Source organism: Erithacus rubecula, assembly GCF_903797595.1.
Source record: "Erithacus rubecula genome assembly, chromosome: 2".
Lineage (NCBI taxonomy): Eukaryota > Metazoa > Chordata > Aves > Passeriformes > Muscicapidae > Erithacus > Erithacus rubecula.
The window spans coordinates 52,603,440-52,722,006 of NC_136685.1; the positions used below are offsets into that span (position 1 = coordinate 52,603,440).

Genomic DNA, 118,567 nt, shown 5'->3' on the forward strand with positions numbered 1-118,567 from the left:
TAGAGGACTATAAAATGACTAATCATCTTTAAATAAATTGATAAAAAGATCAATGCATGCAAGGCACAGATTTGCCATAGGCTAAGTGACTAGATGGGAAAACAAAACTACTCGAACATTTCAAAGGTAATCGAATTCTCTGGCACATCTTCCCCCCCACCCAAAATCATACATTTTCAACTTTGGTAAGAAAGAAACCTTCCTGAGTTTCACTGTCTAGCAGCTGCTCTTTGGAAAGAATGCTGTTGGAACAGCACCACCACAGTCGCTTCTTGCCTCAGTGGTTTGGTCTGAAAACTCTCCAGAGTTGAGAGCACATGTGCCTGTATGGAATGTACAGCAGGGTCCTCACCCCGAGTGAGCCTTTGAGATCTACTGTAAAAACAATAATATATCTAGGAAGAGGGTGATTATTATCCAGAATGGCCTGTACAGTGTTAGCAGATGACAGAACCCCACTGCTCAAAAGGCAGCAGCAGCCCCACATATTGAGCCCTGCCCAGCCCAACATCCAAAGGTTTCAAAGCCTTACATTGCTTCAATAGACACTTTTAAACTTTGTTGTTGAGTAACTTTGTGAGTGAACTCCAGTACTACTGGGATCACAGACCTGCACAAACAAACCAAAGTCCAAAAAGAGATAATGGCCTGAGCAAAGGGCAGAATGTCCATCTGGGAAAAAAGGAAGAAGGCAGGATAAATAAGGTCCAAACTTGGAGACCTTAAGGATCTGTCTTGGCACAGTTACCAGAGAGGAAGATGAGCGTGGGTTACATACTGTCAGTGTTTGTGAGGGAGCTGCCTGGTTATGTTCTCTTTGCTGGGATCTTTATGCCTGTGACCTTACTCCTGGTGCTGCTAATTGCCTACTTCAGGATCAAACTAAGAGAAGGTGAGTCAGGACTTGGGGACAAAGACTGGGGAGGCAGACAAACCTCATTCAACAGACAACTTAAGCTTGTACCATTCACTAAACTGAAGACAACTATGACCAGAAACAATTTCATGAAGTTGTACTGCATTTTAGACCATCTTGTGTTGGAAAAACACTATAGGTATTTGTTTAGAACTTGGATTGAACCCTCACTTAAAATGCTGTGGTTTTATAAACTATACTATAGGAAATTTTATTGCTCTACACTATAGAAGGGATAACCAGAATGACAGAAAGAGCAGTTAAAGTGCAGATAATTTTCTTCTGTGCTTACACTGTGCAAGTCTTTAGTGTGACAAGTAGCAGCAGTTACACACTAGAAGTAACTGGGCTTTGAGTATGTCTCTGTGTTCTTTCAAAAGTGTGTATTTGCTTTTACTTTGTACCTAAGTGCACACTTGCCATGTTGCCTTTTCTATTTTAAAATCACCTTAAATTCATTTCAAAAATCCATCTTCTAAGTAAAACCAAAACATCCACCTTAGTGCAAATGTGCAGTGACTGTAACACATCTGTGTACTGAGAATCAAGGCTGCTCACAGAGCCCAGCTGGGCAGGCAGGGAGTTTCTTTCAGACAGGAAAATGCTGCATCTCCAACCTTCCAGTCTTGATGGGATGATCTTCATGCCCTCCGGATGTGGGTCCCAGCTGCAGCAGCAGATTCCCACGTGCTCTTGCTTCAGGGTTCCAGCTGCCAAAGCCAGCCTTGGGGCACACTCTGATCAGAGGCCTCAGCCATTCTTTCTATCAGCTCTTTGAAAGCACACTCTCACCGACACTGGGCTAAGCCTGTTCTTCAGATTGTCTGTCTTTTGGACATTTTCTCCATGTGGAGTGCCAGGACAGCCCAGGTTTTCTCTGTAAACTGGAGATGCTTCTTTATATAGCTTGATGAGAACCCTGACTGGGACAATGTTTCACAGGTGTCCCTCTGCAGGTTTCAGCTCTAGCCAAGAGTGAGCTGGGGCAGTCCACGGGGCTCTGCAGAACTGCTGAGGCATTGCACCCAGTGGGCCTGGGGTGCATCAGCCCAACAGGAGAAGGATTTACCCACCAGTGCAAGACCAGGAAAGAAATCCCACTTAGATGCCAACCAAATGCAGCAATTCCTGCATTCAGATTTTGCTCTATCCTGAAAATTTGGCCACTTAACATAAGAAAGGTCATAGGAAGCCAGAAATGTAAAATAAACTAATTTCCTGTTTTGTGTAACATCTCCAGGCATTTAGATCCAAGGCTTTAACAGAGGAAAGGTGTTTGTTTGCATATGAACATCCACTTCAAGTTACCTTCAGGCTGCTAAAACGCAAACATTTCCTGTTCGAGATGGGCTTTAGATGCTAAGTTAACCTGCAATAGAAGCCTGTTCCACATGCCTAACCCAGCCCTGCCTTGGGTTATAGATTATTCTTGGAGCAAGGAGCTGATGGTTTTTCACACGCTCGTAAAACAACAACAAAAACAAGTTAAATGCCAAGCCACTGTGCAATTCAGTATCTGTGAGGAAATAGGAAGGCTAAGCACTCAGAGAGGGTTTTCTTTCCTGAAAGTGGTTGAAATGAAAGCTAGTGACATTATTGCATTTGACTTCAGATAAAAGCAGGGGTTTTCCTTTTCAGCAAATTATCAGCTCTGTGCTCATATGTGTAAGTCAGACATTAGTTATTATGAAATAATACTGAGCTGCTACTGAACTCCCTGTTACCTGGTGATGCTCTTGCTTTTCACTACCAGCTAGGATGAAGAAAGCCAGGGAAAGCAGGTGGGCTACTCATCCCATCAATTCAGGTATTTTGCTGGGGCTCAGAAAATATTTTCATTAAGCCAGATGAGCCCATCTGTAAAGAAACCACAGACATTTGCATTCATGATGCATGATCAACTGCTGAAACAGACTGTCCTGCCTTTTTTTGACAGCACTCATATCCTCCTTAGATACACTTTCTGCAGGTCTGTAAATAATCAACAGCACCAGATGTTAAATTCTGCTTCTCTTAATGCACAGAAATTTTAGCTTTGGATTTGTAATGAGTTTAAGCAAGTAATGGTTTCGTAAATTTTCTGAGATTAGTAATCAAGGGTGTAAAAGAGAGGTGAATGAGGTAGTTGGCAGACTAATTTGCCAAAGTAATATTGCTGCTGTGATTCTTTCTTTCACATCCTAGAAGGATGCTTGAAGGGAATCATCTGGCTTTTCAATGCCTCAGGAAAGGAGACACTCAGTTTGCAGATCACAGGTGTTCTGGCTGAGATTCTCAAGAGGATGTGAGATGAATTCCTGTCTGTTCAATACTTTGGGCATTGCATACCCAGCTCTGTCCCCAAGATCTTTTTCTTGAATTAAGATTGTCAGAGATCAACCTACTGTTTTGGCCTCCAGCCAATTTACACAAAACATCCTGAGCAACTTTCCCTGTACAAGCAAGTGGAGCCAGATCCAGCTTAAGACCATCAGGTGAGAGATACAGTCACAGATAAGCCTGAGGACAGCCTCCTTCAGATGCTACCTCTCCTACAGAACAACAGAAATTCTGCAGGTTTCAGCTGCCTATTTCCCTAGATGTCTTTTTTGGAAAGAGAAAAAAAAAGAAAAACCAAAAAACAACAAGACAAAAAAAAGAAAAAAAGGAGAAAAGTTTTCATTTTTAAATCAAGGCTGCCTTGCTTCATTGTTAAATAACCATTTAATTTTTCTCTGTGCAGAGAGAGAGGCTCTGCATAAATGCATCAATATATAAATACCTTATAAACAAAACTAAATCATCTAACAAAACAGCATACATTTCTCCCGAACAATTAGCAATGACAAGAATGTTATGGCTTGGGTTTTTAAAAATTATTTTTTATTTTCGCTGTTTCTCCATCCTTCTTCAAATAATCTCCAATAGCATGGTCTGAAAATATCCAGTTATGTGGGCAGCAAGCATTTTCCTGGTCTGTCTATTAAACAGGCAGGATTGGGAGGATCAGGGCAGCTCAAGGTTCTCAGAGCACAGCCACAGTTGTGTAAAGCAGAACACAAACTGCCAGTATTAACTAACTGTGCTCTTTGCTGCTGTTTAAGGGTTTTATTCTGATTGAAAGCTGCAGAGGCAAATGAAAACAGAGCATTTCTGCTGATGTCAGTAACTCCTGTTAGCACTTCACTGGGCACAGTAACAGCCCCACACTCTGAAGATTTCCCTCTAGCATCATGGGCCAACTAATACCAGTGTGCTCTTTAGATGCCTTCACCTTAGTAAAATTAGTTCTTATATGCCAGCTCTTTCTCTTTATAAAAAACTCACCTTAAGAAATCAGCATATTCTTACAGAATTTTTGTATTGTTTGGATTAATTTTCAGCAGAGGAGGAAATGGCCATGGCACAAGACTCCAGCAATGCCTTCCTGAACCACCGTGGCCAGTGGAAGAGACCCAGGAGATATGGACAAAAAGAGAAGAGATACAGGAATTCAAGGATGTTTAAAGGAGCTTCACGTCTCAGGAAGCAAGCTTAAACCCAGTGCTGAGTGCTGCAGGTTTAACCATAGCCAGCTGTAAATAAATTCCATATAGGAAAACAAAACTGGAGAGCAGAAGCCAGTGCTGTGCCATCCTAATGAAACAGCTGCTACCACCCAGAGTCCTTGCAGGTGTGAAGCTGTGCAGAGACCAGACCTCCTGCAATGACCTGCACTGGTTGCCCTGTGTGACACAGGATTTGGGGACAGGGACAGTGTCCTGCTCACCAACTCCTCCCTGGCCTGCCAAGGAGAAAGGGACACAACCAGCTCCTGGGAGAGCTGAGCTGCCACATACAAGGGATGTGGCCTTATGAAACCGAGATGCATAAATAGCAAGCTGATATCAAACACTGACATCTGGGAAATTGAAAAAGGTTTTGAAGGGGAACTGACATTTATTAGCTTGTACACTTTGGGTAAGATTGTGGGTTTTGTAAAGTATCCTTTCCACAGGAAGCAAAATGCAACAGTAGCAGGAAACAAAAGGGTTTCTCTCTGCTGACCAAAAAAAATGCCAGATTTTAAAGATTCATGGAAAGATTCAGCCAGTATTCTGTAAAACATCTATTATTCTCCTTTAAGGCCAAATGGATGATTTTTTCTTTTTTAATAAAAAACTGCATAAGCACATGTATCTCAACTTTTTTGTGTGTCAATTGACACACATTTCTTTAAAAAGTCTTCCTCCCTGTCCCCCTGTAGCTGTAGATGTACAGTTTTAAGTGCATCTCAGATTGTCTGTGGCAGATGGCCCACAAAAATCCAACTCAAATTGTTTCTAAGTACCACTGGCTTTTAGATTCTCTGCCTCTGACTCAAGTTTAAACCCAAATTGGAATGAGAAGTGACTATCATTACTGTCCTCAGTGTTTACTGTCCCTATCTGCTAATGATTGCTGTCTGCAATTACCTTTCATGAAAACTGTTTGTCATTACCCATCCTGCAAGCATGGATAATGCCTTGTTTGAGACTATGTGTATTTAGCAGTTTGAGTTCTTATAGACTTTAACTATATACTCCTTGGATTAATTTTATGGAAATAGTAATGAGACCATGACCGCAGGTTTAAAAACCCACTGTAACTTATCAAAGTCTGTGGATAAAAAGATAATTTAAACATTAAGTACCCTTGCATTCTGTCCCATTTTAATACTACCCAAATTTAAAAAGACGTAATTCATCACACTGGTTTACATCTGTGCAAATAACATAAAATATATTGCACAGGTGAAGAGACAGTTGTTTGCAATTGCAAACACAATCTTTTGCAGGCAAGTTGAGACAGCTGCTGCAAAGAATTTACTTTCTACATTTAAGAAAGATGCTGCCATCTTACAGAAGTGATCTGGGATATTGATCAGATGCTAAAGGAATTCTAACATACAGAACCCCAGACACTCACCCTCTCACTGCCCAAGAAAAAAGTGGCCAGGACCACATGTAAAACACACTGAATGAAAACTGATTTTGTTAATTCCACAGTGTGTCTGAGAATGGGGAGATATGAAATGTCAAGAAGTGGTGACACTTTTAAACAGCACTTCTCTGTACAGTGGAGGTATGGATACCAAAAATAATATTATGTACATACACTGTGTGTGCCTCTGACAGAAGTGCTTATTGAGCTGTAACTGTTAACATATAGGAGGATCTGACATTCACAACTTAGTAACATGCAACGACAATTCTCAGGCCTTGTCTTCAGTTCCATTACAGAATAGTGTCAAGAAAAATGTTTTCATGCTACCAGCTTGAAACACATCATTGTATTCTTGTAATTCCTATAATTCCATCATAATCCTATAAAATTCCTTCAAAAAGGGAAAATCTATGTTAAAATAACACCATAGAATGACATCTTTGTCTAGATAAATTGTACAAACATTATCTCAATAGATATGAAGGCAGTAATTGCAAGGAAATAACTTACCTTCAATTACTGCTGTCACTAAAGAGTCCTCTCTGTTCCTGTCTCTAGCAATAATACAAAGTCAGGACTCTACTCCACCTACAACCAATTAGCATGTTTAAAACCTTCCTGCCTTTAACTGCATCCCCTTCACTTCCTAGAACAGAATTTCAAGTCTCAACATTTACACTGGAAAGGTACTGAGAGAGATGGTAAAGTGATAAAGGATTGTGAAACCACTTTTGGCTGGGGATTAACTGAAGAGAGTAATTGATAGGAGTTTATCCCAATGCCTGCAGTGATGCTGTCCAAAGATGCTAGAGCAGGGCCAGGTTCAAAAGACACAAAAAGTGCATTTGGTTCCTTTTTTCCTTAAGACACACAGAAGGATTAAAATGCCTGCCAGAGGAAATTTTGTAAAAGGAGCCAAAAATCCAGAGGCAGAGAAATACTGATAAAAACAGATAGTCTTCGAAAATCGCTCAAGGCTGGAAGAATATTTGGGAAAGTACTACTTTCTAATATAGTAATCATAGTTACACACACCCCAAGGCAAATGCCAATACCCTCAGAGACAGAGATCTGGGGGAGTTAGTCACTTTGCCTGGCCCAGCAGAGACATTCATATATACTTACCTCCAAGACTGGTAGGATTTGCCTCAAACCAAACAGAATGTTTTAACACTATGGGAATTATCTCAGCATGTATAATGCTTGTAATTTGTATTAATATTACTACTCTTTTTTTTTTTCAAGTGCAGTATGAAAGCCCCAAACAACAAAGCAGCTTGAAAATCAGAAGTTTCAAACCTTCCAGAGGTGTTGTCAGTATTTTATTCCATCTGTTTGATGTCTTCTGTGGCCCAATTAAAAGTTGCTATTCAGCTTGACTGTCAAAAGAAGAATATTTCAAGAAACACTTTGCACTATAGTTGCTCACTGCTTTGAGCACTAAATCTTTTTTTCATGAGTTGCATTCTTGCCCTTTACAAAAGCATTATCTAGGAAGTAATCTGTAGAAAAAGTCCAACATTTATTATGAACCCTTAGTTACCATTATCAAAAAGTAAGATGTATTAAGTGTTTGGGTTTTTTTGTAAGACCCATATGACTCATTTTTCTAAGTATTTAAGCAGAATTAATCACTGTAATTGTATTTGAAATTGGTCATGTATTATAAAGCTGTCTTGTGAAGTGCCTTGGGAACAATTTCTTTTTTGTATGTTGTAGTTTTTGTTGTAGATATATATAAAAACGTAACAATGAGATTTCAGAATTACACAATATTCCAGAATATTTGAATAATTACATACAACATGAATCTGTAAACCTTGACTATTTTTAGTACTGATGACACTTAGGGCTTATGTTTTTCTGCATGACAATGGCTGTTTATTTAGCTCATATTTAATGAATGCAAGTGACAGCTATGCACAAGCTATGCTGACCTGAAAATACTATTATTTTTCACTGACAAAAGGTTCTATTAGTATTTGAAGAAAGACATATCCCAGTGAAAAGAACATTGTTTAAAGAATATTATATTTGCAGTTTTAAGAATTAAATACAATTGCAATTAAACCAATATTGATCTAGTGTCTAACTGATCAGACCAATCCAAAATCAATCAAGTAATATGCTTTCCTCCTATCAAACGAGATCTGCAACAAATACTACATCATATCAAAAATACCTTAAAGATTTTAATATAGCTTTTTCTTACACTTTCATAGGAAAAAACCACTAAGATATCCTTCTAAAAGCATGTGTGTCCATTTTGACCTACATTCACATATCCCAAACTTGCCACTTCTTTGACAACCTCCCTACTCACATAGTGTTGTGGTAGTGCTGTTTTCAGGCTGGATGGGATTCTCTCCCCCTTTCTGAAAACCAGAATAGCTCTGGTTTTGAAGGAAAGCAGGTAAGACTGTTATCTGCTAATTCTCCAGGTACTGTGGATGCAGTTGAGAATGTACAGAAATTAACATCTCTGTTACTGTTGTCATATGTTACCCAAACTATGCAGAGCCAAAGCTAAGGAGAACTTCTGTTACAAAGCGTGCTGACAGATGGCAGCCGTCTAAACTGAGAATAGCACCAAAAATACATCGCTCACAAGTGAGGAAGAATGCAGTGAGAAGTTTCATGATTTGTTTTGTTATCTGAAAACCACAGTAGATCCTATCTCAATGAACTCAGTAGAATCACTTGCAGACTGAGGGGCATTTCAACTTCTGCTGTGATGTTCAAATTTCCTCTGTTTGGCAGCTGAAGATTTCTTCTCTAAACTGCAGAAATCAGGATGTTTATTGAAGATGATTAAAAAATATAATCATGCCACCCTTCAGGCAGCCCTGCAGGCCACTTGCACTAATTCCTGTTTTTTAAGGTTCTGTGACCTCCAGAATTACAGTTCTCAGAAGTAATCTGCTCACTTCAAATATCCTCCAAGTTTATGTCTGTGTGCCAAAAGTAATACAGAGAATAAACAACTTTATTTTGTAACAGAATTACAGAAAGCAAAATATCACTTAATACAACTTCAAGCTACTATATATCTAATTTGGCATTTTAACTATACACAGAGTCAACAGCAAAAAACAAACAACAAAAAAAAAACCCAAACAAACAACCCCCCCGCAAGAACAAATTAAAAATAAACCCAATATAATTAACAGGTTTTTGCCATGGCAGTCTCAACTGAAGGTGCTCTTTTATTACTTTATGAGTGGAGTCCAACTTACACCTTTTATTCAGCCTAAAAACCTGCTTTAACCATTAGAGGAAGCATGTGAAACATATACCTTCTCTGTAACAGAAATGTCAGTTCTAACATGGAGACACAGTGAGGTTTAATAGCAAGCGAGCATTCTACACATGTATCCAAATAATGAAGTATTGAAATTGGGACACAGTAAGAAAAAAAAGCACTACGGTTTTAAGCTGCCTAGATCATCTCTTGTTGGAAAAAGAGAAAGATATTTTGTTCTTCCTTCTTTCCTTAGCTGGAATGCTGCAGACAGCAAAAAGTCTGCAAAAAGTTGAGCATTGGCACCAAAGTGCAAAAAGAACACAGTGCTCAGTCAGAAGAAATCTGTCTGCAACTCCTTCTCCTCTACAGACTGCCACACCATCTCTGCTCCACAGAGATGAGAACCTTGGAAAAGAAAGAGTTACAGAGATACCAGTATAAAATTTATCCAAAGAAATATATTTTTTCAAATTTTAGCAAATGTTTTATTTTTATAAAAAACTTCTTTATGTGATATCATATATTTACCTGAATAATCTGAAAAAATTCTGTAAATTACTCCAGTAAGAGATTTCACTTGAAATATCTGAAAAAATCTATATCTAAATTAGTAAAGATCCTCCTTCCTGCACAATTACTCCCTGCTCCAGTGAACAATGATTTTCAGACTTTTGTTCACTTTCATATAATTAAGAATGAGTTTCAAAAATACAAGTATTTGTGCAAAAGAAGATCATATCCTCTAGAACTTCATTTAAAAAAAAACAAACTCTAAGATTGTTAAGAAGTGGTTATAAAAATAAACAAGAAAGACTGTAAGGGAATAAAGACCAAAGATGTTAAAATGGAGTTTGGTATTGGCATTTAAGTTGTGAACATCTGGTCATTGTTGCTAGGCCTGGTGGATTCAGTGGAGTCATGATGACTTGGAATGACTACAGTTCCTCGTGGTCAGTGACACTTATTTCTGGAAGAAAAAATGATGTGAAAGGTTACATAAGCATTTGTAACAGACACCATGTGAATGTCACATCAGAGTCAGAAAGTAACTTTCTCTAGGAAGGATCCTTGGGGTTTTTTTTAGAGAAAGGGAAGGTTATTTCATTAATAAAATGCTGCATTGACTAAAATTCCCTTTAGTCATTAGGCAAACAGTAGGACACTTTCTCCAAGTACTCATCTTGCTTTACAGAATTTTCACCTTCCCAGTATTCTCATGTTATTTTAGTTGTGGCTGCTCGCACAGTTTACTGAAAATTTTAGTCCACAACCTAGAGCATAAATAAAAAATATAAGTATTTGTTCAATTCAGTAATCCTTCAGAATCACAGTGAAGTATCTTTTGTTAGAGAAAACAAGTCTACAAAACACAAATACTGCTGTAGTCATCAGAGCTTTCATCACCTCAGAAACAACTATGCAAAATTAATTGCATGACTCCATTGCCTTAGCACAGGAGAGCAAAAGGCTCTTGACAGATACTCAAGGCACTTCAGGTGGTTTTCTTTAGTTTAGATGACTAAAGATTTTCCCCTAAAGTTTACACTAAAGGTATCATCAATCAAACAAGTCTCCAGGTCTGACACAAAAGTAGCATGGAGAAATGCCCTCTTTTATTCTCTCACAGGCATTGAAGACCAGGAACTTGTAAAGCAATTGGCAAACTCCAGGCAAGAACACCTGACACATTCCAGTCCTTTGCAAACAACCATTCCACAATGTATATGTTTCTCAAAAAAGCAAAAAAGACCCCCCTCACACAATGGAAGAAATTCTTTGAATGCTTTTTATACTGAATAAAATTTTTACAAAGTAGTTAACTATCTCATGAAGGAACAGAATCGACTTTGCAGCTGGCCACTAATGTAGAAATGTGGTACAAACTTGCCAAGTTAGTTTTTTCCTTCCATGACCCAGTCCCCTCTAAAAAGATGCAATTACTTTTGTGGGGTAGATCATGTTGAATACTTACTCTGGATTAAGGTAACATGAAGAAACTGGCACATTCTACACACATATAAGAGTAGAGGCAATCCTGCTCCTAAGACCTTTAAATTCACACTGATTAATAATGAAAGCAAAATGTGATGGTAGCACATCTAATAGTAAAACCCTGCAAATCCAAACCATCTGTTCTGCTGTCTATCTTTCTACCTTAGATCCTGTGATAGAAGTGCTGAAAATATGCAAGGGGTGATTTGAGTGTGCATGTTTAATGTAGGTTTGTACAAAGGGACCACAGACATTCTTCTTACTAAAAACAGCTCTCACAAAAGTGATTTGGATTTTTCCAAGCCTTCTAGAACATTTTTGTCATGTGGGGACTCATCAACACCCCCCTATCTCACAGCTCAGTACAGTCCCTGTCCTCTCCTGTGCTTTCAAACCAAAGCTGGAGCATATGTTATACTCATTTTCAGTGGCACTAAGCAACAAAGCCACAAAACAAACCCAACTGAACAATGAAATAAAGGTACAGTGAAAAAACCAGATATTTGTGCAGTGTTTCTTATTTCTGGTGCTTTTCCCCAGTTGTCCCTCACAAGCAACTACACTTCCATTGTTATTTTTGGTTTCTAGCATTATCTAATGAGAAAATAATTTTTCAAAGTATTAACACTACAACATGAATATCCAGGTGAGTGCTCACCTAGCACTTCTGGATGTGATCCACGTTTTCTCCTGGTACATTTATGAACAAGAAATACTAATTTCTTTTTCAACCAGACAATCATCTGATTAATTCTGAAGAAATTTTCTGGAGGCAGCCCAAACTTAGTTTTACTGTTTTACATACTGAAAGATTATGTAAATTTACATGCTGAGAAGTTCAGAGGAAAACTAGCCAGAAAATACTGTCTAAACACACAAAATATAGTAGCTGTAGCTCATCTGTATGAGGTCAGGAAGGGCAATTGGAACCACTCTGACAGGGAAGATGGACAAACTTCCTGCCAGCAGACAGACTATCATCTTTGTATTCTCCACAGAATTCTCCAATTCAACATTGCTGCTCTATGCAGTACTGCACATTGCACGAGTTCAGGACAAACTCTCAGTAGAGTTATGTGTACAGTGATGAGACCCAACAATCCTGCCAGCAGATGAGAAAAACTCCTGCCCCAATACCCCACCATGAGCAGTCTCTTAACTGACCATATCCATGTCAACAGCTGGCAATGGATATTAGCTCTCCCCTTCCTCAGCCACACACAGGCATCCCCACTACTATCCAGCTGTTAATCTACACTTGTAGGTAGATTAAATAAATTAAGGCTTTAGTCTATGTCTTTCAGCTGCAAATATCCGTCTGTGATCGGACTAGCTCAGGAAGAGTCCAATTCCTTGATAATGGTCATGCTCCATGGAACAGCATTCAACAGATGCACTTCATATCCACTCAACTGATAGCTGAATCTTTTCTCTTCTGGACCCCAGAAGTGATACTCAACAGATAAATCTTCAGCTTTTAGGAAATTCAGGCACAGAAATAAAATGGATCTTTTTAACATGACAAATCATCAGGATTATGAAAAATACCCTCCTCCCTAGTAACTTACACCAGATTTGGAATCAAGTCAGTGTCTCATTTTGCATATATTTCTGGCACTTCATGGCTGTGTTCAAGTCTCCTAAAGCTGCAGGTTGAAATTTATAATGGGTAGTTTCCTTGGGTAAAGAATTTTCTTCAATACTAAGGGAATGCCTGCCTGCACAGGACATTGAAGTCTCTTGTCCACAGACCATAACCACCATTGTATCAAATACTGAACTGGGGAAATAAGAATCATGACTACTCTCATTTCTTTAAAACATATAAAAGGTATTTCTTTTACCTTGTCTCCCCCTACATCAACATTGATCAAAGTGCATGCTAAAAGCCTGAAGTTGTACTAAAATAATCTTCCCTTCTTGAGATGTTCCAAAAACACCACTGCTCTTTTAACTAAATACAGAGGCTGGTCAGCAAAATATCAGAGGTCTCATAATGAAGGCTCAAACCACTGGTTTTTAAATTTCACTTATTTATAAACATCTCTCATTGATATAACCATGTAAACATTAAAAAAACTTTTTTCTTGAATCTGAATCTACTACTAGCAAAACCATCAAGTTTGAAAAAATTTGAAGCTTCAGTCTCATACCAACAGCATGACAAGCACAGGCAATCTGAAGCTTTGCATCCCTAAATGGTTACTGAGCTTTAAGACATCAGCCTACAATGAGTGCAAGAGCAGATTTATTCAGTGTTCATCCTGATCTTCTATTGAATACATGAAGAACTGTATTGTGTTGTTTTTCTCTTTTTTTTTTAATCTAAAACTAGAAAGGAGGGCCTAATAAACAAACATGACTTCAAATAGCTTTATCAACTGATAAAAGGTTATAAAATTTGAGCTTTTAATATATTTACCTTCTTACTTGGGAAAATTATAAAAGGCCAGCAATTTCAGTGTGTTTAGCATTAAGGATTAGCTGACTAAACTCAAATGTCCAAGTGTGTCCTTTCACTACTGGAAACTACACAGTCTTCCCACTAAACAAGCAAGATGCTAGCCAAGAACCATAATTGTACAGGAAAACAGAGAAGTGTGACACATCCTTCATATTTTGCAGAAACAACCCAAACACACTTCAATATAAACTATAACAAATTGACCAAACATTGTAGAAAATGCTGTGAGAGTACTGTGACAAAACTGGGAAGGGTACATAGGAATATTTGCAAGCGAAATTAATGTTGGATTAGATCCAAGATAAAAATTCTTACACTAATACTCTTCAGTTAACACCTGATTAAACTCACCCTTCTGTGAATGCCTATCTTAAAGATGCCCCATATTTTTCAGCTGAAAAGACATGAATGCAACAAAAAACTGATGCCACCTTTGCCTATGTTAATTATACACATAAGCTTACCTGAAGTATTTGCTTGAGGGCATTTTTGATTTTAGTCTTCATCCTCCTCAGCAAGTTCAGTTTCTTTGTGCACCACCACTCTTGTCACAGACATGTCAGGGTGCTGTTCTTTGGCTTCTTTGATTGCCTGTGCCAGGGCCTGCAAATGTATTTGAAATATGGAACTTAACAAAACCAGAAGGGCACTCATATGGGGGCAGAGAATGGGAGAATATCTTTTGAAAATTTGGTTATAATTTTTCAGAACAGTAAATTCCTGAACTTGAGATCAAAGGTATAAAAACAATCATCCCCAAAACCAAACCAGCTCCAACACAAATAAAAGAAAAAAAAACCAAAACAAACAAAAATCTCCTACCATGTTAAAAATACACCAAGATTTCCAGGAAGTAACAAATAGCCATAAAATTGTAAGATAACTTTCTAGCTCATCTTAGGAGAAAAAAAGTATTTCTATATCTCAGACCTTTTTGAACTTTGGCAAAAGATCTAACAAATAATGCCTTAAGATAGTACAGAAAAACAAGAGTGCCCTTCAGTTTCCTGAACAAAACAGAAAGATACTTTGGAGTGTATACTAAGTGTGGTATTGAAACTCTGGAATAAGATCACAACAAAAAGTTCTCAGCACAAGAATCCCATTTTTCTCCTTGTACTCATTTAAGAGATATTCCTCTAGCTTAATTCAGGGAAGTATACATGCAAGTATCATTCAGTTGCTTATAATCCCTCCTCATTTTAAGAAATTTTATCTTCTGAACAGATGTACCAATATACCCAGTTGGATCAGATGACCATCATAGGTCCCTTCCAACTGAAATGTAATATTTTATTGTGCATCACAGTCAACCACATTAGAGCACTTTCTGAATCATCACAGGTGAAATAGCACCTGGGACCTTCTCTTTCTTGCCCACATCTTAGTACACATCTTATTTCAGCAGTACTACTGATGGAACTGAACATTAAAAAAAATAGGAGACACAGGAATGTAATGAGAGGTAACAGTTCACCTGCTCACCTTAGTACCAAATGCAATTTAAAAAACCCCTAAAATACTAGAAGGAGCAAGAAAAATATAATGCAACAAAAAGGTTTATCTTAATTTAGAAAAGTGACTATTTCTGAGCTAGCTACAGGTATTAAGTGAGAGAAAAAATGAAGATAGATTAACTAAGAAGAGAGGTTTGAAAACACCAGCATTAAGCACCCTAACTATGTGACATTGAATTTGAAATCCTATTAAGGGAAAATGTACAGGACACATGATGTGCATTGGTACAATACTGATGTTTGCTGTTTGTTAACAATCAAACCATAAACAATGAAAAAACCCTAAGACTCTAACTGGTAAATTACAACAAGTAATACAAGCATTTGTATTTTGAAACTCCAAACTGAAATATTGTTTTCCTACTGGAAACTATTTTAGTCATATAGGGAGCTAATACATAAAATAAAATACATCCAGCATGTAGTTTGGGCATTTAAGAAGCTCCATATTCACTTAAAAAAAAGTGGTAGATATTTCTTAAATCTCTTAAAAGCTGCTCACTGCTGTTTTAAACATCAGTGATTAAAATTGCTTTTTGAACTTTCTTTTTTATAATTTAGTTTCTTCCTTCATTATTCACTTATCCCAAATTAAGGAAGGGCTTTAAGAATTGTCTGGTATAGTAAAGCTATTTTGTGACCTTCCCAGACATTTGAAGTGCACTGAATGTGTGTCAAGGCAAACAAGAGCCATCCATGCCTGATACTGAAACAGCCCTGTGATTTAATTGCAAGTTTCAAGAAGAGATTAAACTTGTCAAAAGACACTTTCTGGATACAAATCAAAATGTGAAAATAAATTCCTTGAAAACTCTCAATATATTACAAGTCATAAGTTAAACTGAAGCTTGTTATGCTGATTCGTGAAGCCTTCATGAAGTTAGAAATGTATTCACTGCAGGGCAGGCTTTTCCATTTGTATTAACCTATGACTGTTGATTGCCTTTGTTACTATGCTTTCTCAGATTAAAAAAACCCTGTGTAATCATCACTACAAAGATTAGATAATTGACTTTTCCCAATTATTTTCCTGTATACTGCTCAAATTCAGCCTTATTAATTGGGCACATAGAAGTGATTTCAACCTTTGTTTCTAAGGCATTATAAAATATTGCTGATGGAGATAAAAGGTACATACAATTATAGCAGACAAACAACTATTTTTGTTATACATAATTCTACAAATACTGGCCAAAACCTAATTTTTAAATTCAAGCAGTTAATGTATTCTAATGCATTTCAAAGCTTTCACTCAAATGACTGCTGCATTCAGATGCTGCTGAAACAATGCAGTAGAGACTCCCATCTATCCAGATCAGTATATCAAAATAAGATTATTTCAGTAATATTTTTCCTCTCAATACAGAAGCTGCACTAAATAAACTGTGTCTCTTCCAAAAAGAGTAATCCCTCTAAAAATAGCAAAAATCCATTCACATGTTCTATGATGCATCCTTAAAATTTCTGTTTTTCTTTCGCATATATTCAAAAGGCTTCTTAACAGCAAAACACAACTGCTTAACAACTATGCCACAATTAACAGTCTCAGGGTCTTTCTACCTTGTTTTATTCAATTTTTTTACCTCTTACTTCAGATTTCTGAAACCTCATCTAGATCTCACCAGACTACAAAACACATTTTAAGTGTTAAGTCTGTATACCCACCTCATCATGGTCAATATCTGCATCTCCAGTAATGACAATGCGCTTCTCAATTCTTGTTTCTGATACTCCACCTTTTACCATCTACAGATGCCAGAAAAACAAAACCAGAAAAGCATCCCTGTAATTATTCCATATTTCCACAAAGCACGACCTTCTGTTGCACTGAAGCAAATAGATTCCTGTCTGAGTTGCAACTAGTAGTAAATGTGTTTGGTGATAAATCATTCTCTCCTTTTTCAGCAATGCAGTTGGTTACCCTCTAGCAATTGCTAAACTTGATAAAAATCAATCAACAGAGCATTAGTCCAGTTACTAGAGCCCATGTTTGGAAAGCTGTAATTCCAGCTTCTTCAATGATATAAATCTGGCAAAGTGGAAATTCCAGGTGACTTTTCTTTTATTTCAACCTGTCTGTCATGGGCCTCTCCACAGTCATAATCCTGTGCCATTAAATGCAAAGATGTTCTGTCATTCAAGGGACCTTCACTAGATATTTTCAGCATATTTCACACTGCTAAATACTATTGTGCTTTTTTTATTCACTTCTTATTCTAATGATTAAAACACTTTAGCTTATAAAAAATTCTCACAGAAATAACATTATTTGCCCTTTAAATCAGCCTGTGTATGAGAAAAGAATAAACTACCACTTAAGATACATTGACCAATGTAGGAAATAGGAAAGAGCCAAGATGACTCTGTTAAGAACACCATTAGAATATTAAAACTATTTTGGAAGGATCTTTCATCAGCAATGAACAGTTTGAAATGTGAAATAAAAAATCAGCTTAGAAAATTCAAACAATCTTGTTACTGACGGTTTATCATCAATTTTAAAAAGATAAGGATCTGCTGCATCATGATAATTCCAGTAATTTTTCAGTAGAAGACAAGACTGAAACCATTTTCTTTAATTGTTCCTTCCAAGAAGCAAGACTATTTGACATCTGAACTTGACAAGAAAATGCACACTTCCTGGCAAAACTGTGGTTCAATTCACTGAATAAAGATTTTTTTCCTAAAATGGTGGTGGCTTAATGAGTCCAAAAAGGAGTAGAAGTCTGAAAAGGACCTGTTGACTAGTCTTCATAACAAATGCATTTTTAATTCCAAGCTTACTTTAATTCATGTGACTCACTTTCCAACATTATTCTTCCACTCTCATTTTATGCATATGATTTTCAATCTTCAGAATATTTCAATCTTTAGAAAATATATCCAGTGAGTAGTGAACTATTGTTCAATTCTGTCATGTTGTAAAACCTGGGGGGGCGGGAATCCTCCATTCAGACTTTGCTTCCCTCTTCCATTTTTCTTTACCCTAAACAATGCTTTCTGTAATTTTCCTAGAAAAATATGCTACGAGTTCAAAGAGGAGTTCAAAACTGTGTTGTTTAGGCATGTCTAAAATTTGACAAATATTCACATAAATTAGCAATAACAATAATCACCATCATGCTTTGGTAGTTCTAACACACTCTGGCATGGAAAATTATATTCCATATTTTCCATGAAACAGATGTGATATCCTGAGAACACTGAGCTTTCCTTTCCTTTTCAAGTATGGAATACAGTGGAAATAATTCAGCACCCAAACACGCTTGCAAAGTAATCTAACAGAATGATCTGTTTTTAAATCTGCCCTAAACCTAGAAGCAGAAGGATGATCAGCACAAAGTCTGGGAAACATTGTTTCAGTTCATCATGGTGCCATTAGCAGGGCTCCCCTGGAACTCAAACAAGTTAGTTACAATAGCAAGGATTCTGTAGGATATCCCTGGGTGAGGACAGGACTGAACCTGTAAAAATTTAGTTACATACTTATTTGTCAAATACTGAAATAAGACCTATATGAATTACTGAAAAACCATGAATCATATTTTTCCCTCTTTCCATGTCCTATTCCCAGATATTCCTGCTTACTCATTAGGACTTCTGTCTTCAAAATCTGTACAGAAAGATTTAATTCTCCGACATGCCAGGAATGAATCCCCTAAATTTCAAGTTAGTTTCCTCAATGCATTACAGATATACAAGAAACTAAATGTAAAATTGTGTTTTGAGAGTCTGGTGTCTCTTTTCATTGAGAAAGATATGAAATATATTTTACCTTTGTGATGTGTGTAGTTGTGGTAGTAGAAATGGACTCTGATGTAATTGTCTGTGCACTCACCAGCACGCCAGTATCACCAACAGCATTGCCATCAAGCTGTAAGAAAAAAAAGAAATTGAAAAAAAAATTATTGTATATTGGCATTTTAAAAACTTTGTTTTCACAGAAGAAAAAGCTAGTTTTCTAACTAATCACATTCTTTAATTCAACTAGAACTGAAATCTAAATAGAAGCCATCCAAGTTTACAGAGCCAGGTAAGGCTATTATTATAGTCCATTCCTGTGGAGAATTCATGGTCACAGTTAAGTGTTCGTTTCAGGAGCAATGAGATATTTTAATCAATTTTCCAAAAATGGATTAAAGTGAGTTACACTTTTGCAGGCAGCAACTAAGTCTTTATATAGAAAAAGAAAATCAGAATTTCTTAATACAGTTTTGTAACATTTCACTCACCTAATCCATAGCCAAAGTATAACCTTACCTGCTAGGAAAAAAGTATATGCTTTTGAAAAGCATTTTTGGACATTATCTATTTTGATCTACATAAGGGAATTTAAAAAAATTACAAACAAATCAGTCACTGTACCTGTGAAGATTCATACGTGATAGTTTTAGTTTCTGTTTGAACAATTGGAATTTCTTTAGTGGAGATTTCAGTTCTCTGTGTGGCATCTGAAATGGTTACCATCTCTGTTTTCACTACTGGAGGCTGTGATGCAAGAAATAAACAATCAGTTCAAAAGACAGAAGAAGTTTTGTAAAGTGGACCAAGAAAACACAACCAAAAGCTCATAAAAAACATAACAGTAAGATAAATATTTGACTGACTTCCCATACAAAAAGCATGCAATAAATAAGCAAAATGAAATGAAGTTTAATACATCAGCCCTCTAGGGTATCTGCTATATTGTAGGATAATTTAATCTCCTAATAATCTTGTCAAAGTTCAGTGTTTTAGCCAACGGTACATACCAAAGAGCAATTGCTAAAACAAAGTCACAACACATGTATCGAAAATGTGCAAAAGCATCACTACGAAAAAAATAAAAATCTTAGTTTGCATAAAGAAATTGACAGCTAGATGAGACAGATAAACTTGGTATTAGAACTAATCTGGGAAAATACCTATCACTCCTCAGTCTGCGATCAGGACTAGAAATTCCATTAAAATTTAACTTTTTAATATTTATTACTTCTGTAAAAGCTTTTGAAAACTGGATTTTAAGTAGTCTAAATTTTCTGTAAGTCAATGACTTCTTCTGACAAAGATTCTAAGAAGCTACTTCAACAATTTAGAGCAAACTGTAGATTAGTGGTGTTCTCTGCAATATCACAAACAAAGCAATTAACCTGGGGTCTGTAAGCTAGTGAACTCATTACTAATCTTATTGGAGGAGATTTCCATTAGATTTAAGAACTAAAGCCTTTTGATATTTTTCTAGATGCATCAGCTGCTATCTTATATTGATTTTGAATACACAAAGGGTAAAATTCCAGGGAAAAAACCCAAACACTCTTTCATGCTTGCACACACAGCTGCTCTTCTTCCCCATTCTCCAAACTATCTATGCTTTTAGGAAGTGTGGGTACTTGCAAATTTTAAAAGTCTAATAAACTAATTCTTCCACATCATTAATCAGAACAGCTGTGTATGCAGTAGACAACAAAAGAAAGAATGTGAGTTGCTTCAATTAAAAAGTGAAGAAAAAAAATTGCCACCATTACAAGAACAAGCAGGTAGAGAACTGCAAAAAACCCACTCAACTGGTGAAAAACTCAGCAGAGATCATGACAAAATTTACAAAGACATACATGCCTGCCTTTCAATTTTTCCCTTTCTACTTCTTTATCATTTGCCTAGTAATGGACTCTTCAATCTTGTTTGGCTCAAAACAACTGATTGTGACAGGAACCCATGCATGCTTCCTAAGTATCTACTGCACTAGAAGACTTCATGGAAACATTGTGATAGGAGCTTCACCACTTAACAGTGCAGTGGTCTCACCTATGCAATTTCTAGCCATACATACTCTAGCCTAAAATCCATAATGTTTTCTTGAAGGAAAAGAGAAAAGGCAAGAAAAGGAGCAAGTGAGTACAGGGAAAAAAGGAACAAAAATTTTCGACAGGTGTTTTCTAATTTCAATTTGCAATAGTTTTCCAATCACAATTACGTGTCATGAACTTGTCAAAAACACTTGACAAATAGACAAGACAAGACTTAAAACACTGAAAACACGTAAATAATAAATACACATTATGTATGTGCATATAAAATATGGAGGAGATTAAAAAAAAAGAGAGATCTCAGTCTTCGGAAGGTTTGCCTTTACTGGTGGTTTTCACTCAGCTCTAGCAAAAAGTCAGAAACCATAACTGAAGGAGACAGAATTTCACTGCTCATCAGTGGTTTCCCCTTCCAAATGATCTGAATCTTGCTGGATGCCAGAAGATGTGGAGGAATAGGAGAAGAAGAAAGGCAGGTATATTTTCACCCCAAGAAATATCTCTGCTTAATCTAGTCGTCATACTGTTCTACCATTTACCTCAGAACAACAAATTAATTGTGGTGCAACATCAATGTCAACATGAGACACATCTCCATTGAGTTTCAGCTGTTCCTCCTCTTTTTCTTCACCTAAATCTTGCTTAATTTGCTCTGACAAATTCTTCTCTTCTGTAGCTACAGTAACTCTATTTTCCTGGACCAAATCTTCAGCAGGAACTTGTGTGTGCTCAACTGGTACATTTAGTTTACTGCCTTCTGGAATGGCTTCCACGTGCTGCGTATTCTCTTCACGTTCTTTCCTTTTCATGTCTTCCTCTTCTTCCTGTTCTTCCCTGATGACTTCCTCAATTGCCCTATGATGTGGCAGGTATTCTCCCACCTCTTCATCCTCACTCTCACTACTACTGCTGCTGCTGCTACTATCTGATGGCAATGATGAAGAGTCCTTTTTTGACACGTGCTCCACCTTACATGTCTCCCCAGCATCAGTGGCAACTTGCATTTTCCCTTTGTTGGTTTCGTCTATGACTAGTGTTTCTTCTATCCCAAACTCTGCCTGCTTCTTCTCCTCCACTATGTCCAGAGTCTCATGTGAACTCTGCACAAAAAACATGGATGAGGATAAACAAAAGTAGAGTATATGAATAAATTAAAATGATGGAAATAAAATTAGCTGATAACTGGTTCATGTCATATGGAAGACAAAAGATGGCTGTGATGGTTAACTGAAAAAAGAAGGAAGGAAAGAATGAAGATGGATTGGAAGAATTAGAGCCAAATTTAGCCATGGAAAAAAATCTGCAGAACCTTATCAGCATCGCTGACTCCAGTACAAGGCCCTTCTGCTCTGGAAGCATGTCTCTGTGAAACAAAAAGCAATCAGAGGACAAAAATCAATGCATAACCCTTTTTAACAGTGAGACATCCTCCAAGCAAGCTTTTAAGAATGTATACACATGACTAGAGAGATGCTACATATTCACTGCAAGATGCTAGTTGCCTTACACTTCATCAAAATATACCATCAAAAGTAGGTAAGAATTATGGAAATTATTATTGGTGTAAGAATGGGATTACAAAAGCCTGAAAATAAAAAGCATGAATGCACTAGCCAGTGATGCTACCGAGGCAGTTATTTCTCTCAGTTAAATCTGGAATTAAGAATAAATAACATTAAACAAAAGTAAACACAAAAAATAATGTTTTACTACCAGTTTGCCATAATTTTAAAAATAGTAAAATAGGTATTATTGCAGGGTTTCATTAGTTGTTTGTCTTTGGTCTTTTACTTTTTAATAGATAATGAGAGGAAGACTGCTTAGGGTAGTATGTTGTGAGAATAGCAATACATTATTTCCAAGAAGATCCTGTAAGAATTCAGTTTGGAGCCAAAAGGATGATATTAAAGCAGCTATAGCAGTATTTGTTCCATAACAAAATAATGATGACTATCTGAAAGCCCGCAGTAAATGATGTATTAGGGTGTTAGTTTTCAATCGAACATACTTTTAGCGAACAGTCCGCAGCAAAATTAAGAGCTCAAATGAAAAGAATACAAAAAAATCAACACACCATCTGTGACTTAATCCTAGCTTGTATTGCTGTTTACCTAGCGCAGCACCTACGGCGTGTAAGCTTAGCTCAGCACTGATTCCTGCCTGTTGCTGGCAGAGTTAATCTCTGCGGCAGGCCGGGACGCAGTCGTGGAGCAGCCCGAACCCATCCCTGTGGCTGTCTCTGTATCCCTGTGGCTGTCCCTGTATCCCTGTGGCTGTCCCTGTATCCCTGTATCGCTGTCCCTGTATCCCTGTATCGCTGTCCCTGTATCGCTGTCCCTGTCGCGGCGGGCCCCGCCCCCGAGCGGCACCTGGGGCCCCGGCGCGGCGGCGGCGGCGCCCGTCTGCTCCCCCGCAGCGCCCTCTGCTGGCCCCGGGCTGGCGGCGGCGAAGGGCCCGCTGGTGCCGGCGCCGAAGCGCTCCTTACTAAACAAAATGGAGGTTATCTCCTCTTCCAGGCTCTAGACGGGTCAGAAAAGGGAAAGGAAAGAATTAGACAGCGGCGGGCGGAGTGGCAGCCACCTACAGGGGGAGAGGTTTGGCGAGAGAGAGAGGCGACAAAGGCTTGGCTCGGCAGGGGAGCACGGACGGGGGGACACAGCACAGCCTGCGCTGGGGCGGCGCCTCCACATGCACAACATCGACATTTACACACCGACATTCACACGGACTGCCCGAACAGAGCACTTTACTTAGCAGCTACACTCCTTATTTACTACTGGGAATTTTTTTTCTGCTTTTAAAATCCATTTCTGACACCTTCTAGAGCCCAGCTGGATCAGCGCTCTAGGGCTGTCAGACACTGAAATGTTAAAATAGTTCTTACTTCTTTACAATAAACGTTATATATATATATATTTTAAAATACTTAAATATCTTAAGCAAATTCATGTAGATTAAAAATCTGCTTTCCCATTTTAGTGGGAAAACTTGTATTTTTCAAACATACATGAAAGGTGACACAGTACTTTAAAGTGTAAGTTATATTCAAAATCTGGTCTATTTTCTATAGGGGTATGAATCTGTATGGTTAAGCAAACTTTGAAAGTCAACTTGGGTATAAGCGTCTGGAAATGCTACAATTCTTTATTCCAGATTTCATTCCACAAGCTCTGGTAAGAAGTTAGAAGTGGTTAATGTAAAAAGCCAACAGCTACAAATACGTCACATGGACATAAGACACATGTTGACAACATTTCATGAGACAGGTTTTCAGCCTTGCCGAGGGCACTACAGAGAGCCATGCCAGAGTGCCAAGGTGCCAGCACACAGCTGCAGCCCTGGGGACTGGCTGTGAGAGCAGGATGCAGAGCTGAGGTATGAACTGACAGGTTACACCGTGCTGCTGTACGCACACTACAACGTGGATGGCATGCAGAAGAACAGAGAAGGGAAAAGAAAAAGAACCCCTAACTTGTTGAGGCTTTTTTTCCCTACACTAAAATTCAGAGTTTATTTCAATGGTGGCTAAAAAAGAGTTAACAGGAACTCAAGTTACTAAATCTGCCTTCATGCAACATTGAATATCCATTAGGGCAACGTGTTCCTTACCCCTACTTCATTTCCCTAGTTTACTCCACCCAAGAAACATTAATCTATTAACAGATGACATCAAAAGACAAAAATGTTCATTGTACTCTGATACCTTGCTTTCTGATCACTCAAAGCAGTAAAAAAAAAAAAAAAAAAAAAAAAAAGAAGCAGGGGAAAACCAAAATCTTTATGTGGTAGGTAGTCAGACTGCCTGCATCTGCCTCTAACCCTGTTCCCCCTTGTATCCTTGTATAGATAATTAAAGACAGGCACATATCACCCATCTTTAGCATTTTCCCACCTTCAAATTTTTGGATCTTCCAGTCTTTTAAAATGAAAACCCCAGTCACACAATTCATTTGATAATGTAACTCCTGTTCCCGGAGCATTTAGTAAAAAAGATTAAATGTATAGACAGAATTCATCAATTTTTTTACCAGCCTGTGTTTAAATTCCTGGCAAATTCTTCTTGTACATGGGCATACACTCTAACAAGAAATACTGTTTACCAGCTGTGGGGGATGGATTAAAAAAACAAATATTGTGGATATCTATAAAATAGAAATATTTCCCCTATTTGCAAAATATACATCAATGTGTCAGTTTTTAATTAAGTCACAGATGCTGTGCACTTGCAAGAGTATGGTGGATCTAGAAGTATAGTGACACAAATGAGATGTACCCAAAATAACATTTTTAGGACACATAAAATTATTTGTAAGCATTTTTGCTGAAGCAAAAGAAGAAAAAGAATATCAGCAGCGGATTCCCTGCTTTATTCTCATCTATTATTCAGCTACCCTAAAGGCAAGGATCAAGAGACATCCATCAACAAATAATTCAGGATGGAAATACAGTTCCCCAAACATCATATTTATGTATGTTAGTGAAATGGGAGTGCCAGCTTCATATTAACCTAATAGACCAAAAGTGATGTAAAAAAGCAACATCACAATTGCTACTCATCATCACTATCACACTTCTACTAATCCCACTAGTCAGAGCACTTTTCATTGCGTAGATGTTATCAGGGACAAAACCTCCCTCTTTTCATTAATGAAAAGAGGTACAGAAGTGCAAAGGTATTCAGAAGAGGTTGCTTTTGAAATGAAGCTACTTACACACCATTATTGATTTGAACGATTACATAGTGAACACACAAAAGAAAAGTTCTTGTGTGAAGTGTCAAATAATTGCAAGCAATTATTTCCATATAGAATGAAAATACATGTTTTGCTGTCATCCTAGTCACATCAAATACAGTAATTTTCTAGTGAAAACCTGGGTTTCTTTTCAGTGGCCATTCAGAACTTCATGGTTAATTTGATGTTTAAGCAAATTGTTGCTGGCATTCATATATATGTGTATCTATACACATACAAACACAAAGATCCTGGTTTACAACTCAGCATTCTCTTTTCATTCTTGGCTTTAAAAAGTTAATTCCATGAAGGAAAAAAAAAAAAGAAAAAGAAAAAGGAAAAGAAAGAAGTGCCCAAGCCACCAAGCTAGCCCACAGCAGATACAGTGAAAAGCAGCAGGTTTCAGGGCAGCCACCTTATCAGTTTCCTCTGGTTTTGCTCCAGCAATCCATGGCATTGCAATCCATTGTTTCTCCTTCCCAGGCAGAGTTTTCACTTGGAAAATGTGGTCTCCTTTTTTCTATTTGGTTTTCATTTTATAAAACCAGTGCAAATCAACAAGCAATGAGACAGACATACACTATACAGTAAACATAAAACCAAATCATCTGGAAGCAACAGAACATACTAGATGAGCAAAAAAACCCAAACCAAAAACCATATAAAATATAAAATAACTTGCAGGGGCCTCAACTTCAAGAGAAAGAAATCAACACAGAAAATACACAAAACCATGTAATGACAATTAAGTTACACTTCTTACATAAATGTCTCTTTCTACCAAAAATATATTTATAGGTATTAAATGAATCACCATGTCATGAATATTTGAGAATATAACCAACGTTGCTATCAGTGCATATACCACTATAAGTAGAAATATTAAGGTACTACTCAGAAATTTGAAGAATTTCTTGTCAGTAACCACAAATTAACAAAATAAAGAAATGATACATAGTTGCTGTGCTCTCTGTATGCACATACTCACAGTTCAGATCGCTTACAGATATTATTGAAATAAACTCCTATTATAAAAAAAATTTGTAGCATCTGGCCTGCTTAATTGAAAGCTCACCTTTCTGTGGACTAAAAAAAAACCTGTAGAATCTAAGGGATAGGATAACATTACACTTAAGAAAGGAAGGGTGAGAACCATGGTGATAGACAAGGACAACAACACAATAAACCCATTGCTTTAAAAGACTGATTTACTCATCTACTGTATGAAAGAAACGGCTGATAACCCAACAGAACTAAAAGTTTCACAACAGCATGAGACATTTGGGTAGGTTTCTTGCTACAGGAATTTTACAGAAAGATTAAGATAGGTAAATTTTAACAACTACATTAAATGTGTCCTGAGGTCAACACTGTAAATTAACTGATCATATAAAGTTCTTCGAAAATGAAACACAGACTATGTGTGTATTATGCATAAACTGTCTATGAAGAGATAAAGACACAGAAAAGGCAGGAAAAGTTCTACTGTCACTGAAAAATTATCTATCTGTGTAAATCAGAGTGAAATTTAAGATATCCCTAACATATAGGAAAATGCTGCCATCACTTCTGTTTTCTTCTAGTTCAATTGTTCATGTAGAAAAATAAAATTCCACCCACTAACTAAAGTCAGGTCCAACAGTAACGGTAAAAAAGTTAATGTATACTTAGTATAAACAAATATTATATCAGACAAATAAAGTGTTAACCTGAAGGCCAAACTGCATTTGCTGTATGACAGGAGGGTTGTATGGAAAGGCATGCAGACAGGTGTGTGCAGTGACATACCCCTTGTGTCTGTAGGGACAGAGGTGTGATACGCCGCTTTTCCCACTCATTTGGGCGTGGTTCGGGTGTGGATTCCATGAAATTGCGCTTGAGCTCACTAATGCTAGCCTGGTGTTTCAGTAAGTCGTCCTGGGTCTTATCCAGGTCCTAGCAACCCGCAACATAAAACAAAGTAGGACAAAACACAACAACAAAAGCAAACTTAACTGAAAAAAAGAAAAAAAAAAAAAGAAATAGAAGCAACCAAATCAAGAAAAGTGCCTTGCGTCTGAAATGGTGACCTCCCTTGTAGCGACTCAAAATAAAAATGTTTAAGGCTGTAAGGGACCAATATTTTCTGGTTTTGTTTTTGTAGTGAAGGTCTTACTCATACACCGTTTCTTCCATATTTTTAAGAAAAGTAAAATAACGTTCTACATGGTTACTTAGCAAATAACTACTTTCACCCAAAACCCGACACTAATAACCCTTTGAAACAGTAATTTCCAGGAGTTGTTTGCTTTCACCTAAAATTTGTAAGCACAGAAGCAAATGTTTCAGGATACTGCACAGCTAACATAAGTGAAGGTAGTAAGAAAGAACTGAAGGCTGTAAGGAAGAATAGTTTGAGCTAAGGAGCATAAAAATGCATCTTTCTTGATATTACAAGCTCCATGAAAAATACCTACATCTGTGAACACAATACTATAAGGCCAAACATACAAGCAGCTATCACCTGCTTACCTTCAGAGGGATAAGTCATTGTGCCTCTCATGCAGGCTTAAACTTACTGGAAGAATCAGATTTAAAGACTTAAAACCTTTTACCTGCCAATTCTACTTTTAAGAATCTGACAGCAGAAAGACAATCAGGAATATTTTTTGGGCATGCCAGTACCAAAAAAATGATCTAAATTTCGCCTTCATAGACCAGTGCCAAAGGATGAATACCAAATTAGATTTTGTCATGACCATTGTGGCCAAACTGCCCCACCTTGGATCAAGTAACTTCAAGGTATAAGAATACCTTGTAGTTTGTATCTTGTAACTTTGTACCAGCTACAGGGCAGAGTTGTATGTTCAGGAGATATTCCAAAATGTAACTGCTTTAGTAACCAGACAAAAATATATCCTTAGCTTTCTTGGGAATTAATTGTCTTGTAAATACAATGGCTATGTTTTGGTGGGAAAAGCAGATTTCACCCTACATTCACAATTTATCCTCTTTCCAGCATTCCAGGTCTCAATAAAAGCCCATGTTGCTTATGCTTACTCTAACACAAGAACAATTTTTTGGTAGTATTCTATAGTTATATTCAAGTTTAAGCCTTGGATTCAATTTTAGTAAAGAACTAAAAGACTGAAGATTGAAATGAAATATTATCAGAATGAAATCAGAAATAATTATGCAGATAAAGAATCTGGAATTTCTATAAGGATTTTAAATACTTTTCAGCAGAATGTTCTGAAATCTACCATTTAATTTAGATTAGGATTGTTATTGTCAGGGATTGCCATGCAAAGATACTTCACACTAAGTCATGAAAACCCACATCCCAAACTCATTAGCTTCTAATTTCTTTTCACTTGCATGTTCACCCCAGTCAGGGTTTAGTGCTGCATATCTATTTCCTAACCTTGTGGATAAGCCTGCATGCATTTTGAACATTTGAACCTTTCCCCTTCTGGCAACTCAGTAGGTTTGTATTGTCACAGGACCACTTTTCATCCTGGACTAACAAATGAGACATTAAATATGTCCCCCTATAGTTTGTATTTCCTGAGTGAAGTAAAATCTTATGCCAAAGGCATTCTATTATACAACTGAAGCTCATAACAATCCTATCATTATTTTAAGACCTGTCTTGGCTTGACACAAGGCACATTTCTTGGACTTGATCAAAGCACAGTTATGCAATGCACACTTTCAGTGCTTCAGTAAGTTATACACAAGCAAAGTTTCAATAGTGATCAAAAGCTGCAAAAAGCCATAAAACATTAGTTGGGTTACTGCGATTCACACATCTCCTTATTACTGAACAATACCAATGATTTTTTTAAAAAACACATTTTTGTGACAAAGGGAATTATTTATAGCCCCATCTGGAAGAATAAAATAAAGACCGAAGTAGGATTTTTTAAAACATCTTCAGTTATTAGCTTAAGTTATTAATCACAAGTTAAATTATACTGATAATAACTACAGAGAGTCTCTGATAAAATAATGGAGATTAGCAATCTATATGAAAATTCTTAAAATAAAAGTCTCTACTTCAGTGACAATGCACTATACATGAAGATATTGTTCAAAAGTCTTTGCTGTTGCTCATCTGCAATGAAAACCAACCTTCAAGAAGCAAAATTTACTTCCATTTGAAAAGGAAAAAATAAAGCAAATATTTCAGAAGATATCTGATCATTCCATTTGAATATCTGATCCTTGCATAATTTCTCAGTGTTCCTAAAACCAGTGTCAGAACCAGAATTAGTTTTCTATACTTCTACTGCTTGTCCCTTAGTTACTCTATTTATTCAGCTGATGTTTTTGAGGAAGGTTGATTAAACTAGCAAAAGCTGGAAACTCTACTCAACAGAATATGCATACATTGAGGTACAATGTACAAAAATCCATTTAGAATTATAAATTGCATCCATGTGCCTGCTCTATCTAAACAGGGCTATTATTCCCAGTTGCCACCTTGAAAACATTGAGCAAAAATACACAAATTTACATTCAGTGTTCAAGCTGAGGGTTGGCTGTGGGTATTTTGCATTTGTTTGTTTTTTGTTTAAACTCAGAAACTAGAATGGTAACATGCAGCATTTCCAAGCCAGTTTTCCCCATGCACTTCATGCAGTGTGTCTATAACAGCCTGCAGGTGACCTCCCATCCCATGCAGCCTGGCAGCCCGTCAGAATGGAGAGTACTTTTTATATTACATACAAACCTCCAACATTAAATTGCTATGTCTGACATAAATATTTTCCCCGTCTACTCTCAAGGAACTGATCTGTGAAATTGAGCCACATAAACAAAACAAAACAAAACATAAAGAACATAAAATGGACCGGCAAGTAAATAAACAAGGACCCATACAATCAGACAGTTAAATAAAGTAAATAAAATGGTGAGGTGAAAAGGCACTATTCGAAACAAAACCCACAGAAAATTTAGGGTTATAACAAGGCAGGCAGCCACAGCCAGGTTCAATTGTAAAAGAGCAACCAAGCACCTTCTGCTGTGCTTCCTCCTCTTCGTGTTCCACCTGTGTGAGCGCATGACAAATTACCAAGAAAAGAAGGTGTTAACATTGGCTTACAGACTAACACAGAGGCTTCATCTCTTTGTAAATGCTGCAAAGCGTGCTGGGTTTTACAGACCTTTACTTTTTCGGCCCCAGATGTTGAAATTAAGCGACTTGGTTCTTCTTGCACCTACATTGTTGCAGAATGGCTGAAGTATTTTTTGGTATAAGTGGCATGACAAATGGAAGTTTCACACTGTGTCCCTTTCTTGCTGAACTTTTTATTGTTTCCCAGGTGAAAATTTAAGAATGAGTAACAAAGAAAAATGGTATGTGTAATTTCTATGGCAAGTGACTTAAAGTCTGCAACATATGATGGGAAAATGGAATCTAATCCAAGAGTTCTTTTGGGAAAAGAATTTAGGGTTCAAGTCAAACACTTAAACACTGTATTTACAATCTGTCTTAAATTTTAGGAATGTTGTTTTCTTGGGATGAACTATTTGCGCACACACCCCCCCTTGTTAAATGAATATATTTATTCTTAAGCTGCAATTCATTATGCTGGTAATTTTCTGCAGCTAATTTTCATATCTCATCTCCAAGTATTCTGAATGCCTTAAGGAACAGCATTCTTTAAAAAGTGAACCACTTCCCGGCTGTCTTTACACAAATACAAATATCAACTGGTAATCTTAGGAAAAGATGCATTTACAAATCAACACAGTGCAAGTCCATAAATTTGAAGATGGATTTACTGCTCATAGTGTTGCATTTTGGATTCTGTGTGAATCATGTGGTACATGCAACTTTTTTATTAATTTCTGACTTATCTGGGGTTCTACTGTATCTTCTGTAACTATGCTACAAATTATTGATTGAACTAGGCTACAGAAAAATTGGCAAAATCTTAAAGACATGTTTTTACATAATTTTATACTTAGAATGGTATTATAATGACATCATATTGTATTTAGCATGTCTTTAATATGCACATTGGTTTAGCAAACTTTGTTAAATGTAACATTAAACAGACCCTCCTCCATTTTGATTCTGTAATAATTGGTTTAATATTTTCTTTGAGGATTAAAATAAAAGACCTTTTTCTGGTGGTATTGCTGCAACATGTGCAGCAGACATAAGGAAAGGAGGCAGTTTGTCAGCCACTCCAGATGATCAGAGCAACATACTGGTGTGACTGAGGCTTCTGTACATTTTAGCAGTGTATTCCAAAGAATGCTCAGACTTCCGTGATACAGTCTAATATAACCTGCAATCCCAGCTAATGAATGAAATCAGTCTCAACTGCTGATAGAGATTAATCAAAGCATGTAAAGAATGAAGAAGTGCCTTGGACAGACTCAGCTTTGCACACACCCTTGTAGAGGTGAATTATCTGAAATCTGGAATAACAAAACACTGATTTTAAAGTATTCACAGAACTCGGTTTTTAGGAATTTCATTTTTCAGATCTAAAGAGAGTTTCAGAGATGTGCATTCCAGTCAATGCATGCAGGAGACAGGCATTTTGAAACCAATTGACAGCGCAAATGGAACTTAAAAATAGTATCAAATAACGTATCTATTGTTACACAGAGCACTTTCATTATTCAGATTTATGTGCTCATTAACATTTTGAACTACAATGTAAGTCCACCTGCAGCTCAGTATCTGTAGCATTCAGTGAGATTATGCATGCTGTAGGACATTAAGAAGAAAAACCATGAGCTATCTATTGACTAAAAATACCACAATGGCAATTTTTCACAAATGAGTAATACTAAAAAGATACAGATATACCCATGTGCAGTTGTGTATATATTTATATATGTATTTACAGGCAAGTACATAGACACACCTCTAAATTAGGAAGTGTGCAAAACTGAGCAAGCCTCGTGAGAACAAGCAAAAATGCAATATGCAAGTGTCAACATTTAAGCAGCAAAATTACACACCTCCTCTTCCTCTGCTTTGTCATTCAGGTCATTGCCATTAGAGCTACTAAAGGAAGTCACCTTAGGCTCCAGGTAGCAGAGGGACAGAGCGAGAGGAAGGGAAAATGTGAGTGAAAAAGGAATAGACTGGAAGGCAGACAGAAGCAAGACAAAGACAAGGAGAAAAGAGGGAATGAAGGAAGGAGAGGTAATAGGAATATAGTGCTGAAGGCCAGGTGGGAGGAAAGAAATGCAAACATCAGGAAGGCTAGGAAAAGTAATATAGCCATCCTCATCGAGCAGCGAACGGAAACTAAAAGAAAGGCATCTGAAGCAGCTGAATGAGACGCACAACTCAGTGCTCTTGTAGTCATTTGTATGGATTCTGCCCTCAACAGCAGGGGAGCCTCGACTAGCTAGGGGTCTCAGAGATTCACAGGTATTAACTGGAGAAGCTGTCGTGGTTTTATTATGATCTGATGTTTGTTCCATGGAATTGCACTCTGAAATGTCTGGAATGGTAAGGGAGGGCTCTTCAAAGGGATCCTCCTCTGAAATATCTGAAAGCATGTCGATCTCGGGGACGGGAGACAAGTTTGTGAGATGGGATGTCACAGAATGGATGGGCAGTGATGATGGGTGTATGTGATTGAGCTGAAGAAAAAAATTCTGTGCACAGTGGATAATGAAAGCACAACAAAAATGCAAGTTTGAAGGCACATGAAGAGGGGAAAAAAGAGAAATTATTAGTTAGTGTAAACTTTTACTTAGAAGAAGGGATAGATTTACTAATGCAATAGAAATAAAAAATAAAAATCCCGCTGTGTTTTACAAGCAGCCAACTTGTTTACTTCTGTGGATTATGAAAGGAACCCATTACAAATGTTTTGTTCTCAGGCTGTAAAGAACTGTGCACTTTTGAACTGCAATAGTCACTTAAAACAGATGGAAGCAGACAGACGTTCAAAGCTTTGGCAGAAAGGTCAGAGGACAGTGCAGTACACGAAAGACAAGCTGGCACTTCTTGCCTTTATAACTATTTTCTCTAAGACTTAAAGAGAGCCAGAAAGGAAAAGAAGCATCAGCACCAGGGAAAAGAAAAAAAGCTGTTCACAGAATAAGCATGTGTAACAAAACTGTACTGAACAGCTTCCTGGAACAACTTCCCAAAATACTGCCTTCCCATCCACTACTGTTTTGGTTAAAAATATTGAAAGATACACCACTTTGAAAACAAGGGAGAATCAGAGAATCACCATTTTACCAAGCCCAAAGGCAAAACACAGTAATTTATTTTACCATTTTTCTCCCATAAAGAAACAGTGTGTGCCTTTTTTCTCATTTATTTCAAAATTATTTCCACTTGCCAGCAAATAAAAAAAATGCAGCTGTGGTATTTGCTCTCTTCCTACACTTGAATGCAGTGGGAACATATGAACTGCACAGAGAAACTCAGCAGTCTCACTAAGTATAAAATGGGTAGCTAACTTACAAAAATGTTTCAGGATAAAATTACTAATTCTATATTAAACTTAGTTCTGGAGAATTGCTGAAATAGAAACTATCTCCAAGAGAGAAAGAGCAGCAGATTTTACCTGGCACTTTAGGAGGAAGTTTTTACATCAAATCATACAAAATATAAATTTAATTTTTTTACCTATTCACCCAGTGGCTCAAACAAAAAAGACAAGCAAACATTTGCAACAGGAACATACCACATTACTTAACTTTTCACAGAAATCTATACCTTAGTCAACATACAAGTTTTTAAAGGATGAAATAACTCTGGAAACAAAATTGTTACCTATGGTAATTAAACTCAATCATAATATACCCAATTTTGTAGAGTGCACACAACCACAGTATATTAACATTTTTATTCAAGTCTAAACAAACTAAGGAAGTGAATAAAACATGATTTACCCTTTGGAACATTCTCTTTTGCATACATAAGCTTACATTAAGTTAAAAACACAGAAAGCACTTGACAATTTTCCTTTAATATTTTAATATAGTGTTCTAGATGACACTCAGAACTGATAGACACTAAATAACCACACATAGACAACACACATCCCATGAATAAATAATTTTGGTGTGAAAGTCAGACATACCTTTCCATCCTGAGCCAATTCTAATTGTGGAGTTTTGAGTGGACTTTCATCTTCTTCTCTGCCACTTTCTTTTAACTTGGCCTGACCAGCAGCTTCAAGATCAATGATTTTATCTCCAGCAGCCTGCCCTCCAGTAGCAGAGAAGTCTCTTAGAAGACTTTGGTCTGAAATACCCATGGGAGCTATTAGAGAACATAATAGTTTTGATTAATTTGGATAAGCTGAAACATTATTTCAGAGGTTGTCTCAGAAAGTCCTGAATAGAGAGGAACAATAATTTCTTCTGATGTGCCGGCTGCGCTTTTGCTAATGCAGCTCGGGATGCAGTCAGCATTCTTTGCTGTAAAGGCACTCTCATGTTGACTCGTGTTCAACCTGTTCCACAGGAGTCTCCAGATCCTTTTGTGCAAAGCTGCTTTCAGAACAATCTCATCATGCTCACAATTTTGACCCTAATGCTTCTGTGAAAGTGAAAGGTAGGGCCTGAACATACGTGCCTGCATGCCGAATTCTGGAGATGATGCACAAAGGATGCCAGAGAGGCATAAATATTATAAAACTGTTGAGAGCTTTGAAGAATACAAATTGTTCCTACCCAAAAGAAGAAGAGGAACAAACCAGACTTAGTAACACTGATGTGGTGATGAACTTTTTGGTTGCCACAAGAAGCCATCACATGCTATACCAGTGCATGCACTTTTGCCTCATATTTGCACTTCCGTTCTCAGAAGGTAAGACTTGCTAGGTTTCCCAAGAAAGTGCCACATTTCTCATAGCACAGAGAATGAATATTTGCAGAAGTAAAACTCTTCCAAATAAAAGATTTTTAAAGAAAATAACATAAAGTTGACAGCTCAATTGTAGCTAAACCCACATCACTGTCACGGTTCACTTTTAGTCCAGTGAATGCTGTTTGTGCATGACTGAATCAAAGTCAAGCTTCATGTTATTTTGCTGAAGTGTTTTTCTATTCTATATTATTGCAGGAATGATTTTAAGTAATACATGTGCTTCTACATTTCTCACACACAGTACTGCTATACCTGACTTTGGAAAGAATGCCTGTTTCCAATAAAGAAAACCAGAAGTTATTTCTGCTCAAAAAGACCAAATATCAGTAATGACAAAAAAAACCCTTTAGCTATTCAAAGTCAATGTAAAAATTTTTAACTAAACACTGAAGTACTGAATAAATATACTAGGATGGTAATATACTGAAAATGATGGAAAACTTTAAGATTAAACAACTCGTTCAGCCTTTTTTGTTTAGAGACCCTAAGAACAACCCAGATCCAAAAAATGCCACTGACCAAACACTATTAAGAGCCTGTAGTGTGTGCCTATGCCTTAAAAAAGGTATAAGTAATGTACGCAGATGCTACACACCCAATACAGAGAACTCCATATATGCCCAGCAGTGCCATGCCATTTAAGCAGTGACTGAACTTGATTTAGGTCACCTAACACCGACAAGCACCTAAAGTGGCTTTAGAAACTGAAATTGTCTCTGGCCATCCGAATGTTGGTCAGGTCAGAGTGACAACACATCACTGAATATAAGTGAAACTGAACACTGAAAATGGTGGAATCTCCCACCTCCATCAAGGCTCCTGGACACGCGTTTGCTGGAGGTGCGTTCGAAGTAGGGAGCGGGTCTGTCGATGAGGGTGCTGGCCTGCCGCGTCTGCGCCTGCGTACGGCCGCTGTAGCGGAACTTGGAACCCAAGGTCAGGAACTTCGCTTTGGGAGGCTGTTCTGGTGAGACAAGTCTAAAAGGGAAATACGAGGAAAGTCAGCTTTAAAGGCTTCATCTTCATTTTAAGTATTTAATGAGGTAATGTGAAGCTACTTATTGTACTTCAACTACAGTTCACAGTGCATAATTTGTGCTCTCCAAGAAAGGATTCTACTGTAAGCTCTTCAAAGACCCTTAAAACAATGCATGTTATTTATTGTTTGCAGTTGGAGTCCAAGCGATGCTGATAACCATCACATTTTTCCACAGTATGACTAAGCATTTGAGACGCCCATCTTTTGGTGCTATCTTGGTTAAATTTTAGTTTTTTGTAGACAGCTGAAGCCATTATAGGTCATGAAGAATATCTCTCAGATCTCTCCTTAGAATGTTACTTATAGTAAAAGCTATCCATTCCACTTCCACTGCCTTTCCTATATTTTGAGGTACCAATACAGCAGCTGCTCTTCCTCAAGGTTAGGGAATAGTATCTCAAAGCTGTTTAGAAGGGAGCATCAAGTGAAAATAGATTGAGAAGACCGGGGAGTTGTTACCCAATAGGAACAAGTTTAACAGTTTAAATTCAGACCCTAGTTTCTTTACAATGTCATCTATACAATTATATAGGTTGAGGTTTCTTGGATATAAGGAGTGGGTGAAAAGGGTTAGAAAGATAATTACATGCACTGTTAATGCTGGGTATGTGTGTTTGCACCATAAGTGTTGGAGTCCTTGTCCGAAAGTCCAGAATGCACGACCCAGGATGTGGCACCTAGTGCCATGGTTTAGTCAACAAGGTGGTGTTAGGTCATAGGTTGGACCTGATGATCTCCAAGGTCTTTTTCAACCTGGTTGATTCTGTGATTCTGTGAGTTTGAAGACAGGTCCTCTCTGCAACCCTGAATTTCCTTCAGTATGAGGACTTCATACTCATGTAACCCCTATTGTTTGTACTTTGTTTTTGAAATCTGACCAGCAGCTGCAACACTGAGGGTCCACTGCCATCCTTGCTGGTAAGGCAAAGTCATCACTCCAAGAACTCTTCCCAGTCCCCACTTCTCTGGAAAGACCTTTGAAGTTGTTTCCTGGATCAATGTAATGCTGCAAATACATGCTCACCCATCATGGCCTACTCTCTTTGTATAAAACTAACAGATAATTGCAGACAAAGCTTCTTGATTCGAGAATTTGCAAAGAATGAGCAAGTCACTGAACATCAAACTTCCTTCAAGCAGAACCAGCAGTTCATGTGTCATTTGTACTGAGGATGGCACAGAAGGGCAAGCAAGGGTTCAAACTGTGCTGACTCTGCTCTCCTCTCCTGAAGCATTTGCAAAGAAATATCTGTGTCAGTGGAATCCAATCCAACATATGTTTAGGCAGTATCCAGTACTGGGTTCTGAAAACTACAACAGTCATTCTAAATGTGTTTCAGCAAAACTGAAGAATTTTCAAATACCTAGCAAACAGAACAGTGAGCTCCTGTGGTGAGCTGACCCTGGATGGATACCAGGGCACCACCTTATGGGTGAGAAAAGGACTGGGAGACATCATTCACCAACTGCCCTCATGAGCAAAACAGACTGGACTTAGGAACAAATTAATTTCTTATCAGTCAAATTAGAGTAGGAAATGAGAAGTAAACCTAAATCTCAAAAACATCATCCCCCTTTTTCCCTAAGAGGGGGTGTTTATTGGGGCACTAGCCAGAAGCATACAATTCCCCATGTCTAAGATGCATATGCATGCACCTGAATCTTAATCTGTTCCAACATTTATAAAGAAAACAATTCAAGACAAACTAATCCACCCTTCTGCACTAAGGCCACTTATGAACTTAAGGCTCCACTTTCATTGCTTCTATAAAACAGTCTTTCTCCCCATTATTTCCAAGAGGGAGTGCATTATGTACTAAGAGGAAGAAGGCTAAAAGGGTTTTCCAAGGTTCCTTCAGTTCTTGATTTTCCAATCTTGGCAAGGTTGCAACATTAAGTGCCATTTTTATCTTCCACCCTGCTGAGATAAACTTTTAATCTTTTAATATGGAAAAAACAAGAGAACTAATTACCTCCTGATTAAGGGCATTTGAATGGATTTTTCTACTACAGGTTTAGTTACGTAAAGTAACTGAAAACTAGCTTTTACCACTTCAAGATATTCTGAAGAGATGCTGAAAAAATCTTGAAAATACCAAATAAAACATCATGAAGTAGAAAGATAAGCATGCTTCTGCAGACACTGGATAAGATCCAGGGTTGCAAACTAAGCTTACCTCAAAATTTTTCAGTACATACATGGTTTGACTGTATTTTTAAAGTAGATTGCTGCTCTTTGAAAATGCTACTGGAATCCTCTAAGCTTGAGCTGATAACAAGTGAATACAATGCCCTTTGGTAGTCATTTTCAGTACAGTTCATTACAATTTTTATAAATAACTTCATACACTGGTGAATTTCCTAGACATTATAAGAAATGGATCTTAATGTGATTATTTGAGACAAACTGAAACATTACATAAGAGAACACAAGGAATCTTACCATGTTATATAGGACACACTAAGAGATTTGGAAGCTAAAAATATGCATTTAAACTGTATACAATTTACAGCAGCACCACTAGCTTTACATATGCTCTGAATGAGCTACAGCCTCCTGGAGTGTAGCAATTGCTTTCTGCTTTTTATCTTTGAAGGAAAATAGAGCTGGCTTTATTTTACTGTTTTTAAATCAGGATGAGTGGTTCTGAGGATTTTCTCTCTGATGACATCAGTGGAGTATATGGATTTACAGAATGGTTCAAGTATTTGTTACATAATTCTTGTTATAATGTCATTCCTGGTTAGGAAAAGCCACTTCTGATTGGAATAAAATCCAATTATTTTTATTATGTCAGAATTTCTGTAGTAAGATTATTTCATACCTATTAATGTTCCTGAAAGCTTTCAGACTTGCAAATGGTAGCTGTCAATTTAGGATTTTTTTTACTTCCATAAGATTTGCTTTTTCCTTATTCAGGATGATTTTATTACTATAAAACTAGGAAATACATCTTACCAACAAAGCAAATCACTCCATGAGTTATTGAAAGAGCATCAATAAACTTTCAACTGTGGACAGAACTGCATGCATGGTATTTGTGGTAATAGACACCAACAGCCAAAGCAGACTTCAAATTTTCAAGAATAGAATGCTGGACTATGTTAATAAATGAAATCTATCAACATGAAAAAACATCTCTGATAAGGATTTTAAAAAGAAGTGCTTTGAAATTAAGCATTTGGAGACTGATTTACACTGCGATTTGGTAATCTCAGCATAAATTCTACCTTTGCATTCAAGCACATGCTACAGTCAGTGAAAATCTGAATACTGAAAACCATCCAATGAGACAGTTCTAGTAATCATCTGCTTAGGCTTCTTGGTCCCCAAGTTCCCTGAAGTTCTGTCTAGCAAGTATATTCAGCAATGGGATTTCATCTACTTTAAAACACAAGTAAATGGGTTACTGAAGGAGAAAGCTTACCATTTACTCACCCTAGGTAATGTGCTTAGAAGAAAAAGCTCAGATTCAATGTCTATCCAATTCACAGGAGATCCAACCTAAATCTGTGACTCCTAGGCTGCAAGGGGCACATGCACACTCTCATGGAATGTGTGTTGTTACAAAAATCAAACTATATCAAAATCTTTTACAGTGGAGGAAGCAGACAGAGGAACAACTCTGTGGCCTCTTGTTAAGGTGCTCATTTACAAATAGATCAGTTTCAATGACCAATTCAGAATTCTGTGTACCTCAGTGCTGAAGGAAAAAATGCTGATGTTATGGATTATTACATAAACAAATAGACTGTATAAAGTGATACTCTGTTCTTTGAATAATGACTGTGAACTTAGCCAAGTTCAACAATAAGAAAAACTCAGCTAGAAGCATTTACACTCAGCAGAATGTTCAAATTAATCGAATGAAGATTACTATCAAGCCCCAAGAGCTTCTTGTGATGATGTATAAAGGCTTTCTAGATGGTGATTCTGCAAAGTCAGTCTCTGAGGAAATCTAACCACATACCACAACATGTGTCAGGTTGGTAGGGACCACAGTGGGTCATCTGGTCCAACCTCCCTCCTCAAGCAGGGTCATTCCAGAGCACATGGCACAGGACTGAGGCCAGACAATGTGTACCCCCAGTGCTCCATGACCACTTGCAAAGTTCCATCCTCTTAGCACTCTGAAAGTTTTGATAAAGCAGTTAATTGTACTTGAGATTTCAGGAATTGTAATTTGGGGTCAATTATTGTCAGGTTATCTTCTGTCTAAGAGGTGATGCTCCAAGGGTCAAAGAAGGGGAGCATCTTTACTTTTCTCCTATCCTTGAAAAGAAAGATATGAGCAGGTAATACCTTGCAAAGTAGAGGAAAGAGAGAATTATAATTTACCTGAAGAAAGTATGGTGTTCCACACAAACCTTCCATAACCTTTTAGCAGCCCGATGGTTTGGCAGTTTGAAACCAATAGTGCTCTCAAACTGTTCCTGCTGGAAAGAATCCACAAATAAATTAATCCATTTCCTTAAGCTGGCTATTAATTAATAGGTAGAGTTCAGATAGTTCCATTACGTATCAAGCTGTAATACTCCTGCCATAAGACTTCATAAGATTTTTAAAAAATAATTTAAAACTATCAGAATTTTCAGCCTTTTAGAAGAATTATACTTGGTGGGCTGTGTCATGATGGAAAAATTGCTTGAAGCAATTATACTAAATGTTGTGCTTTGCACTTTGCTTGGATGAAATACAGGTCTGCAATCCATATGGCAGTGTTAAACTTGTATGATCTGTATCACTATATAATACTTTCTTAGCAAAAATACTTAACCTATGCACAGCATCAGTGAATGCAAGAACAATGCATTTGCATTAGAAAACTTACATAACTACAATGTTAGTATTGTAAAATTGGTGTTTAGATGTCTATTTTATTTTATCTATTCACACAATAAAAGCCACCTTAAACATTTTACAGTATAATCTAAAAAAAGTATTACAGTATTTGACATTTTGGGGGTTTTGTTCAATTTCCTGTTACAAAGGGTTTAAAATGTAAACACACACACCCCCTTCAGTAACTCCCAGAAAGTTTTAGCAGTAACCGAAGAGAAAGCTGAATCCACTTCTTCCACAGCAGCTAAGAAAGTTGTAACATTCTTCAGGACAACTCAGGCCTTTGGTTACAGTCACAAACTTAATGTGCTGACACTTAGTGAACAATTGTACCCAAACAGGAAGAGCAGCTGGCTCTCTCCTGGGACTGCAAGTTTGCACAGTCAGAATATGACCAATATAACCAGCTTTTTCTGTTAAAAAAACAATAATAAGACAGCTTCTATTAAAAAAAATATAGATTTTCTTCTTGGTTTGCTTTTACTAATCAAGACAAGTGTTTCACACAATCATTAGAATCTGAAGAGGAAAAAGCCCTCATAAGTTCTGCTTGAATATATCATAAGCTTATGAGGACAGCTGCAGAAAAAAATCAGGATGTTTTCTTGCTGCTGGACAGAAATGATCTCCCAAAAGAAACAAGACTGAAAGGTGCTACTTACTTCTGCTGGCCTGACTTTGATGTAGAAATTACTTCGCTTGTAGGAAATCTTCAGAATTTTTGGCCAAGCGAAGCGGTTGATCCGGAGTCTGTCTTTGTAAATCAGCAGACCATTAGCACATACACCCAGCATGATATCCACACCTTCAGAATCCTACCAGGCATGAGATAATTTCATAAAAATCACTTCAGAAACATTTCAATCAAGTAATTATTGCTGACATACCTTGAGGGAATATTGTAACTGGAACATGTCGCATATTCAAACCTGACTCTTACAATCAGATTCTTAAATCAGAAATAGCCAAGTATATTAATTTTATAGGAAAGACTTTGGACTCTTAGTAATGGCTTTGGCATTCATATGCCACAGTTCTGGGAAATTCCTGAATATTCTGGTAATACGGACTAAGTTTACAACTTAAAAGCAGGAAAGGTATGGCCAGTGTGCGTGCTAGCAATAATTTCAACAAATATTGAAAGAAGAAAAATGAAAACCAGGCCTATCCCACTTAAAGCAGTCAGTGAAAATCTGAACAAGCTGGTGATCAAGGTGATCTTTCATGTACCATTCCAGCAAACATAGAGGAGGCAATGGATAGGTTTCTCTTTCACTGACAGCATTTGACACAAGTTTTACAGGCTACAGAACTCATCACTTACTGATACACTACACTAGACAGCAGAATCTCATGTCCTCCCCAGCAACAGATGGACTACATCAAATGCCAACACTATCATTATGGAGTTGCTTCACTGGCAGAACTAACAAAATGAAATTTAACAATGTTTCTCCAGTACTCAAAAGCCTTGGTTTTCTTTTTCAATGCAAAATTGATAATTCTTATAATACCTTACATTTCCCAAGGAATTGAGATTTTGGATTTATGAGAAGGAGTGGGAGGAGGTTATTAGTTTGTCTTTTGGGATTTTAACTGGGAAAAAAAAATTCCCACCTGTAACGAAAATTTGATTTGACCAACCCCAGGAAGTGGAAAAAGCCCCAAAATCCTCCTCCAGGACCTCCTCGCAAATATTTTTAACTCTCTCAGTACTATGAAAACAATTACACGTTCCTTTAGATTTTACTTTATTGGTCCCACAGCTCCTTGGCATAGATAATATGACATTTTAAATGTACTTATCTGCTCTTATGAGTGAAATATTATTTCCAAGCTGCACATGTCTATGCACTAAATAAACCTATATATAAATTCTATTGATGTTAGCATTGTAAATTGAGTAATTATGGTAACCAAGAGATAAAGGCTTACAGCCAAAAATTAAACATATGACTTTTTAAAAAATAACCTATATATACAATATTTTCTTTAATGCTTAGCATGTCTATCCTAAAACAAAAGCAAACAAAACCAACCCCCCAATACCTTGGCATGATGTAAATCCACTCCATACATCGAGAGTCTCTTAGCATTTTCTAGGAACTGGGAATCCGCCTGTGCTGGAGTCAAGCCCCTAAAATCATTGAATAAGTTTATTGGCAAAAAACTGAGTATCAAAACTGAGTGGAATCCTGAAATTCAGACTGATAGAAAAACCTTAGTTTATAAAGTATGAATAGCATTTTTGCTCTACAGGAAAAATGTTCTTTCAGGGCATATTATTTTACTTGAGTACAGATTACTACCTTCACTCTTTCAAACTATCTGCATGCTACTTAAACTAATTAATATAAAAATACTTTTTTCCAAAAGTTCTCTACCAAGACTTTAGTGAAGCTACTATTTTCAAACTCAGCTTTCTAAACACACCAAACTAAGAGATTTAAATTACATAACAAACAATTCCCAAAGTGACAGTAAGTTTACATCAGCAGTTTTACCCTTAGGAGCACTGACATAAATGTGACAAAGCGTGATGACTTCTGTCCCACTGTATCTGACCTGTGTGTCTTATGTAGCTCAGCCACTTTCTCTTCCATTTCTTGAGTCTGATTGGGTGCAAACTGGAATTCACTGATATAATCACTGCGGTGCTCCTCTGGGTCGTGATCACCCAGCTCAGCCTGCAGGGTATATGAACCAAGGAGGGCGTGAGTCACAAAAGAACACGGCAGGCGGCCAGATGCAATATCCTGGCGAAGCTGTAGGCACAAAAAATACCTGCAAGACAAAGGAGAAAAAAAACAACCAAAGAGAAAGAAGAACAAAGAAAGGGTTACCTATGGCAGGTGATTAGAAATATGGCAGAATTCATCAAGATGCATGTAATCGGGTAAGCGTGCTTTAAAGCAAGCGAATGCATTAATAATGACCTTACATTATTTAAGCCTTATTACCACTCAGTAAATTACACTTGATTTTTAAGAGTCAATATTACTTAGAAAATTACATAGAAAATGTGAAAAGCAAGACAAATTCTGATTTCAAATATAAATGAATAAAAAGCTAGTTTTAAACAAAAGTTGACTTAGGAACTCGCTCAGTTCACATTGCAGCCTGTAGGTATCTATGGTTTAAAAATATATGCTATGCATTTCTTTGACATTTCCCTTTGGCTTTGAAACTCTAATTTTTATATCCCTTGCAGTTCACAAGCTAATCATGTCACGTAACATAGAAAAGAAACCCAGTTGAGTACTGAAACCATAATTACCTTTCTTAAACCATGCATGTATTAGAATTCAATCTTCTACTAAATTTAACAAGTCAAACATCAGCAGACATCCTACTGAAGCAGATTTTTTTTTAATGGAAGTGAAAAAAAAGGCTTACTAGTGAAACTTAGATTGAAAATATTTTAAAAAAATGTTTTTTTGAGTTGAACACGCAATTGAAAAACCAATCAAATAATGGAAAATTTTCAAAGGAAACACACACAACTTCTTGTAAATACACTCTCTACTAAATAACTTTTATGATGCTACAAATCACTATCTGTAGCAATATATTAGCTGCACACTTGCATAGCTATCCTATTTTGTGCAGAAGACTGATCCAATGCAACATGTACTAGCAACATATATCCTGCCTCAGCAGAGTCAGCTAACTCCAAAGTATTTAGGTTTCCTGTAGCTTGCGAGAAAAATGAATCAGTTCCCTGTACTCAATCCCCAGTTCCCAGTCTTGCAATGCTGTTTTTAGGTGCTCAGTATCCACTGCATTCCAAGTATTTTCTATGTAAAAAGTTTGGAAGATAATTATTTTCAGGTTTTATTATGTTTTATGGCTTTATTTAAAGCATATGTATAAACCTACATTTTCATCAATTGAGTCTAGGTAATTACTTGGATCCCTTGAGCTTTGCTCAAGACCCCTGTGCCCTCATTTGTTTCATAGTAAAGCAGCAGCCTTACAATAAACCACCAGCTTCTTTCACATACTATCACTCACATCTTACATGCTGCCCAAATCATATCCCCACTTTTATCATTAAATTCTTCTTGCTCAAGTTTCTTCCAGAAGTTTTCATTTTACCTTTCCAGCCTTGTTCCAAAAAGCAGTTGATGTATGTAAGAATATCTACACTGTACAGTACCCAGAAACTGAAGAAGAAATGCTGTGTGGCTTTCAAATTAGACTAAGAGCAATTTAAAGTTTAAGCTTGGTCTGTGCATACCTAGTGATGTCTTCAGTCAACTGTGATGGATCAGGAGGATAAAACTTCACATTAAAGGTGAATATCCAAGGTAAACCTAAACACGGGAAATATCTGATTGTTAATCTCAAATAAACCAAGTAAGCAAAAAAAACTTGACTGAAAATTGTTGGAAAGGAGAATAAATCTTAATCACTGAAATCTGGAAAGAAGTTTTTTTCTGTTTTTTACTGTACATTATTAAGAAGCACAGATTATTTTCATTAGCAGGTAGAAACCCACAGACATAATAAAAGATTAGCATGTTAAAAATATTTTAAAATAATGTTTTACAGTAAGTTATACAGATATCAGAAGACATTTTTAATTTGAAAACATCATAATATATTAACACTTTTAAGATATTGTATGTTTAAAGGCATTTGCATTGAATTTGTGTTTATTTCCAACTCCTCCAAGGCTAACAGTCTCCTCCTGTCCAAACTTAATTTGAGAGACTGTACAGTAACAGTGACCATGAGACATCAAAATGAGCTCTGTGTTGTTGTATATAACAGAAAAATAATAAATTATCCATTGAGAATGCATGGAAGACAATAAAATTAGACATTCCCACTTTAAAATATTTTTCTGGTAAGCACCACATTAAACAACTACAATAGCAGAGACTTTTAAATTCTCACGTGTTAGAACTTTTAATAACAGTGGGGTTTTTTTAAGCAAAAGCATGCTTAAAAGTATATTATTAATTTGAAAAAGCATAAAATGTTGCCCTTAGTCATAGTTGTGTTTTTAAACTAATTTTTAAGATTTGAAAGCTAAGTTACACAACAACAATTAAAATACATTTTCAGAATGTTAGAATTTTGGACAGTAAATTATTTTAGAAATCTGTGCTACACAGATAAATCATGCTTTGAAAAATGTGTCTTTCTACAGCAACAAAAAAAGACTGAAATGCCACTTCCAACACAATGCTAGAAAAAAGTGCTGACATTATTTAAGGTTACTTTCTTTAAATAAAAAAAAAAAACAACAAACCTGTTCTGAAATTCCACAGAGGAATTTCAGCTAAAGAGGTACATCAGAACTTCTAATGTCTCCCAACATTTAAAAAATTATTTTGGTTTTTCAGACATTGCTATTCACTGAAGCGCTTCAATTTGTGTTGAAGTGTGAACCTCATTCTAGAGCTGGCTGCTAAGTCACAGTTTCTTTTTGAGAGCTCAGGGTTTTAGTGTATCTTAACATTCCCAGCTATCAAGTTTTTGTACAATTTTGTGTACAAAATAAGGCAGGACCCTTGAATGAGGCCTCATCATTGCATAGTCTACTGCAATGCAGTGCAAAACAGAATTAAGACAAAAATAACTTGGAAAAAAACAGTCTAACAGTAATGAATACATACAGCATAACAAACACAGTTAAAGATGGAACAGATTAACCTATTTCCATCATCTCCAGGGAATCAGCATATTTTAATGAAAAGATGCTGATATTGGGTACACCAAAGTGATGAGAATGGGCAATAGGGCGAAAATATCTGCACAAAAAACATTCAAGGAGAGCTGTGATGTTAACAGAGCTGTGGAGAAATTGAAGGATGTGTCCTTCCACACAGGTCTTCAAGTTTCTCCTGGTCTAAAATTGCAGTTAAACTAGTCACATAGGAATTCCTGTTTAACTGTTGCTCTTTCTCACCAGCATTTCTACAGGCAACTTTCAGAAAGCACTACAGCCAAGAGATTTAGAAGTGAGTTAAAGAAAAAGAAAATTGAAAAAACTATATTTTCTATAAAAAGTGCATAAACCCTCTGTGTAGGCTGTGTGAAAAAAAACATGTCTCTACTCATACTGATGAAATTGCTAATTTATTGAAAAAATATTGAAGTTGATTTTGTACTAAGTATTTTCTGGACAGCTGGTGACCATGTATTTTATCTGATTACTGAAAGCACATTTATCCCCTAAATATAGACTAGCAAGTTTGCTATAATGTGCAAGTCCATATTTCTACTTTTCACTAAAGCATACTTTTTATAGCTGCACAAACAAGGCATATAATCATAGCTGTCCTCACATAATAATGCACATTATTGCTGGCTCTTTATAGAGTTGGTAGCCTAGACAAAAAAACCAAAAAAACAACAAGTCCAAAGCTGATTTAAAATTGTATTTAGCATTCTGTCCCTGATAAGGCTCTCTGTTTTGATGTTCAGTAGTATGGGCTACAGAAATGTCAAAAATTTTTCTAGCCAGCTTGCTACATCAAAAATGCTTCTGTGGCAACTTTATGCACATTCTTAGAGAAAAAGAATGCAATATAACCAACCAGCTAGCAGCATACAATTAACATGATTCATCCCATTTAAACTGGGAAAAATCAGTGAGAATATTTTTTCCAGTAAAGGCTTTTTCTGGCTTTTACTCATGATCTTTCTATGCCAGCTTTTGCAAGTAAACCCTTGTGATTACACTCTAGGGTAATCAGCTTAGATCAAAATTAGCTACAACTCTTACAGAAACATAGCTAAATATATATAAAATAGATGGATATAAAATGAACTTACATAAAGAATCCGCATATTTTGATGCCTGAGCATACCCATACATTTTAAATCAGCATTAAAATCAGACAGCCAGAGTTGTGCACTTAAAATGCAAACTCTTTCCTGATCAAAACTTCTTTTAGTACCCCGGTCTATTCTATCCTCAGAACATCTAAACTCTCTCAGCTTCTTACAAGAATAAAGAACACAGAATATGTGATGTGGAAGTATTTTTTGCAGTAAAAATACTAATCATGCTGCAGGCTAGAAAAAAAAGATTTAATTGACATAATGTTACCTTTGATTTAAACAGATAAATTCTCAAATTGAGTTTTGTATAAGGGTGTCCCAACACACCCTCCATGTAATCTGAGATTTGACTATTTCAAGGTCAGTTGCTATTGCCTGTACCATCACAATATTCTAGCTGTGATTCTCAGCTTTGCAAGAGCCTGAATCCACTTGAGATGTCCCAATTTTCAAAAAGATAGTGACAGAAATTTAATTACCTACCTGTCCCTGAAAGAAGTAATTACAGGTTTTAACACATGCCAGTGGATAGCCAAGTACATGAGTTAAAAAAAGTCAAGAATTCATTTTCCTGAAGAGATCAGGCTGGCTGAAAGCAAACAAGATTTTTGTCACCTTTGTAGCCCTGAGAACAGAGACAGTAATTTGTGGATCATGTTCATTAGCTGAAGTAACATCAGTAATTGCTGAGATCCAACATAATTGCCCAGCCAAAGGCCAACCTGTACAAGTAAGAGATTGCACAGAGGGCCTGGGGACTGTGACACAGCAAGAGACAGCCTGCAGAACATGACTGGGGAGAGACTACAGGATTCTTATTTCATCTTTCCCAGTCACAGGTGGCATATACATGCCCAATGTGCAGAGTATTAGTGTTGCTCACATTTGAGACTGAGATTGTTGTAAACATTAGCTTGAAAACTGATGTGTTGAAACTGTTTTCTGAAACTGTCACCTTTGTGTATTTAGATCAATGTATTTGGACAAATACACTTATCTAGCATGCTAGTGTTTCAATTTGTGCCATACAAGAGAAAAATAAATCACTGAATATTCAGAGATCGAAGGGACCCACAAAGATCAGTAATTCCAGCTCTTAAGTGAATGACCTATAGAGGGGATTGAACCCACAATGTTGGCTTGTATTTTGTTTTTTAGCACCAGGTTCTATTCAAATGAGTTAATCTCAGGTTCAAGAGTTTTGTAATTTCCAACTTTCAAATGGACTAATAGGTTTTACAGGTATCTTAAATTTAATGAGTATTTTTGTACACAGGATTTCCATTCTTGATTAAAGACAAATATATTCAGAATTAAGCCTGAAAAGAAAATAGTCTCATTATTTGATACTTATGTAGCTGGAGGATTAAATGTGCCTGCAGTAAGATTCCAATATCTGTAAACTTCACTAGGCTAATGATGAGGAACACAACTAACAGTATGATAATTACTTGCATATTGGGGTAAGCAAGCATCATTTTAAAATCCTTAAAATCATATTACTTCAATAACATGTTTTATTATGATTATCAACTCTGAAATACTACAGACCAGAGGAAAAAAACATCCTGTTATGATTCCTTACTCAATAACTGGACTTGCTCTCCACTACAAAATGTAGGTCTTCATGCTGCAGGGAAAATCAAACTCCTTTAACATACTTTTTTTGTAGTGCATATGATACAGGATTAAAAATAATTTTGTCTAGTGCATCCAAAAAATTTCCAGGTCAGTTCTTCCACTTCAAATTTGTGACATTAACTTGTAGGCTAGATAGCATTCAAATTCCTACAGAAGATGAAAAAATAACATTTTTATCAACATCCTCCATCTTCTGTCACTTATTAAAACCAAACCAGTCTTTAGCCTGCATATTTGGACAACTAATAGATTTTGACTGAAGACCTGCAGAAGTTCCAATACCAGTAACTTTTCCTTGATTAAAGGTATGGTTGCTGCTTGCATATTAGAACATCCACTATTTTAATAGGTCTAGTTTGCTCACACTAGAGCATGTTGGATCAAAAAAAAAACAGCTTCTAAGAATACTTCTGTAACTTTCATTTCTATACTGAAAATATAATGGATTTCATTAGTGGGAAAAGATGTGAAGAAAAAGGAACCAACACCACTATGACTTCTGGAAAAAATGAGTATTGCCTTAAAACAATGGAGTTAACAGCAGTAAAGAAACCATCTGTTTTTCATTATAAATAACACACTGCTGTTCGTAATTACATGTACACTCAGTTTCTTAACTTAAATTCTCATTGTGTTATAAGTCTGGAGTTGTAAATATTATCATCACCCTATCAGGTACTACCAAAAGGCTTCAATTAAAAAACAAAACAACAATAACAAAAACCCCTGGTTTGGCCACAAATGAGTAAACCAATGACAGTAAATTCAGTAAGGGCAAGAGCTGTCTAGCATGTTTTAGTGGCCACTTATTTTGTGGTATGCAGACTCAGGCAGAAAGTATCACCTGGGTTTACTTTCTATACACTCCCCACTTACTACAAAAGCTACCCAGCTAGTGAAGAGCTTTGACAGAGCTTTATGCAAACATAGTAAAATAAATTACTCATCATGTACTGAGTAAAGGAAGTAGAAAGGCATTTCAAGCAGATTCAGGCTAAAAAACACTGTACTGAGACATTCCAAGATTATGCTCTCTATTCCATTTCCATTCTGAAAATGATGGACATTATCAAAAAACTCAATGGTGGCCTGATCAGTATTGAAGTATATACATTTTATGTAAAACATATTAATTCTCTTTTTGTAGGTTCATATTCTTCTGATGAACCTTTGAAGTAAGGAAGTCCTCTTGCAACAATCAGGACCATCTTTGCATGATCACATTCTCCATCCAATAACCAAGTATCAGAATAAAGTTGAAAAACATCTACTGTTTCAGGATGCAAAAATAACAACTATTACTCACACAACAAGGGAAAATTTGGGGACAATAATATATTTGATTAGTTTCTAATATAATGTAATTATTAATCGTTATTATATAGTGATATAATAATAAGATACAGTATTATCATTAACTTCTACAGCATAATGTTGAGTGACTCCCTCTCCCCTACTTGGACAGGGATGGAAATAGAAGATTTGCTTCCTGTTTTAAGGTCAATACATCACTGTCACATAGCAATTACTTTAAAGCTCTAAGCAATCAACATCCAAGCTACGAAATTTATAAAGAATACTTTTGTGAGGAGAAAAAAAAGGAGTATAACATCTGAATACAGAAGTACTTACTTCGAATTTGTCTCTTAATTTCTTTTGAAGAATCTAGCCAGTTCTGAAAAAAAAAAAAAAAAGACAAACAAAACAAGTAAACCACAGCCAGCATTTAAAATCCTCAATACCAAAAAAACATTATATAATCTGTTAATTAATTAGCTTTTAGCATTTCAGTTACTACTGCTATGTACAGAGGAGACTGATTTGTGACAGATCATCCAAAAACTTAACTTTTGGCAGTGAAACTATGGAATCTGTAACATATATTCAGTACTAACCCTGACAATCCTGTTCACTAGTTTTACCCATACATCCATACATATTAAAATACAGGTTGAGAGACTGGGAACATAAACCTTTTAAATACAGTTTCTGAGACTTTCCTTCATAGAGTTTGAACCTTTACTTTTCATGGCAAGACACACACACACAGGCACATTCATGGAAGAAACACACATAAAGCAGCCTGACAGCAGGTCTTTGCAATATTTCAAAGACAGATGTGAAATTCAGGGAAGAGTTAGATAATGCCTTGTGAGGCCAAGAAAATATCTGCTTTTTCACAGGCCACTGCAGGTGCTTGCAGTTTTAAAGTCTGAGGGAGTACCCCAGAGCCAGCACAAATGTTGCCAAAGCTTATTTCTACTAATGTTTCTCACCTAACTTAGCAAAACAGAACATACTGGGTATGATGTGACCCACCTTTTTCAGTCTATGGTAGCAAACACATTTCATATACAACACTGTTTCCCAATACCATATCCCTCAGTCTCTATTAGGGGCTTGCACACCTGAAGTCCATCTTCTTTCAAGAAGACAAAACTGCTAATCTGTGGGAATTAGGAGAATGTGGAACTACGTTTCTGTAGTAGCACAAATCTTTAACACAGATCACCCCTGCTGACAGAGAATGTGTCTCCTATGAATATGGACCAACACACCAACAAGTTGCTTGTTGTGAATGAGCTTGGTCGAAGTAGATTTCATCACGAATGCATAATTTTTCCAGAGGAGGCAAAGTCCATAAGATTTTTACAAAGGAAGTGTTTAGAAAGCACTTCTCAAAAATCCTGGGCACCATTTACAATGCTTAAGTCAGAAAAATTCCTTTCTGTTAGAAGAACCTTGATAGGGAAAGGCCTCGGAAGACAACGTAAGTCTTTAAATAATTTTAACTGAGACTCACTTCAGCTACAGTTATCAACCTAGGTTTTCAGTTTTGGCAAGAATTCCATTCTGAAATTACCCATATTCTTGTAACTGCAATAACTGGAAGTATCTTAAAACCCTTACTTTTTAGACACAGCATTAAGTAAATACATAGAGAATATAGCATGGAATAACTACAACAGAAAAACTGGATTTCTGAGTACATAATACTTTCAATACTTCATCTTTTATCACTACAAAGTGGGAGAAAAGAACATACAATACTGACTATGCTGCAAGATGATAAGAATAATCCCTTCTTTACACAAGTTATAGAGTTCACTTTCTGATTTTTCCAAGCCTGAAATAAGCTTATTGGAAGCAGACTTAGCCACTAACTTTCATTCCTGTTCTGTCAAATAAAATCAGATGTTTATATTCCATTTATAGGCATAATTACAGGGGTGGGGGTTTTTTGCATCTGTGCCTTTTGTCATGGATAAAAACAAACACCTCAAAAGAATCTACTCTAAATTAGAGCTCTTAATGTAGAAGAGACAGGTCTGTATTTCACAACAAAAGACAAAGTATATAGACACTACTTTGCTCCAGTAGGCAGAAATCTATTTGTTTTTGAATGGCAAGGTTATAGATGAGACAAAGTAATGTATTGTCAAAGAACAAAATGTTCCCTACAAGTACAAAAGTATTTTGTACAAATCCAGAAAACAGCATTTCCAGCTGGCGCCCAAAACATAAGAGCAGAAGCTTTCTAACACTTCTGCAGACCAATTACAGTGTGAATGGAGCATTCATGAACTTCTGAGGATGCAATGCAATGAAATCTCTGAACTTCGGGCTAATAAATTTAACATTTGCAAAAAATGAAAGAAATCATTAATTACTAATTTGGCCTAAATAGTTTTAAAATGTGTATTAAAGCCAACAAAAATCAGTCTAATTGGAAGATGCAATCTCTCTCCCAGCTGCACAGAACACCCATGGAGAAGAGTTAATGGGACTCCTCCTCCAATGGTACCCCAAGGGTGCATTGGGGAGCAGCTCTAAGTCAAAAGAGTGCCTGGCACTCAGCTGCCACACGCCACAGCTGCCGTCGGGTTCAACAGCTGGCTCATAAATGGGTGGCTGTGATGAGTGCACAAGAATGGGAAAAACACATCATTCAGCATTTAGTACTGTCTGGCCTGGAGGTCAGGGATTTGTGGCATTTTAATCTAAAAAGGCAACAGGCACAGCAGGAAAAGAAAAAAAGCATCAGAAAGAACTGGTACCAAAATTTGAAAGTAACTCAAACTTAATACAGAGTTGAACAAAATAGAAGGCCCTAAACCCAGCAGAAGATCTGAGAAACTAGGAGGTGTGAAATATAAATTTTCTAGGAAAGAGGTTTTTTTAAGTTTTTCCAAATAACACTAGAAATGTGTTTGTATGAAGAAGATGATATCCAGCAACTCTGAGTGTTTAGTTTTCATAACAAAAAGGACCAGATTTATCCAGAAGTTTTTAAATAAGAGCCTCTTGCTGTTCATAACTCAGATGAGAAGTGATCTATTCTACTTTTGCATAAGGACACCATTATCAGCTATTTCTCACTTAATTTATGTAAATACCTCTTAATTTATGTAAATACTTATGAGTGTTGCTACAATACCATGTTCACAGTCAATGGATAAGGAATCCAAGGACTCATTCACACCAAAAGAGACCTCTGGACATAACTGGTCCACATGTGATTCAAGAGCCAGTTTTGAATTCTATCAGATTGAGCAGGTTCAAATCTGGTCAAGCTTTTAGTATCTCCAAGGAAAAAGACATCTGTAAAAACAAATGGGGTCTTTTCATAGAGTGGACCTCTGTTTCTCTATTCAAATGACTGAAGAATACCAAGAAAGTCTAACTAGAGGGGATTAAAAAGGGAGGGAAAAAAAAAAAAAAAAGACATAACCCTACAGCAATGCAGACTTTTTTGCTGAACTTTCAAAAACCCGAGGCTCCCTATTTTGCCTCCTGGGATCTACTCAGGTGAGCTATTTTACAACACAGGTCAAGGATCCCAGGTCTAGTATTAGATCTTTTCTCTCTTGCCAGAGATCAGACTGCTGTTTTAGGTTATTTTGTTGTGTATGCACAGTACAGTTTTTCAATAGTGAGAAGCACAAATAAAGCAACAAGAGAAAATACCAGGTAATATTAAGATTATGATATTAGAAGATCAGAGATGTTCTTCATTGTTACACCAAAGAAGTTCTTAAGGCTGGAAATGGTTTACAAATCAAGAACATCAAGAACATAAAAAAATTAAATATCTAAGTAATAATATAACAAGCTCATTTTATATGTGGAGATTTTTAATATAGAGAAATTGAGTATTTTGCTCAATACTGCAAAGAAAGCTTTGTAGCAAAGCAAATATCTCTAGAAAACAGCTTTATCAGAATGGAAATTGTCAGAAAGTCAGATTTATTCAGACCATGAAACTACTTTTTTTTTTTTTTTTTTTAAATAGTGTTAAGAGGAAGATGGCAGATGCATTATGGAAGATGCATTATGATGTAATGATGCTTCTACTACAAATGCACATTAAAAAGAAATACAAATTTTCCTGCTTCAATTTTAATCATTCATCTGGGAGTTTTTTTATTAAGAAAAAGATGACCATACATTTAGTTCATGGAGGAATCAACAGGTAGCCCAGCCCATAACTGCAGATGTTAAGATTTTAGAAAGATAAACTGGGTTTTGCTAATTAATGGAGCACTTGTCACTGACTGATTTAAGATTTTCCTCTGCTGAGCAATCTAGATGTGCTCAACCATCCAACAAAAAAAGCAAGTGCAAAAGAAAACTGAGATTATCAAATAGTATTTAAGAAATCTTTTCAAATGCAGTCATCTCAAACACCATTCATTTGCAAAATTAGCATCCAATACCAGTGATGGACCAGCTTCAGTCTCTTTACAAATGCCAAAAAATTTCTTAAAACTTAAAATTAATAATAAAGGAACTCAAAGGCCTAGTCATTACAGACTTATGGGCTAGATTCCCTTCATGTCCATGAACAAAGTATTCTTACACATCTATGAGAAAAAACAGCAAAATTTACTCAAATGTATGAAATGGTAAACATTTAATAATATATACCTCAGTGAAATATTGAAGTGAGTGGCAATGATGGAAAACAAACAAAACCTTCATATAGGCTTACCTTCTGTTCTGAATTCTCATAAAACAGCAGCCCAAAATAGTCCTTTTCCAGTAAATTGAGATGTTCACATACTTTATCAAACAGCACTTGTCCTTTTGCTCTTTTCTGAGGGGTGGGAGGGTAAAAAAAGAAGGAAAAGAACCAAGGAAAAATAAGAAAAATGAGAAAATTAATATAAGCAAATAGTAAGGTCCTTAATTACAGATACTGTCATTTGATGATAATATTCAGGAAAATTTAAAATATACATAAAGCAGATTATCAAACTATAAGCTTTCTTACAAAGACTGTTCACCCTATTTCAAAGCTATACACATCCTTGACAAAAAATTGAGAATTGTAATTTTTTTTTCAATGCATCAAAAAAAACCCCTTAACAACAACAACATTAAGTACATAAGGAAAATTCAGTACCTGAAGGATTGAAGTATTTTGCACTACTAGGTGTCACTAGGTTTTCCTAGATCTTTATTTTTAAAATAACAGAAGACTTCTTGATTTGAGCCAACTTTTTCTACATTATCTTCTAAAAATTAATACAGTTTCTACAGTGCTAACTTTAGCATTTTTATCATTTTGGTATACCTCTCAGTGACTTATGAATCACATGATATGAATACACTGAAAAATAAAGTGTGTCATGTTCAAAAGACAAAAAGAACAAGCAGAGCTGATGTCAGACCAACAGAAGGAGCATGCAAGCAGAAGCTGAACATATGCAATATGTCTAGTTGTCTATACTGCAGTGGTTTGTTTTGAAGGGCAGAAAATAAGATGACTGCTTTCTATCTGTGTATTTCTGAAATCCCAGTACCCAGCAAATTCATTAGATGCTCAAAAATAAGAAATCTTCAAGAAGTTTGTTCTTCCTAAAAATAGTATTTGTGCAAGTCACTAACAAATGAAAAAAAAAAAAAACCTGAAGGTTTTATTTCAGGTTAATTTCAGTATCATAGTCTGCACTTTATAAATATTGTAACTGAAGACTGACTGTTTTAAAAAAAAAACAAACACTTTTAAGCTCATTTGGTGATCTCAGTATTACTAGAGCTTAAGCAAATGACAGTCAGTCATGAAGTTTTATCTGTTCTTCTTGTGACCTTTCCAGCAGCCTTCCAGTATGTAAAGGGGACTTAAGAAAGAAGGGGAAGAAAGGGCTTGTAGTGACAGGACAAGGGGTAATGGCTTTAAAGAGAGTAGGTGTAGATTAGATGTTAGGAAAAAATCCTTTACTGTGAGGGGGTGAGACACTGGAACAGGTTGCTCAGTGAAATTGTGGATGTCCTATCCCTAGAAATGGTCAAGGCCAGGTTGGATGGGGCTTTGAGCAACCTGCTTTGGTGAAAGGTGTCTCAGCCTAAGCAGAAGTTTAAAAACTAGAAGATCTTTAAGGTATCTCCCAAGCCAAACCATTCTATCATTCTGTGATGCCTGTACCTGAAACATATGCAATGTAAACATTCCATACATCTACAGAGCCAGTAATGAAAAGCAGGTCCAGGCTCTACTTCTGTGCGCCCGGTTTTAAGGAAAATCTTTGTCTCCTGCTGACAGAAGACAAAGATTCAGAGCAGACAGCTCAGACCACGTGCTCAGGGGTGGGAAAATGAGAAGTTCTTTCCACAGTTCAAATCTGACCATGACTGGCATCGCAGCCTCCAGTTTGAACCAACTCCTTCACGACAGCTCTGCTATTTGTGGCATTTATCACAGAGGCCACAACATGGCCTTTTCAGAGGCCTGTCAGCTTACAGGAATTCTTGCATTTGCCTACCCTACAGCTCTCAGCAGATGCCAGAGAGCCCTGCCATTCCTCAGAAGCGCCGGGGCAGCCCCGTGTGGGCCCGGTGACACTGTGGCCATTGTCCCCACGGGCAGTGGCGGAGCGCTCCACGCTCCATCCCGGCACTCCCGCTGCACGGCTCCGCGGCACCAGCGGAGGGACAGGGCAGGAAAGAGGGGATGCACTGGGCAAAGAGGGAAGGCATTGTTGATTTATTCCCCAAGAATCCAGAGCTTTGTTCAAAACCGCATTGTCCAGCAGACACGCTGCTCAGGAAGATCAGAAAGCTTCCACAGCAGCAAAATCGTAAAATGACCGCATTTAGTAGCCCAAGTAGCAAGGCAGTGGAAAGCAGAAGTCAGATTGACTTCAGAAATGGGCAGCAGGGAATTTTAAGTCTATTTGGTACTCGCAGAAGATGAAAGAAGACCACTTCCTCTAGGCATGTGAAGTAGCCACTTAATTTTCTTGACAGCTTCACCTTCAGCTTAATAAGGAAAATCACAAATACAGAAAAGCGGTAAATTGAAAACAGAAAAAATACAAGCAAGAGAGAGTTCAAAGAATCTTAGACACATGTGATACACATTGATACACATTGTGACACACATTGACTTTTTCCAAAGTCAATGTGCAAGTCAGTGATCACACCTTGCAAATGCAAGTTTCAGTCTACAAATTTCAGTAGGAAATCTATAGATTAGTGCAAAAATGCCATCATATCAAGCCCACATCTGGAATCAGCTGCCTTTTTATAAACTTTCTATACTAAACCCCACAGTTAATATCAATTTTTTGACATACAGAAGCATAAAGCAAGCAAATCTACATGAAATATATTGCAAGTATAACTGCACAATATTGCACAGTTTCTTATTAGGAAGTCATAATCAACAAAGAACGTGGATACACCAGCAGTGCCCACTGTATCTTTAAATAGCTTTTTGTCAGCTCATGGATCTTCCACATAAAGAAAAACACTACCATGTCACAAGGCCTAAGTTTGTGAGTCTACATTTGAGACAGCAAAATGAAAATACATTATACCATCAGTAACTAGTACTTTTAGAGCTCTGTAATGGATTCAAAAGCACAAGAAGTCTCTCAATACTAGTGATGGTTTTCATTATAAGATCCTACTTGTAAAAATGAAAGACTCCGAGTTATAAATTTATATACATATGTAGTGATACAGTTTTAAAAATCTAAAATAGTATTTATTTTTAGAAACTTTTCAAGTGCAATTTCTTTGTAAATCATTTGGGGACAGGCATTACTACACGGTTTAAATCATATTATACAAACCACCACAATAACTTTTCGGGAAAAACTTGTGTTCCTAGTAGAATGTCTCAAAACATGAATTGAACTGTTGCGATCCATTCAGTTCAGAAGTTAAAAAATATTTTAATAGAGAAGGGCACTGTTAAGAAGGCAGCATTATGGTTTGAACAGTTTATTACATTTTACAATGGTTTCCATTTCATTTTCTATCAGGTATTTGAGATGTCAAGTGATAGTCACAACCAATGTGTAAATTATAATCACTATTCTTATCATATGTATGCATATTGATACATTTATGCATCCATATATCCACACATGTGTTTGTAGCACAATAAATACTAGCACTGAAAACAGGGAAATACTCATTTTCCAAATTATAATGCAGAAATATCAGTAAATGGTTAAGTCCATCCTTGCTCCCACAAGAAGGGGAGCACATTCAGCCTAATTATACCAAGAGGCTGAGAAGTGAGGTGCTCACAGAGCCAGTTTAAAACATTAGAGTACTCAGATCAGCAGTATTCTGCATTGCTGCCAAATTATGCTTTCCTTTAAGTGAGAACATAAAAAGAACACATGTAACCAAGGTTATTCTAGTACCAATTTCAAGCCTGTATTTAGACACCAGAGATGTCACCTCATAAAACCAGAGGTGGTTTATCTCCTTTACCTCCTTCTTAAAAAAGAGTAAACCAGAGCAAAGCAATTGCAGCTGACATACACAATGGAAATTTCTATGCAACTGGGAATCAGAGTATCGTGGATCTGTTTGGCTGTATAAGAGTTGCCAACCACTGATGCAATACAAACATTCACAGCTCCCAGTTCTGTTCAATACATTTATCTATGATAGGGATGCACAAGTTGAATGCACCATTAGCAAGCTTGCTGATTATACTCAAGCTGGAGTTGCTACTGACTCCCTTAAGGGATGAGAAACCCTATAGAGCAATGTGGATAGATCAGAGCACTGGGAGTCAGTGACATTACATTTAGCAAATGCCAGGCTCTGTACTGGGACAGAGTAATGCTGGGCACAAGTATAAACCAGGAGAGGAGTGGCTGGAGAGCAGCCCTGCAGAAATGGATCTGGGAGTGCTGGTCAGCAGCAGCTCAGTGTGAGCCAGCAAGGAGAGCACAGGCAGCCAGGAAGGTAAATCCCATCCTAAGGTACAGCAAACCCTGTGTTCATCCAGACAAAGGAGGTGATTATCCTGCTGCACTCAGCTTTGGTATGGCCACACTTCAAGTACTGTGAGCAGTTCTGGGGCTCACAAATTAAGAAGGATGCAGAAGTCCCTGAATATGTTCAGAAGGCAACAGCAAAGCTGGGGAAAGGGCTGGAAAAAATGTCCTTTGAGGACTGGCTTAGTACTTTGGGTTTATCTAGGTTAGAGAAAAGGAGGCTTGAGGGGCGGCCTCATTGCTCGCTACAGCTTCCCGAGGAAGGTGAAGAAGCAGGTGCTGAGCTCTTCTCCATGGATCAGTGATAGGACATGGGAACAGTACAAAGCTGCATCATGGAAGGTTTAGATGTGACATTAGGAAGCATTTAGTTACTTCAAGGGTGATCAACCAGTGTAGCTGATGCCCCAAGCATGTCAGTGTTTAAAGGTCATTTGGACACAACCTTTAGGTCAGCCCTTGTGACATGGGTGCTTTCCAACCCTTAAAGGGTTGATCATCTGGCAGCTGACCTCAACGACCTTTGGAGGTCCTTTCTACCTGAATCAGTCTATCCTATTCTTATTCCTGCCTTCTCCTTTCTGTAGCAGCACACACAGAGGAAACCCTCAACATTTCTCTCGGCCCTGCACTAGGAGAAAGGATTGAATGGGTAATCATGTCCCAGGCTAGGCACTGTGTGGGAAGTAGGCATGTACCATTGATGGGCATAAGAGCTGTGGATTATCTCAAACTAATTTAACCATTCAAAGAAATTGGGGGTGGGAGGGAAGCCAACAAAAATCAGTACAGTTTTTAAGAGTTTTCTGTGCTCATTCAGTTAATCTGGGTTTCCACAGAATGGCAGAACTCCACATATCTCTTCAGAGATCAAACTCTTAGCCAAATGCAGGACATGTCCCAAACTGAGTGACTTTCTGAAGTGTGCAATACCTATTATTTCCCCAGAGATTTTTTTTTTCCTTCTTGTACTTATTTTTAGAAATCCTTGAGTCATTTCCCTTGGAAGACATGTAATAAAACATTTTATTACATTTGAGAACAACAGTACTCCATCTGAGCAAAGGTCCACCTCCAAAGTGGCTAACCACAAATGTCTACAGGCAAGCACAGGACCAGTATCCAGGAGCTAACTAACTAAGAGACTGGTATTTGCCTGAAATGCCAGGTTTTTTCAGCTCCAAAAACATTTTCAAAACCATATTTAGAGGAGGAAAAAGGATTCAATTTAATTTTATTTTCCTGAATCGGTTTAAGAGCCAGTGCTCACGGGCATTAACACAATGCAATTCTGTAGCCATGCCCAGGCTAATGCATTCTTCAGTTTTGTTTTAAAAATCAAAACATCCCTTGCAGTCTGGCAAAGGCAAGGCCACAGAAAGAAGAAGCTGGAATATGAACCAGGCAGTCCCTGCTTCCCCACACCTGAAGAAGAAGTATTGGTACTGGGCATACAAAAATGAGGAGGAGATGTGCAACAGCCTGGGTTGTTTTCAAAAGTATGATACATATCAATGACAAGTGTATTTTTTTGGCTGCAAAAAAATGCTTTGCTGTGCTTCTTGGCCAGTGATGCATGAGAAGTGCTCTCATGGCTGGCCTGCACTTGTATTGCACACAGGGAGAGCTGAAAAGTGCCAGGTCCTGATGCTGCAGCAAACCAGACTGCCTTGTACAAACAAGAACTGTAGGGAAAACCAAACCAAGGGAATACAGGAGCTCACTCCTGCTCAAACTTGGAGTGGCAAAGAAAGACATAGAGCAAGGGCATGAGTGGTGCCTTGGAAGTGCAAAATCAGCAGGAGAGAAAATAGGTGGAATGGTCCAAAGGAGACTTTGGCAAGGGGCTGTGCTCAGTGCTGCAGAGAAAGGCAAAAAAATCCGCAGGGACTGAGATGACTTCACACATAAACATTACTTTCAGTGGTGTCTGTTGAATCTAGACAAATATTTTAAAAATGTGCCAAATTTAACATCATCCCTATTTTCCTTTTTCTAAATAAAAGATGTCATACTTTAAACAGACCACTTAGTGCTTGAATAAACCTAGGCTAGACAGAAAAAAGATTTGCAAATCAAAACTCAGCTACAATTAAACATCTGTTCCGTATCAACTTCATTCAGAGTTTTTTTAATTCAGGGTTAAAGATTGATCTTAATTGTACATTGAGCAAACATATTTTTACTTTGTATTAGCAAACTGTAAGTAACCATAGAGTCTGTGTCAACTCTGATACATTTCACTTGTTCATACGTGCATAAAATAGGGTCAGTGCTGGCATCCTTTAAATGCCTTTTGTCATAAATATTTAATTAGACCACTGACTGAATGCAGTAAACAAACCCAATAGGATCTTCATTTGCTTCTAACTAGTAATCATTATGCACTTAGTACTTGTTTGTATTTGTTTGAACTGTGCTACTCTCCACTAAAACACAGTTTATATTTAAAACAGAAAATCTGAACTGGTCTTTACTGCAGATCCCAAATTCATTGAACAGAATTTCCTCACAATTATCTACAAAACCACAGAATGAGAGGAAAAAAAACAAGTTTATTTCCCCCATAAAAACAAGACAAACATGTAGTTCACAGTAATATATTAGTAATTTATACCTCCCATAAGGATCTGTTTTCAAGAAAAGAGTAGATTACAAAATTACAACATTTGCACTGTATTAAAAAAATTAAAACTGCTCCTAAATATTAAGTCCTAAACATTCCAATAGTTTGCACATTAAAGTTATTAAAACTCAACTGCCATTACCTCTCAAATATTATGCCATTGAATCATGAACCAAGGTTATTTTATCCTTTAATATGGTTCTGTCATTTCAAGCAAGCACAAAGGTTCAGTCAGTTTTTGGCAAAGACCACTCATTAGTTTTCATTCTCAGTACCTTGACAACTGTCTGTGATAAATTTACAGACTGTTATTCCTTTAACTCTCTTTAAAGTAATGAAAGGTAATTGAAAGTTTTTTTCCACAGTTCACAGCCTGTGAAAGCTGTTCTAAGTCATGCTCCTCCAGAACTATTCAACAATAGCCTCTTCCTCTTTCCCTCTTTGCAGGAATTCACATATTACTCTGAAGATTCTGAGGCTAAGTAGGTGTTATCTTTAAGAGTTTCAATAGTTTTAAGCTTAAAATAATTAAATTAATTGCTCATGCTCTGTGAATGTGCATACTGTGTACATGTAGCTCATGTTGTTTAATATAGTACCTGCATGCAATATTAGTTTATGATTTATTTCAGAAGATTACTTTAAAGCAACAGAACACAGAAAATTAATCTATTTTATTAATATGGAACTACAATACTAAAAGTTAAAGGAATTTAATATAACATTGTAATGGAGGATATTTTGCTGCCTTATAAAACTTTACAGGTTCCAAAATAGCAATATAAAGCAAGCTTGAAGAGTGGCTGCTATAAACACTACTCCCACTCAAATTTTCACTCTCCAGAGCAAGTAGCCAAGATGCAGAGTACTTATTTACAGACCACAGTTTATCAACCATGCAAGATTGCAATCAGCATCTCTGCACTGGTGAATGGAGTGCAGCTCATTTCTGGGAAAGATAAAAAACCACAAAACACTTCAGTGAGAATTTCAAACGATGAAGAACTGAAGAACCTAGCACAAGGTTTAACTTGATAATGCTCTCACTCCATGGACTTCTCCAGGCAACAGTGGAGTGCCTTAGGTGCTGGATCTACACTGGCATTCAGACAAGGATATTTGGAGAAGCTATACTCTAGAAAGATTACAAACCAGGTCCTCCAAATTTGCATCTTCAAAAGTAATGAAAGTACAAAGACAGATGAGTAGCAAAAGGAAATAATCACAAAAGAAACTCAAATATCTGTTCAAACAGTTCCACAGATAAAAAATTATTGACTTAAAGTTCAAACTGGCAAGTTCATACCAGTGAGAAGATCTACTAAGGCAAAATAAAGAGTTCACAAGGAAAAAAACAGATGACTCTCAGAGGTGATAAATGTTACAGAGTAGCATCAAAAACCACAAATATTTGAGATTTGCTTTATGCTGAAATCTACAAATCAACCATGTCAGGCATGCCTGGGGCAATGGAAAAGACATGCAAAAACAAGCCAGAAGAAATAATTCCACTGTCAGAGAATACTACATGGCTACAAAAAAAACCTTAAAGTAATTACCAAAACACAAAACGCAAGTGGCAAAAAAACAAGAAAGGTTCAAATGTATCTGTACTCCTACAGCAACATTTGGTGACAAATTCTGAACTATAGAACAGCATCAAATTACAGTCACTTGCAAATATGTTTTAATATCTCATTAAAAACATGCTAATTCACCAGGAGTGAATTTTTCTTTTTTCCCCACAATTTCACATGTAAGTATACTATCTCAACATCTTGAAGCTATATTTTTCCCAAGTGAGCATCTCCCACCCACTTCTATTCTGTACCACTCACCACAGGAATTGATTTTCAGAACATTTTGTCATAGAAACCAGTTTTTGTTCAGTCTGATGTATTTCTAAATGCAATCTGCATGTCACATACACTTCTTTTTTCCAAAAGGTGCTTTAACTCAATGCAGATTCCAAGAAAATGCCTCATTAGGCAGAAGTTATATCAATTTCATATTAACTAGACTTTAAATTGCAATAAATTACTTTTTATTAGCATAATAGATGCTAAATTTGCACATGTACCTAATCCATCTAAAATAAACAGACCTAACTCCAGTTAGAACAAAATACACATACATATAAAGTTTTAGTGCTATAATTAAGTTTATAACTGGGTTGCAATTTTTGCCTTTTTTTTTCTTAAAAAGTACATATGTATTCCATTTCTTACATATATTTGCATTAACTCCACTCCTACAGAGGATCTTGCCTCACCAAGACCAGAAGATGCTTGAAAATATAAAGATTATTATTACAAAACCAGGACAGAAAACAAGTTTGTCAACAGACACAAGTTTGTTTCAGCCACATTATAATTACACCAATTCACTTAAATTAATCCCTCTGCCTATCTCAGCTTCATACTACAGAACTTAAATGTTTCAGAATATAGTGAACTCAAATTATAACAAGTTAGGATATACACTTGCCACTTGGTAAATATTAAATTTCAAAAAATGTTTAGTGAAGCATGGAGAGCCTGTTCCAGAACAACCTCTATAGAGCTTTTATTCCCTAGTCTAAGTCTCAGAGATGATACATTTTTTAAAAAACCAGTTCCAGATGAACTGTCATTAAACACCAACCTTAAGCAAAAACTGCAACCTTTTTCCTAATACAATTGTTTTATATATTCTGTAAAAGCTCACTAACACTTTACTGAATTGAAATATCAGTTTTTTAAAGTTTGAAAAAGCTCTATTTCAGTCATCTTTGAGAAATTATTCTAATTCAATTGGTATCAAATGATACTTTGCAAAATAAAAAAGAAAATGAGCTTCAGTGTTGGGGGAGAATGGAAAGTGAGGAAGGGGGTGATTATGTATGTGTAAAAACTGGTTTCTGTACAAGGTATTACATAGAACAATGTTTCCTTCTTTCCATATTCAAAATTCAAAATACTGTTATAAAAAATTAAGTATGTTAAAATGTCTTAAATCACTGGAGCTGAAGAAACATAACCAAAAGTATGTCTAAAACTAAATTAGCTCACAAAGCAAAAGGAAACATAAGCAGGATAGAAATCTATCACGTGGACAGGAGTTTAGAGAGCAGTTTCTGGTCTACTGAAATGGCATTTCTTCTTAAGCACACAAACTATTGTCAGTGGATATTCTGTTCTCTCAGGAAAAATTACTAACAAGATAGACAGAAAAAAGAATGGAAATAAAGTAAAAAAACCTGTCATAACTCCTCATCTAGCACCTCAATCTATACTAAGCCTGCTTTTTAAAATAAGCGAAAATAGAAGGAAATGAAGAGAAAGGTGTCAGGTTAGTCAACTGGCACATATCATAAAATTCAGTGAGCAGTAAGAAAAGAATTGCTATTTTAGAAACCTAGAGATATTATACCTGAACTCATCTGCCCTTCCAGACAGTATGAAGTCTTGAAGTGCAGGCTTGTAATTGCACAAATGCAGAACAAGCCTAAAAGTTCTCAAACATTTATGGATTTATCTTACTTTAAAAAAAAACTCCACCAAAAAAATCCCACCAAAAACACTAGAGGAAAAACAGGTACTTGGATAACCATGATGAACAGGAGAGATTTTATAGAACTGCTTTTTCCTACAAGCAAAAGTAAGTGAGACTTTTCCATATTGCTAAAAGGACCATACACAAAACTATTAATTTTTAAGAACCTAAGATGGCATTAAAAAAAAAGTGTTTCTTAATGAATGACATTTGCTTTCCCCTCTCTCCAAAAAATTCCCAGGAAGTTCCCCTAACTGCTGGGACATGTCCAATATGGTCAAGCTTGACCTTGAAGCAACGCCAGCAGTTCACTCAGTAGTGGTGGGTGTATTCTATAAGGTCCCATGGGACGTGTCTCTCCAACTCAAATGTCCCCACATGTAACCATAACCTTCCCTTTTTCCACTTCCAAATCACATCTTCAACCTTTTGCCATTAAACATTTACTGATCAGAACATACTCAAGATGGAAGATTAAAATTTTTCTGACTGAAACAGCTTATGTTCCAAGAATAATACATTAATGTTTTGGGTTTTTTTATTTTAAGAAACAATGCATTACGATTAATTCAAGATTTTCTATTTAGATTCTAGCAAATCTAAGGTATACAATAGCTGATCTCAAGTATTAAGTCCTCATATTGATTCATCACTGTTACTAATTAATTGTATAATATACATACTAATTGGCCACAAAACTCAGTATTTAGTTACTGCTGAGAATCCTGATCAGCCTTGATCTGTGTGCTGACAATGAAGCTACTGCATCATGACTTTCTTTCCTTTTATGCCTGTTCCCAGGTATTTTCTTATATAAAGACAAATACAGTAGGAATGAACAATTGGCAAAATTTATCAGAGACTAAATAAATGTTGTTTTGTTTACATATTTTGTTTTCTTTCACACTCCTTTTAATTTATGTGAATACAAATTGATGCAGTTCTACAAGAAAAAAGGAATAGGATTGCAAGTCAAACAGAAAAGTCTGCAATAGTGTATTAGCTCAGATTTTCTTACTGATTATCATAAAGGTTTAGAATGGCTATTAGAAAAAGACAGGATTCTACCAAAATCCACCAAATAACAGTAATGAAAACAAGGTATTTTTCAGTTTTACTTTGTCATTAGTAAGTATATATTTTAAATATAAAGAATCTGGTCTACAATCCACAGTAAGCTGGAAGAGGCATCAGGAATGTGAAAATCATGACAATTGCACCAAACTAAAAGCTGATTTACTAGAAAGTCAACCAAGGTACACTGGGCTTTGACGGGAAAAATTTTGTTTCTTTGTTTTTTAATTCTTGTATCATTTCAGTAACTTTGTAAAAGTTACTGTAAAACCAGTATTTACCCAAACAGTGAATACTGAGGTAAAACTAAAAAAGAGTATCAGAAATCTACTATAATCTTTTGCAGAAAGCACGAACTGAAATTTCAGTGATCAGTTGATACAACTTTCTGAGACTTCAAGTATCTTGATATGGCAGTAGAGCATAAAAAACTCTACATGTATTTAAGAACATGAATTCATTCATAAAATTGCAATCAGCACTGCTCATGTCCTATAAATAATTCAAATGAACATATAAAACAAATTGTTTTTTCACCACCTTTTTCCCTTCTTAAATTAATTTTACTATAGTTCATACAGGAAACTCTTACTGCAAAAATAAGAAAACTTATTTCTTGCCAAATGACTTAACTGAATCATGACAGACTTAAAATACTGCACTTATAAACACAAAATGGTATATTCTTAGATCTGTGGTAAGCCACTACTTCATTTAAATCTCATTTTAGGATGGGGCAAAAGCCCAGGAAGATAAAACTCATGTAGTCTATAATTAAAACAGTGATACCATTCAGATTCAAACATCCTAATTTATGTGGGAAAAAAAAAAATCACAAACCAACAACTACTCCAGGGTTACTACCTTGCAGTTAATTTTTGTGAAAATGTGTAGCTAGAACAGAACTTTAAATATAAATACATGTTTTATAGCTGTAATGGAGTTTTTTCTTTCTGAAGAAAATTTCTTTCAAACTTTAAACTTTTTGAACTTGAAATTTATCTCCAGCTGAGATAACTTTAAAAAAAACAAATGAACTCAAGAAAACTTTATCAGCACATCACACTATCCTCAGGAAAACCTTGATGTTTTAGAAAAATAATCAAGCTTGAGCTGTCAAATAATCAGTTAGTGTACCACAGACAATATTTTTAAGAATAAACTGGTAAATTTTAAAGATGGAATGTTAAACCGAAACATTAACTGACTCCTAGTGACAGCATTAAACACCCAGTATCATGAAAGCAAGCTCTCTTTTCCCTGTAGAAAAAAGCTCTTTGTACAATGACTTGATGCCTTACCTCTAGGTCACAGCTGTATTCCGTGCCATCCAGAAGCATCACCTTACACTGCACAGTTTTGATTTTCTTTGGAGACTTCTGAGGAATGTTATCTGTTTTAATATCAGCTGTCTGCACTTCTTTTGTCTCCCTATTTTCTTTTTCTTCTTGTTTTTCTTCTTTTTTCTCTGCAGCTTCCTCTACTTCTGTTTCTTTACCATCTTCTTTGGAAGGCTATATAAAATACAGTTAAACAAACTTAGAAAGGAGGATAGTTTTAACTTGTTCATTCTTTTTACAAGCTACTAATAAATAAGATAGTAACTATTATTAAAGTTATGCACATACTGGAAACACAATAACCAGCATAAGCATTAAGGTCTTTTTTTAGGGACCAGATATTCTTGCTCTCAAACTAGAGAAGGTGCCTTTTTTCCCCTTTCCTTGAAATGAGGTTCTGTTTATTTAAATACGAGTTACTGGCTTTCTTCCAAAGAGAAACAAATTTGTTAAGAAGCTCCAGGAATTATACTAAACTAAACTCCAGTGTTTATGAAAGCCAAGTGATGCAGAATCACAGAATGGTTGAGGTTGGAAGGCATCTCTTGAGATCTATGCAGCATCCCTAGGGCCACACAGGGCAATTTGCCCAGGACCATATCCAATTGGGTTTTGGATATTTTCATAGGCAAAGTCTCCACAATATCTCTGATCAACCTGTCCCAATGTCTGACTCCCCCCTTTACCACCCTAGGAGGCCTATCATCTGCACCACCACCTGGCTATGTTCCTTACCAAGGAAAGGTCCCATCACCATCAGAGTAAAAAAGATTTTCTTGCGATTTGAAATGTAATTTCATGAGTTTAATTTTAGGTCCCTTGCCTTTTGTCATCTAACTGCACACCACTGAGAAGGGTCTGGCTTCTCTGCACTCCTTTCATTCAGGTTATTAATACACATTGATAAGATTCCCCTTCTTCTCTTCCCCAGGCTGACCAGTGTCAACTGCCTCAGCCCCTCCTCATACAAAATATTCTCTATGTGCCTTTGCCAGCTTAGAATATGAAGTCTGAATGTTAAGAGCTGACATGCAACTTCACAAAAAGCAGGACTGGCACCTAGCAACTGGAATAGCTGTCATTTTTTTCCCCAATATGATCCTAGTAAAGCCTTACATGAATTACATAATTCATTAATCAGGTTTCATTAAAATTACTCCAAAGTATCTGAGCCTTCCCACACGTACCTGTATTTCAGCACTGATGGAGTGTTTTTCTTTGTCATCTGCTTTAGCATTCTCCCGGTTTTCAGCTGCTTCTTCCAAGCTCTTTCTTGGCTGAGCCACCCCCTCCAGTGCCTGGCTTTCACTTTCTTCAACTCCTTGCTCTTCTCCTGTGGCCCTTTTCTTGGGCTCATCTTTGGGCTCTGCCAAGGTGTATGACTTTTGTTTCTTAAGCCAAGGGGGAAGGAAACGAGAAATACCCTTGCTTTCAGGTGAAGATTTTTCCTTCTTCTGGCTATTTGGACTACTTTGGCTAGTTGGTGCTGGGACAGAGGAATCTTGAGCTTCTCCAGACGTTTCCCTGGACTTTTGATCATCCGGAGTCTCTGATGCTTCTTCAGGCTTGTCCTTGGCTTTGTCTGGTCCCAGCTGCTCAGAATCTTTCTTTACTTCAGCCTCTGAACCAACTTCAGTTGTCATTATCACAACTGACACTAAAAGAAGCAACAATAAAAAACAGTTTTGTTATATAGCATCACTACTTCTACAGACTAATTAATTTATGAATTGTAGTAATTCATAGATTCTGGTGCAATATCAAACGTGTTAGGGCTAAAGAATTACTCCTTTTCAAATTGTGAGTTCACAAGTAAGACCAGTAAGCTAAAACTTAATGCTCAGCAGATAAAAGATCTACAGTTTCCTTCTTGACAAAATTTTAAGTGTGCTCACTGAAAGGCATTTGTTTTATTACAGGTACTGCTAACATTATTGGCCAAGATTCCTTCAGAAGTAACTTCAGTTCTCTTTCTACTGAGTTCCTTGGCAGACTCAGAAAATGAATTTTTAGAAGAACCACCATCTTTTTGAGTAAAACTGGTAGGTACAATCCCCTAGTATTTGGTGACACTTATTAACTTAAATTACTGGAAGTGAAAGAGTAAGATTACCTAAGAATAGGACAAAAGGAAGGTGAGCATGATAGTGATTATAAAAACTGGAGAATCATAAGTCGGTGATATTGTTGAAATTACTAATAATGCTGGCGACTGTACATTTTAACTTAAGGTAAGGCTGGGTTCCTAATAAGAAATTCATACCAGTCAACATAAAATCATATATAACTCTTACACTCTCATCACTTCTGCTAATCTTCCTTCACTGAAATTAAAGACAAATCACAATACAGTAACAACAAGATATGCAATAATAACCTTTCAACTTAACATTACTGGTATTTATTGAAAAAAATATTAACTAGAGTAAACAAATATTGTTATCTGTGTGGCACTGTATTGTGCTGCATTGCTTAAAAAGTGTAGCATAATTACTATTTTTCAATTTATTGAAATGAGCCAACAAAAATAAATATACAAGGGTCCAACAAAAGTTTATAACGGCTAGATTTCATTATTTGTCATTGGTATTTACTTACAGTCTTCTGAAAACAATTAATTAAATTGATGGTCTGTTTTTCTGGCCCAAAGTTTAGCAAGTTAGCTACAAACACATTTATATTTTTATAACATGGGAACCCTCTCCACTATGATTATCTTCACTGCATGCCACTAGAGGCAGGAGGCTCTTAGGTTCAGGACTCTGAACTCAGCTCCTACCTGCCCAAAAAGAGTCAAGAAGGTTATCTAGCTCAGGCTTGATGCAATTAACTTGCACAGCACTTTAAAGTGCATTTGAAGCCTGTTGAGAACTAGATTGGATCACAAGGCAGCAGCAACACTTTTCCTCCAGGTTTCCAAAGCACATCCATAGGCAATCAAAAATAGTTAAACTAACCCATTCCCCAATATGAAAAAACAAAAAATTAAAGCTCAGAGAGGCCTAAATGTACAAGAGAAGCCATTCTGGCCAAAGAAATGAGCAATACTGAGCCAAAAGAAACATCATCTTGACAGTTATCTTACTAAGAAGCCTAGACATAGGAGCCTTGAACTACCTACAGGCAAATACACATTAATATCTTGAGACCAAAGTAGCTGCAGTGTGTGAGGGTTTTTTGTTCATCACTTAACACTTCACTATCTAAAATCAAAGCATTCCCCAATGGGGAATTTAATTATAAGTAAGTACCTTTACTGCTACACTAGAGACTTCTGAATACATTTCAAGCTTAAATATTACAGTTATGTAGCCGCTTCTACCACTTTTTATAAAACCCTTCAAGTTTCAATACTACTAAAGAAGCAGGTTGTGATAGAGTATTAAGCATCATGTAAGCACTATTTATCTCAGAGGTAACAGGCCTTTCAAAGCCAGGTTTCCATTTGACTGTTGAGATTAAAGAATTTGCTATTAAAGCCATATCTTGGCTAAGTATGCTAGTTTTCAAGCTGATACTAATCAAATCACATTTTGCTATCACCTTTGTATCTTAAACAGAAATGCTCCTGTTCTTTCCAAGTGGTAGGTATCTTATTAACATAATAATGTAAAACTTTATTATCAAAAAGAAAAATGAACAAAAAAACCAAACTCAAATTTCCCCGAGAAAAATTGAAACTTCTTCTGTTTAGAGAGTATCAGACCACACAGCTTAATAAATTCATAAGGGAGGTTTCATACTTAACAGAGATGGTGGTGATTTTTTTAATACATCTCTAAGAAAGAACCGATTTTTTCTCAGAAAGTAGAAAAAACAGTTTTATAAGACTTGATATACAAATCTTCAAAAAAGTTAAAGGGAAGCCCCTATATTTCTTGCACTTTTTGGTTTTACTTTTCAAAATATGCAGAAATGCATGAAATACATGTACAAACTAATAAAAATTTGCCATGTACCGCTCTCAAAATTAATATCACAATTTGATTATACAGTCAAAAAAGGAGACATCTCATAAAATTCCTTAGAACTAAGCAAAATAAGTTACCCTGTAAACACATCCCTATGATATTGTTCTAACAGTAAAAGAAACTGAGGAAACCATGTCACACACGATTCAGTCATGATTACATTTAGAGACAACAGCAGTGGGTGGTACAAACTTGCTCAATGTCAAACAAGAAAGGTTTTGCATCTCCTAGTGTCCTGGCTTTCATAATCAAAGTTGCAATTACAAGGAGAATTTGGCTTTATACTGCAGAAACAAGGGGAAATTGTTACAGCCCCTGTCTGAGGAGGTCTGTCAATGTCCACTTAATGCCTTTATTTAATGCCCACAGCAGGAGGGATTTCTTTCATGAGCTCAATTTCCCATAAGCTTGCAACTTCAGTGCTTTTCAGGGTGGGGAGGGGAGAGAAGAGGAATAGACAGGAGAACCCTACAAAAGGAAGCACACCTCTTTGCTGAGCCTGTATATTTCTTTATATTCCCAGTAGTCTCTGAATTAACTGTGAAGAGGTGGATGAGTTAACTAAACAAGGTCACTGACCAAGAGTGTAAGTTATAGTCTTCCCAAAATGCCTGCCTTCTCTACCACATTAGCTTGATACATTTCTTTTTTCCCGAGTTGCATGTTGGTACAAGACTTATCTATCCCTTGAGAAACACAATTTGGTCTCACACTCCCTATCTCAATGCTCTGTTAGATCTTCCAGTTTTGTAGTTCACAGAAAAAACAGAGATATGGAGGGACAAATCACTGGAGCTCTGCCATCAGCCTATTCTTGCAGTTTGTAAAGCCTTAGATGTTACCTTCACTACAGTCCAGCCATCAAGAAACCTGGTTTTTTGAAAGTGGCTTTTTCCTGATTCCCTCCTGCCCTGATAGGGAAGACCTCACATGATCTCACACAGCTCTGGTGTAACAGCCAAGAGCAAATGGAATGGTGTGCCAGAAAGCAAATGGAAACAAGCAGCAGACAGCATTTGTCTCAGAAGTGATACTGGGAAGAAATAAATCAAATCAGATTGCAAATTTAGAATTCTCAGCTTTAACTGCCTGTTTTCTTGCTTTTCTGTCTTCAAGTTCTCATTTATTCTTACTACATAGCATGAGCATACTAAATATTGTTGCCCCTATAATCTTTTGTAAGCTCTGTAACAACTGCAGCAGGATAGGGTTCTCCTTATCTCACCTCTTTTGTATTGCAAGGTAACACTAAATCTGTGTTTCATTTTGAATTGAGAAAGGAGAAAAACAATTTTGCAGCCAGAGCAGACTAAAGAGAAGGAACCTTAGGGTGATGCCCAAATAAAGAATTACCAATGTCTGAACAGCGAAAAGAAAAACCTTGGTAAATTTTGCAAATGACATTAAGTCCATCACATTAAACCACAAGTGATAACACCTATCTGTGTCTTTTCTAATCCTCCCAAAAACTTGGCTCATGCCGACTGAATGACTACCCAAACTGCAAGGATGAAGGTGGGGGTGGGATGGCAAAAAGTGTAAAACACAATTTCTGAAGAGAAGGTGAGTTTGTTAAAACCAATCCCACTTTCACATGGAATAGATGATCTGTCTCGTTTATAACTCTACCAACTTTCCCAAGCAAAGGTGCTGACCAGGAAGCAACTGAAGACAACAAATATTCTCACTACTCTCTGTTCATCCTTCCTTCTCTTTTTATTGCACTGAGAAGAAACTTAGTGCTGGCCTGAGCTCACAGCTGAAAGCAGAAAAGGATATTACATTCTTTTCTTACACTCTTTCCTCTCAGGAGTATAGATCAGTCAGCTGGTTGATACCTTTTTTCCAGTTTCTAGCATAAATTCTTGAAATGTGGTTTTCTGACCAAATGGATTCCTGCCACCACAGAAAAAAGCTCAAAGATCACAGACAATATTAAAACCAACTGCAGTAAAATGAAGTTTTCTTTGATGATGTGTATTTTAATTCACTGCTTATGTTCAGTATTTCTTATTTAACAGCACAGAGGAACAAGTACAAATCCTTTTTCCACACATTTCAGGATCTCATTTTACCTATTTTTTGGGCATATAAGTAGAAAATGCAGTCCTAAAGTTGTTTCTTCTTTATTCAGTTTGTCACTGAAATTCACAGCAAAATCAAGAAGTAAAAATTGCTTTGATAGTTTTATCTCCATCAGTCTACTAGGATTCACAAAGAAACCATCATGTCATAGAAGCAAAAGGAAAAAAAAAAAAATCAACCTACTTCTACAGAAATAAATTACAGCTCAGTGCACTAAAAGCCAATGTGTGTCTGTGCAAGTCATGTAATTTTCTGGATCACCACAGTTTTAATAATTTGTTTTTTAAATCACTACCTTTATAAATATTCCAAATATTTATTTCACATGGACTACACATAAAAAAATCCAAAAAGATATCTAAGAAAATTTGAAATAACACTCCAAAAAATATGCATGAAAATCTGAAACAAGGTCATATGTATTTCAACTGCCTAAAACAAAGCAAAAAAAGCTCCCAAATGGAGTTGTTTATTTCTTGTCATATTATTGATCTGAAGCTCAGCAGAAGCCTGATCTGCATTTCACAGTCGGTTAGGACACATCATTCACGCTTGCTGCTTCCAACATGTAAGATTTGTTTATATAAAAGCTATAAAGAAGTAAAATCCCAGCCAGAACAGCTATTCATATTTCAGAGTGTAAAAGAATCTGGTTTAAATAGTAGGTAATATCTGAGGAACTTGGTACTGAAACTAGATTTTTTCAAAAACATAAATCAGTTCTTTTCTGTAGAGAACAATAATTTATATTTCAAATTTGACTGAAAGTAGTAACAAAATAACTTTATTTTAGATTTCTGCTAATTTTAAAACTTGTATTTTATCATTGGTGGGTAAACAACAAAAGTCATGGTATACCATGGTTCTCTCATGGATGCATTGTTTTGCTGAAGGTGCAAATATAACCTGCACACATTCTACTAGCAAAGAAAAAAGCAAATCCAATTTCTCCTTTTAGTCAATATTTAAGTGGATTACTACAATTGAAAAGACATGCAGTGCTCAGAACATCAAGGAATAAATTCTACTAAAGAATGAAGTTTCCAATTTTGAAATCCTTAAGAAAGCAAAAAGATCTCTGAAGTTGGCTGAGATCCATCTGCAACATTCACATCATACAGTTTCCAATGAAATATTGTTCTGCAATCAAATATCAACCCAAAACCACCACAGTTCTCCCATAGGAACTTGCATCCTTCTCTGTATGTATAAATACACAGAAGTGTTTATACACACAAAGGTACTTTGAAAGCTGAATTTAATAATTTGGATTACATTCATTTTAAGCACATTCCTAAAACAAAATAGATCATACAAAAGTCAAAGATCAAGTTTAGCAAACTCCAACAGAAAAGGCAGAGGAAATTAGTACGTTTTATACATATAAAATCCAATCAGCTATTCTTAAATGACTAATTGAAGACGATATCTAGCAATTGAACCAAAACCCAAGTATTTACACACTGAACATGACAAGGACTGTTCCAGACTGCTCCTTCCCTGATGATCACTGTGCACAAAAATCAAGGTTGACTGCGGAGGCTGAAGAGACAGACTGCAGACTCGGCTTTTTTGTGAGTCTCTGCAGTAGCCACAGGGCACAAGCCTGTCAGAGTCCATTGGTTTCCCAGGCTGTGACAAGACCACCAGAGCTGGGGCCTGGATGGGTTTCTTGCTGTCATGGCTCTTCACTGCAGGCTTAAAATGCAACACATTGAAAAACAGGCTGCCAAGAACAATCCTATGTCATATACAGCCAAAAAAAAAACCCCAAATTCCTTATTTTAAAGCTTCACTGTTCATGGAGGGAGCTTAAGTAATAATTCAGGTGAGTAGACAACTAAATCTGTATTGATTCAGACTTTTGCCTTTGTAATAATATCTCCTAGCACAAATTTCTCCTAAATGTAAACCCATAAAAGAATTGCCCTTTCTCCTTATGATTCTGCTTCAGCTCCCTCCTAAACTGGGAGCTTATTCTCAAGGAGGTAACCAGGTGAGTAAATGACATTGCCAGTCTGTGTATTGGTCAGCAGATGGTGCCATAATAGCTCTGAAAGTCAGCAGCACGTTTCAAAGGCCAAACTTAAACAGCAACAATGCCCCAATTTCAAGTGCCATTCCCTGATTATGACAAGTGATGGAATGCTTTCATAGAAGTATTAACACAACATATTTCAATAAATATAACTTCAGAGCCAGTGAACCATGACTCCATGACCATATAAATTAGTTACACATGTACATGAACACGTGTGTGTCTAAACACATACACATATTCACATAACATCTAAGCTTAGATGATCTCCAAGAGTAGAAATGGCACACAGTGGTGTCCTCCCTAAGAATCCTATGCCTATCAAATCTAGTTTCCAGGGAATTACTTGTATGTCACAGCAGCTAGTAGCACCTGAACTAATAGAAACTATACACATAAACATCATTTTATCTAGATAATGAAGTCACTATACAAAATAATAGGTATTTTATTAGCCTTCATGTTTATATCCATGCCATCATACACTTGAGAACCTGCAAACAGGAGTATTTCCCTCCCAAACACATTCTTCTCTTATTTAAATATTGAAATTTCTAGAAGTCATTTTTATACTGTGAGAAAATTATTGCAGTTGTGTAACCATTCATTGCATGCATAGAACACAGACAACTCATCATAAAAACACTGGCAAGTTCCTACATAGGATGGTGAGAATTTATAAGGTAGTTCTGAAACAACATAAGACAAGTACTATTGTAATTCTGAAGATTGCTGTGCAGACAAAGAAAAGAATCAAGGATATAGACAGCAAATTGAATGTGACAGAAAAAACTACTTCTATCTAAAATTGCAGTGAGTATCTGTAGTTTAGATAAAATATTTTCACAATAAAACTATTACGCTGACAAATTTCTGTAAAACAACTCTGGGGAAGTCACCTCTACTCTTTGTAGACTCAAATTACATCCTCAAACATTACTATTTCTTGAAATCTCTTTTCCTGTTAAAGCAGCACAATACATACCTATTACTTATCACCCAAGTGCCTCAACTTTTCATAAAACACCTGCTGCAGGCCATATCCATTTTGCCTGGTAAATAACTTGGTTACTGAAATCTATACACAATTTTAAAGGCTTAGTTTTAATGGATAAGTCAGTTGAAGAACTCCCAAAAGGAGAGATAATACTATATGGCATGAAAACCAGTGAGAATTCTTTAAAAGCTGTTTTGTTAAAATGTATCTCCTGACACTGTGCAGCAGTCTAAAAATGTGTAATAAATCAAAGAAAATAATGTTGGAAAGTGCTGTTTTCCAAACTAAATGAAATTCAATGAAAACTGCATCACCTTTGTAACAACAGCCATAGAACATGTAAAACTCAACCCCAAGGTTTTCAAGAAACTCAGAACGTAAATACTAAGATGCAGCCAAGTTGCAATGGTCACACTGGAAACTGAGATCACATTTAAGCAAATATACATCCTGCAGCTGTCTTGGTGCTATTCTCTGCCATACCCAGAGATAACAGAAATCTGTTCCTTCTGTATTTTTAATCTACAAATATGCTGCTGTATCAAGGCAAAAAAAAAAAAAAAAGTCTCAAACAGCAAACTTATTTAAATCAAGAAAAATTGTCTTTGCCAGAGTACATATGCACAAATATAATCTGTTTATCAAGATAGCTTTGTGTTCTTCCCTAGCACTGAAAAAAATGTTGTAATCTGATGAGAATCCAACAGTCGTTTTGAAAAGCTGTATTGAACAAGTGACCCCACCCAGGCCCTAACACTGCTAGAGAAGGACATGTTCAAGTGGAAAAACGGGATTTAGTTCCAAATTCATTCCAGCAGACAGAAAATGAACATGGGTCAAGAGACAGCTCTGTTTTCCTGTTATCTGTCCAACAAACTAAGAACAACACAGATTTTGAGAAAAATCTCTGCCTTGTTTTTAAAATCAACTTTGCAATTTTACAGTGGGTTTTGGCTGTTCACATCAAACCCTCATGATAACCACAATTTTAGAGATTAAAACCAGCAGTGAGTATTTGTTTGTTCCAAGCAATGCTGTCCCTCCAATCTCCACTCCTATTCTTCCACTCTGTCCCACCTTGCCAAATGGCTGGTTCTATGACAGTCACACAATTCCACTGAAGCACAGGCAAACATTTAAGTTTTTCCAGTTCTTAATAAAGAAGCTGTAGGGGGTGGGGGCAGACAATGACAACCCCATTTGGGTTCTGTAAATTATTTGCTCTGATTTGGAGGTGATTGATTTGTAAATGCCACAATAAAAAACTCCATTTCCAACTATCATTCTTTCTATTTATAATGTATTGGCAAGATTAAAAACATGTTCTTTTTATACTGAACATTATGTTCACTCTTGCATGCACTATGCTTACAAGGCACTTACAATAACATAGTTAATCAAAACACTTGCCAACTTGGTGAAAAATTATCTACTGGTATCTGAGAATTTTTTGTACTGCAAACTGGAAGGCCCCAGTGTAATAAAGTTCCTGAATGGCGGATTCCAGATGCACATCATTGTTTTGAAAAGTATCCATTTCCTCTTCAGTGGAAGTCATATAGAGAATTATTACCCTCTCACATGTTCAGGAAGTGTACAACAGCATGCAAAAAGAGAAATCTGTGCAACACCAGGATTCAATGTCAGGGAAAGAAAAAAAAAGAGAAGCGACCAGTCTGTGTTTTCAGTAGTGAGAGACCAGTACACACATTTAATAGTAATTTTCATAAGCAGATACAACCATTACATTTTTTTCACAAGCGCATCAAGGCTGAATGGCATACAGATGTGGACACTACTGAGATCACATTCAAAATGCCTGCTAGCTTTTTATTTCAGCTCATCCAACCTAGGAACCATAGCCAAAACACAACTGACAAATGCATTAAGACAGTTTGCTCTGGCATGCACAAGACTAGAGCTCAATCGACAAATGTTTACAAAGCTTTAGGGTCTAAACATAACCACGAAAGTGACTTCTTTGGCAGCAACATCAGTTCTATATTTCCACTCTAAAGGGCATTTCATTTTTGCTATTGCCAAATAGAAGCACCACAGAGGACACAGTCCTGTAAGGCAAGCCACTTGAACAATACTGGTAGATGTTTGCCAGTATTGAGGGAAACAGAGTTGGAAAAAGTGACAATAAATTCTTAAAGCATTTTATGCAGGTGACAGGAGAATCATATCCTGCCACAATTCTTTTTATAGTGCCTGTTTTCCTGAATCAGGATTCAAGTTGTAATACAGAAATTGATACTGTCACACCTTCCACCAATAATAAATTCAGTTTCAAATACTTTATTAAATTACATGTCTGGCAATTAATCTTAAACAAGCTTAGTCCAAATTCCAAGTAAGTGCCATGTCTCAAGGTATATGGTTAAGTATTTTTGGACTTCTGCTAGAAAGCTGCAGCTGTGTCCTTGCTGGGTAAGTTGTTACCAGTATGTGAAATATTTGTTGAAGAACCTGTGGAGAGCTTAATGCACACACAAGTAAGCAAACCCAGGTCATTAATTGTGTAACATAATTTACGAACAAAATCCCAAACCAAACCAATTAAAATTAAAAGTACAATAGTTTAAACTATTAGGATAATTCTCAGCTCCTGATGCAATGAATAAAAGCTATCCAATATTCCCTGACTGTTCTTCCACATTCCCTAAACCTCAGAGGTTAGCCACCTGACAGGCTGTGTTTGGTATTTTAGTTTTTATGTTTGCAGCTAGCACAAGCTAACTGAGTCTTTCATGTGCTACTGGAACAGAAATATTCCCTTGAAAAAGCAGAACCAATTTGCTCAGTGCTTCTCACCTACTCAAAATAATTACAATGCACATCAAATGATACATGTAAAGCACAACACTACAAACTATTTCCTACACACTTATGTTTACTGCATATATAAGTACTGGAACTAGAGATAACATTGCTCTTCTAAAAAGTATGTATCTCTTGCTCCTGTGGGAGGTTAGCTCTGCCAATCCCAAGCAACAAAAAGCAGTGGAGATGCCTCTTAGCTGAGCAAATAAAACTGGCAGCCAAAACTTCATCACTCCCATGGGCTCTTCTGAATGCTGGTATTTGATTAGAAGAGTGGAAATATGAGCAACTTTCTAAAAGTTTCCTACTTTTCATGGCAGTGGCTTCACAAGTAACAACACTGCAACACCTCTGGGTGAGAAAGTGAAAGGACCCTAGTTCATTTCTGAACCTAGAGGTCAGAAACAAGTTTAATTGAGAAAAAGGGCATAAGACAATGCTAATAATGCTGGTTTTGTGCCTAGACTTCAGCACTTAACATGTTTATTAGTCATCTAAGTGCTTTAGCCGTTTTGTGCTTTTTGGAAGGATATTCCCAGCATGAAAGACTGTAATATAAAACAGATAACAGGATATGCATGAAAGTCCCAAGGGAGTAACTATTTAGACAAAGTTTTCTTTGGAGAGTTAGGGAATGACAATAGATAAGAAAGATTTAAAAGAATAATTCATTTGTGAACACTAAGAACAAGGTGGGGAGGAGTATTTGGAACTGTCCTGTAGACAAGGAAAAAAGAATGCTGTTCTGCCAAACCACAAATTTAATTACACTCCCATATAAATAAGAATATACATCACAAACTGCAGTTTACCAAAGCAGCCTCACCCATTGCAGAAAAGCCTTTTAATGTCCACATACCAATGGGGATGGTGTGTTGTCACTGTAAGCTTTCAGGCCAAGCAGAGGCTTTATTCTGCCTTCTCGGCAATACTTTCAGTTCTCATTCTGTACGCGCAGAAAAGTTTCAAAGCTTTGAAACAGTCCTAAGAAAACACAGCTCCAAGATGACAGTAATTTATCATCTTACAATTTTATTAACAAAAACACGTACAGCATGATATCATGAACTCTGCACTGAAAAGGCTTTGAGTGGCACTCCCAGTCTGCATTGGCTTAGGGGTTTCTTGCTTCCTTTTGAGCTCATCAGTTTACGTGCTGACTGAAGAAATGCTTGAAAGCATATTTACCCAGCTGTTCTATATTGGTATGCTTCTTAGGCATTTAATGTCAAATCCAAAATCATGTTTGAACTCAGAGTCATTGATTTCCTTTGCCCCATCTAGATATTTAAAATCCTAAGTACTTTGAAATATAAACCAATGAGAAAATTAAAAATTATGAAGTCTACAGAGAAAACTAATTCCAGTATTTTTTTGACCATGGTATACAACTGTGTTTTTTTGCAAGATCATATTCCTGCGTGTGTGGAAGCAATAGAGAGCATACATCAACCAAAAGGACAAGAGTCACAGTCCTGTTAAAAATGACATCACGGTCTTTCACAAATGAGGAGTACTTGATTAGTTTTCAAAGTGAGATGTCAGAGATCAAGAACTGGAGATCTGGTCTGGATGAAGTCTGAGGTATGCTAGTCTCAGAATTCTGCCTAAACATACGAACCTCAACAAAACTGCGTGAAAACTTCTTGCACTCAGAAAATGTGTGTATTTGGCCGGGAGTAATACATCCATGTGACAGACTTGAGTTTGTATGAGAGTATGAATACCATGCAAATTAACATCTAAGAAATTCACTAAAAAGTAGATACGAAAACTCGCTAAAAGGGAAGGACTGACACTATAGCCCCCAACTTTTTCTTGCTCTCTTTCTTTTACAAAGACAGAACACAGAAAAAGCAAGCTATCAATGAATCAAAGTAGACACCACTGGAGAGAAAGTCAGGAGCAAAAAAAAAAAAAATAAAAAAAAACAAAGGGTGGGGGAGGGAAGGAAAAAACAGGAAACAGACGCTGAAGACAAAACAGGAAAGAAGGTCATGATTTGTCTAATAGCCAAAAAGCTGCAGTGAGGCCAGAGAAGGGGCAGGGTAGGAAGACACCAGAATTCCAGTACAGGCTAAGTTATATCATAGATGCTACTGGTCAGCCTACAAGATCTCCAAGCACTGGTCCTTCAAGAGCTAGGCTGCAGGGGATCCATCATCTATATACACATCACTTTTAAGGCTCTTCCAGAGTAGTTTCTTCACTTTTGTACATTCATTTTGGTGACAAGTCTCAAGACTTGCTCCTCTGTTGTAAAATTTAAACAAGAGTACTCCTCCTGCTGCACTTGTAATTATTTCATGCATTTGTTGTTAAGCAGCAAATGCTTGCTTTGGATTGCCTAAAGAACTTAGTGGAAAATTGCACTTCCTGGAAAAACTATGTTACTGTATCTCCAAATCCATAAAATAATAGAATTTTGATTAGTTCACTTCCATTTTTCTGGCTTATCCATATGCCCTTAAGTTGCATTAAACACCAAGTTTAGAGGCATGCTATCACAACAATTCAGCTACATCTTTGGCTCTCCAGTTCCTACAGAGTAAGCCTCTTTCTGGTTTCAAAACAAATCATGAATTTTATCTCATTTACTTTCTGTTGAAGAACTCCAAGACCAAACACCTGTGTAAAATATCAATCTGAAGATGAGCTATATGCTTTGCAGCAGTTATAAAACTGACCCATCTAAATAGTTCACATTTTAGCAAGAAAAAATTTTAGAGACAAACTTGAGCACTATGAGGAGAAAGTGATACACGAGGCATGCTAAGACAATAGCACAACCAAAACAAAAATAGTTCTCAAGGCCTCTGTTCTTAAACAGTGACATCAGGTGCTTGTAATAGTTTCATAAACAAAATCAATGCCTTTCACTTATTTGCAGTTGAAACTCAGGTCACTTCTGTCCAAAAATATAAGGGTGATGGTCCAGAAAGGAAGCTTAGTTTTCCTTAGACAAAAGCAATCTTCCTAACTTCACATAGAAGAGAAAAGGTGGAGACAAGTCTTTCTGATCAGTTTACATTATGAGGTCATCTAAACATGTACAAAAATTGCATTACATGTACAGATTTTCAGAACTGGTTTATGTGGGAGTTACGAAAGCTACAAAAAGTTACGAAACTAACTTTTTTACTTTTAAATTTATAAACAAGAATAGAAGCATTCCCAGCTAAATGTCTACTGAAGACTATCACACATAAAAGTTTGTGCACATCAAGAGATACAATGTTTTAATGTTGACTATTCCAAGCTAATTCATGCTGTATGACATCACTGAAAATCTGAAGTCCAATTCAAGTCTGGAGGAAAAAGGCAATATTAACTATACATTCCAATTCAAGAGAATTGGATTTCACCACATCTACATATGATATGAACCAAATCCTCATCAGGTGAAGAATTTTGCGTTGGCAGATTCCTCCTACGAGGTACTGCTGTCATCACATGATTCCTGGCAACTTCATTAATCACCACGACCACATTTGCACAGAAATAACTCAATACTTGAAGTAAAATGAATATGCAGTCTTCTTTCCGCACAGAGTAACTGCAGCATTTCTCATGCCAATTAAAACAATGTTTCTTTGTCTTCTTTAACAAAGGAGAATCCATTTTAGGCTGCACATGTCTACAGAATACACTGTAACACTTGATATAAAAATTTTAAATATTAAACTTACTGGAAAAGGGAAATAGAGAATGAAACTGAGGGCATTCCTTTTAAGATATACAGTTAAGTAATACGGCACATTTGGTGTGACTTCCAAGTAAGAGTTTCAATTTGTTAAAGATTTTTTTTTGTCCCACAAAGATTATGTGAAATATACAAAGTATTGTACAATTCACATAAAATGGAAAGTATGCTAAACTACCCAAAAATATTTCAACTAAGTTATTTATATAATTCTTATGCTGAAAATGTATTACCAGCTTGTGTTATTCAATACTAAGATTAATATTTAAGCCTTTTAAATATATTCAGTCATATGACCAAGAAACATCTAGATAAAAACAGTGAAGAAAGAACTATGTTGGAGCACATGGTTCCATAATCTTGTAATGGGAAACAGATCCCCTAAAATTCCCATGACAAAGCAACAAGACTGTTTTCAGATATGATATGTGGGCTTCATCATTTGTAACATGCTGAAGCCCTTCTTACTTCATATTATTTTCACATATAAGCATCTCTTTCATCCTCTTTTCTTCTCCCTCCCCTCTAGTACCTTCACTTAATCTTACTTGCTTTTTTTAGAATCTTCCTGATTATCAACTAAGTACTATGTCTTCCACTCCTAATTCCATCACCATTGCTAGAAAGCCAGAGTGCCAAACTGTGTCAAGAGCCTGGCTTATATCCAGATAGTTTAATGCCTCACCTGAACAAAAATAAACAATATCATATGCAAGATGGCTTTTTCTTGCAAACCTTTCCCACAGAAGAACAAGCAAAATAAGTTGTTCACAAAATTATGTGAATCGTATTTGCCAACTGATCAAAACAAAAAAAAATTCAAATGTATTACTTAAAAGCCATTCATCAAGTACTGACAAATTAAGCCACAGGTAAATACATAATATGAATGAAACAGTTTCAGAAATAAAGAATGCTTTACTGCAGCTAATTTTTTAATGAGAGCTATACTACTATATAGTATAGGGATTTTCTTTCTGCCCAAAGCAACTGGAATCCAGTTCAGCCAACATACCATAAAGATGTCCTGGGAGGTTATAAAGATACAATTTTTCTTCTTCTGTGCAACACAAAATACATTCCAGTGAGCGTTTTCAACATCCCAAATAATTGGGGAAGTGACAGAAATACTCTTTAAACAAAGCAGCAATAAAACCTGATAATATTACAAATCATCAGATTTTTCTGTTCACATCTCCCAAAGCACCTTACTCTGAAAAGCATGGATTGATCATGTTCCTGATCCATAGCCTAAGAAGACCTTCACACTCCCTACCTGAAGGGATTACAGGTATCAAAAGCGAACAGTAGATTTCCTTTCGTATGGAATCTCTTCCAGAACAGCCCCTAAATAATGGAGATGAAAGTGGCAGACCTGAACAGTTCTGATTCTGCCTGACAAAAACTGCAAGGCAAAGCCTGTGTAGAAGAAAAGGATTGTATGCTCTGTTGACGTTGTCAGCGACCTCCTTTAAACTGTCATGGCTGGGATGAATAGCCTAAATCACCAATCCATTTTGTGACTGCTCAATCTGAGCCGGGCTTTAAGCGCGTGCTGTGCTGCACAGCCTGTGTTAATCCCAGTACGCGTTAAGATACACGGAGAGACGCAATCTGCCCGCCAGACAAGGAAGAGCCCTTGTCCTCACTCTAAAGGAGGACTCTGGTTATTTAAGGAGTACATTTTCCAGTTCAAAGAACAAATATAAAGTTCTAGCAAAAATATATATTCTTCACTACGCAGCTTGGAGCGGGTTTTACAGCTTGCAGTCCTCCTGCAGAGGTGGCAGAAACGTCACAGTCTTTTTCTTCTCTCAATTTTGACCATGACACTACTTTGAGAATTGGCTTGAACTAATCCGTAGTAATCCTTTGGTATATGAAAATAAATACATCCTTGAGTAAATGAAAATAAACCCAGCAGGAACAAAAATCAATTATCAAAAGAAAAACTGTAAGAGGGAAAGATGCCATTTGTCTTTTCATTAATTCCTAGAGTTATGGGCCTGCCGAAAAAGTAAGAATACTGAAGTTTCTTGGAAGCTGTGCAATATTTCTTCTACTTAGTGTTTAATCCCTTCAGGAAACACAGCAAGAATAAAAGGAATGCAAACAAATTTTAAGAGCTCTGTTACAGCAAGTTTTTCTTCTTCTAGCTCTGAGCACTTTGATAATGATCCAAGAAAAGTTTTTAACATTTAAAAATTAGGTTCCTAAAAAAAGCTAACATTTATAAAAGGCTTTTAGAGAAAAAAATAGGCTGTTTTGTAAAGAAATTTATATTGCTGTGTTTTAAAAATTATTTCACATGAATATCCAAGGTATTTTGCTACTTCAGGATCAAAAGTCCTCCAAGAAAAATTTTCATACAAAATCTGCAGCTGAATAGCATAAAACCAAAATGAACAACTTTGTCCACAACTGTGTATGGCAGTTCCACCTTGCCAAAATAGTTCAAACAAATTACTTCGTTTGTATTGGACCTGTGTAACTACTCAATGAATTTAAGACTGAACATTAGCAACCCTTTATTTTAAGCTTGCATTTTCTTGATCTCTCACTAGCAATTAAGATTTTTTGGTGGTTTTTTGCAAGTGAAATAGTTACAGCTAAATGAATCAACAATCTAGCTGGCTTAGTGCTCTGCACAGTGCAGAGGGACCACCGAGATTAATCCATCTCTACTGGCAATATGCAATACAATTTGAATTTTCCCCAACACAAATACTAAACTAGATTTTTAAACTACCAGATCTATCAATAACATTATACATGATACATGGCCAAAAGGGTTAGGTGAGTGTTCCTCTCCTTACTGTAATCCCTTCTCCATTTGTGAAACCTCAGTACTGTAAGATAATGATTCCAACACAGCCCTACACAAGGCTGGTGGCCTCTCTGTGCCAAGCACTTTGCTGGAGTACCACACAACCCCCACTTCTCAAAACATAAGAAAGGCAAGATGCTGGGCAGCACAGATCAAAAGAGCTCCAGAAGTTTAAGGTGATTAACAGTAATTCTTAATGAAGTCTCTAAATATGCTTGACTTACTGAATATTCTGTATCACATTACTTATGAATAAAATTGATATTACTGTAAGAGTAAGGAAAGCATGTTGTAAGCACACATATATTATGTTAATTTGTTTACTGTAATGAAAAAGCTGCAACAGCTTTCAGAGTTCCTCTACCACTGGATGAGGAAATCTGAACTATTTTGTAACACTACAGTGGAAAGAAACTGTAAACAATTTAACTGAGAAAATCTGATCTAAAAATGAATGGTTATAAATATCTGGACTAACTATATTAAATACAAGTGAAGTGGTTTGGATTTTTTTCATACAACAAACAAATGAGACTCTGGGACCAGTTTCACTTGAAATAAGGCAACAGGATTAACAAACCAAATGGTACTTGCAAGGTCTTGAAAAAGGTGTCATTTATTTTCAATTCTTGATGACCCAGGAGATCTATTCTAAGTCTTTAGTATCTAACAATTGAACACTTACAAAACTCAAAGTAGGACTTTGTCAATTTACATTGCTGTCATAGCGCTCAGCATCTCCTTTATGCACCACTTTAATCTTTCAGAATAGGAACACAGAAACCCAATGTCCTTTCTCTGCTGCTTTGAAGAGACAACTCTCTTTTTAGCCACTCAAAGAATGTGTTCTCCACTCTCTCATAATTTAATCACTGTCAGTCATAACAGCCTATTGAGAAAAATAATCCACTCATTTATTTTATCATCAGTGCACTCAAGCATGGTCAATTTATGAGCGACAGTCACATGCATCAGCCACGAGAGATCCATTACAGAGCTGCTGGAAAGTTTGCGAACAAACAAACCACTTTCCTCTGATTATCCATAGGCTAAACTAGAAGTCTCACAGTCTTTCATCATCCTAGTCTCACAGGAGAAACAAAAGAATTTACCTCAAAACATATTCACACAGCAGGCCTAAAATTTTAATATTAAATTACATTAATAGTATCTCATCCAAATCAGGTGTTTATAGAAGAAAATGCAATTTTAATCCTGTCATAGTAGCTCACAGGACATCTGACAGAAGCAGCTCTGTGCTGAGAGACCAAAAGCACATCTGCCATGGAAAGTGCAGGAGCTGCAGAAGGAATGCCAAAAGGCTTGGGAGCTAGCAGGCTGTAGGACAACCAGGAGTTGCCAAAGAGCAGTCAGACCAATACACCTGCATGCATTTAACAAGTCCTGCTCACAGGGCCAGGTTAATGAAGACATGCAAGTAACATCTATGAGCTCTAAGAGATGCAGACATTGCTAATCCAAGAATTGTCAGTATGCATTAGCAGCTACAACAAGGCAGAGGAGTTAGGCGTGAGTACACACATTTTTAAATGCTTGCACACAAATGTATATGTGCAACTCAAAGACCTAGACAGGCTTTAGAGTTGGGCAGAGGGGAACCCAATGAAGTTCAACAAAGACCAGCAGGGAATAATCCCATGCACCAGTAAAAGTTAGGAGCTGATCTCCAGCAGATCTACAGAGAGGGTCCTGGGGATCCTGGTGGACAGCAAGCTGCCCATGAACCAGCAGTGTGCCCTTGTGGCCAGCAATGCCAGTGGTATTCTGGGATGCATTAAAAAGAGCATTGCCAGCAGGTGGAGGGAGATGATCCTGTCCCTCACTCATCCTTAATGAGGCTGCACCTGGAGTTCTGTGTCCAGTTCTGAGCTTCCCAGTCCAAAAATGACAAGGAACTACTGGAAAGGGTTAAAGTGAGGGCTATGAAGGTGATGAGGGGACAGAAATATTTCCCTAAGAGTTGTGACTTTTTGGCCTAGAGACAACTCAAGTGATCTTATCAATGCACACAAATAATGTTAAGGACAGGTGTCAAGAAGATTGGGCCAGACTCTTCAGCAGTGCCCAGTGATAGGACAAGGGACACAAACTCAAACAGAAGTTGTTCCATCCGAGACTGAGGAAAAACTTCTTTAATGTGAGGGTGACAGAGCACTGGGAACAGAGTACCCAAAAAGGTTATGGAGTCTGCTTATCTGGAGACATTCAAAACCTCCCTGTCCATGATCCTGTACAACCTGCTGTAAGCAAACTTGCCTTAGCAGAGGGGTTGGACTATGTGCTCACCAGGGGTCCCTTTCAACCCCAGGCCCTCTGTAATTCTGTGTACTATAGTCTTATCTGCCATCCAGCCAAGGATTCCTCAGGAAATACCCTCCCCTACATGTGACATTTAAATTTCAATTATAACAAAGATTGGTCAGAAAATCATTCAGATTATCATAAATGCTAAAGCTTTTTAAGAATTTTCTACTGGCAATTGCTGAAACTGAATATGTTAAAAATTTTCTGAATTAGAGAAACTCCTGCCTTTTTGTGTGCCATGCAGAACACTGGTGCAAAATCCAGCCTTACAGTTCTCTCATCTCTTTCATTTTAAAAACGGGATATATTTTTAAAATGTAGTGGCTAGAAAAGCCCAGATTCCCAGTGTTAACATTTTCAGACAGGTTATGTAGATAAAACAAGAAATTATCTACAAGTAAATTTAAAAAGAGACCCAACTAAAGAAGGCAATCACTTCAAGCAATCAGCCATTAAGTTCCTTGGCAAGATACAGAAGCCTCACCCACCCATTCTTTTGGCAGCAGTAGGATGCTACAGGGCAACCTATGTGGGAGACATGGCAGACATCACTGCAAAGTCTGCCAGAGCCTCACACATTCATCTGGAAAAAAACTGTTGAAGTACTTAATATGTTGACAATTTGGAATGTTCTGATTTGCATTATGTTGTGTTTTGCAATTTACCTGACAAAGCCAGCATGGCAATTTTCAGAACATAGAGAGATTAGGCATTACTTTGACAGAAAAGATTTACAGACAAATCATAGATAATTTCTTTTTTATTACACCAAGATTTGCCTATGAGTCAGAGTGTAATTAATTCTTCACATGGACACTCATGTAATACAATGCATTCCTGCTAATTAACAGAGCCAATACATTAGGCAGTTACTTAAGTATTCCTTGTCTTGAAGTGAATTTTTGGCTGCTAGAAGCAAATCTGCTTTCAATGCAACCACTTTTACAATGAAGTTAATAAGTGACTTCCATAAGAAACCCACAGTACATCTGAGTTGTCCAAGAAAGTATATATACACATAAAAACTGGTAGGAAAAGCCTATTCCCCCATTTACAGAAACTTAATTTAACCTCTAGAAATATTTTGTATCATGAAATATTACTTTCCAGTTAAATGAAAATTATAAATTTTGAGCTATTTCTTTATAAGCACAAAAGTATTAGTATTGCAAAACTTCTGCTTACTTTCCCACTAAGCTACAAACCACTATACCATTCAACTTGTAGGTGTCAAAACAGTAAAGCAACACAACAGCACTGCAACTACCTGAAAAAACTCAACTAACTCAGGCCAAACCTTTCAGGACCTTTTCAGGCTCTGAAGGTTACTGTTGTTGAATTTTCCAGAGTACTCGGTGAGAAGCAATTTTTCACACAGAGATCAGTATTAAAGTCTGACGAGCCCTCAAAAAAAGGCTGAAAACAAAAGCTGGAATTTATGACCCAATTAGGTCAGACACACCAGTGCCTCAATAAGCAAACACACCGTGTTTTCCAGTTAGAAGCTCTAACTCAGCAACGTTCACATTTGACAGCCATGCACTGAAAATGTAATTCTGCCACTTGTCAATTAAGGGATGCAAATTCTAAACAAAACAAAAGTCTACTCCAGCAATCTCATCCACAAAATTAGGTTATCAGGCTTCTTAAAAAAAAAAAAAAAATGAAAAGGTGGTTTGATCATTGGTTTGCTAATAAATTAATTTTGTCCCCCTTCTACCTCCCCAATCTACAAGCTGTTTCCTATCAGAAAGCACTGATGGCAAAGTCCCTCACTATATACCCTCACACAGATATTTAATACAGGCTATGTATAAACTCCCAGAAACTGCCAGTTGGCACTTTCATCGAAGTCTTCAGTTTCAGATTTAAGTCTGAAATGTAATGTGTTTTTAAATATTCTCAACGGACTTAAGCATAAGACAAATGTATTGATATAAATAACACTTAGAGAAGCTAACTTCTACCCTTGCACTTCAGTGTGGTCCCAGACAGTCCACAACTACAGTAAATGTATCTTCTGGCAGCCTAGAAGGGGATCCCTTTCCAAATTAATTATCCATATCAGGCTATCACAGTGGCAGACAGGGTCACCTAAATCACCACCAGCCATAGGGACATACAGGATCATCCTGATATAGCAGTGAATCCATGTGGACACAATGCACTCAGCAGTCCCACTCATAAATTACTGCCAATGCTTCCCTCTCTAGAAAAAGTCTGCAACTCCTGGATTCTCAGCAAACAAAACTTTTGGTGTGAAATCATAGGGCAATGAAGTTTATGGTCACTTCAGCAGCAGTGCTGCTTTGGGATGGCACTCAACAAGTACGAACAATTTAGTTTCTACTGACTGTTAAACCAGGTCCATTTCAATGTCCATTTAAAATCATGGCTATTTCTCAAAATTTCAAGATAATTAAAGGAATGCTTTCTATAAGGACAAAAAAGAAGTGGCTAAATCTGTACTGAGATTCTCCTAATCTCCTTTCCAAAATTCGCATAGACTGACATAACATTATGTTTTGCATCTGACTACACACAACAATTAGAGTGTTATTCCACAGAAATAAAATTTTCAAGGAAAACTTGTTTCATCCAGGGACACACACAGCACCTTACTTCACAATGACTGACTTGTCAACATCTCTAACCTTTGGCTGCATTTGGAATATAATATGCATATATATAATCAGTTCCAATTTAAAGCACAGTGTATTGCAGAAACTGAGAAATATCCTTCTATGGCACTACAAGCATTAGAAGTTATAGGAGATACATTTGATCATCTCAGAACTCATTGTCAGGGCAACTCCAAGACAGCCATCCAAGAAATATGTCAGGTACAAGAAGTACAAATGATAAATCCTCTTCAAATAGTTGTACTATAAAATAAGTAGGAAACAGTCTTAGAGGTGAACATTTCATACCTCCAGAAATATTAGAAAGAAGCAATTTGAGAACTGAAATCTTTAGTAGTAAGAAGTTTCCTGTCGCCATGACACAAGCATCTTTATTCAGTATAGGACTGGTTGTTCTGCATTAACCTTTTTTTGAGAAACTGAAGATTTTCATGTTTCTTAACACACTTATTTGATTTAAAAAGGATTTGTTGAAGGCTTTTTTCCAAAATTCTGTTTTCTACACAGTGGATTTACTGGTTTGGCTAGTTCCTTCAATTCTAACAGCAAACTAGAGCAGTATCATAGGTCAAGCACCACATTTCTCAAATTACCTTAGCTTTAAGTTTTGTACACATTATTGAAACACTAAAGCTTTTCAAGGTTCCTTCAACCCTTTATCCTATTTCTAACATCCTGATAAGCCAAAGAATAAAAAAGAAGCTTATTTTAAGAAAAGCTATCGAGATGCATGATATCACTTACCATGAATGCATTTTCAAAAGCAAATCACAAAGACACTTTTAAGCATAGCTGATACTTAGTTTTTGTCTATTCTGTTAAGAGGTGCCAGTCATGTGACTAACACCATTCACTTGAAAGTTTGGGGACAAGGCAGCACAAATTAAAGACTTCCTAGGAGTACTAATAAAACATTTACATACATTTTTGCTGCAGCAACGGTACCAGCTCCAACTTCCATCCTTTCTTCCATCCTTTAGGAGTCCCAGTGACAACCCCACCCTCACCACTGTTATTGTGCTCCTGACTTCTCTATGTCCAAATTACCAATCTTTGACAGCTTCCCAGGAAGCTGACCACCCTCAACCTGAACAGAAACAGAGGTAAGGACACTGCAGGAATTAAGCTTTGCTCTAGCTTGCCTCTGCCTTTCACAACAGAGAGCTATTGCAACAACACGCAGCTGTCCTACCCTCCCTCAGCATCAGAAATGACAGGACAGGGCAGGATGCAGAGACAGAGGAGTGGGCTGCAGACCAACTCAGCATTAGCACCCTCAGCCACTCACAGCCCTTGTGCCAAAGCAGACAAAACAGACTCCACCCAGAGAATCTTATCCCTTGGTTTTAGACTGAGGTTTTGCTGCCCTTATCAGCCCTACCTACAGATCAATTCAGTGACAAAAACTGTTAAGCAAAGCATACAACAAAGGCAAATTTTGTTTATACCTCCTCCTTCCAAAAACATTAAACTAAAAATTTGCCCTCAACATTAACTTTTGGTAATAAAACCCCAGATGTTTGGCAGACTTTTATATAATCATTCCAATAAGACCTCACAGAGGTTTAAACGAAGCATTTCAGTTAAATTTCATTCTTTGGGGGAGTGAGGGTGGGTAGAGAAGGAAAGCAGGCTGCTACTACTACTACTACTACTGAAACAAAACAAGTAGTTAGTTTGTTTCCAGCTACTGCTAAATTCACTGTGAATTACTTCGCTTGAACCTCCTGAAGTGCCTCAGGAGACATTCTTCTGCATTAAGCCTACAATTACACTACAAAGCTATACTATAAATTCTTCATCCCTTTACAGCTGTCCCTCTGTTTACAGCTATACTTAACTGTTGCCGTCAGCTACGTGCATCTTACAGACACTCAGGGCATACACATATATTTTAAAACTCTTGTATAACATCTGCATTTTCCTTCAACACTCTTCCTGATATCTGCAATATCTACAACTTGCCAGTACTTCTCAGCCATAGGCTCATTCTTCAAGTGTTTAAAAACTGTACTCCACTATTCTCCACAATCTGTCAGTCATTAAGAGCTTCACAGCTTAGCCAATGTCATAGGCATAAAATATTTTCAGTAATAATTCCAAAGAGTTATTTCTGTGTATTATTATACCAGTAAGCACTCTTACTGTCATTCAGGAATACCAAACAAGTGCATGATTCAATTGGTAGATAGGATTGCATGACTGTTTTGTATTATGCTATCCATCTGGTTAAATCCAGCCCCATTTGGTACCCCACAAAAATCACTTACCATGCCCTTTCATTAAATTTTTCACTGCAGTACACATCAAGTGTGCCCATTCCTAACCAAGCTAATTTTTAACAAACTGAATGAACAGCAATTCTCTACCAGGAAGAAGGATATTGGGTACCACATAGTAAGGCTACAACTGCTCATTACAATTTAGGTTTAATATGTGACTCTTCAGCTGATATACAAAATTAACTTCTTCAGTTTAAGGAGAAGCCACCTAAACAGCAAATGGAAACAAACAAAGGACAATTTTTCTCTAGGATGTGTGAAGACAGTTGGAGCAGCAATCCATTAATGTGGTAAGGAATACAGAACTGTGTACAGTGGCATAAGTTTGCTAAATGAAGAAATGCTGCCAAAGGAATTATAACAAATAATCAAACCTTTCTGTTTGTTTTCATGCTATACACCCAATAGAGACTTAGTCTGGGAAATCAACAATAACTCTTTCCAGCTAATTAACACCAACTCACTGAATTATCTATATGATACAATTAGGGCAAATTGTAACAATATATGGAATTCTCTTTCCTTGCCTATGGTTACAATCTCTCTGAAATACCAAGCCCTCAGAAATTACACTCAGGATCCTTGACTCAAGACAGATACTTAGAAGTAAAGACCAAGGACGCCAAGTTGTGGTACTGCCCTTGGGAATCCACTTCTTGAATCTCTATACAGAGAAATGTAGTCTTGTAAAATGTCTTCAAGAAATAGCTTTGACACATTTGTGACGTTATGAACTCAATTTCAGATCTCATGCTAGATTAAAAAAACAACAACAACCCTCCTTTATCTTCATGACAAAATCTCCTTCATACCTGGATTTGAAAAAGATACAAAACACTTCACATGTGGCAGATACAAGGAGAGTGTGGAAGACTGCAGTTATTTCAAGAGTCTTTTTATTGGAGCACTTTGGCTTGCCCTCAAGGAAAAACAAATAATTTGTTTTGTTAATCAAATTATTTTGCATAATTAAGAGTAGCTTCTATATGCACAGTAACCAAAGTTTTAATTCTCTGTAACTTCAGCTTTCCTTGTATGAGACTTAAAAAGCGACATTTGAGATCAAACCACAGACCAGCAAGTATGATAAAACTAAGCCAAGAGCACATGCAATTTATGTCAGGCATTTCACACAACCAAACAGGTAGATGGAAATTTACATGCCATAAAAACAGACCCCAATATATAGCTTACATGAGGTTAAAAAGAATTTCAGTAGATAAGTTTCTATTTTTTGTTAAGAAGCTAGCTTAAAATCTCCTCAATGCTGGAAGAAACTGGATGGCTTTAAAAAACTATTTCCAGAAAAAAAGAAAAATCCCATTTTAACCAAAATCTGAATATATAATTTAGCTGCTCCATAAAATCAGTTTATAATCCAAAAATTAGTAAAATATTCCTTATATATTTTTCTCCCATCTGCTAAAAACAATAACTTCAATATTAAAGGGAATATCCAAGATTTTAATATACAAGCTTTACAAATCTTAAAGCAAGTTTTAAACACAATAAAAGCTGCTTGAAGGCATAAGCTGTAAAGACATATGAAATTCCATTATTTTCTACTCTCCAGATTCATTCCACAGAATGATGATAAAATGGATTGGTAGATGGAATGCTCCTGTAAAATTAAGAACTGTATTATATTCAAATGACTCAAAAAACCAAGAAGTTGACATAACACTCACACAGTATTAATAAAACACTTTAGATATATTATTAAGCACGCTTATGTAAACAATTTGGGTATCTGAAAAAAACAAGCAATGAAGGTACTAAACTCTTCTTGAAAACCAAAGGGTAGCTGGACATCCAGCCAGCCTTTTCTTCTGAATCTTTCCTGTACAAAGACATTTACTCTCCTCACTTGCCTCTCTTCATACCTCAGTTTTATTTCATTTAAAAATCTAACTTATTTCAGCAGCATTGTCATCACTCTCACAGAAAATCTTGACAGCAAACATAATGCTCAGATATTTTTTCCCTATTCTTGTGTAAACGGAGAAGCCACTGTCACCTCAAATGGCACAGTTAGCAATACAGTTCTGAGCACTGATGGAGGATTAAAGCTCACAACGTTATGTTTGTCCCAACAGAACTTTAGAAGAGATTTACCCTTTAACTTTTCATTTGATAAGCAAGAAAAGACTGTGTCCACAATTTCTGGAATGCCTGTGTGGGCAATGCCATTTGTAATTCTGGGAGTTGGTGCACTCAAACAATGGTTTATTGGAGATCTTTCAGATATAATTAGATTGCAGACCATCAGTTCCATCACAACAAGCCTGGAATCCCCTCAAATTTACACAGGGTATTTAACTGGGATGCAGAGGGGGTTACCAGAAGCATGACCATAATCTTGCCTTCTTCATCCATGCCCTACCCTCTCTTTTCCCAGTGCACTCGGGAAGGAAAAGGAGCCATGGAGACCAAATAGTCCCCATCCCCACAGAGCTCTCTGCCCCACTGCAGAGACTGGGATTTATAATCAAAACTGTCTGGGACACAGACTGCTGCTAGTGTTGCCTGCAATGCTGGCAGCCTGTTAAAGTTACAAAGAGAAAAATGTGCCAAAATATGTACACTCGCTTGCCAAGCATATAATCCTGATGCATACTTCCTGATAGGAAAAGGATTTAATAAATATGAGACAATTTCCTTTTCCCTTTACTTAGAAATTATCTTCTTTCCCACACACTTAAGGTCAGAGAAAAAGAAATAGCATGTCTTTCAAATTTAAACCAAGCTCAGTTAATTCTCTGAGTGGAATACTCAGGTTCATTTGATCAAGCATACTCTGTATTTTCTTAGCAACTCAGATGACAATCACCAGGACAAGTTTTGGAATCTAGGACAGTCTCTGCCTCCTGTTACTCATGAAACACTTCAAAACACATTGGAGGGCTGGATTTGCTGGTGGGCATGGTCCCAGTTGTTGCTGGGCTCACTCCACAGCATGCTGTACTAGTAGCTTCTTTCCTGGCCAGAAACAGCAAAGGAATACCTGTGAAGGGCAAGGGGTTTTACACTTGAATCATGGCATGCCTGGAGTTAAAATGAGCAGTAGAGAAGTTTGCTACAAACTTTCCAGTCCGAAAGGTTAATTACAATGCTGGATATACATAAATTGAGGGATAGCTTCTGCTGCTAAAATTGTCAAATTAAGTAGAAAAGCAAAATTGTGGATCAGGGATTCAAGTAACAGACAACAGGACAGGGCTAAGATCTCAAGCTTACTTCATTACTGTAGCATGGCAATATTCAGTAATTTATTTATAATATTACCATGAGTGATACTTGTAAAACACTATACAAACCAAGACTAGAATTTCTAAAGACTCCTCATTAAGGAAAAACTAAAGGTAGCTAACAATAGATTCAATAGATCTGTTGCTAAAATAATGTGAAGGAGATACTGATAACTGCATTAAAACCCTGTGTCAAAAATAATCTTAATACATTTAAGAATACACCTACTTTCATAATAAGGATTTCAAAGAAGAAACAGTTGTCATTTAGGTGTACCAGAGTTGAGTTTCCAAGTACTGAAAGATACCCAGCAAATTACATAAGTGTACGAAAGTAACAATCACGACTGTATTTTCCCTTACTTGTAACATCCTTTTGCTAGTTAACATCTTTTCCTACTTGCAAAAAAGGAGGAAATAAGACCTTTCACTCATAACAAACTGTCAGAGACCTAAGTTGCTAAATTATATTCAGCAGTGTGAACATAAAAGCTTAGAGAGGATACGGCAAAAGAGTTGACGTGGTTTTGAGAACAAACGTTGTAAGCAAGATGAGTGTCTGCCTCTCAAGTAACAATGGATAAGATAAGAGGAAATCAGCCTCAGGTTGCACCAGGGGAGGTTTAGATTGGATAGAAGGGATAATCTCTTCATGGTCAGGATGGCCAGGCACTGAAACAGGCTGCCCAAGGAAGTGGTTGTCACCATCTCTAAAGGTATTTAAAAGACTTGGAGATGTGGTGCTTGGGGACATGGTTTCATGGTGAACTTGACAGTGTTAACCTAACAGTTGGATTCAATAATCTGAAAGGTCTTTTCCAACCAGAATAATTATATGATCCAACGAAAAACAGAGTTTATACAGCAGCAAAACTTTGCTTGGCAGCAAAAGGCTATCTACAAACACTCACTTTCACCAAAAGTATTAAGCATTCTTAAAAGTAAAAAGCAGACAAAAAGGCTAAGGATTTCAGAAAACCAGCTATTAACCTAATCAAACTGAGAATAAGAAATATCAACCATCACCAAATGTGTTAGGAACAGGATGGAAAAGATTATTTTGAACTCCAATAAGAATGCTGTTTGAAACATGACAGTTGTTGGCCTAGTTTCCTACAGAAATAAGATCTATGCAATCATACTGCCTGATCGTCAGTTTGTTATTCTCCTTTAGTAATGTTTAATTTCAATGGTCAATTTGAACCAAATTTACCAATGGTCTAGTGGTCTCAATAATACTCAATTTATATAGGACATGCAAAGCCAGTTTGGTAGGAAAGAAATAGCAATTAGTGAAGAGTGTCTAGTATAAACCCATAAAAAAACATAAAAGCAGAGATAGAGCTGCAAAGCTGTGCCTGCTGCAGGTGTATGAACTAATAGTGCAAAGAGCATGATACAGATTTTTAAAAAACCCCAACTCTGTCTCCTAAATTGCTAGTTTGACAATTTTGGTCAAACATCCATACTGGTTCTGCAAGTATTCAAACTGAGTCTGCTTACACTGGTTATGAGCATACCACACAAAACACAAAACTGTAGAGTCACCATGAAATTTTGGCAGCAACAATTCCTCAGATTACAAATAACTCATAATTTCTGTAGTCCTGTCACAAAGACAGAGAATTTGTGGCAGTTTACTGGGCATGGTGATCTCTTAAGCCTGGAAGCAGAGAGCACATCAGCTGTGCATGGAAACAGAAGTATCATGTCCTAAATCAAAGAAAACCTTTACTCACAGCCAGGTAGTCCATCTTCTTTTAATCTGCCCACTAATGCACAGTTTCAAAATGCAATGATGGCTAAGACAGAAACACCTTCAGTTATACATAATACATAAAGCACTTTGGTGGCACCCAATGCCAAATTTCATGTATATTCTTTAGAAGAACATACTAAGTTCAGTAGGCTGTGTTAGAAGTATCTATCACAAAATACATCAGACAAGTTCACTTGCAGGCTTTGTAGAACTTAAGCTGCTTAATTAAGTTTCTTAACTTGGGAGAAAATGAAAATATAAAAGTTAAGATATTTTTCAGCTCCATGGGGAAGAGAAAAAACTCAAGGGTCTCTGACATCTTGTTACAAGAATTTGTCAGATCTGATTTAGAACTCTCAATGGCATCTCAAGCTTTTCTAAAAGGTCAGGAGATACCTCACACTTAACAACACTCTAAGCTTATGTAAGCTTTTATGTAAGCCACAGAGCAAACAGATAACACAGTCACAAGACCACCAAAAAGAAAATAATCACAAAACATTCAGAAATCTCTTAATGTATCCATCTCTACATTTTGAGGAAAAAGCATCATAATTTTCATTACATTGAATTACTCTCAAAAAGTTATTTTCCAGACGCCTATCAACTGCTTTATTTCAGCATCCTCCCTTGTGTGAACCACTGGTAATGATTCCAGAAAAACACTATAACTAACCATTTTGATGCAAGAACTTCTTTAACTGAGAGGTCAGTTTAAAAATCTGGTATTACTGTAGGCAATGATAGAATCATAATCAGAAGATATTATTCCTCTAATTAAATATAGTAAAGAAAAACAGGATAATTAAGTCAACATCAACAACAATTAGTGAACATGTTTTAGAGATATTTTAGCTTTACAGACCAAGTTAAATGCTTAAGTCAAAATGTCCCGATATTAAGAGGAAATAAAATCCATTTCCATGAAACAAATCAGCATTTTACTGATATGTTGCCTCAAATGTCTTGGAGCACAAACGCACAGCAGTGCTGCCTTACTTCAGACTGCAAGTCTGATTGCATCTCACTTTCTCTGCCTTATGCTGCTCTGTAACTAGCTCCAAGTTAGACCTTTAAGTATCACCACCTGCACTATGAAACCTCAAAAAAACAGCCTCAAAGCCCCACCAGCTGTGAGAGAAAAAGACTATGGGCATTAACCCATTAGGTGAAATAAGTACAGCTAATCCTAACAGGGTACAAAATGCTGTAGCACAAAAAACATAGGTGACCCAAGGGAGAAAAAAGGGTACTTTAGATTCCTCTTTTCCTCATAGTTCTCACCCCAAAAGTTAATCCCTCTTCAGCAATCAGGAATGGAAAGCTAGTGGAAGTCAAAGCCCAGGATCCCTGTAATTATGCACCCTACATGCAGTGACTTTTCCCTTGCTATCACTTGTCCCTGTGTAGCAGCAAGGTAAGAGTTTGAGGAGTTTGATCTTTCTGTTCAGCTCTTCAAAACTTCAAACTAAAATTTGCAAGTGTGTTTTAAAGAGCAGCAATGCAATAAAGCATAAAAATAATTCCAAAAAGTAACCACAATCAAATCAGTGGAAAAACTTGAAAACTGAATACAGTAGTACTCTCTTGACTGAAAAGCACTGAATTACTGGTAAAACTCTTGCAGACTATTCAAGCCCTTTGCAGAATTACCAGCCTTCAGGGTGTCAGCAAAGACAGTGTTGTCATGTGAATTGATGCATACTATTGAAAAGTAAGTGTAGCCTATGGCAGTGCTTTTCAAGTACAAAGACAGGTCAGTAAATTAAAAGGTTTTTCATGTAAAGGAAGATACACCTTAATAGCCAACCAGGCATTAGTCTTGGGGGGGGGGGGAGCGGTGAAAGGAGCAACAGCTGTTTTCAGCAGAAAAGGTCAGAAGCACTGGCTGAATATGGGAACTTATTTGGCTTAGCTTGATTCTACAGAAGGGTCTTTATGTTGCAATCATGTTGATGTAAGGCCTATATTAGATTATCTCATTGCAGCAATAGTGATGTCACCTTATTTTAATTAAAGTACTCTGAGGTGACTGCTTGAAGTTCAGCTAAAGCAATGAATGTGATCACTTTCACATAAAGCAACAAGAAGCCTTCCATACTAAAATAGTGTAACATTTTAAAAATACAGCTGTGGATCAAGTAACATTTTACTGTTCACATCAGAGACACAAAGTTTTGCATAACTTCACAGCATGTAACCATCAGACCACTCTCAACTCACAACAAATATTTCTTTTGCGATAACTAGCAGAGCAAAGCTATCTTCAATTCTTCAACAGCACAGAACTTTGTAAACAACAGCAGTGTTTACTTTAATTCAAGAGGAAATAAAAAAAAAAACCAGAAGAAAATTAAGTGGGGAGAAGAGGGAGCTGAAAGGATGAAGGAGAAAAAATATAGTGAACCACACCTTTAGAGGATAAACTGAAGTGGAGGGGGAGAAACCATACAACAGTACATCTACTGCTGGAAATGAAAACCCAACTTCTGCTGCTTAACACAACCTCCAGACAGACTAGAGATACACAGCCACTGAAGTGCATTCTTCTTTTTAAAGGTTCCACAATAGGAGAAAACAGTTAAAAAGCATCAGCCTTGCAATATCCATGGACATGGAGCTGCCCACTGACATCAGTACTTCACTTAGCTCAAAATTAGTATTGAAGAAAAAAGAATTGCTATTTAGTTAGTAACCAAATTTGCTATTCAAATGTTTGCATATAAGGCAGACTTGATCAAAGGTACAAAAGTCACACTCTAAGCTCTCCAAACCAGACAAAGAAATAATGAATCATAGTCAGAAACATCCCAAATATCTCCAGTTCCAATTCACTCCTACACAGTGGTACATTTTTCCTCTATGCTATCATAATTTACATATGATTTCAGGCTAATAACGCTCTGCAAACATATGTTTAAAGAAAATATTCTGTAATTTTACTTCATGTTACAGAAAAATGGAAATAATTATAACTTCAGGCTTGCAAAAAAATCTATTGGCAGAATTGTCCTTTATTTAAAAAGTGCTAATAGACTAATAATAGCAAACAACTAGGAAAACAGTACAGGGAGAATTCCCATTATAGCAGAATCTTGCTGTTCTTCTAATAAGAATATTTAAAATTCATGAAGCTTTACTTTGACAGATGACAAATTTGCTATTCTATGATACTTCTTCTCTTCAGTTTTATTAAAGACATATACACTGCAAAACCTTCCAACTTTGTTTCTGGATAAAAACCAAGCTAGCTGTTCTGTCATGCAAGCCAGCTGCTTGCTGCTTGAGCCTCTGCAACACTCAAAAACCTCAGTAAGGGAATTTCCACACAGCTTTTCAAGTACCAGTTAGGTACTTGAACCAATACCATACCTGAAATAATATTATACCTGAAGCATCTGGGAAAGTAGCTTTTAAGAGTAAAACAGCAAGATCGATATTGTCAGATTCCAATGGATGTGGAAAGAGACAATATAGTAGCCATGTCTTCACCAAGCAGCAAGAAGGAAACAAGCTTTCCTAGGTACTGTGGGTTTTTGGAGGATACTCCAGATCACAGTCAGATTGTAAATCCTCCCAATCAAATGAGGTTCTGAACAACAACAAGCTTTTGAACAAATTAAATGGCAGACTTTTCCTGCAGTAGCCCTTGGGACAGTCAAGAAAGGACAAGATGTGAAAAATGTGCTTTATTACACTAGCCAGGGAAAAAGGTCCTTCTTGAAGGCTGTGGCAAAAAGCACCCGAGAAACTCAAGGATAACCCCATGATTTCTGCAGTCAGGGATGCAAAGGATGCCAGGCCTGTTACACCCCAACTGAGCTAGCAGCAGCTTATGCAGGAGTTTGAGCTGTCTCAGAAATGGCTGGCACTGAAGCACAGCTTCTTCTGCCAGTTGGCTTCCAGCCAATATTGGGCTGGATGTTCAAAGGGAAAGTCCCTGCCACACATCATGCCACATGGAGCAGGTAGATTGTGTTGATCACAAGAAAGCTCAAATAGGAAACTCCAATCACCCAGGGATCTTGGAAGTCAGCAAGAACTGTCATAAAAGCAAAAATTTCAGATTGTCATCGTCAAAGCAGAAAGTAACATCTGCTGAAGAGGTCCTACCACATAATCATCTACCAGAAAATGAAAAGCAATACACCCACCCTCTTTACTGATAGTTCCTTCCACACATTGAAAATGGAAAGCTGTCATATTCAGTCCTACACAACCAGCGGCAGAAGTATTGAGGGACAAGGTAGATCAAGCCAGAGTGCAGGGCTGAAAGCCAGCTGGAATGCTTTAGACACTGCTGAAAGAGGAATGGCCAGTGCACTACCTCTGCACTAACTCATGGATGGCAACAAATTATCTGGGGGTGCCTGGACTGATAGACAAAGGTCAATTGGCAACACAGAGGGAAACCCATCTGGGCTGCTGAAATGTGGCAAGAATCACTGCCTAGATAGAGAAGCTGGCTATAAAAGTACATGACATAGACACATGCACCCAAGAGCTGGGCTACCAAAGAACATTGCAACAATGGACAGGTGGATCAAGCTGCCAAGATTAAAGTAGATATGGCGTGGCAATATAAAAGTGAATAATTTCTGGCTTGGTGAGCCCATCCTACCTCATGTCATCAGGGAAGCAATGCAACACACAGAGGGGCTTGTGATTGAGGGGAGAACTTAACCATGGACACTATGTCCCAGGTACCCCTAACTGAGAAATACAGGCTGCCATCAAGCAGGCCAAGCCGTAAGGCCTCCATAGTGTGGTAGACTATGGCTGAAATAAAATGTGAGGAGGCCCTGCATGTGGATTACATCACACTGCTGAAAAGGCACAGAGGCAAGTGCTACATGCTTACCATGGTGGAAACAAGCCCAGCATGGCTGGATATACACCCAGTGCTGATGGTAATGCCCAGAACACCATCTTGGGCCTATACACGCACATCCTGTGGCAACATGACAGGACTGGCTTCAAAAACAGTCCCACAGACACCTGGGCTGGAGAGCCCAGGACTGAGTGGGTGTACCCTATCCCCCATCATGTGCCAGCCTCTGGGAACATTGAGCAGGGCAGCAGGCTGTTGGAAAGCACACGGAAAGCAGTGGGAACACTGCAATCTACACCTAGCAGGTAACAGCAGAGCGCCACCAACCCAGCCAGTCCTGCCCAGGCAAACCCCACCTACCGTAGAAGGGGATGAAGTCTCCACGGTGCATTTGAGGAATATCAGTTTGGATTGGTCCTGCCTAAAGCAAAGGCAAATCTATCTGTGTGACTGCTTTTGTTCAGGGACCTGGGGGCAGTTGGTGCATAATGCAAAGGGCTAGGGAAACACATGTACTTCAAAGGGATTTGACTTTTGGGTGAGAGCAGTCTGTAATGCCAAATTTTACAATACTGGCTGCTGAATGACACTGCCACTGTACACCTTAACTACCATGGGTAATGAATATTGTCTGCTCCAGATACACGAGGCTCCTGCTGTGGCTCACAAGCACCTGGCAGCACACCAGCCCTGCTGCCCTGGAAGACATCCAGGATGTACAGAGCCCAAAGTCACAGACCAAATTAACTCAACAGACATCTTGGGGGGACAGCCATTGACTACTGAAGTGATGCCTATGCTTGTGTGTATATATGTACATAAATAGCTTTCACGATTTGTGCATGACATGAATGGTATAGACTAAGGGGAGCATAATGTCCTGGTTCAAGCAAGGACAGGGTTAATTTTTATTAGCCAAGAAGAGGCCTGGACAGGAGGCAAAGATTATTCTGTATCACCTCACATCATTTTCTGGGGACCTTGTGCATTGTGAAATGTGGTGGTGGAGCCAGGTATTCACCAGGCTCCATGTGGGGAGCACTCACATGTGAATTGTTCACCTCCCTCGTACATGTTATTAATATTGTTGCTCTTACTGTTCCTTTTCTTATTTCATTGCCATTTCCAGTAAATTGCTACTACCTCAACCCACAATCTCTGCCTTTTGTGCTTCCAATTCTCCTCTTTATCCAACTGAAGACGAAAGGGAAAGGGGGTTGGGGAAGTAAGTGAACAGCATTTAAACATGGTTTGGAGTTTTCCAATGGGAACACTAAATTGAGGAATTTCCATCCTAAACCTTCTTCAGGATGTCTCAGTGCTGTGCCAAGGTCTGCCTACAATCACATATAGTGCCAACAGAGATAGCAGGAGATAAGTGACTGGTTACAACAAACTGGTGGGAAGCATAACCTGAAACCAGCAGAAGCTGCTCTTCTCTGAGATAAATCAAAAATTCCACATTCATTAAAAAAAACCAAAAAACACAGAAACCAACTTTGTTTCTCAAAAACAGAAGGATCATCTTTATTCCATTTTACACTGAAAAATAGGAGTATGATGAAAGACCAAGCATGATTAAACATTAATAAAGTTACATTAAACAGGATCTTTGATTATATTAACTTTATTTTCCTTTGAGTTGCTACCTTCATGATCAGGACATACACAGAAACATGCTGCCTGAGTTACCTGAAACAAAGCATTAGACAGGCAGGTAAAAAAAGAAGAAAGGACAAAACAAACAAACAAACCCCATCACCAAATCCCCAAAATGAAACAGCAGAGAAAAACCACATTTTTCACAAAATAAGTGCTTTTGCTTTTACCTTCTTGATATAACCAAGGATCTAAAAATAGTCATAGAATATAAAATCACTTGTTGTGTCTTGAGTTGTTAGTTTAACTGCTCACATACTGAGCCTTCTAGTAAGAGTTACATACTGTTATTATCCTTGGGAATAATACAGCATGAAAACCCACTCAGAATTTTAAAAATAACACTTGTGGAAAAATCTTTGCAGCATAACTACCTCAACTCTTAAAACATTTAACCAAAACCATTAAAGAAAAACTGACTTGTTTTAAGGAGAAGTAAAACAAGAACACCCTTGTAAGCTCTTGAACAGGAAGGACCCACAGATTTTTTTAATTAATATCCTTTATTAACAGCAAAGACCAACCATACACCAAGAAAAGAATGAAGCAGGTTGAATTTGACTTCAATAAGCTTGACATGTGGACCACAACATGCTAGCCTTCCTGCCTCTTTTTTTTTTTTTTTGCAAGTAACTCCCACTAAGCAAATTAATCTTCCCACATCATACAACAGTTTATGGAGACAAAATGTTTCAAGACAGAAAGTTAGGGCTCATGACAATGACTAAACAGTTCACCCAATAAAAACTGTTTTCATCTGGTCTCATTCCAAAGTATAAACACACTATCTACAGCACATCTTGCCCTTTATCCAAGGCATGATGTACCACCACTGGATAATTTTATGGTAAACCAATCAGTTTCATACTAGGTGACCTCTGAATACAACTTAAGATTATAAAATTAAAAAAAAAAATTAAAAATCAAGGAAACTGAGCAGAAGGCCTGAAAATGCAAAGAAGCTGCATTTTTATCAAGGAGAAAAAATGGTTGAAGTAAACTTGGTCCCAATATACTAGAGACATTTTGCCTTTCTCACACTAAGTCTTTAAAAATCCAACTGCAAACAGCAAATAAAACTCTTAATTCTTAGCCCAGTATATCAAATATCATGATTCCTCAAGATAAAGAGCTGGATTTCTTAGATTTTTCAAACAAATCAGCTCAGGCAAAATATACTTCAGCAGATGTGTGGGTGTTTTTATAGAGCTTCATTATGCTTTTTGAAACAAAAGGAACAGAAGCCTAGAAAGCAAGAGAAAAAAACTAAAACAGCTTCTTGAGCCCTCCTTTCATATTAGAGCTAAAACTGTGCAAACTCTTCCTTCAGTGGAAACTCTTACATTTAATACCTGGTCTCTAGTTAAGACTGCAAATACTCTTTGGATTCCTGATCTTGTAATGGTCTAAGGATGAAAGCAGAATGTAGGGTCATGTACCTTTTACAAAATTTGCTAAAACCAGTGGGCATATGAGGGAATATGGAGAGGGCAGCAATGCTATATGTATGGTTTCTTAAAACTAGATTCACCACACCACTCTGCCACTCTTCCCAAGTCAGAACACTGTCACTTATTACTGTGTTTTGTAGCACAATTTCATTTTTGCTTTGGATTAAGTTTCTAAACAAAGAAGTCTCTTGCAACAGAGTTCATTTTACAACGCATTTCTATGGAAAAGGCACCTTTCCTCCAAGAATTTTCTCACCTACAGCACAGGACTGCAGTCTTTCTAACTTCACTTTTACATATTTAATTTCTCCTACAAGAACAATGTACTAGGAACAGTTAAACTTTCCCCCAAACCCACCTCAACTATTCAGCTAAAACACAAAGTCATCATTCTGCAGTTATGCCATGACACCTAAATAGCATCCTTGCTTTCTGAAATGTCACTGGGGCTAAATCCAGAAGTGACAAAAACTTAGTGTTTTAATATGCTACATGTTTTACCTTACCTTTTCATTAACTCAGTTGAAAATCTGGAGACTATGAAATTTCAGCCTTCAGAAACATATTTTACCCTTCAGAATGAAAAAACTTCAAAATGCTTAGAAATACAATGGTCTCAGTATAAGCAAATACAAGGGTGGCAAGGAGGGATGGGGAACAAAAAAAGCCTGTAAGTGCACAAATTTCATTAAGTATTTATTGCTCTCTGTAATAGATCCTCAAGCACACACACAGAGTCAAGAAAGCACACTGGGAAAGTGAGGCCAAATACCCAATAGTTTAAGTTAACTAATGAGATAGAGGTTCAAATCAGGTTTAATACTAAAATCTCCTACAACTGGGGTTTGTAAAAAAGGAGCAGTAACACTGAAATGTAGCAATCCCAGCCTTGATCCAAGCAGCTGCCTCTAACCACAATGTATGATGATCTTTGACAAATGTTGTCTACAGAGTGGACAAGGCAGCCATAAGACAAAACATGAACTTGAAAAATAATTGAATGCTACAGCACTCTTAGGTTCTGGTTGTGGATACTCCCCACTCTGTCCACCCTCCCTCCCAGACACTGGGTTTATTTCAGACTCGTGGTCAAATAATGAAATACTCTACCAGGAAAAGTACCCAAAAAAGCCATACAAGAAAAAGGATTCAGTCCTCAAAGAGAAGATCAGTGATATACAGGGCATATTTCTTTAATTGCTTGATGATGAAACAGCAGCAGTTACAGTATTATTTAAACACAGCTTTTAAGTACAACTTCAAAAGCAAAAGCCAAATGGGATAAAATCGCTTATTTCAGCTGAGGAAACGGCAAATAGATTGTTTACAAATAATGTCTACAAAGTAAAAACCACTGTATTTGGAAACTGAAACTCTCAGATCCAAAACTGAAATGTTCAAAGAAGTTTGCAGGACATATTTTGTATATTCTGAAATACATTTAATTGATGAATCCCTGCTTTTGTGAGCAACTAAAAGCAATAAAAGTGTTTCAACAAATGTGAAACCCAAGCATATTTTTATCACCAGATTTTAATTCTGGTTTGATTTTCAGAAGTAGAAGCATACATGCTGAATCAGTTAGAATTCAAATGTCTGCTTAGCATGAATTCAAAAACTTGAATTAAGAATATATATTTTAAAACCCATATACAGGATAACTGAGTATTTCTAATTAGAAAAAGCTGTTCTAATTTTCCATTGTGGTACAAGGGTACATTATGCATTTTAAATACATGCTGAAGCTTTCCATACTCTTAATAACATTCTGTGTTCTTAAAACGTTGTAGTCAAATTCTTATCCAGGCCACTATAAAGAACACCACAGTTACAGTCTATACTTCTGTACCCACACTAATGGGAGAGCACCAAATCACAGTAATACTTGGTGTTACATTTAGCTGTACAACACTACTAATTAGAGAGTGATTTCAACAATAAATATTTGGTTAAACTCTGCTCTGTCATCATTGCAAGCAATTTAAAGACGAAACTGATCTTCCAGTGAGTCCATGTTTTTTTCTTTAGAGTCTATTTTTATATTCTGGTTACTGAAGGTTTTTTCCTACAAGACAAGTTTTCCAGAACTACTGCTTTGCAAACACAAAACCACACAGACAATGTTAGAAGCAAAAGGGAAGATTCAAGCCTAGAGGACCACGGCAATCCACAGTTCTCTTTAAATTGTCCTTAGCTAACCCTATTTTACTACTCAGTGGCAAGATCTTCTAACAATGACCTTACAGAGCACACAAGCTGAGTGACTTAGCAACAGCAAGATAAGCTAAAAGACAGGCTTTATCACACCCTTCAGAAAGAATACAGGGAGGAGAAACCAATATACAGACAAATATGAGCCCCATGGTGGATACAAAATCAAGTAAAACATCCAGTTAACCCCCTAGACACTGACAAAAGTCACCAGTTTTGAAAGAGGATATTCTTGCAACTCTTCTTCACAAGAACTCTCTAAAGAGCCATGTAACTATTAATAAAAGCACTACAGAGATGAACAGTAGTACCACCTTATCTCCTTTAGGAAAAAACCCCCAAAGAAACACATAAGCAAAATATATTACTACCTGCTTCTAAGAATCTGCAATCAGTTTTTACACAAGAAGCCAACTTCACTGAACTCAGGCCTTGAAAGCATCCCATACTTCAGTGCAATCATGAAATATTATGCCATCAAAGGCAGCTGTGATGTGCACAGCAAAGGGCTGGCATCTGACATTCTCCTTTACACCACCAACTCACAGAGATGTTGTAATGCAGTGTTTGTGTAGTGCCTCTAAGGCATCAGACACTACAGCAAGTGCAAAAAACCTTTTTTTCCCCCACTAAGTGTTAAAATAAATAAACCTGCATTCTTGCTGAGCCGTCTCACCATGCAAATCTATAATCTCATACTAAACACAGAACATACTTTCCCCATTTCACTAGCCAAACAGAACAGCTATTTTTAGATTACCCAAGAGTAATGAATCAATATTCTGTTGATATGGCCTTCACTTAGTCTGTAAATCTTTACAAAGTTCTCAAAGACAAGGTGAAGTCCATGGAGGAAGTAAGTTACCAGTAAAATTACCTTCACAAAAGAGCATACACCACAAACTTCTTGAGAAGTCTAAATAGTTACTCTACCATCAAGATGTTCCTTTCTACAAAATATTACAAAACTGGCAACTCATTACATGTAAGTTTATCACATCAAGAGCCAAAGTAAATGAGAAGTTCAAACAGAACACAAAATTTTTGCCTATTTAGTAAATTCATACAATGAATCTCCTGATCTAAAAAAACAAACGTGAATTACCTTTCACTCCAGTAGGAATCTTGAAGATTTGTAGAGTGAAATCAACTATGACAACTGGATATCAGTATCTTCCTTGCCTATAAGGGAATAAATAATTCAGAATCACATTGCACCAAAAATTAACCCACCAAATATATTAGAAAAACAGGTAAGTGAAATTGAACAGTGTTAAATTACAAACATTTAAAAAATGTGAACACCTTTACAAACAGGAAGAGAAAACCCTCACATCCAGTCATCTAACTTGCACTTTGACTGTTGTCTCTTAAAAATGCAAGTGTGGCAGTTTATTTTAAAAGTCTAACACCCTTAAAGTAGTCTTTACTTTCAAACAAGAAAGCCAGAAATAACCCCTTACAATGCAGTTTGACTTCTTGTATAGCCCAGACTACAACAATCAGATGCTTCCACATCCCCTTTTCTTGCTCCCATCCCCTTTCTTGTGTCCACCCATTGTGTGAGTACACAATGAACAGTTTTCCAACACTGCTTTTCTTAGGTCACTTTTGTTTGCAATGAGGAAGACAGCCCACCTTCCTTCTTTTCATTCCCTCCTACTTAAGACTAGTTCCAGAATGAAACCACAGTCTGACTTAGTTCATCTTCCTCAGGAAAGCATTCAACCTTGCTTTAGAAATACCCAGTGGAAAACGTGTTATGCACTACAATCTTTAGTAGAATCACTTTTAACCTACTGGAATTTACACACAGTAAGCTAAAACATAGAACACTTCCTCTTGCAAAAATTAGAGAAGAGCTACACATTACAGACACAAATATTAAAAATGTAAACCATTTAGATCCTTTTTCTGCCAGTAAATACTTTCATAGCTCTCATCCATGTGAGAGGTGCACCTACCAACACTTTATTTTGTTCCCTCCCTTTCTAATCCTAAAATAGACCAATCTTTAGTAATAAAACATGCTTTTAGTGCCAAAATTAATTTATTACTTAGATTAATGCTAAAAAGAAATGCCAGTTCAAAAAGGAACCCCACAGCCACCAGCTACAGAAAAAAATTTTACTTTGTCATACATTTTAAATGTTGCTTATAAACCTAGTTTGATTTTTGAACACCGACTTAGAACAGATGTCCAAATTATTTATCACAACCTACAATACCTTCTTTACATGTCTGTACTTCCCAGAACACTTTTCTGTTCCCCACCTATGAGCCATGTTCTTCATTTTAAAAGCATAACTTGGGAGCTGGTCCCATGAAAAAATGAATATTCTGCCAATATTCACACTGACAAACTGATTCAGATCATATTGGCTACTATATACAATTATTCTTCAGGTTACCTTCTCTAAATGAGAGCTCTTCAGTGTTATCACTAAATCCCCACTAAGACATCAGGAAGCCAAACCAGCTACAGAATGTTACCTTTGTTGCTCCTTGAATCTAACAAAAATTTATGAATTGACTGCAATTACTGGAAAATTATTCACATAGATGAATGAAGCCTGGAAGTTTATTCCACACAGCCTTGGATGTTAAGAAGTTTGAACTTCCCCTCTTCTCCACTATCAACAAACATGCAGAGAGAACACACGTTTTTGAAAGTCTTGTCTAGGGCAATGCAAGCTCATCTGCCAGAGGTACAAACTGTTGATAGAAATTTCTGAGCTCCATAACCTCAGGAAACACTGATGGGAAGGGCACTTTCTAAGCCCAAAGGTAATGAAACTCAGCAGAATGTTGCAATCTAGGCAAAAGAAAGCAGCTCAACTTCCCACCAAGAGGTCAACAGCAGACAGAATGCAGCATGGCCAGCAGAAATGGAAACTTATTGAAAGGGAGGAGCAGCAGCTGAAACAGAGTGAATCTGCTGAATACCCTTCCAGAGTCACTGCTGTGTAACCCAGGCTGCCACGAAACTGCTTCTGTGCTGTAAATGGTTGGCTCTGTAGCTTAAGGACTCAGTATTTCTGCTGTACAAAACATGATACTAAAGGACACAGCTTGTCTTTTAGACGGTGTCTCAAAGAAGCATTTGCTTATTTCAACCTCTGCAGGACTGGACGTATGCATGTTTAAGGGAATTTGCTGAAGGCTAAGTTCCCTAGAACCGTGCTTGTCACATTTCACTAACAACTCTGGAAGCACCCACGACAGAAAAAGGAGCCATAAAGCTAAGAAAATCAATACATGTGCTCTAAAACAAATACAGAATATATTACATTCATTAAAAAAACCGATCTTGGAGAGCTTCACAAGAAGTAAAAACCACATCAAATCACTGCTTGCTAGTTATTACTGGTATCAAAGCACCTTAACCTAAGTTATCTTTAGCTAGCTATTACTTGTTCTCTGCCAATGACTTTTTTTCAGAAGGTGGAAATCATCATCATTAATCTGACAAAGCCTCAAAACAACTCCCTTTATGTCAATCAGCGATCCTTTTAGCCATACACATGCGTGCACAATACTATTAACATCAAAAGGGATTAAGTGCAACTCAGTGGGATATTTACCTGTAAAAGAATGCTGCATTGAAAGAATGTTACCAGTGTTAATAGCGCTTTTGAGCATATGCAGTCTTCAGAGTACCGTTATCAAAGCCTTACAAAAGAACAATAATAGAGAAGAACTTTGGATCTAAATTTATAATAACAAATCTTTAAAAAAAAAAATAACTCGGTGCATAATGCTCAGTGGCTAGGTCGTCACATCTTGAAATGGGGACTTATGTCAAAACAGTAGACACAAACCATATAAGAGGATTCTACACTTATTTTTACGCTAATCCTAATGGGAAGGGAAAATTAGGGATGCAAAGTCTTCGTCGATTTCACCCCCTACCCGATTCTTGATAAACAGCTTCAGTGCGGGGCCTATTTAGCTCATTTTTCTGCAGTTGCTAGCTTACAGATGAAAGAAAGGAACAGCCCAAGATGCAAACAGATGAAGTTATCAGGAGGAGCGCAGTGGTGCTCCGGGAGGGAGGAAATTAGGAAACCAGCCGCCTCTCATCACGCGGCATTCACGCGAGGGGTGCGGGAAAGGCATCAGCAGCCATCGGGACGGGTTTTCGGGGAAAAACGCCGCTCTCCTTCTGGCCTCAGGCCAGAGGCGGGCGGTTCAAGAGCGCGGCGGGTGCGGGCAGGGCAGTGCCGCGGGAGCCCGCGCCGCGCCGGCCGGGTGTCCGAGCTGCGGCCGGAGGCGGCGGGCGCGGCACTGCCCGCGCCGGGAGCCCCGGAGCCGAGCGGCGAGGAGCGGCCCGCATAGCTCGCCCGGCCGGGACCAGCGCCCAAGGCTGCGGGAAAGGAGGGAGGGAGGAGCCAGCCCCCGAGGCGCTCCGCTGCCCGCCCGGGCGGAGGGGCTGCGGCTCGGAGCCGCTCGCCCCCGCCGCCCCCGGACGCGGCTGCGGACGCGCGTCCTCGGGGCTGCTGCCGCCCCCTGCCGGCCGCGCCGCCGGCAGCCCCCGTCCGCTCGGGCCAGCACAGAAGGAGGGAGGAAAGGAAGAAGGGAGGGGGCAGCTCTGCCCGATCAGCCGGGCCGGCCCCGCCCGCAGCCTCCGCATCCCGCGGCCAGCAGAGCGGACCACGCATAAACAGCGACGGATACGCGGCAAAGCGGCCCCATCACGCCGCCAGACCCCTGCAGCGCTACGGCTGCCCGACCCCTCCTCCTAGCCATCCCCTCCTCCCCGCGCAAGTCGCGCTCCCCCGGCACCGCTCCCGCCGGTACCTGCCTGCCGCACGGCCACCGGCGCCCGCACGCTCCCGAACTTCCCGGCCGCGGCCGTCAGCCCAGCCCGGGAGAAAACCCCGCCGGCCCCGCCCCACGGCCAATCGGCGCCCCGCCCGCCCCCGCGCCCCGCCCCGCCCGGGCCACCCTGGCCCCGCCCCCGCATTTGCCGCGGCGCCATTGGCTGGCGCAGCCGTCAGTCTCCACGGGCAGCGCTTCACCCCCTCCCGCCCGCTCTTCCTGGTCCATTTCCAGCGGCCGCTGCCCGTCGGGGGTGCGGTTCTAGACCGGGGCCGGGACGGGCGTCGGCAGCTCCGCAGTAGCGTGGGCATCGCACCGGAGAGACACTGTCCGGCAGCGCTGCTGCCGAGCCCTGGCCCCCGGGCGTGTCCCAGCAGGGTGCCGCTATCCCGCGGTGATTCCAAGCGGAGCGAGTTCCTGCGGCACCGCGGAGGGGCGGTGAGACCCCTCCCGGCTCCCCGCAGCCCTCGGCAGGTGCCGCCTCCAGCCGGGCCCGGGACACACAGAGCCCGGCGGGGACACACAGAGCCCGGCGGGATCCCGAGGTGGCGGGGCCGGAGCCTCCCTCCGTGCGGGAATTGCAGGGTCGGGACTGCCCCGGCCGGCCGAGAGGATCAGCGCTCGTGGGACCCGGTCGGGAAGAGGCAGCCGGGGGCTTCAGTGCCCTGCTGCGGGGCGAGGGGAGTGGGGCGAAATGAGAGCGTCAGGCTGGGTGTGAGGAAAAAGTTACTCGTGCTGCGGACAGCTGGGCCGTGGGAGTGTGTTCCTCAGGGATTTCCACTCCCAGGCAGATGCAGTCCTGAGCAACCTGGACTGACCACGCCGCTGGCCTTGCTGTTGAGCAGGAGCTTAAGTGAGAGGCCAACCTGAATTTTCTAATGTTGGTTGACTTTCACTTGCATAAGGTGTTTGGATGTGTGCGTGGATGATGACTGCTAAAAAGCCTGGATATGAAAAACTCATGGCAACTGCAGTGCTGCACAGGCTGCAGGCCCTGGGAGTGCTATGGAAACAGAAAATTATTTACACTGTGTGCAGTCATACTGATTTTGCAAAATCCAGCACATAATATATGTTGCCTGTACAAGTTCATCCATTTTGTGCACTATACTCTAAAGTTAACTACCAACTTCTTGCCTAACCTCTATGCATACCCAAGCCTGAGGCTTTTTTGTAGTGCACAGAATAGATTTTTCTACTTTGGAGCAGAGCTGTGTAGTAAAATGAGGCATTTTGTATGTAATCCCTATGTAATTTCCAGGAAAATTAGAAGGCGGGGAAAAGGATCATTGAGATTGCTGACTGTTCTTTTCAGAGTTCTGAAGAAATTTTAAGATACCAAGTTTTCTGTCTCAAAAAATCTCTGTGTGATGCCATGTACCACATAGCTTTAATCTGATTTTTTGTGAAGAGATTGAGGGATGTGTTTTCACAGTGCCTATCTTAAGGTGCTAGGGTTTCATTTAGGGTAGCCTACTAGTGAAAATTAAGTCAACAGGCAACACCATATGTTCTGCATATTTCATAATGTGCAATGTCAATAAATCAAGTCCTATTTGACACCGATTACTATTTTTTCTTTAGTCTTAGTGCTTCAGAAGTAAAAGCAACCATGCAGCTCATAGGAGTGCCCTTAAAGGAAATTAATGTAAGCAGAGAGAAGCAATGAGTTGGCAATGAATAGAGAGCAGGCACTATTGGATATCTGTGCTTAATTCCACATGTTCATTCTGCATCCACTGGAAGAGGTTAGGAACTAGTAATTAAAGAAGGAATTATAATGGATATGCACAAACAGTTTTAATTTGTTCCAGCTATATTGCTTGATGTTGTAATCTTCATGTTTTATGTATTACACTGCATAATTTAAATAAAGCTGATGAATTATTTTTAGTATCTCTTGCTCCACATTCACAAATAGCATTAAAAAAGCCTTTTGATTCTTTCAAAGAGGAGACTGAGTATAATTTTTCTTTTTCTGGAAAACCAGTCACTGCATTTTTTAATTCGATACAGCAGATGCTACAATTACCCCAGCACTTCTGGGTTAGAGTTTTACCTCTAGATGCTTTCTATATGCAGAACAGAGTCTAAAACTCTGTGTCTGATCTTTCATGGTTCGTTCCTCAGATGCTCTAATATCACTAAGCATGAAGAACGATAGTAGAATAATTGCCAGTTTCTCCAGAAAATAGTACAGCAGCTTCCCATGCATGCCTAAAAACCAGTAACTACTACTGTAAAATACTTAACTTACGGGTGCCTCAGGAGACACTTGGTCTCTGCTGCTTTCAGAGGCTTCCCAAGTTTGCACCATCCCAGCTGCTGTCATTGCCAGTACTTGTGTGGCTGCCAGTGTTTAATACTATTGGCCTGAGCAAATGCAATTGACACAGTACTGAAACCAACTGCCCCTGCAACAATCTTGTCTTCATTAAGGTTTCCAATGTTGCTAAAACCAGTGGAAATGCCTGCAATGGATTTTCCCTAGATCAGAAAATTCAGGAAAACTTCAAAGGAGCTGCTTTTGTTTTCCTCTTTTCTCAGCAAGACTTGGACACTTCTGTTCAGAATCCCAGTTAGAGGTATGTCCCAGAGCTTTATTTACACTCTCATTTATTCTTACATTGGTTTTAGGCCATTTGTTTTTGAAGAAATCTGGTGCCTTATGACAATTTTTGCTTCTCTGATCTACAGTTTTGGAAAAGTAAATAGCCTGGCAGTTTCATTAAATTAAAAATCAATGTTGCTTTTCTTTAAACAACATAAAATCTTTAAAAAATACATTTTTAGTGTGTGCTTTTCCTGAACTTTTATTGTGAGATAAACATGTCCTAAAGATGGGAAGGATATAGACTATTTCTTAAGCAGAATAATGGAACATTTGGTTTGCCAAATAAAAGTCTTTGTCGTTCTGTATGCAGCATGTGAAGTGGTGATTTTCATAGTCCTCTGATTTTCACAGAGTGGGTGAAGTTTGAAAGGACCACAGTATCTGATCCAACCTTCCTGGTCAAGCAGAATTATCATAGAGCATATTGCACAGGATATTTCTGAATATCCATTTTGGGAGATTCCACATCCTCAGAGTAAAGAAGTTTTTCCTCATATTCAAGTGAAACATACAACATTTTTGGGACATGTACGCTGTGTACTAGCACTAGAGAAAAGCCATTAACGTAGTTTCAAGTATTTTTCTCGATCCCTTTTCCATTTCTCTGAGTTTATATCTAAATTTTTCTGTAGGTGCCATAGTGATAAGAACTGTTACCAATCTGTTGTTGCACCCAATATACGAAATTTCTTTAAAGTGCTGATACAACCTACACACTGTTTAAGAGATAGAAAGGCTGTAACGTAGGAGCTGATGTCTATGGACTATAAATTTGTCGTCAAAATGGCTGCTTGCACAACTCTTGAGCCACTTTGCTTCTTGGTTTTATCTAAATGACACTTTTATAATATTCATTCTGTAGTCTCCACCTTAATCTGTTGGCACAGCCATGAGCAGTGTCTGTTACAAAAGAAAATAAGGGAAAAATGCCTATTTCTAATTATAAACTGTGTGATGTTAACAGAAAACAAGACATAAGGAAAAATACTTATGCTGCCTTCTTGTATGTAAAGATGTCTCCTTTTTAGAGATTTCGAAGGAAAAATAAATAAGAATCCAGAAATGGCTGAAGTAAACACAAGAAAATTGTCTAATCAGTTCCTGGTAAAATCATATAACTGCTTTAGTTACACTTAGTTATATTTAGTGACTAACTTTAGTTACTCAGCAACGTCGTTGTGGTTTCTACTGAGTAAATTCCTGAGTGGTCTGGAAGCTGGTCCTGAAAATTGCCTCTCCTTCTTCTATAAAGTTTTCTTATAGATGGGGACACGCTTCTAGGAGGCTGCTTTCTGGAAAGGAAATGTATTTTTTTGCCCAGAGGATAGTTTGCTGGCGAGTCTATTGGCATCCAGTAAGGTTCCATGGCATTGGATTAATGGCTCAAAATATCTTCCATAATGAATAGAAAATGTGCTACATCATAAAAATGTACAGTAGGACAGGATCATTGTACCTGCAATTTTACTATGATAAAGCTGCATAATTGATTAAGAGACTTATCATGATCAATATATTCAACCTGTTGGCACAGGAGACTCCATGTACCCATTCATGTATGCAGTGTCTGGAGCTCCAAGCTACACAATTTATGCACATGAATGATGTGAAAGGTACTCTTTGGCATCACAGGAGTGGATGCTGCCACTGCATTTGATTGCTGGTCAAGGAATGCCCCTTCTGATTGGG

The 118,567-nt window shown here is 37.5% G+C and overlaps 1 protein-coding gene across 15 annotated transcripts; it reads right to left on the reverse strand.

The window, feature by feature from the left end:
- Nucleotides 1-14,024: 14,024 nt before the first annotated feature.
- On the reverse strand, nucleotides 14,025-114,317 carry EPB41L2 (erythrocyte membrane protein band 4.1 like 2). 15 transcript variants are annotated; one of them, XM_079325025.1, is made up of 24 exons: nucleotides 114,229-114,300; nucleotides 110,549-110,616; nucleotides 69,776-70,245; nucleotides 68,550-68,762; nucleotides 55,760-55,864; nucleotides 51,400-51,442; nucleotides 45,569-45,644; nucleotides 43,894-44,112; nucleotides 43,378-43,465; nucleotides 41,991-42,143; nucleotides 40,825-40,922; nucleotides 36,252-36,424; nucleotides 34,656-34,837; nucleotides 32,563-33,210; nucleotides 30,596-30,628; nucleotides 27,385-27,531; nucleotides 26,012-26,116; nucleotides 23,233-23,382; nucleotides 22,173-22,226; nucleotides 21,403-21,963; nucleotides 19,443-19,565; nucleotides 18,853-18,951; nucleotides 16,743-16,823; nucleotides 14,025-14,163 (listed from the first exon to the last, which is right to left on the reverse strand). In XM_079325025.1, the coding sequence occupies exons 3-24, from the start codon at nucleotides 70,229-70,231 to the stop codon at nucleotides 14,056-14,058; spliced, it is 3,915 nt and encodes a 1,304-aa protein (XP_079181151.1). In that variant the 5' UTR covers nucleotides 70,232-70,245; nucleotides 110,549-110,616; nucleotides 114,229-114,300; the 3' UTR covers nucleotides 14,025-14,055. The 15 variants fall into 15 exon arrangements, with proteins under 15 accessions (XP_079181151.1, XP_079181152.1, XP_079181153.1 ...); XM_079325026.1 differs by lacking the exons at nucleotides 30,596-30,628; nucleotides 32,563-33,210 and adding an exon at nucleotides 30,311-30,373 and having other exon boundaries at nucleotides 110,549-110,625; nucleotides 114,244-114,317; XM_079325027.1 differs by lacking the exons at nucleotides 30,596-30,628; nucleotides 32,563-33,210 and adding an exon at nucleotides 30,311-30,373 and having other exon boundaries at nucleotides 40,825-40,919; nucleotides 114,229-114,297.
- Nucleotides 114,318-118,567: the final 4,250 nt, after the last annotated feature.

What these genes read in the sequence shown, in the direction of transcription:
- EPB41L2 (XM_079325025.1), bottom strand. Translation starts at nt 70,231, where the DNA reads ATGACAACTGAAGTTGGTTCAGAGGCTGAAGTAAAGAAAGATTCTGAG. An exon ending in TCAAAGTCAGGCCAGCAGAA is followed by an intron (nt 40,923 to 41,990) that starts GTAAGTAGCACC and finishes GATTCTTTCCAG; the next exon opens with CAGGAACAGTTTGAGAGCAC. An exon ending in GTCCAGGAGCCTTGATGGAG is followed by an intron (nt 34,838 to 36,251) that starts GTGGGAGATTCC and finishes GTTCTCTAATAG; the next exon opens with CTCCCATGGGTATTTCAGAC.